Below are 144,179 nucleotides of genomic sequence, written 5' to 3' on the forward strand. Positions count from 1 at the left end.
ATGACTTAGAGCCCCCATGGGATGCCAGCTCTACAGGCAGAGAATTAGTGTGATGCTCCACCTCTCTGAGTGCTGAGCAAGTTGCGGTTACAAAAACAGTCATATAAGAAGACACGTGAATAATACCAAGGAAAGCTGCAGGATCACTGTGAGGAAACCTAGATTTCCAGGCTGGGGACTCGCTCCTAATGCCTAAGTACTCTTGTCAAGACATAGCAAGCACATGGCTTCTGCCATGCCAGCCTAAAGAACTGGTTCCTGCTTCAGGCTTCTGGTGACATCTTGCACCTGTGAGTGAGAAAAACACCTCTCCCTGCTAGTGGGTAGGAAAGATGTAAAACAGTGACTTCCAAGGTTATTTTTTAGAAGCAGATATCGGCTTGCTAATGACAGGCTGGTTGGAGGGGGGACTGCACTCATTGGTTATGCTGGCAGCTCACCCTCTGCTGATCTGTTTTGTCATTTCATTGTCTGTGGAGGAGGCAACAAAATGACGGTGAGCAGCTGGTGGTGGAATTATGTTTTATGTGGGAGAGATTTCTGGCCCGGTGTTCTAATTATCTACTTGGTGATGGTTGAGAGAGCGAGTCATGCTTTTATGTGAAATACATGGGCCCTTTTTCCTGCAGGTTCAGCTTCTCTATGAGGATTCAGAGTTAGTGGGGAAAAAAAAGGAGAAATAATCATGATGAGGTTTCTGGAAGTCAGGTTCAGACTGTTGTGGCGTGCTACCTTGAATTGCAGGCAAGAGGTTAGGACTTCCTAGAGAAGTAGATCTGGATGGGAAATGTAAACCCAGTGACACTAGCACGTGTGGCAGAGGAGAGAATGACCCTCAGAGGGCTTGGGAAGAGAAGGCCTGACAGGCAAAGGCCAGAGGCAGTAAGAACCGTGAAGCCCGTCTGACTCCATCTGTAAAGGTGATATTTAATATTCCCAGCATATTTGTTCTTCAGAGCTTTGAAACACTTGTCCAGTATCAGTCTTTGGCTTTTACTGTTCTGATTGTATGTTTCTGAAAAGTTATGAGATTATTCCCTGAACAGTTGTGAAAAGGGTTCTTCTTGCCTTAATTTCACAATTTAAAAAAAATCATTGTCTTGTGCTTTAAGAATTTTAAAAATCTTTGAAAATTCTGTAGGACCCACGTGAAAGATGACTAATGGGAAATACTCTTGTTGCATGTGGAGTGAGCAAGTTAACTTAAAAACTGGAGTGGAAAAAGATTTAGAATCAAAATGATTGAGAATCAAGATGGCAGAATAGGGTAAGGACAGATTTCAACAGACAGAGAGATATTAGCCAGTGTGAAGCAGAGAGGGCACATTGCAGGAAATAGAAGAGGACAGAACAACAGCAGAGGGGTACCTGGAGACTGCCAGACACGGGAAAGCAACGAAAACAACAGTGTGGTGTTGCAGTGACTGATATCCAAGTGGCATTCAGCAAAAGGCAATCTGAACTCCATTGTTGCCTTCGAGAGACATATTTCACCAACAAAGATCAGTGGAAACTGTATCTCACAGATTTTGATTTTTTTTGTTAATTTCATCTCTTCAAAACACTTTCTTCTGATCAAATTCTTCAATGATTCATAGATCATACAGTAGCATCATTTTCTTCAAGAAGGTTCCTGATTTTGCTTTTTCATTTCTTCAGCAACACATTAAACATTCAGTAGCATGTTATTTAACTTCATGGCGTTGTAAATTTCTATTTTTCTTCCTGTTGTTGATTTTGTATTGTGGCTTTTCATTTAAGAGGATGTATAGTAACTGTGTAATGGAGACTATCATATCCAGATGTGAGGATACAATGCAGTGTGCATCTCTACTTCCAAAGAAGGACTCCCAAGGAAACTGCTTACTCTATCTTGACAAAAGGATGCTGGACTCTCTGCCATTGTTCATACTCGCAATGATGGACATATGACTGTGTATGAAGAACTATACTATAGTAATGATATAAGGGAACTCAGTGAGGGGTGGATTTGGGGTGGGGATAAGAGAAATCCCAGATCTATGGAACTATATCCTAGAATGATAGTAATAAAAAATAAGTTAAAAAAGGAATCAAAATGATCTTTGCTCAGAATGATTTGCAATCACATACCAGATGTCATTCTACTGCAAAGAAAGGGGACTACCATTCTAAAAGTGGTGCTCTGTGAGTGTGAATTGTTTCAAGGTAGAATAGCAGTACACTTGTCACACTACTCCTGTTCTAAGAAAAGACCTTAGCTTTAAATCACAGGCTCAGCGAACACATTTATAGTGAAGATGCTAGCTGCATGCATGATGTGCAGATGGATATCATATTTTATGAATTCCTCCCTTAGTCACAGTTTTCTCTTTTAAAAGGATTTATTTATTTTTATTGGAAAGGCAGATTTACACAGAGAAGGAGGGACAGAAAGATCTTTCATCTACTGGTTCACTCCCAAAGTGGCTACAGAAGCCAGAGCAGAACCGATCCAAAGCCAGCAACCAGCAGCTTGTTCCGGGTCTCCCATGTGGGTGCAAGGTCCCAAGGCTTTGGGCCGTCCTCTATTGCTTTCTCAGACCACAAGCAGGGATGTGAGTGGGAAGTGGAACAGCCTAGATACTAACCACCATTCATATGGGCTGTGGTGTATGCAAGGCAAGGACTTTAGCCACCAGGCTACCACGCATTAAACCCCATCACATTTTTCAACAGCATACAATCTCAGGTCTAGCTAGAAGGTCAGGATGACTTTACCTTTGCTGAGTATGCACACAGCCATATGGATGGTAAGTGGATATGGTGCAAAGAGGAGCCTGGGAAGAGATGACACACATGTGGCCAGATTGCAATAAGGACAGATGTCACCAAGGATCAGAGCCAAGTGCTCTGCTGAAGGGTTGAGGCTAGGACTTGACCCCCCTGAGAATAGAGAGAGAGTAGAACAAGTCATGGGCTAGCCCTGAGAGTCTAGATAGTTGGGTGGTTGAGAACAGCAATATTTGGGGACTGACCGCAAAGCAAGAACAGTGGAGACATACAGAAGGGTAGCCCAGAGGAAGTGTCCAGCAGGCCTGTGACACTGTGACTCAGGCACAGCCGTGACAATGCTTTCTCATATCCTGTGCGTCTGTAACCTGGGAGTGGTTAACTGCTTTTCTCCCACCAGGCCACTGGAAAGACTAGATCTAAAACTTATTCAGATGACATGTCTTCGCCCAACAGTTATACAATAAATTGATTTTCTCCTGTCTTCCATTCAGTCATTTGAGATTATTTATTAAAGCATTTTCTAATTGCAAAGAATAGAAGCATAAATAACCATGATAAGTGTTGTGAAACACTTCATGGGCAGGGTGGGCTATTCGTCAGTACGTACCCTGCGTACCGACTGGAACTGGGTCTATGCAGTGAAATGACTGCCAGCTTTGCTGTGACTACTGTTGAGTCCTTGGCTATGACTGGCTCACAGCCCATGAGCTGTGGAGAGCTCTTAGTTGTCAGTTTTTAATGAAATAGCTGTATGAGTTTTGTGCTGATTCTAAGTGCCATACATGCTTGTTGAAGGAAACACAAAACCACAGAGAAAATTATGAAAAAGTGAAAAAAATCCAGCATCTAAGCACAGTAGTCATTATCATATTTTAATTTGCTTTTCTTTCTTTGCTAAACTTTATTTAAGTTAGCTTTTATTATCTGTTAATTTTCTTATGAATTACACAAAAACCTTTTTTGATCAACATAAATATATATGTAAATACCTGATTATAAATAGATATACGCACTGTTTATGTATACTTATATACATGTATATACATATGCGCATATGAGGGATTTTTAAAAAATTAATAGAAATAGCACACAATGAAAATGTAAATGAATTTAACCTTTTAAAGATATTTGTTTATTTGAAAATGAGATTTATAGAGAAAGAGAGAGAGACAGAGACAGAGATCGTCCATCTGGTAATTTATTCCCCAAATGGCTGTCATGGCTGACATGGCCAGGGCTGGGCCAGTCTGAAGCCAATAGGTAGTACCTTCTTCTGGGTCTCCCACATAGGTGACAAGAATGCATGGACCTGTGCTGTCTGCTGCTGCTTTTCCAGGTGCAGTAGCAGGAAGCTGGATTGGAAGTGGAGCAGCCAAGGCATGAAATGACACCATTATTTCACGATAACATCACAGATGGTGACTTAATATGCTACACCCCGATGCTGGCACGGATATCACTTTTTAATTTATTTTTAAAGAATTATTAGAGAGGAAATATAGAGAGAGCATTGTTAGACACCGTTTCATTTCTTTAATATCTACAATACCAGGATACACTCAAGCAGCAGAGTGGTGGATTTGTGTCTGATTTCAAAGGAGTGTACTACTGTAGCAATAAATGGAATCCAGTGGGGGAGGAAAATTGGGGAGGTAGGTGGATATCCCTGAACCTATGAAAGTGCATCATAAAATAAACAAAATTTTTCAAAAAATGACTACAATTCCCAGGTGGGCAAAACCAGAAGGCAGGAACTCAATTGAGGTGACCACGTGGAATTCCATCTTTTAAATTTATTTTTAAAAATAAAATAAAATTACTGTTTAGTTACATTTTCCCACAAACCCTTTGAAATTCCTTGGGTTTTGTGTGCATGTGTGTATGTAGAAAGACAGGAGTGGAAAGAAGTTTGTGGTTTATGCCTACAAACAATGGGGCTTGTTTTAACAGATACTCACCCTACATTTGCAGTTTGAATGTGTATGTCCCTCCATAACTCATATATTAAAACTTACTTGTTAATGTCACAGTATTAACAGGCAGGAATCTGATATAAACTGAACTGCCAGCTTCCTTTTGTTCCTGTTTCACATCGTCAGGGAATTCTGAGTGGGTGCCACCTTTAGGCAGTTCCTGGAAACCAGATTCCTAGACATGCCCTGCGTTAGATGGCTCACTTGAGTTCACAAGCTGCTGACACACACACCTGAGTTAATTGGAATTGGGACAGGCCCATGAAGCTTTGGGGACAGGTGGACTCTGAGAAATGAATAATGCAGAAAGGAGATGTCTAAAGACGTAAAGTACAACCTATCAGAAACATAACAGGTAATTCATAGATAACAGACTTGATTCAGCATTAAACGATAGTTAAACCACAAAGACATATAGGGGGAATCAAGAGCGATCCTGACAACCTCTTAACAGGACATCATATGCATAGAGCAGATGGGATTCCAGAGTGGAACAAGTGGACAGAAGGAGGCTTGTATCCCAACCCTGAAGACTCCGGGATCCTCACCAAGGACTATCAGTATGGGCACCAAGGACTACATCCCAACAGCCAAGGAGAACACAGGGAATTGGAGTGCCTTCCGAGGCCAAGAACTCCGAGGTCACCCACCCCCGTTGGGATCTCCCACATGGGATGGAGGAAGCCCAAATCCTTCCTCGCAGGATCCAATGCCATCGGAACAACAGTCAGGAGCCCTGAGTGGTCTGCAGAAACAGAACAGTAAACTTCCTTCGGGACTAGGCAGGGGAGCTTTCTCTGGTCCTTACTTAGTTCCAACTTTGGATCCCCACCCTCTCTTGCAATGACCATCAGGATCGCTCCGGAAACCCTTCAAAACAAACAAACAAACAAAAAATCTGGAATAGATAGACACAGAACAACAAGGAAAGCTTAGAATCAGACAGGAAATGGTCAGTGTGGATTCACTCATACCTTACTAGGTAGGACACAAAGATTAGTTACTCCTCACTAGGGTATCGAAGATTTCTCTGCACACTCCTCCTGAAACGGTTCTAGCACCTCAACGGTTGACAAATGCCTTGTTAGATTTATAAGCCAGTTTAGACTATCGTAAAACCTGCCAAGTTCAGCAAAATTATGCTTTAACACAATAAACTGCTAAATACTAAAATGAAAACAGACATGAGACAGCTGAATAGTACCCTATAGCCACTTTAAGGTGTATAGCAGCTGGTTCTGTGTACAAACAAAAATTGAAGTGTCAATGAAGTAGTCACAGGATGTGGATAAGAACTTGCATTGTTTTAACATATTGATTACTCAATACCATGTCAATTAATTCCATAATGCTGTAAATTGTTGTTGATGTTGTGCTGGGGCTTCTAATTGATCGGGATGATATTCTGCTAATTCTACTTTCAGACCAGAGGTGGTCTCCCCAAGAAACTGTTGAATTTATCTGGACAATAAGATGCTGGACTCTATGCTTGGTATATGTTTGCAACGAAAGAATCTTGACTTATTTGAACTGTAATACTGCAACAAGGTGGAGGAATCCACCATAGGGGGAGGGCACGGGAAGGGGTTGAGGGAATCCCAGAGCCTATGAAGATGTGTCACATAATGCAACGTAATAAAAACAAAACAAGCAAACAAACAAATATGATCTAGTGGCAAAACTTCTCCAGTGAGTCCTCTCCTCAGAGTCTTACAACCTCCTCTAATCTAGACAGTTGTCTCAGGAGGCTTGCGAGCCATGTTCACTTGGGTTACAAAGGGTTGCAAAGTGGACGTGCAACAAGAGGTGACACCAAGTCCCAGGAGAGAGGCTCAGGTTTGATTTTGTGCCACCGCTGGAGAGAACTCACTGTGGGCTCTATGATCAGCTCAGGAGGATTGTCAGGAAGAACGTGGGCCTGCGAGAGGAGTGCTGCTGTACTGGTGACAGCTACAGTAAGCATTTGGCCTGGTGGTTCAGCCACTGGGAACAGGTATGATCCACTTTGGAGTATGTAAATTCAAGTCATGGCTCTGGCTCACCATTCTAGCTTCCTACTGATGCGGATCCAGGTAAGCAGCAGTCACTGAGGGTTCAAATGATTGGGTTCCTGACATAGGCTCGAGACCCAGATTGAGCTCATGGATCTCAGTCTCAATGTCCCCAACTATCAGCTAATACAGGCATTTGGGAGTGAGCCAGTGATTGTAATTTCTGTCTCTCAGCCTCTCAAATAAAAAAAAATGTTTTAAACATCCAAAGAAAATATGACCAAGTTGACTTGGGTAGTTGAATGCAAACTCCACACAGGCAGGAATGTTTGATTCCCAGCCATATGCTCAGTTCCCAGAGAGCAAGATCCTTGTCTACTACTGATATTTGTTCAATTAGTTAACACATTTATTCTGCAAAAGAACATATGAATCTGATATCTATTTTTCCTCATTTGTGTTCCTTTTGAAAACATCTGTTTACTTGAAATGCAGAGTTACCAAGAGAAAGAAGGACAGATAGGGAGAGAAAGATCTTCCATCCACTGGTTCACTCCCCAAAATGGCTGGATCAGGGTTGGAATGAAGTCAGAAGCCAGGAACTTCTTCCTGATATCCTACAGTGTGTGTGGAGTCCTAAGCCATTCTTCTATAGATTTCCTAGGAGCATTAGTAGGAATCTGGATATGAAGTGGAGCAGCCAGGACTCTAACCAGTGTCTGTAGGGAACGCCAGTGCCACAGGCAGCAACTTCACTCACTACATCCAAACGCCAGCCCCAGGTTTTGATCTTTCCATACTATATTAGGATTTTGCTGTTTTAATATAGAAATATGTTACAAGGGAATTGGTCAGTATGTAGGCTCAGGAAAATAGCAAAGAACTAAATTTGATAAATTCTCAGAAACTACTCATGAAGCATAGATATTATGCTCTTACTATCCCCATTTATATATGGCCAAATGATTCAACAAGATTCAAGTACTTGAAAAGTTCAGATGCTAAAAGCTGTGGGTTTGGGGGCACAAACACAACATGGCAGGTGTGAGAACTTGAACTTTGGAGCCTGGTGAACATATGACTGAATGCTGGCCCTACCTACATTCAGTTGTGTGGATCCAGGAAGATGCTAAAGTAGGACAAAGGGCACAGTAGCATTCTTCCAACAAAAACAGTTGGATTCCTGTGCCAGTTTCTGCTGTTTACTACTACTATGTATCAGATGCCAGTGCACTATCATAAGCATTAGTATTGTTAGTCTTCTCATCAATTTAAGATTCACAAAATTAAAAAGAAAGGGGATGTCCCAGAAATGTCCTGTGGATCACCCAGGATCGCACAGCTGACAGACACCAAGCAGGGCTTGGAAAGTGAGCTAGTCTGACACTCCTAAGACCCTAGTGCTGCCAACCAGTCTTCCACTCAGGTGGTGCTCTGAGGAAGAGTGGCTGGTATCTTGGTACTGTGATCTGATCGCTCCCCAGACTCTGGTTCTGACCCTTAGCTCTCATTCTGCAGGAATTCACTGAAAGCCTTTTGGGAAGTCATAAAGTCTTTGAGGTCCACCCTTGGGCGAGAGTCACAAAGGGTCTGCAAGGAAATACCTTGGGCCCTTGCTCTTACAATTCTTTCTGGTGCCTGGATGTGGGATCACCTCCAGGGCGTAGACAGAGAGGAACCCACCTTCATCACACACCAAACTTGCTGACCCTTTCATGTTAGACTTGCCCCAGAACTGTGAGAAGCAAGTCCCTGTTGTTATGAATTACATCTCAGACATTTAATTACAGCAGCAAAAATGGACTAGGATATCAAGTTTGTTTCATAATAAAGTCATTCGTTCATTCTCTCTTTCTCTTCCTCCCTTTCTTTCTTGTCAGCCTTTCTGTCTTGTTTTCTCCCTGATTTACTGTTACTCTCTCCTGAGTTTCTAGGATCTGTAGGTTTCACCTTGCTGCTCTCTATCAGCAAAGACACTGGTTTCAGCCACTTATCCATCAAAGAACCACTTGCGGAAAAGATTGCTGAGTGCACACCAATAATAAATCTCCCTGAAGATTGGACTCTGCTTTGCAGTTGTGCGATAGTTGTATTAAGAAGGACCTAAGAATTGCAAATACAGATGATCTGATTGGATACAAATAATCACATGGGCATCACAATCCACACATTTCTTCTTTCATTTGTGTTTCATTTGAACATTAAGCACAACTAGCTCTGAATGTGTCAGTTCTTGGGGGAAAAAAACAACTACAGCATCAAATTTACAGAGGACTGCTGCTTTTTTTTTTTTTTTTCTGAGGAATCTCCTTCCTCTTCAAGCTGGTAGAGAGTGGCCTGGGGAGATCGCCGAAGAGCGCCTTAAATATTTCATCTCCACCTTCAGGCACAGATGTCGGCAGAGAGGCGGCATGCGGGGTGTCCCCACACATAAGCTCAGCAACTGAAGAAGTGCCGATGCTCATCCTTCTTTCCTGTCTTACATGTCATGGGACTTTCACTTGCTATTTATCTCCCAAATCCAACTTTCTCTCCAAGCACTAAAACCCCATTATTCTTAAATGGTCTGGTTTGATGTCACCGGCAATGAAGTCATTATTATTCTCCAGGGCAATTTTCTCTCTGGACTAATCATGCTCCATTAGCATCTTTCAAAGCCAGAGGAAAAATCTGCTCGAAGAAAAGGGACTAGGGTTGCTAAAAGTGAAAAGCTGAATAAAATATGTCCCACTGGCTTTATGTAATCCGTTGCTGAAACACTATTTCTCAATTAGACTATGCTGGCCTCACTACTCCTTTGCTACAGAGGAAGAAGGCTTCCATTAAATCCAAGGAAGTCTTGCTTCTTTCTACCGGCTCCACGTATCAGAGACCGACAGATGTGATCCTCAGAGCTTTGCAATCCACCAGCAAAGTGGGCTCCCTGAAGGAATTTGAGTGCCATTTCAATAAATTGAGAGTTTATTATAGTTATAACTGTAGGGTTTTGATGAAACAGAATGCACATATCCTGAAGGTTGAGAGGGTAAAAGAGAGAGAAACTCAAACCACTGGGCATTCACAGACTTCCAGACATTGTTCATCCAAATCCATGTCACTGATGGTATAATACTGTGTTGTGTTTCTGGTTGTGGACTGTGGTCGTTTGTGGTAGAGGAAAATTTCCAAACAGCAAGCCACTTTTTGTAGGTATGCATGTACCCTAAATTGAAAAGGAATAAGTGTGCAGCTCCGGATTACAGACCCAATTTCAGAATGGTATCTACCAATGCTGACAATTTAGTCATCTGTCTCCTAAAGGCAATTTCTTTCTCAAAAGAGCTTATCAGAATAAACAGTAAATTCATTTTCTTAAAAAACAGTGTACAAAACAAATGATACTGTGTCTCAGGAAATGTTCTCATGACTTAATTACTATAATGAAGAAAGCAGCTATGAGCTCAAAGAATAAATGCATGGGGCCAAACCATTGCCAAATATTGCCAAATATTACCGTAGCTAAGACTAGGAACTATAGATCCAGACTGTTAGGCTTCAAATTCTCTTTGAGCCTTACTAATTGTGTAACCTAGGCTAAGTGAATCGATGTTTCTGCTTCTCAATTTTTCTATCTGTAAAAGAAAGCCCTCTGGCCCACATGAATAAAAGCACCAACAACATTTGTTGGCGAGGTTGCGGGGAAAAGGGAACCCTACTCCACTGCTGGTGGGGCTGCAGGCTGGTACAGCCTCTATGGAAATCAGTATGGAGAACATTCAAACAACTCAAAATCAACATACCGTATGATCCAGCAATAGCACTCCTAGGAATATATCCGGAACACTTGTTCTATGAGAAACCAACATGCACTCCTATGTTCATAGCAGCACAATCAGTAATTGCAAAAACATGGAAGCAGCCAAAATGCCCATCAACAGAGGATTGGATAAGAAAGCTATGGTTCATCTACTCCATGGAATACTACTCAGCTATTAAAAAAAACAAAATGCAGTTCTTTGTGGCCAAATGGGCCAAACTGGAAACCATAATGCTAAGGGAAATGAGCCAATCCCAAAAGGTTAAATACCACATGTTTGCCTTAATTTAAGATGACACGATGTTATGTATAACAAGTTATGTTGTGAATGTTATATATTGTGTATAAACCAAAATTGAAATGTCAATGAGGTGGTCACAGAAGGTGGATAAGAAATCGCATTTACTTTTAACATATTGGTTACTCATTACTATGTCAATTAATTCCATGGTGATGTAAATTTTTGCCGATGGTATGTTGGAGCTTTTAATTGATCGGGATGATACTCTGCTGGCTCTGTCTTCAGACCAGAGAGGGTATACCTAAGAAGCCGTTGAACTTGACTAGACAATAAGATGCTGGACTCTATGTTTGGTATATGCTTGCAATGGGGGAATCTCAACTGAACTTGAACTGTGGTTATGCAACAAGGTGGAGGAATCCACCATGGTGGGAGGGTATGGGGAGGGGTGGGGAGAATCCCAGTACCTATGAAACTGTGTCACATAATACAATGTAATTAATGAATTTAAAATAAAATTAAAAAAAAAAAGAAAGCCCTCTGTTCTTTTATCTCAGTACTGACGAGAACATTATGAGAAACAAACCAGCCAAATCATTTACAGCAGGACCTGGCATATGTAGTGAGGATAAGGATGAGCTGCCATTAACTGAGGATACAATTCTGCTGTCAGTAAAAGGGGTCTTATGTTCTGTGTAGGATGGTTATAATAATCAGCATCTGTTTTAAATATGATTAGTACAGTGCCTGCTGTATAAATAACATCCATGCTACAAGCCTGTTTCTCTGTTGCTTATTGCTCTAAAATGTATGTTCTAACAGAGCATGTTCTACCTACCTGCCTGGATTTTATGCAGTAATTTACAAGTTACAAAGAAGTCAACACAAGTCACCTTATCTTAGTCTTCAGACATCTATGCCTGCGTCCACTATGGCCCTGTTTTAAAATTTGGAGACAACATGCTTGAATAACTTTCTGACATTTGGCAACTGACTGTTAAATTAGAAGTAGGAGACAGGTAAGTTTTTAACCCTCATTGGTAGTAATAATTGCTGTTGGCAATGCTTATGATGCAATATATCCTTTCAATAATCTCAAAAGTTTAACGTTATTATCCATAGGGATGTAGAAAGCTGCCAAATGCCCACTGTCACAGAAAGACCTAACTGAGCCTGTACACTCTGGTCTACTTTGGATGCAGGGTGTTAATTTCCTCCATTGGCCCACATAGCACCTTTGTTCATGCAGGCGCTCTTTTTGTCATTGCTTTTCATGTTAAAATAAGGGAGGATAGAAACTGTTAGCTTCATGCTGCCTGCATATAAATTGGTAACTGTCAGACCAGCTTCTCTCTCTCTTATTTCCTTTCTGTGCTGTAGATTTACCATAGCTTTCTTAACTAAATTCCAATTTATAACAAAAAGCAGGAAGAAGGGAAACGGCGACGGCAGCAGGGAAGGTTGCCTCTGTGTGTGTGCAGGCCTCTGGGGCCCTGATCTGTGATGCTGTCCCTTTCATCTTGCAGCGCCTTAAGCAATGGTGATCTGTTCAGCCTTCTGTGGTTACATATGGCTCCAAGCAGAGTGATCATTCCTAACAGCATAGACAGAACATTATCGGCCCCCCTGCCTTCAGAATCTCTCTAAATTAGGCAGTGGCATGTGTGCCAGCAGGAGAGAAAAGATGGCTTAGGCCAGTAGAACTGGGTGATGTTTACAAAGTTTTAAGACAAAAAGGAGGAGGAACTCCACGTCCATGTGAGAAAAGTCCCATAAATAATTCTCTTTTCTCATCAGGTTGTAGTGTCTAGAGAACCGAGCTCAGGGGCAATAAATAAAAGTGTTTGTTCAAACACTCGCCTCAACAGATTGGTCTTCAATAGAAGGAGAGAAGGATGCAAAATTTCCTTTCTGGTGAGAAGGAGTTCAGGTTGGTTTGGTTGTTAAGACCCAAAAGTCAATGATGGAAAGTAAGAGCTAACCAAGAAAGAATAAAGAACAAAATAATGAAATAAACTTGCTGAAAACCTCTGTTGAATTGTTCCCCATGAAAGGCGAGCCTCCTTGAGCACTCCTCTGCCTGTCACTTTGTTGGCACCTGGCATTGTTCAGCACAAAACCTGCACACCTGCAGGTGTCCTTCCTCCTGTGTCGGCAGGGGGTAGTAATCATGTGGCAAGCAGGTGGCTAAGGCCACTTTGGAATGCCTGTTTCTGATCTGCCAGCTCACTGAGGAAGATGGCTTTGCAGAAAAGTGGCAGATACCTGCGGCAGGTGATATGGCTCAGATACTAGCCATGAAGAAGAGGTTTGTGGTTGAATAAACTACCTTTAGTATCTCCAAATACAGAAGGGCTGGTGTGGGCTTGCAGACATGGAGGTTTACATGTGCCTCACCCGCAGGCAGCTCTGGGTTGTGGATGTGACATCAGCTCATGCAACATCAAGGTGCCAGGAAGAGTAAAGGCAGAAAGTTGTAGGGTGGTGACAATGCTGCTCTAACACAAACACTGAGTTCAAACTGAATTTCCTAGATACTGCTTCAAGCATGTGATAAGAGATTTTAGATTAGATTTCTGCCTTCTATTACTAGCTGCTGGAGCTTTACCAAGCCTGTCCAACCCTTGTCCCAACATATGCAGTCACAGCTGCCAACATTAATATGATACAAATTATACTTTGTTACCTCCCTGCCCAGAGCCCTTTAGTTACAAACCTTCCATGCTTACTGTTTTCAAATAAACTTACATCACTTTTTAAATCTTGATGTCTGTTAATTCTTATTATTATTTATAATACAGTTCCTTAGGCTCTGCTATTTCCTTACCTTCCCCCAAGTCTTCTTTATCCTCCCCAACATGCACACTGATTTCCCTCTAGTATTACAAAAGTACAGTTCTTCATAAACAATCATAAATCTGTCATTCTGCTATTTAACTATATCCTGACATTATGGGCATGGACAATGGTAGAGAGCCTAGCATCCTATTGTCATTCAACAGTTTTGTTGCAAGTCCATCTTTGATCTGAAAGTAGAGGTGCATATTACATTGTATTCTCAGATCTGGATATTATAGTCATACCTAGATATGATAGTCTTCATTACACAGTTACTATACATCCTCTTAAATGAAAAGCCACAATACAAAATCAACAACAGGAAGCAAAACAGAAATTTACAATGCCATGTAGTTAAATAACATTCTACTTAATGACTAATGTGTTGCTGAAGAAATGAAAAGCAAAATCAAGAACCTTCTTGAAGAAAATGATGCAACTGTATGACCTATGAGTCAATGAAGAATTTAATACAAGAAAAAAAAAACCTGTTTTGTAGAAATGAAAATAAAAGCAGAAACATCAAAATCTATGTGATAAAGTTTCCACTGATCTTTGTTGAAGAGATGTGTCTCCTCTAGGCAATAGATAGATGAGTTCTGTTTTTGATCCAGACTACCAATCTATGACATTTGATGGATGAGTATAAGCCATTTACATTCAGGGCTAATATGAATAGGTGGTAATTTGGTCAAGTCATTTTAGCAACGGGTTGTTCATTGTTTGACTTAGTCTTCTGTTGTCCTTTTATTGAGATGTTCTTCACCTCTGCCTTTGGTTTTGGTAGGTGCTATTCCTTTTCTCGTCAAGAGAACATCTTTAAGTATCATTTGTCAGGAACAGGCATATTCTTGGAGCTTTAATTTACTGTGGAAAATTTTTATTTCACTTTCAAAGACAAAGGAAAACTTTGCTGAGTACGTCATTAAAGGCTGACATTTTTTTTTTTTCCTTTTAAAATCAGGAAGCTAGCACTCCATTCTCTTCCTCTGAGAGGTCTACTGTGAGTCTGATTGAAATGCCTGTATGTTTCTAATTGATTTGTTCTTCATGTGCATGTGTAAGACTCTTACCCTTATGTCTGACTGAAGAGAGCTTGATTATCATGTGTTGCGGTGAAGGTCATTTCTGGCCAACTCTGTTGGGATTTCTGAGCCCTTCCTGTGTGTTGTTTACAAATTGTTTTTTTCCAGATTAGGGAAGTTTTGTTTATTATTTCATTGACTACATTTTTAAACTCAGTTTCTTTTTCTGTGCCTTCTGGAACTCCTGTAACTCTTACATTTGGCCTCTTATTAGTATCTCTGAATTCTTGAATACATTTGTTAGTTTGACACAGCTCCAGTTCCAGCTTTTTCCTTGTATCCTCATTGTGTCAAGAAATGTCTTCCAATTCTGTGAGTCTTTTTTCTGCTTCATTCATTACATTGTTGAGATTTTCCACTGAATTTTTATTTGCTCCATCATGTCCTTCACTTATAACACTGCCTGATATTGTTTCAGTGCTACTATTTCCTGTGTGATGTATTTGCTAAATTCCTGTATGTGCTTCTCATTGTTAACAAGAAGCTTTAGAAGAGTTTTCTGAAATCCATATCCCCCATTTTCTTCATGTGTTCCTCAGTTAACTCTACAGTTGGCAGAGGCTTTTGCTCCTTTGCAGGGGAGTCTTCAGTAATAGTCATTGTGCCTCTGTCTCTTCTTTTGCTCTTGGTCATTGTACTTCTGGATAGCAGATTCTTCTCCTTAGGGAAGGTTTCTAAGCTGTGTCACCTGCGGGTCTATGGTTTGATTTTACTGATCGTGCTGGTACCCACTACTTCATTTGTAGTCATTTGTGCCACCTCCCTGGAGCATGTTTCAGACCTGGTCTCTTGTGTTAGGCTTCCACCACATTCTCTGTAGCCCTAGCTCTTGGCACACTGCATCCCCTGCTGTGGCCACATTGTTGCCTATTTAACATTTCTACCACTTTCCCTTTGAGCAGGTCCCAGGATTAGGGAGACATAACTAGGTTGTTGGTGGCACTGATCTTACCAGAACATTCTGGCTGTTAGGTCTGAGGGCTACCTGGGCTATTGTGTATGTGTCTTGTAGGATACCAAAGTCAGTACTATTTTCCCTGTGGGACCAGTGCAGTGCACTGACCTGGAAGTGAGTTTTCTCTCAGCTTAGCACATGTGCAATTCATTTGAGTCCCTACTGCCCTGCAGCCTTTGCCACAGAGTACAGAATGGCACCTAATGAGGCATTTGTGGAAGTCTGGATCTGCTGGCCATTAGGTAACCCAGACTTTTTTGCGTACAACCTATAGAATGCGACATTGGTACTCTTTTCCCTGTTGGGCCAATGAAATACACTGAGTTGGAAGTGAGTTTGCTCCTGGCTTGGTGCAAACTTGCCATTGTCCTTCCAGTCCCACCTCACCAAACAAAATGGTGTCCAGTTTGCACTGGTACAGGTCTGAACTGTAAAATCCACTTTGTTCCAGCACCTCCTGTTCGGGGTCTGCTGCTCTCTTTGCTCCTTCTCAGATCAAACAAATCATCAGGACAAGCAGTTCTTTGCCTGGTTTCACCTGAGCTCTCAGTGAACTCCTGTTCCCACCTGACTATCAGTGGAGCTCTGGCCACTGGTGGAGCTCAGATCGCCACTAGCTGACTGCTGCTAAGATATCGGTCACTGCAATACCACTCCGCTGTCTCATTTGCTCTCCTGTGTCTGTAAGTCCCTAGGTGCCCCTCTGCCATTGGTCTGATCTCTCCTATTTTTTGGAATCTGCCCCCATGTATCATCCTGGCTAAAGATTCTCCATTTGTTTAAATGTGTCCTTTGGGCCCAGCATGGTAGCCTAGTTGCTAAAGTACTTGCCTTGAACATGCCAGGATCCCATAGAAGCACCAGTTAATATCCCAGCTGTACTCTTTCCCTTCTAGCTCCCTGGTCTGGAAGAGACTCTTAACTTTAGATCAGCTCAGCTCTGGCCCTTGTGGCCACTTAGGGAATGAACCAGAAGACAGAATATTTCTCTCTGTCTTTGCTCTCTCTGTAAATCTGACTTTCCAATAAAATTAAATAAATCCTTTAAAAATAACTAACTAAATAAGTGTGTCCTTACTACATTCTACCATCTTGATTCCCTAACTCATGACACTTAAACAGGATACTTTTCTAATGGATTCTATAATTTATTCTCTAGCCTCCCTTCTGCCTGCTTGCCACCTGCCTCTCTGTAGAATGCTGAAGTTTCCCAGATGGATCCACACATTTTCTTCTTTGGATGTTGCTTTGCTCAGAAAATCCCCTTCTCTGCCTGTGCCTGGTCCACACTTATCATCTGTTCCATCTTAGTTAGGATGCAGCTTTCTCTGAAGACATCTTTTTCTACTCTGGATACACATTGCTATTCCAGTCATCATCAGGCCAATAAAATAAAATCTCTCTCATTTTAAGACTTCATTTTTCAAGAGAAATTTGGGGTTCACAGGAAAACGGAGCAGAAGGTACAGATACTTTCCATAATCTCCCTACCACAATGGTGTAATTGAGGAACTTCTTTTGGTGCATCATTAAGACTCAAATTCAAAAGTATTCAATGAGGTTCACTCTTGGTATTGTGTGTTCTGTGGCATTGGACAACTGTGCAATGTTACACAGCCAACAATGTACAAGAAAATTCACTCCACTCCACTGTCTTGGAATCTCTTGTGCTTTACCTAATAATCCTTTCCTCTGTCTCAGTGCCTACAAACACTGATCCCTTGCACGATCTTCACAGCTTTATCTTGTCCAAAATGCTATAAAGTTGAGATTGGGATAAAGCACTTAATAGCATGCAGTATGCATGTGAGTTTCTACCCTATCTTCTCTTGGTGTCGTAGCTCATTTCTTTGTGCTGATACCATTGGATTGTTTGGATGTGCCCACTTCATTTACCTACTCATCTATTGAGGAACTTTACACTTTCTCCAGAAAGTCTTCACAATTGCAAATTAGAATTCTATAAACATCTCTGTGTAGGATTTAGTGTGGACATAGTTTTTATCACATTTGGAAATGTCCCATAACTTGCTAAAATCACTACTTCCAAGAAATTGTTTTAAATCAAATCTCTCAGATTTTATACACAGGCAACAGGTCTGGATGGGGAGGGGGAATTTTGAGCATAAGGGTGTTTCTAAAACACTTTAGGTGATTCCACTAGAAAACCAGATTTGGGAGTTTCCTGTTCCTCTTCGTAATTCTGAAAAAAGTGCTCTGTTCACCCTATGCATCTGCTCAAACTGATCATTATAACTTGAAAGTAATCTTAAACAAAGGGTAAACAAGCAGACATGGCTAGGTTCTAGTAAAATTTTATCTTGAAAGACTGGCTGTAGGCCAGATGTAACCTTTAGGTAAAAGTTTAAGAGCCTTTGTTCTATAGACATCCTAGCGTATACCACACCAGGTGCAGTTGTCTAGCTACATGCATTTCTACACTAGAGAGTAGCCTAACATACTCCTTTCATCCATCTCCTTGATCAGTATAGTGGTTAGCACCAATAGGCACTCACTGAAGTCTCACTGGGTAGATACTGAATGAATAAAGAATGGGAATATGAACAATACTCATATTCTGTTACAAGGTCGGGTTCTTACCAGAAAGTTCTTTTGAACACTAGATTTTCTAAGAAATAAGAGATATTAAAAAATAATCCCTTTTCAGTGACCGCTAATGAGAAGTGTATAATTGCTAAAGTCTTTCAAAGCTCTAATGTTCTCTGAAAGATATTCTATTCCAGAAAAATACTGACAAGTATTCATTGATAGAGAGGAAGAAATACATCTTAGCTTCCTTTCCTCCATTTTCTAAAGTCTTATCCCTAACCTGTGCTTGAAGAAAGCCAAAGAATCCTGCAAAATATCTACTCTTGTCCAATACCCCCCTACATAAGCTCCTGGATCTTGGATTCACAAAAGTGATTGATCATAAGAATGTGCCTCATGTGAAATCTCACTTCACATAACAACCTCACATTTTGTCATTTCTTCAGGCTGATATCTCAAACATTGATTTAGCATTAGAAGTTTTTCATTTTGTCCTGATTTGTTCAAGGTGTATAGCCTCAACACTTTTTTGAAATGCTGCCTCCACTTTCAGTTGATCAGAATTGGTTATGAATGCAGTCACATAGTAGTGAACTTCTCTTAGCTGTGAAGAATTATTTCTACTTTTTTTCCAGTCCACTTTAGAGTTAATAAACTATTTCCTATGTAATCTTGAACACATGATTTGATTTTTTTGAGACATCAGTCCGTAAATCTTCAGCCTCACCTAAACTGTAAGGATTAAGAGCTGAATATTTTGAACATTTCAATGCTTTCTACTTATCATGTAGAGAGTTCCTCAACTCATACTATTTACATTAGTTTGTGTTCTCTGACCATCTCTAAATCCTTGTGAAATAGTTATGACATAGATTGTTATTTATATATTACAAAATTAAGGCCCAGAGAAGTGCAAGTGTTTGCCCAGGATTAAACATTTAGTGGCTACTAGGGTAGTCATATAAAGTCACAGGCATTAAGTCACAATAGAAATTGCCTCATAATACTTTGCTCCTTTCTAGATCTTTCTTCCTGTTATTGAAATATTGTCCTAAGTTAAATGAAACAGTACAGGTACTAACATGTGGATAGTATAGGGTTTCTACTTCAAAGGTCAACTGAATTTCTAAGAGTTGGTAAATGTGCCAATATCGACCACTTGCATTTGAGTCCTAAGTTTCCTTGCCTACAGGTAGAGAATATTGGGTGAGGTCATCCTTAAGGAGCTGTCTAGCTCCTGTGACTTTGCAAGTTCTCCAGTTTTGTATGTGTTCGATCCTCAAGTATTCATGATAATGGAGAGCAGAATGAAAGGATAATTGGAATTCACAATAATGAGAATAACTGTGATTTTAAATATTGTTACATCAAAATACACTGATACTAATCTGTTATAACATGAATGCATAGGATCTAGCTTGAACTGTTAGATATAAAATAACTATTTAAAAAAAACTTCTATCAGAATGACAAAAATTCCACTAAAATTGAGATAAGAATGAATTTCAAATTGATGGTGACATGTGAGTGGACAAATGATAAAATTGTCAATGCTTTAGGAAAAGCTTTATACTGAGAGCTGTGTCCCCAAAAAATCAGCAGTTTATGAATGGATGACTTATTTTAACAAGGAATAAGGTGGACTGTGTACACTGGCTCTGTATTTAAGGGCATACATAATGGAATTAATATGTTCATAGGTGGAGAGAAATATGTCTCCACACAGGCAGTACAAGGAAGCACTCCTAGTGAAATGGTTGCTTTTGTCCTGACAGTTGGATGTCGGACTCTCCGACATTGTCCACGCCTACATTGTTGAGAGACACCTCAGTGGCAGCATGATGGACTTGAGAAAGTTCATGAAAGACACCACTGTAAAACTGGAGGGGAAGTCAATGGGGAAAGAAGGGAACTCAGGGAAGTGAGAGGAAGCCTATTAAACTGTGTCATAAAATATAATAATAATAATAATAGGAATAAAACGATATTATAGATGAAATCTGTAGTAATATATCATCCACATAACTGAGAAAAATTATTCTTGTCAACTAAAGAACATTATACTCAGTAAAATAAGCCAATCCCAAAAGGCCAAATACCTTATGTTCTCTCTGATATAAGTTAATCTTCATGCGAAACACAAGATTGATAATATATGGGTCAGCATGTGTATAGATCTTTTCATCTAGAGGAACTGTGTAAGGAAGACGAGCATACCAAGAGTGAAAATACAGTGCAATATGCATCTCTATTTCTGAGTAAAAGATGGACCGCCAATGAAACTGTTAAATATATCTTGACAATAGGGGGCTGGATTCTCTATCGTTGTCTACCTACAATATCATGATATACTTACAAAGCAGAATGATGGGCTTGTGACTGTTGAAGTACGATACTATTGTAATATTATAGGGGCAAACAGTTGGGGAAGATGATTGGAGAGGGTGGAAGGGGAAATTCCTAAATCTACGGGACTGTATCATGAAAAATACAAATTTTAATATAAAAACCCAATATATCAATCTAACCATCATCACTTTGAAGCTTTTATAGCTTTATATAAAAAAATAAAAACTCATAAGTGTCACCACAAATTTAACACACAAGTATTTTGAGATCAGCGATACACAGGAAAGTTATCTGAAATGATTTTGCTTAGGCATTGAAAAGCAGAAAGAGAAGGAATGAGGTTCCCAAAATTTTGTTTTAATAAGCGCTTCAATCAGGAGAACTCCCAGTTTGCTCATTGTGGATCAGTGTTTACACTAAAGGGCGTTGAGCTGTTACCTGAAATGAATGAAGGCATCTTGGGAACTAATTAACATGGAAGGATTGCTCCTTTTGCTGACCCTGACATTCATTAAGCCTTCGTTTAATTCACTGAACTCAAGCAAATTCAGACTCATAACCAATGAGATTAAGAAAAAATGCTTATTAGGCGCAAAGTTATGAACGTGGCTAACTATATTTTTAAAGAAATATTTACTTATTTTTATTTGAAAGGCAGATTTTCAGAAAGAAGGAGAGAGAGAGAGAGAGAGTGGGATCTTCCATCTGATGATCCACTCCCTAAATAGTTGCAACGATTAGAGCTAAACCAATCCAAAAGGCTCCTCTGGATCTCCCATGTGGGTGCAGGAGGGTCCCAAGGACTTCTGTCATCCTCTGATGTTATCTCATAAGCAGGTAACTGGATCGGAAGTGGAGCAGCTGAAACATGAACTGAGGCCCTTCTGGGACACTGCTGCCATAGAATTTTCAGAATCAAAGACAGAAAAAGCAGAGCAAGATAGTGGGAGAGATATCTTACTGGTGCATTCCCTAAGTTCTTGTGAGACCCAGGGCTGAGGCTAGGCTATTTTACCTTAGGAACTGGGAACTCAGTCCAGGTCTCACTCCTGGGTGGCAGGAGTCCAACAATGCGAGACATCAGTTTCTGTCTCCAGGGAACATGTTAGCAGGAAGCTGAGTAACAAGTGCAGTCAAGGGCCTGAGCACAGGCCCTTGGATACAAAGTGTGGGCATTCCAACTGGGGTCTTAAACATCAGGCCAGATACCTGACAACAATCCCAGAATTAAACCAAAAAAGAAAACAGTGATTCTATGATGCAGTTCTTCCTTGATATTGAGAATTCAACTTAATAAAATGTTTGAGTCTAATTTTTATTCTTTGAGATGAGGGAAGAAAGGAGACAAAACTTTTGTAGGGTCTTCTTTAAAAAGAAAAATCTTTCAAGGAAATCTAAGGCTAAAAGAACCTCATATTTTCAATATATGTGTCTGATTTTTTTTAAGTAGCCATGGATTTTGCCTGTTTATACAATAACAAAACAATTATCAGGAACTTCCATTTTTATGTGCGGCACACATTGCCTCAAATGATTGGAAAAGTGATTTTCATTAAGGGAAAGAGTGAAAGAAGTATATTTGCTCTAAACAGCCTTTTCACCTTCATTCAGAGGTAAAAACGAAAATGCATAATGAAAGTGCTTTCTGTGTCATGTCAGCAGATATGCTATATTTCTAATTTTCTTTTCATGACCTTTCAAGAAAATATAGCCTCAAAAGTGCTGTTTAGTCAGAAAAAGAAACTGCTTAACAATTATAGAGTCATTCCATATAAAATTGTGTGATTTCTGGCAAATGCAATAAAGGCAACAAAGTATTCCATGGTTTGCTACCATCTTTGAGAGTTATAAAAAATTTCATGAAGACCAAGTGTTTTGTAATAAAAAGTAATTTTTGCTAATATATTCCCTTGATGTGAGGTGTTATGTTATGTTAGACTGCATGCATTAGATCGCAATGCTCTCCTGTTCAAGCTTTTACAGTTGTTGAGATTTTCTGTGAGTTTTATGTATGTTAGGGAATTTGCTCATGGATCATTAGAAAGAAATTGTTTTTTCTTCGCGAGGAGTGGTGTAAAGAGACTCCTTTGGGAACTCAGAGGGGAGCTCCGAGACAGGGTGGTGGGCCCTTTGGGTTGTTTTATTCAAAAGATGCTGAAATAGGAAAATCAGAAACTGAGCTCTTCCGTAGTAACAATTTTCCCTAATACATGGCAGTTTATTAAAGGATAGTTTTCTCACAATAAATTGCACAATCATAATCATTCATCTTACGCTTTTTAGCAAACATTGACAGCAGTGTAACCATCGCCTAGTTATCTTATTGAACATTGTCTTCTAGAGATCCCCTGCCTGTATTTTCCCATTTAATGTTCCTAACAGGGAATCATCCCGATTCCCATAATCATCGGTGAGCCTTGCTTAGTCTTAAACTTTAAAAAATGGTATTATCCAAAAAGCATTCTTTTGCATCTGCCTTCTTTCAGCATACTTTTGTGGAATCTAGCTTGTTCTCTCTCTTTGGTATTTCGTAGTTTTAATACTCCAATGTTTTTGTGTCATTCTTTAAGAGCATTTGAATAGCTTCTGTTTATTAGCTATTACGAATACCACACATTGGATAACTTTATAAAAATATCATTGTGCATATATGAATTTGTTTCTCCCGTCTATGTCATTAGGATTGAACTCGATATGTCAGGAAATACATTGTTTCTTTTAATAATTCTCAAAATTTTAAATATTAATTACAGTAGAAATAAAATTTCCCCAGGCCCATTTCTCAGGTGGTAGCTAACACTTTCAAGTATGTTAATACGGTTGCTGTATATAAATATGATATCTCACAAAATAATTGCAGCAATTGAATGGATACTGAAGTTCAGATCATGTCTAGTATTTCTGTTGTTATAATGTACATTATAGCAAAGCAGCAGAGCCTAGAAGCATAAATTGGATTTTGGTTACACGCATCTTGACTCCAGCTTTTGTCTGAGACTTCTCATTAGTTTTTCATTGACTTTCACTCTTAAAGACTATCAGCTAGTTACTGTGAAAACTTTTCCTCATCATTGGACTCACACTGTAACTTGCATTCTCTGCTTCCTGCTAGTGTGCACTGTGGATCATAATACATGATGGTTCAACTTCTGGGTACCTGACACCTGTGTAGAAGACGTGGATGAAGCACCAGACTCCCGGCTTCAGCATGGCTCAGTCTTGGCAGTGTGGCCATTTGGAACACTGAGTGAAAGATCACTATCTCATTGTCTTTCAAATAAATGAAAATAAATGAACATTCAAATGAATACATAATATAAAAAGAAATAAGGAAAATGATTCCATTTGTATTAGCTTCAAAATCAGCACAACAGGGATAAGCTTGACCAAGAAGACACTATATCTCTAAGTGAAAAATCCATAAAACACTGATAAAATCTAGTGAAAATGATGGAAACATACTACATCTTCATGAATTGTGAAAATTAATAATATAAAAATCTCCCAGATTTGGAGTGTTCAAGCACTAGCATCTGGTTTCTGAGTCTCTGTAAACCTCCCTCCCTCTGTGAGATTTCATGCTTAGTGCTAAGACAAGCCCTTCATATCTCTTTTTACACTCCCCCAACCCTCAGCCCCTGGGATCTGGAGTCTGGCATTGACAAGCTAAGTTCTGGCTACCAGGTATAACCTAGACCCTCTCATGTGACGGAACAGGGTTTATTATTTATACACACACAAACTGACATGGCATTCACAGCTGTATTTTGTTTTTTGTTGATGTCTTTTTCATGCGTTTCAATCTATTCTACAATAATTTAACACTACAAGTTCAATTAATATTTGTGACCCCCCTCTCTAACAAGAAGAAAACTGGCTCTAATTGCCACTGATATTTATTTGCTCAGTTCTTCTACATTTCACTGCCACCACAATCTGTCCTATAAGGATTTTGTCTATGACAGCATTTGGGCAAGAACATGGCATTTTGCACTATCACAATTGTCCCTAGGTTTAGATATCCTTGTTATCCTGCCCATGTTTCAATTCACTATGTTGGATGCCCTCTGCTTGGGGATGTCCTCCTTCTAACTGATGTTGACACCCTGTATCATGACTTCAGGATCACTTGAGTGTGAAAACCAAAACAGTGAGTTTTGTGTTACTATGATTTATTCTTACATTATAATTTATTGAATTGCAAGTCTTAATTATTTTAATAAATATTCATTCATTTTTATTGGAAAGGCAGATTTACAGAGAGAAGGAGAAACAGATGGAAAGATCTTCTATCTGCTATTTCACTCCCCAAGTGACCGCAATGGCTGGAGCTGAGCCAGTCTAAAGCCAGGACCCAGGAGCTTCTTCCGGGTCTCCCACGGGGATGCAGGGTACCAGGTCTTTTGGGCCACTCTCTACTGCTTTTCCAGGCCACAAGCAGGGAGCTGAATGAGAAGTGGAGCAACTGGGACATGAACTAGCACCCATATGGCATCCCAGTGCTTGCAAGGACAGGATTTAGTCACTAGGCCCTCACACTGGGCCCAAGTCCTAACGATTTTAAGATAAATTTTATTTTCAAGTGACACATAGAAACTGTATAGATTTATGGGTATCATACGGTGTTTTCATACCTGTAGGCATTGTATAATGTCCAGTAAAGGTAAGCATCCATCTCATAAAATCAAGGGATCCACAAGGCGGCACAGTAGGCTAAGTCTTGTCCGTAGCAATGGTTTATATTCCAGCTATGTTCACATCTCAGCTACTTGCTCATGACCTGGAAAAACAGCAAAGGAAGATCACGTCCTTGGGTCCTCCACCCATGTTGGAGACCTGGAGAAAGCTCCTGGCTTTTGGCTTTGGATCTATTTAGTTCTGACTATTGTGACTTTTTAGGGAGTGACCCAGTGGATGGAAGACCTATTTTTCTCTCTTCTCTCTCTGCAAAATTTGCCTTTCCGATGAAAAAAGGAAAGTATTTTAACAAATACCCTCTCTCAAAATCCTTCCTATTGTTTTATATTGATATTATCTATAGCCAATAGAACCTCCTAACTGCTTATTTCTAATTGGAACTGCCTTCCCATTAACGAACTTTTCTTCAGAGCTCCCTGTCACTTGTTTCCATCACAATGGATTGGTTGGGTAGAGATTGACTTTCTTTACATGTCAAAGAAATACGTTGAAACTTTCCTTATGAATTTGATCTGTAGATTAGTATCAGTACATCTGTAGCTCCCCAAATAAAAATATATAAGGAGCAACACTGAATATAAGTCTATAAAGCAGAATACCCATTGAGATGGGCCCTCACACACATAGGAATTTATTAATGGATGTTCTTTATCAGGATTGAAAAGCTGTAGATTATCTTACATCCTTTTCATGGATTTTGATAACTAGCAGTGGTTCCTACTAGAATTATTAACTAGCAGTGGTTCCTGCTAGAATTATTAGGCAAGATTTATTTATTTATTTATTTATTTATTTTTATTAGAAGGTCAGATTTACAGAGAGAAGGAAAGATGGAGAAAGCTCTTCCATTCACTGGTTCACTCCCCAAGTGGCCGAAATGGCTGGAATTGAGCCAATCTGAAGCCAGGAGCCTGGAGCTTCCTCTGGGTCTCCCATGTAGGTACGGGGTTCCAAGACTTTGGGCCATCCTCCACTGCTTTCCCAGGCTACAAGCAGTTAGTTGGAATATCCCAATGTCCCAGCGCAGACCTTGCTAAGCAGTAAGCATTCCACTAGCCTTTACTTTAACTGTCTGCACCCAGGTTCATCAGGCCTGAAGAACCAGGCCCAGTGGCCCAACAATTACTATTTGTTTTTATTTTAAAAAAAGCAGAAAAGGCCATAAGTAAACCACAGCTAATGTCACTGTATGCTATCTTTCTAGATGTTAACTTACATAATACGGTCATATTGATAGATATATAGACATGTGTCATCAGCCATGGAATTTTATTGAATAATATTGAAATCCCATGTTCAGCCTGCGCGCACTCCCTTACCAACTCATTTTCATTTCTTTAATGACTGTATTCATTCCCTAGATATCTATTTTATTTATTTATTTTTTACTTGAAAGCCAGAGTTACAGAAAGAAGGAGAAAGAGAGAGAGAGACAGACAGACAGACAGATCTCCCACCCATTGGATCACTCCCCAAATGGTTACGAAGGCTGGAGCTGGGATGATCAAAAGACAGACATTTCTTCTGGGACTCCTACAAGTGTGCAGGGGCCCAGGGCGTTGGGCCATCCTCCACTGCATTCCTAGGCCATAAGCAAGGAGTCGGATCAAAAAGGGGTTGGAACAGCTGGAACTGACCCCTACATGGGATGCTGATTTTGGAGCATCACCTGGCTACATCACTGAGCTGGCCCTGATACTTAACTTTTGAACTCCCAGCAAATGTGGGCACATTCCAGGTGCTATAGATTGTCAATACAGCAAATCCTGCCTCAAGAATCTTTTATGTTATTGTAGGTAGGCAGAAAACATCTAAACAAGGCAATAAACAAGATATTGCATGTAAATAAGGGTTAATGGTAAGGATAAGCACAGTAATGAAGAGGGAGTGTCACTTGGAATTGAAATGAGAAGGTGACATTTATCAAAGATTTTAGGGACCTGCAAGGAGAAAGAGAGACAGAGTTCTAACCTGGGGAGGCTTCCACTGGGCTTCAGGAATGAGTGAGCAGAAGGTGAAAAACAGGGAGAGAACAGGGAAGAGACTTAGGAATTCTAGTGGCCATGCTGCAATTTATCTCAGAAGTCCCTACTGCTGCTGAGCCCTCAAGGGATGCCCAAGCTTACCAGCCACAATAAATAGTGCCACAATAAATTTCTTTGTAAATGTACTTATATGCACCTGTAAGTATTTCTTTTGCATATATCATCAGAAATAGAATTGGCAGCTTGAAATAGATATAGTTTACAATGTAGAAAATATTGACAAAACTACATGATCCCCAAAACTGCTGAATCCATGTGGCTGTTGCGTGGCCTAGTAAGCTCAGCTTCTGCCTGCAGTAACGGTATCCTAAATGGGCACTAGTTTGTGTTTCATCTATCCACCTCTGATCCAATTTCCTGCTGATGGCCTAAGAAAGTGATAAAAAAAATGGCTCATGTCCTTGGATCCCTGTACTCAAGCAGTAAATTCCGAGAAGGCACCTGGCTTTGAATCAGCACATACAATCAACTGCTTCCCTAAAACAGGAAATGAGAAATTATAAAAATAAGCAATTTTCATGTTTTAAGTCAATTCTCATGACCCAAACTGTTAACACTGTCCTGTTTTATTATCAGCTATTGATTTTAATCTCTTAGTGTGCCAAATTTGTAAATTAAACTTCATCATAGATATGCAAAGAAGAAAGTTTATGTCAAATACAAAAATATAACTGTCAAGTTTGCCACTGGTTTGAGCTTCAGACATCCACTGGGGGTCTTGGGTTGTATATCCCATGGAAAACAGGACTCATGCATACAAGTGTATGTGTATAATAATCCACATTTTCTCTTTTTATGTGTGTAAACCATGTGACATTTGCATAGAGTATATGTGTATATATATATATATCTGCATAGTGTACACATATATATGAAAACATCAGGCATAAAGATAAATATTTTGAGGTACCCATAAAATGATGTCATTTTGAGTCCCTTTTGGATTAAGGTGTGATTCATGCTGAGTTTGATGCTGATGGACAAGGATTTCTGCCTCTTTTCCCTCTGGATTTCATCCAGAAAAACATGAAGAAAACAAAGCCAGAAAAAGCAATAAAGCTTAGTCATGCCCAAGGGCTAATCCATCTCACAAAACATCACACATTAGCATTTGTTTTTTCCCATTTAGAAGAGAATTTCCCTAATGGAGCCAGAGTAGTCCTCTTTTTGGGGATACCACCAGAGACTTGGTCAAGGCCCTCCCTGAAGCGTCTTCCAAGGTGCTGGCAGGTTAGGTAACAATCTTATATCCTCACCATAATCAAATACTGGTTCCCCTAAGGGCAGAGAATCTCTGATCCTGATTGCAATAGCTTTAAAGCAGATAAACAAAGCAATGGGAAACCAAAGCAATGGAAAATGCCAGCTACTCTAGACCTAATTCAAGACTTTGAATTGTGGAGCCTTTCGCTAAAATGGACAGAGCAGCTTATGAAAGCCAAGTGGTAGAACATTTTGAACAACCAGAGAAGGGCCCCAGATTTGATTACTTATGAGCTGCAGCACACTAGTTAACCATTGTTACTGGTGAATCTGTGAAGTCAAACATCACAGTGAAGGCCACGCAAACCACCTGCCCTCTCTCCTATTTGGCCATCAAGTGGGAATCATAGGACATTGGCTGTGTTTGCTTTTTGGACTACAGTGGGTTCTGAGTCTGGTGAAAGCAATGACTTTGTTTCTAAACAGCACCCCAAACTGGCTGGAGGCATTGTTGTAGAACCTAGGGTCCACTACCCCAATACACATAAAGCCAATCACCAACGTGGAGTGGGCATGGTGGAAGAAAATACGGATTTATCATGAAGCACAGAGCAGGGAGCCAGGTAGCTATTGCTTAATTCCTGGTGAAGATTCTTATAGACTGAAATTGAGGCTGATTGTGATCAAGTTTGTGTCCAAGTTTCTGGTTGGTCAATGGAGCTTGTGACTTTCCTTTGATTGATCGGTGATGTTGTGTTATTTAAGGAACTTATAATGGCCAGGGGGGCTCCAGTTGTTTAGGGGTTATGTGAAGGCAGCAGTTACATTCTACCTAGACCTGGAATTTTCCTACGCAAATCACTCCAGGACAATATTGCATCAACACTCTTTTCTGTTGAAGAAGAAATGACCCTTTGAGTGAAATGATTAGAACCTTGTAAAGCCAGCTGAATAACTCCCTTAGTCAGTGAGTTCCTTTTGATAAAGGACATGCAAGGATACCTCAGACTAAGGGAGACAGACAAGAGGCTGGGTCCTGCTTTTACATTACAGGGGATCTGGTTTTAATCTTACCTTTGTATTGTAGGACTGAATGGAAAGGGTAACTACATAACAGAAATACAATGATTTATCAGTCACTGATGATGAATCACATTGTATTTTAAGGGTATAGGATCCTGATCAAATCAGACAGCCTGACATTTTTCATCCTGTCTCTCAAAATTTCCCCCCTGCAGAAATGGAGCAGAAGCTAAAAGAGTGACAATGCATACAGTGACTGTCCTTGCTGTAGACCCTTTGGTGGAGATGTATAGCACTTCTCAGTGCCCGACCTGACTGTTGCCAGGTAGGATGCCCACCGTGTTCCAGTTCATATCTCACAAGAGATGGTGAGGTGCTTGCACCTGAGATGGGGTGCCACAGTTTCTGCAAGCACCCACACAGCACATGAAAGCTCTTCCCAGGCATTATTATGCACTGATGATTTTTTTAAAAAAATTCACAGCTTTACTGAAACAGTTTAATTAGAGGCTATTAGAGGTGATAATGAATTTTCCAGATCTTTGCACAACCATTGGAGATTTATCAAAGGAAGGGACTCTAGTTGTCTTAGGACTCACGGGTAGGAGAGTTCCCTGGGGAAAAATAGTCACAGACTTCCATCTACCCTGATGAAACATTTCTGGCCATTCATTCATGAACAAAATAAAAGCAATCATTTGTGCATTTTATCTATGAACTTCAAAATTAAGCCATTATGTTACATTATATATCCAGTAGTATGAAAATCATCTCTTGGACACTGCACAATCTCTTCAATTTTCTTCCTAATACCATTACTTTTCTTCCACCAATCAAACCCCTTTTCTACCCCATGCAAGAATTCTCTTTATGTAGCCACTTTTACTCTTGTTTCATATGCTAAAAATAGATGAGTAGCCAGCACAGTGGCATAGTAAGCTAAGCTTCAGCCTGTGACATTGCATCTCACATGGGATGCCATTCACATCCAAGTTGTGCCACTTCCAATCGAGCTCCTTGCTCATGGCCTGAAAAGCCATAAATGGAGGATGGCTCAAGTTCTTGGACATACTGTATCCACATTAGAGACCCACTAGTAGATGCTCTCTGTTTCAGGCTCTAGATCAGGCCAGTTGTGACCATTGGACATTTGAAAAATGAAACAGCAGATGGAAGATCTCGTTATTCCAATCTCTCCTTCTCTCTGTAACTCTGCCTTCCAAACAAAATAAATCTTAGAAGATTATTTGAACCTCACTGTCTAAGAAAAGTTCTTCTGTAAGTTTTTCACTCTATCACGCATTGAAAATGTCAATTTTAGTATGGTGTCCAGAGATTTTTTTTAAAAAGTGAAATTGGTTCTACCCAATAGTGGCACAACATTTGATACACCAAGGGGAAATGTTAGAGTGAAACATAGCCCCCAAGGCCTTTTTCATGATGCCAAGTCCTCATTCCAATACCCCAATTGCTGCTTCCATCTATGAGGGAGCATAATTAGACTTATATTGCCATCTAAAAATAAGAAAAGACAAAATACAAGACATGTGTTATTGAAGATATCTGATGAGAGGCAAATATGCATCTTCAAACACTGCCAAGCAAGTTAGGTGAGTTTCTAGTTGGCCCAGCTTGCTGTCTTTCCAGCCATAGCACAGAGTGGGAAAACCTGGGTGCAGATGTAAAGGGCTATTTGAGCAGATACAGTGTAGAGCACATACAGGTTGAAGGAAAGACTACCAGGGTGGTACACAGACATAACTCAAGAAATGAAGATTCTGGAAAAGAAGATACCTACACGTATTCAGCAAGCATTGAAAAGCAAATGCAGGTGTGCAAACGGCCAACGGCCAGGCCTGAAGCACCTGAAAAGGTGACATTTAGGTCTGGTGCTAATACAGGGGGAGTGCCAGTTCTCCCCCAGCCTGATTAGGAAACATTAAGATTCATAGGCAATTAGGTAGAGCACAAAAAGGATCGTGCCCTCAGCGGAAGGCATCCCTCAGCTCTGTGCCGCTAACTATCGCTCCAGCAACTGGGAATTCTCCTGCCTGGGCCTCTGCAGTGGGCACCTCTTCCCTTTCTCTTTCTCTCAAATCCCTGCAGGGGCACTTTCTTGGTCTCATAGAGTTAAACTGCATCCCAGAACAAAGTCCAAGAATGTCTCCAGGATGACAAAAATAACTCCCATGCAACAAGATGAAGTTCATAATGCCTGGAATCTGATTAAAAATTACCAAGCATATTACTAAGCAAGAAAATATGACCTGCGATACCTGTTTTTAAAAGGACCAGTCCATCCAACCCAACCTAGAAATGTCACAGATGTTAAAGTAAACAGAGGAGGTGCTAGAAGAGGTGATAATGAATGTATATTATGCCATTCTATTTTAATAACAGGTTTAGTGTTCTCTGCTTGTCGAAAAACCCAAGAAATGAAAGGTGTTTATTTAAATTCATAATATAACTTTTAGCATTGAATAAAACAGGATATGAAGCAAAAACAAAACAGGGGTGACGACAAATAAACCATAACAGGACAACAGATTATTAAACACAAACACACAGTAACACGTTTTTTCTGAAGCTCAGAAAAAAAGATAAAAGTAAAATATCAGAGTGCTATAAAATAAAATGTAATAAAACAGTTGTCTTCATTCTAATAAAATTACATTTTTGAAAAAGAAGTATAATTCGCAGTTTGCTAACTTCTATTTAAGATGAAACCAGAGATGAATATGACCAATCATCCTTTTTTTACTAAATATGCACTGTGCCCCATCCACCAAAAATATGTGCATTGCTTAGCGTGATCCCTGATAGAGCAATTGCTGATGAATTAATATTTGTTTAGTGGATGAATAAATACACCAGAAAATCTTGCTGCATGGAAGAATCAAACACATCTCAAGAAATGTTCAACCCTAGAATTTCCGTCTTTGATAAAATTGTCTGAACCAGTTATCTCCCTTTCCCTTAAAGGGTATATAGACTAGTATTAAATGTTTACCTCCAGCTTAATGTTTCTATAAGACATGAAAATAGTTTTCCTGCACATTCTGCAATCAATTTCTGGAAATGGAGAGAGAACTTGCTTTCCATTTAACTTGAATGAGGTAAATGCCCTTCATTTGAAATTCATCAATGTTGTGAAAAGCACTCCTGCTGAAAACACAGGTGCTGGTTTTCCATAAATTAGTTGGGCCTCTGTGGAGCCCAAGCAAAACAGAAGCGGCAGGGAGTTGACAAAATTGTTTTCTATATTTGAAAATGCCACCTAAATGGAAAAGGAGAAGCATCTGGCCAAATACAAGTTTTTGTGGAGAGAGAATAGAGAGGAGAATTTATCTCGAGTCACAATTCTTCCTTTCACATAGAAAAAATTTATAGTGTTTGATAAAATAAAAAACATCATATTATGAGTCCATAAAATTATAAAATCTCATGAACACATAACCCTAAATACTATTCTGGTCCAAACTTCTTTTCACATTTGAGTCCTCTACTGTATTGATACAAATGGCTCTTTATCTTGAGTTTAGCACATTGGGGGCAAAATAGTTACTTGAATGGGACCTACTCACTCATGTTAAAACCCAATTGATCTTTTGTTAAGCCTTATATATTTATTTACCTAACTGTGTTACAGAGGCAGAAGAAGACACACAGAGAGGAGAGAGAGAGAGAGAGAAGCTTCCATCCATTCACTCACACCCCCAGATAGTCAAAAAGGCCAGAGCTAGACAGGAACCAAGAACTCTATCTGGGTTTCCCACCTTGCGCCATTTTCCACTGATTTTCTTGGACCATGAGCAAGGAGTTAGATGACAAGTGGAGCAGTCAGGACCCAAACAGGCACCTATATGAGAGACCAGCCTTGCTTTTGGTACCTTTACCCACTGCAACACACCACCAGTCCACCTGATGGCTCTTTTCACTGACGACAAGAAGGCTTCCATCAGAACCTCCTATCCCTTGAGTAATGTTAACAAAAATACACTATCAGATACAGGTGCTGGAGGAGTCAAGTGCATGATAGAAACAGGAACAAAATATTTTAAGAAGAAATCCTGAACTACAGAGTAATAGTATATATTTGTTCATTTATTTCTGTGTGTGTGTGTGTGTGTCCAAATGATATCCTTATACCTTTTATTCACGGAGGTATGTAAGGAATGCTAATTATGAGCACAATTTTATGCACTGTGGATACTGCTCCTATTCATAAGCAAGCCCAATAAAGAAAATAAAGTATAACGTTCACACAATACACCAATATACTGCTGGAAAGGCGTTGCAGAATGTCCCAACAGAATCTGTGTGGGGAATGCGGATGAATCTCTTGGCTCTGGCTTTGGCCTGGCCCTGCCCCAGCCATTATGGCCACCTGGTGAATGAACCAAAAGATGGAGGATCTCTGTCTCTTTCCCCTTCTTTGTCTCTATGAGTCTACCTTTCAAACCAATAAAATAAATCTTTAGAAATGTCTTAGAGCATGCAAATTCCCTCAGTATCTCATCATCTCAGTCGACATAATTTGCAATTACTATTGTTACCTAAGTCTGACTATTATTTCCCTGACCTCAACTGCTATCGCTTTGTCTTTTTAGAAATTCCAGTTTCAGCTCCCCTGGCTTTCTTACAATACACTAAACAGGGCTACTATTTCTCCAGCTTGGCACACTCACCTTTGCTGGTCTTGTGCACAACCCCGTGTTGCTTCTGAATTACTTCAACTCTGTCAATCGTTAGTTCAAATGCCTTCCAACAGGGGCTACTGCTGTGCCACCGTGGGTAAGCCATAGCCCGTGATACCAGCATCCCAAATGGGCACCAGTTGAGTTCTAGTTCCTCTATTTCTAGGTCAGATCCCAGCTAATATGCCTAGGAAAGCAGTATAACATGGCTGAAATGACTGAGTTCCTGCAGCCATGTGGGTCGCCTAGCTGGAGTTCCAGTCTCCCAACTTTGGCCTGGTCCAGCCCTGGCCATTCTGGCCAATTTGGGTGTGAATCAGTGGATGGAAGACTCTCTCTGCAGTTATCCCTTTCATATAATACAATAGGTTATCAAAACTGAAAGTCCTCTTACAAAGAGGATGACATCGCAGTCATTACATTTGTTGGATTCACATTTCCTATCAGCTCTATTTTTCTTCTCTTCTCCACTGTGCTGATCACCATCTGATGCTCCATGCATTTACTATTTATTTCTCTTTTAAAACACATTTCTTATATGATTTTTTATTGCAAAGTCAGATATACACAGAGGAGAAGAGACAGAGAGGAAGATCTTCCAGCCGCCGATTCACTTTCCAAGGAGTTACAACAACCAGAACTGAGCCAAGCCAAAACCAGGGACCAGGAGCTTCTTTCAGGTTCTGGGCCATCCTCGACTGCTTTCCCAGGCCAAAAGTAGGGAGCTGGATGGAAAGTGGGGCTACCGGGACATGAACCAGCACCCATATGGGATCTGGTGCTTGCAAGGGGAGGACTTTAGCTGCTAGGCTGCTGCACTGGGCCTTTATTTCTTTCTCTTTCTCTCTCTGTCACTTTTTTTTTAATTTATTTTCTTCATCGTTACCAGTCTGCACGTTCTACAAAGAAAGGTGAGTTTTGTGTTTGCTGTTTTGTTATTACTATTTTCCAAGTGCTTAGGACTGGCAAACAGTAGGTGCATGTAAATATTTGCTTAATATAGAAAATATTTGCTTACATAATAAACAAAAATGAAAGTCATTGCCATTGCTCACTTACAGATACTGATTTGGCAGGTATAGTTAGGTCTGTGTGTGCACAGACTAAGGAAGGGATAGCTGGTCAGAAATACGAGACACAGATATTAACAGATGTGAATGAAATACATAGCTTTGATCTTATCTTCTTAAGACATTTGCCATTAAAATCTTTGTTGAAAGAATAAGGCAAAATGTGAAACTAAGAAAAATGTTTTTGTTTTCAGTAGATTCTGTTTAACATTCACTAGAATTACAGCCTGCTAGAGCCTGAAGGAAACTGTAGAAGGACAAAATGATTTATGAAAGAATAGCATCTATTTTTCATTAGTGATGCCTTCCCACTAAAACCAAGGATATTTAACTTGGATTTCAAAAACCTTAGTCTTTGTGTTGGAAGTTGATGCTGAAAAGTTTGTGAGTCTTAAATGCTATAGTTTCTAGTCAAGCCAAAGGTGTTCTGTTCTTCCAGCATTCGTGGCAGTGTAATCTACATTGCCAGCAAGTCAGGATAACACACACTCAAAGCATCTAGTTACTCAATCAAGCTCCCTGCTTGTGGCCTGGAAAAGCAGTAGAGGATGGCCCAATGCCTTGGGGCCTTGGACCCATATGGGAGACCTGGAGGAAGCTCCTGGCTCCTGACTTTAAATCACCTCAGCTCTGACAATGCGGGCTACTTGGGAAGCAAACCAGCAGATGGAAAATCTTTTTCTGTGTCTCTCCATTTGTAAATCTGCCTTTCAAATAAAAAATACATACATCTTAAACAAAAAGTCGGAGTCAGAGAGAAAGAGAATCTTCAGTCTTCTAGTTTATGCTCCAAGTGGTCACAACAACCAAGGCTGAGCCATGTGGAAATCAGAAACCAGGAGCTACATCCAGGTCTTCCACTTGACCGCCAGAAGCCCAGATATTTGGGCAATTCTATAATGCTTTTCCAGGCTGCTAGTGGGAAGCTAGGTGGGAAGTAGAGCAGTTGGGGTTCCAAAATTGGTGCCCAGATGGGATATTGATATCACAGGTGCCTGTTTTACCTGTTATGCCAGAACACTGACCCATTTATTTTCAGAAAGGAATTCATTCATAATAGTAGATTATGCTATATTGGATGAATTAGAAATTAATATTGATGATAAAGACAGTAAAGAAAACTTATAAGATAGACACTAAGTACTATTCTATGTTCCTTCTTGTAATATTATGAAGTAGGTAGTATTATCACCATCATCTTTAAAATAGCATGTTAGTCCAGATTCTTTGAGCAGAAGAAAAAGTTAAGACAAAGTTAGATATGTCAGGAACTCAACAAGGAAAATACCTGTAAGAGAAAATGGAAAGGACTATAGGGTGGCTCAAGAGAGCTATCCAACCTCAATGCAGGTCTACCTTTGAGGAAGGAAGCAATGAAGAGTGGAGAGTTCAGAACTGCAGTCTGTGTGGAGAGCAGTCTGAGATAGTCCCACAAGGACAATGGAACTCTCCAAGGCAAACAACACCCAAATGCATCCTTCAACTCCAAGGAGAAGACTGCAAGTGTTTTACTGCTGTTTTCATCCATTTCCCAAAGGTAACCTACAGGCTTCTGCCTAAATGTAGCAGCATATTTCAACTGGCAACATCTGGGGCCATTAGCCCCTATCATGTTCCTGGCAGTCAGAGAGCTAAGAAATGCATACTCATATGTGCTGCACTGAGAACCAAAGGAACGGAGTGTCAATCCCCCTGAGCTCACAGAGACAACACGGCAAAATCAATTTTAGGCACTTTGGTGATAAAATCATGCTCAATATGTCTCAAAGCAGGAAAAAGACATATTAGATTTCAATTTGGAAATACTCATTCTGGTAATTAACTGATAGGTGGAAAAACACAATGAGGAGAAAATGAAATCAGAAAGATGAGAAAGGAAGCTGATGCAGTCATCCAGAAAATAATATTTGAACATCTACATGAAAGGGTAGCAGCAGAGAGCTGGAGGATTTCAAAGCTATTAATCAGTGAAATCGACGGTGCTAGATGAGTGTCAGGATATGAGAAAGAAAGTGGAAAACATCATTAATGTTTCAGCTATTAGGATACTGAAATGACTCACAAGAGGCGAGGTTGTTATATTCACTTGGCAAAAATAAATGAATTTTGCTTTAAATGTGTTGAACATGAGAAGTCATTGTATATCCAAGAGCAATGGGACCCTCTAAATGATGACAATGTTTATTTTTTGTCTTTTGCTATATTTGATTATTCATCATTATTTTTGTAATTCAAGGAATGAACACTGAGCAGGAAGTATGTGAAAGACAGCACTATGTTCATGTAGAGATCAGTACTCTTCAAGGTGAACTACTTTCTCAGATCATCTAGCTGATAAGACAAACGCCATGCTCTACCTCCTTCACAAAGCATTTTCCTTTAGAATTAATAACGTAGAAGTTGAATATGTAATTATACTTGAACCAATAGACTAAAAGGCTGTATTTTGGGGTTGGCATTGTGGAATAAAAGGTAAATCCACTGCCTGTGACCCTGGCATTCTATATGGGCACTGGTTTGCATCCTGGCTGTTTCATTTCTGATTCAACTCCTTGTTAATGACCAAGGAAAGGTATTTTTTAAACTTTATTCCTGTTATTGATTTTGTTTTATGGCTTTTTCATTTAAGGGAATGTATAGTAACTGCATAATAGAGACTATCAAATCTAGATGTGAAGATACAGTGCAGTGTGCAACTCTATTTCCAAATCAAAGAAGGACCTCCCAATGAGACTGCTGGATATATCTTGAGATGCTAGACTGTCTGCCATTGTCTGTACTGGCAATGTCAGGACACACTTACACAACACAATGATGGATTTATGATTGCTTATGAAGGTCTATACTTCTATATGGACTATAATATAATATGGAGGAAATCAATTGGGCAAAGGAAATTTGATGAGAGGGTAAGGGAAATTCCAGAGCCTATGGAATTGTATCATAAAAATAAAAGGGGGAAAATAAAAATAAAAGAATTGAAGCACACACAAAAATAAATAAATAAATACTCCAAAATGAAGTACTGTTGAATGTTTATATATATATATTTCACCTCTGAAATACCATTAATACCATTTTGGGCATTTTGTTATGTATAGCCAATTAAAATAAATTTCATGGTCCAATTTTTTTTAACATTTTATTATTATGATGATGATTTTATGATACAGTTCCATAGGCTCCTGGCATTTCCCTTATCCCCTCTCTAAATCCCTCCCCTCCACCGAGTTCCTCTATATCATTACTAAAATATAGTTCTTCATACACAGTCATATGTCCATCCTTGTGGGCATGGACAATGGCAGAGAGTCCAACATCCTATTGTCAGGATATGGTGAACAGTTTCCTTGGGAGTCCATCTTTGTCTGGAAGTAGAAATACATACTACATTGTATCCTCACGTCTGGATGTTAGTCTCCAGTTCACAGCTACTGTACATCCTCTTAAATGAAAAATTGTAATACAAAATCAACAATAGAAAGAAAAATAGAAATTTACAATGCCATGAAGTTAAATGACATATTACTAGATACGACAGTCTCCATTACACAGCTACTATACATCCCCTTAAATGAAAAGCCACAAAGCAAAATCAACATCAGGGAGAAAAAAGAAATTAATAACACCATGAAGTTAAATAACATACTACTAAATGACTAACATGTAGCTGAAAAAATGAAAATCAAGAACCTTCTTGAAGAAAATGATGCTACTGTATGATCTATGAGTCACTGAATGATTTAAACAGTAGAAAGTGTTTTGAAGAGATGAAACTAACAGAAAACAACGAAACCCATGCAATATGGTCCGATTTTTAGATCGACTTCAAAAAAAAAAAAAAAGAAACCTAACTTAAGGAGATCATTAAACACTCATGCTGCCTTTAATATTCCCTCAAAAATATATGTGTGCATGATATTCAATACAAAGGAGATAACTGGAGAGGAATAAGGTACATCCAGTGAAGGAGGATGAACGAAGAAACAGACTCCTGACGTAAGGATTGCAGTTCTCCCATGGGAACAAAAAGAACCTCTCCTATTTAAGAGAGGTAGAATGAAACACACAGTCCAAATGTGCTGGAGTTACACAAACATTATGAAACCACGGCAGCTGCTCATCAGTGCTGTAGTGGAACCCTGGAGATTAAAGGGGTCTCCATGGGGAAAAAAAGCAGAGTGGTAGAGAGAAAAAAAATACTTGGAGATCAACATTTAAATCCAAGCAGTTATAGGAAGTGAGCATTTAGGACTATTCCTGAGAAGTTTTCATAGCAAGACTAGTTTATATTTGAAAATCAATTAGGCATTGCACTCTTTTATTCTTTGAATCTCAAATCTGCAGTTGCACATAAATATCTGTAAAATTCTCTCACAGACGTCTAGGCACGGAGGTCGTATCCCATAGCCGAGGCAGATGAGAGCACACATGAGTAACAAGACAGGAGGCAATGCCCGTTACGAGTAGTCAGCAAACACCCCCTTGGGACTCGCACAAATCTTAAGGTCGGTGTTAGCTTGCCAGGAAAGTACAATGGCACTTGGAAAAGTGCAGGAAGAGTCAGCGGATGTCTGATTTGGGCAATCTTCCTTGACTTTGCAACTGTTATGGCAAGAACAGCCACCTAGTTTATGAAAACTGCATGGAAGTAGACACAATGAATTCTCTTATTAACTGTGACCCAGTTCAAAGTATTCAAACATTTTATTTTATAATTTGTACAGCTGGCATGATTACATATAAACTGCTTATTCAATAAGAGTTGATTTTATTATTTGCTCTCATTGGTCTCTGGATTATCTATGATCTTAATAGTCTAAATATAGTCTCATATCTTATAGCAGGCTCATTGGTGATACTGTTGAACTAAGTGTCTAAGCTCACATTTCAAGTTTTTATGTAGCTATTTTTTATTATTTGTGGTAAGAGCACTTAGCCTGAGATCTGTCCTTTCAACAAATTAAGTGCTCAACCCAGGGTTGTTGATCACTGGTACAGTGCTCACCTGCAGATTCTACAGCACGTTCATTTCGCTTGCTAAATGAACCATGCTGGCTAACTAGTTGCTCTCCATTTTTCCCTTTTGCTAGCCCCATGTAACCTCCATTCTACTCTTTGATTTACTGTGACTATGCTACATATCTTACATAAGTGGGATCATGCTGTATTTGTGTCAAAGTAATTGGCTTATTTCATTTACCATAGTGTTCTAAGTGTTCATCTTCATTGTTACATATGACAAAAGACTTTTAATGCTAAATAACATATAGATTGTGTGATATATATGCAACATTTCATTAGCCAACGGTTTGTCAACGAAAACCTTGTTATTCCCACATTTTAGCTACTGTAAGTAGTGCTGCAGTGGACATGGGAGAGCTAGTATTTCTTCCAAGTCCTGTTTTCAATTATTTTAACGTAACACTCAGTAGTGATATTACAGTGTCAGATATTAGCTTAATTTCTAACTTTTCAAGAAATCTCTACCTGTGAAATGTTACACATTTCTCCACTCCTCTTTGGCGAAACTCCTCAAATTCACAGCTGTAAGAGAGGATGGACTGGAAACATCATTGTGGGTCATGAGCATGAATCAGTCCCCCAGCCCTACTGGATGATCACAGATGGGTCAATGACTGTGTTAGAGAAACGGGGATAGGAAACTTGCCTTAAGCAGATACGGACGTCACCGAGACATGCACCTGCTTGTCTGAACCATTCATGCATACCTGCACAGGAAACCTGGGGGGACACCCTTGCATGACATTTTGTAATTGATAAGAAAAAGAGCAAGAAAACAAGTGTTCAACTGCACATCACAGTTTCAGTAAAATGCTTATAATCATGCATAAATTACTAAGAGAGCTTTATTTCATTCCTCAATTAAGAGAAATCCAGTTAACTCACTGTGTTTAATGAATCATTCACATAGGGAATGATTGTTGCACATTTTTCTCTCTCCCCCCTCAGTAATTGGGATGCAACTTTGGGGGAAAAGAAGAACTTAGTAGAGAAAATTCCCAAGTCTATCACTTGCTAGCTCTTGTGTATGCAACATTAAGAAATCCTGTGTCTTAATTTCAGCTTGCCTCAGGAGAAATCACAAGACATTCCATTTCTCCGCACATATTTGACAAAAGAAGATTGAATATTTCCTAGGGCTTAGACTGCCTTAATTCTCAAATCGAGCTCAGCATAGAATTAATGTCTTAACTCGTCTGACCAGCCTATTTGCATTTCCTCTGCTTCTTTTCAGATGGATCTCAAATTCATAGAAGATTACACATGATCCATTTTTTCAAAATACATTTAATTCATTTAATTTGTAAAAGACAAATGACTGAAATTCTACAGAATAATAAATGATTTAGCTTAATTCATTTCATTTTGAGATGTATTATTAATTTTTGAAAGAGAGGCTGGGACAGAGATACAGCAAATTAAGAGACATAACAGGGGCCTGGCGAGGTAGCCTAGCAGATAACGTCCTTGCCTTGCATGAGTTAGGATACCATATGGGCACCAGATCTAATCCCAGCAGCCCAGCTTCCCATCCAGCTCCCTGCTTGTGGCCTGGGAAAGAAGTCAAGGGCAGCCCAAAGCCTTAGGACCCTGTATCCACTCAGGAGACCTGGAAGAAGCTCCAGGCTCCTGGCTTCGGAATGGCTCACCTCCAGCCATTGTGGCAACTTGGGGAGTGAATCAGAAGACAAAAGATCTTCCTCTCTGTCTCTCCTCCTCTCTATATACCAAACTTTCCAATAAAAATAAAATAAACCTGGGCCTGGCATGGTGGCTTAGTAGCTTAAGTCCTCTCCTTGAACGCGCTGGGATCTCATAGGGGCACCAGTTCTAATCCTGGCAGCACCACTTCCCATCCAGATCCCTGTTTGTGGCCTGGGAAAGCAGTCAAGGTCAGCCCAAAGCCTTGGAACATGCACCCACTTTGGAGACCTGGAGGAAGTTCCTGGATCCTGACTTCGGATCGGCACAGCTCTAGCTGTTGTGGCAGCCTGGGGAGTGAATCATTGAACAGAAGATCTTCCTCTCTGTCTCTCCTCCTCTCTGTATATCTGACTATCCAATAAAAATAAAATAAATCTTTAAAAAGAGAGAGAGATGAGAAATTGAGAGAAAGTAGTTGTAAGGTATTGACTCACCTGATAGTGGAGGAAGCTGAGTTTTCTGCAGGCTGTAGACTCTGGAAATCATATGGTGTTTCTCCAAGTCCCAAGGTCAAGGAGGCTGATGGTTGCATCACAAGTTCGGAATGAAGACCTGAGAACCAGAGTTGGAGAGGTGAGGAGTAGACCAACGCCCCACCTCACAAAGCTAAGCAGGCTGTTTTAGGCTTCCCCAGCTTTTTTCCCCTACTCAGTCCTTCAGTAGGGTCAATGCTACTCATCCACATGGGGAACAGCCCAACGTTGACCTGGTCCAGCAACTCAAATACACATCTCTCCCCAACAAATGCATGGTTCACAGGTACAATCACGCATCCCAGCACAGATATTGACAGTATTCTTTGGGGTCCAGCTGCATGTCACTTAATTCAAATCACTGACGACAGCACTGCCGTCCCTTTGCCTCAGTCGACCTTCCTCTGCTTCAGCCACTTGTAAAAGCTTCATTTCCTCTAAACTTGTGTTTATATTAAGTGTCTTTAGGCCTTTGTATGTGCCTCAGGCTCCTTCCCCTCAATTTTATAAACATACTTATCCAGGATATTCTAATAAATGATTTTCATTTAAGTGAAACGTGCTTTCATGCTTATAAATACTACAAATGACTTTAAAAAAAAAAAGGATTTGTTTTTACTTGAAAAGCAGATTTTACATAGGAGAGACCAAAAAAGAAATAGAAATCTTCCACCTGCTGCTTCACTCTCCGAACGGCCTCAACAGCAAGCCAGGAGCAAAGGGCCAGGAGCAAAGGGCCAGGAGCCAGAAACCTCATCTGGCTCTCCCACGTGGTTGCAGGGACCCCAAGACTTTAGCCATCCTCCCATCCACCACTGCTTTGGAGGCCATAAGCAGGGAGCTGGATGGAAAGTGGAGAAGCAGGGACAGAAATCTGCAGCTAATAGGGATGCTGGTGCTGTGGGTGCTGTGGGTGGGAGATTCTTACTGTCACACTTGTTGTCACACTGACTGTCACACTTTAGTCACCTCCAATCCCCCTTGTGATACCTCCTCTGAAGGTTTTTCCTACTAAGGTAAAAGAGCAGACTACAAAGACATGAGATATGATCTTTACCTGCTCCAGTGGTGACAAAAGAGGTACCACCATGACCAAAACTGTTTCTCCATTCCAAGTATGTACCTATGCAGCTAGGGGCTCCTGTTCACTCACATCGGCGTTGTCGGCGGGAAAGAGGCTATACGAACACTGGACAGTGAGCACACGGGGGTGATGCCCACTTCTCAATAAAGGCTTGACACCTGGCTCCCAATCCTTCATCTCCATCAACCAATACACTTCCATAAAGCCGAAAGTGTAGACGAGTCTATGTGCAGCTGCTCCTTCATACATCTGAGACTTGATTGCACCTCTGATGCCGTGTTCCAGGATTATACCAAAGCATGCTGTGCTTGGAGACTTCCAGGTCTCCGAACTTAATCATTCAGATGTCACACATTCTGCCCAAAGCCAATCGATTGTCCAGTGTGTGTGCTAATTTATATTTAATTTTTTAACCCTTCAAAATCTGTGTTCTTTTCTGTGATTATCTTCAAGCACTTTTTATACTCATTTCTGCATGAAATTCATTATCTATGTTTTCATCTACTTTAAAATACTGTAATCTTTCATCATTACACATCTTTAAAAAAACTCTCAAGGTGTATGAATTCTAATTTTTTACATTCATGAGAACTACTGAGTCACCAAGCTAGCAAGTTGTGTTCCCATAAATTCATTTATTTTTCACTTAGAACTTCAGCATAGTCCAGAATATTTTCAAGTTTACTTTCTCTCTTTAAAATTTTGTTTATTTTTGCTGAAAAGGTAGATTTATAAATAGAAGAAGATGGGGAGAACCCAAGTACCTATGAAATTGTGTCACATAATACAATGTAATTAATGAATTAAAAAAAATAATAAATGTTTAAATCTTCAAAAAAAATAAATAAATAGAAGAAGAGACAGAGGAGAGGTTTTCCATCTGCTGATTCATTCTTGAAGGCTAGAGTTGAGCTGATCTGAAGCCAGGAGCTAGGGAACTCTGCCAGGTCCCCCGTGCAGATGCAGGGACCCAAAGTTTTGGGCCATCCTCTCCTGCTTTCCCAAGCCAGAGCAAGGAGCTGGAAGGAAAGTGGAGCAACCAGGACATGAACTGGTGCCAATATGGAGTTCTGCACATAGACGGTAAGGATTCAGGCACTAGACCTTTGTGACAGGTCTTCATATTTATTTCCAACAATTCTGCTTTCCAATATTGGTCATTTCAGATTCCTCCCTATCTCTACTCATTTTTACTGGATATCACATTCTTTTAATTTATAAAATTAAAAGCTACCAAAATAAAAATATTTAAAGTTTGCTCCATTTATTTAGAAGCTCATTTTACTTGTGATCCATTTATCATCTCTGTCTAAAATAAAGAAGAAAAAGACACGGCTACAATCCATTTTAGATAACTACTGTCATATTTTAGGTGAAAATTTTATTATAGAACTATTCTTGAAGCTCGTTCAACTTGGTTTTATCACGTCTGCAGTTCTACTGATATTGTTCCAGTTGTTGCTGCCAGTTTGCTGCAGACTCCGATGCCCCCTTGTCTGTGCCCATCTTACAGCAGCATTTGGCTGTGATGACTGCTGACTTCTCCAGGCACTCTTCACTGCGTCCTCCTTTCTCACCTTTTCTAGCTTCCGCTGCCCAGACAGTAAGTGTTGGGGATACCAAGATTTTCTCAGCCAGCTACATAAAAGGGAAGTCGGTGATTTTCTAGTTTATATACACCCGTGGTATTCTCTGCAGATACCAATACCCAGTTGACTGAACAGCTATACTTGAGTCTCTCACAGACATTTAAAATTCTTGAAATTTTCTCATTGGCTTTAGGAAATGGGCTATATTCTAACTTGCAGGACACAGTATCTTCCCTACTCTTCGTCCTCATCTATTTTCATTTACCTTGTCATAGTGCTGTCTCTGGTCATACTTTAGTTCTCTAATCAGGTCACAAACTTCATTTTCCCAACCTGGGATTCTTTTCTAAATCATCTGCAACCTGTTTATCTGTTCCTTCTTCCTGAGAAGTCTTAGCTCCTATATCACTCCCTAGGAGAAACTTTCTCAACCCCCCGGGAGGAAACAAGCTACCCAGTTTCATATTCCTACTGCATATTCAGCTTCTGCCCTACACCCTACTTTTGAAGTTCTATTTTGATCAGCAAAGTGTAAGCTCACCAGTGTGATGCTTAGGGCTGTTCTCATCCATGTTCAGTACTGTGTGTAAGTGGACACAATCAGACCTTCACCTTTATATTGCTCTTGGTATGCATCTGCATAAGTAACACGCTGGCCTCTTTGCCCATTGACTCTCCAATCAGCTTCCACATGCCTTCTCCTAGAAGCAAAAGAATAACAAAGCAGGACAAAGAACAACAACAACAACAAAACCCTCAAAGCAAAGCAAGCAAAAACTTAGATGACTGAAGAGGTTGGGAAAGGGACTCAGAGAAATGCTGTTTTCTGCCATTGAGTATTTGGCAGAGTGGCTAAAGTCAATCTTTCCCAGCTCTGCCTTCGGACAGTTCACCCTCACAACTCAAGGTCTCAAAGCTGCATGTCTAAACTGCCTTTAACATCAGATGAAGAACAGGAACATTTGCATTGGGTCCCTCAAAATTATAAAACATTCAAACATCTGACTCATTGTAGCTACATTTGTTGAGTACATTTGTGGAAAAACAATAAGATGTACTGAATTTGAGGTTATAAAATAATGAATAAACCCAAGAGGCATTCCAAACAATGATTAGGGTAGAAAAATCGAGTGAAAAAGAAAAGGGAGAATAAGTAAAGAAAAATGCTATTTAAAGATGTCTAACACATTAGTTCATGAATTTTCAAGACAATTCTGAACAGAAAAATAAGGAAGTAAGAAACATAATTAGAGAAGTGACTAAAATCAATGTGGGGAAATCATTCATTTTTAATAACACACGGTCTAAATGGGAAAACATTAACCAGAATTTTAAAACTCAGAGGTACAAGATGTTTAGAGATCAGATGATGTGTTTTGTTTATTGATAGGTGAGACTATTTTAGCCAAGGTCACAGAATCAGCTGAACATAAACTGGAGACCACAGCCAGCTTTCTTGACGCTACACTAAAAGCTCTTTCAGCTGCCTATGCTGCCTCCTTTAAAATTTAAAGAATTTAAAGAAAGGTCAAAGAATCAGATACACAAACAGATTGGGAAAATCAAATGAATGTTGGAAAATGTAGCGTGAGATGAACTAAGTGAATAAAAAACATGAAAGGAATCATTTCTATTTCATAGATGTTTTACTTTATTCAACATTTACTATCTGTGATTTAGTGGTGGTTTGGCACATAGAACAGGAGAGCAAAAATAATGAAAATATGATGCTGGCAGCGCCATCCATCAGTCTGAAATACAAAGTCCTGGCAGGTTTGCTCAAGATCGAAAGTTTGGAATGGCTCAGTATGCACAACAAAATACCAATATTCCATAGGTCTTTCTTCTCAATTAGAAAAAGACATGTAATCTGCTATAACATACATGCCATCATTGCCTGCCATCCAAGGTAAAATAAAGCACCCAAAAGTTAAAGCAAATCAGGTTGGAGGAATGTTGTTCCTTTAATTTTTCAAAGGAATCAGCACAATAAAAATTAAATGAGAATGACATTCATTAGTCTTTTTATTTGTTGATTGAACAAATATGAGGTAATTAATAGTAGGCTACAGTTTGTTTTCTTTGAATTTATTTAGATTATCTTGCATATATAATATTAAAAGCCTGTTACATAGCATTCATAGTCTTTTGCCTTGTGAAAAAAAGTAAAACTAGCACAGGTATAGACAATTTTATTTCACACAAAGCTAGTGCAGATCAGTATAGCGCAGGGAAGGGAACTGTTAAAATTAACTTTCTGAATGGGTAATACTTGTCAGATATCATTCTGGCACCTTACAAAAGCTTCCTCAATGAGTCCTGATCCCAAGGTAGGCAAAAATACCTGCTTTTCAAGCTATGACCTGATGAGAATTCTGGGACACAGAAAGAAAAAACACTTCCTTTAGTTTCCGTAGGTGGTCAACAGCATTGACTGTCTAATAAGAACTTTATAAATATGATTTTGTTTACAGAAAAATCATGTAACAGAAAGAATATACTTTACCTCATCAAAAATAAAGTTAAATCAATGTGTGTTAGTCCTACTGCTTTGAAAGTACACTGTAACAACAAATCAGACATCTTCTGGGAGGAGCAGTCTGTTTTATATGCTTTCCCCTATGTCATCATAAGGCAACAGGAAGAAGTTTCAGAGATTGAGGAGGGAGGGACAGTGAGAATTTACACAAAAGGAAATAAGTTATAGTTAGATGTGAGGAACAGAATATGTTGTTTCATTACATAGTAGGATGACGGTGGTCAGCAGGGATGCATACTTCAAAGTATTTAAAAGAGATGAAGTTGAATGGTTCAGCACAAAGAAATAATAAGCATGTGGGGAGATGGCTACACTGGCTATTCTCATTTCACCACTATACAAAATATGCATGTATCAGAGAATCAAGATGGCAGAATGGGGTAAGGACATGTTGAAACAGATGGAGAAATAAAACCAGTGTAAAGCAGAGAGGGCACATTACAAGAAATAAGAGAAGACAGAACAACAGCAGAGGGGTACCCGAACTGACAGACACAAGGGAGCAGCGAAAACAACAGTGCGGTGTTGCAGTGACTGATACTCAAGTGGCATTCTGCAAAAGGCAATCTGAACTCCATTGGCAGCTGGAACTGCACCAGCAACAAGCTGAGAAGGGACATTTACTGGGAACACCAGAGGTGAGCCCAGAGAAAGAACTGCCCGTCCTGCTGGTCTGTTTGATTTGACCAGGAGCAAAAACAGGGCAGGAGGTCCCAGATGGGCAGTGCAGGGAGATGATGGATTTCACAACCCAGTCTGCCTCCTAGAGCCAAGTTAGGCACCATTTGTTTAAAGAGGCAAGGACTATGGGGCAGGACTACATGTGTACTTAATTGGAAGTGAACTCATTTATGGCTTAGTGACAACGTGGCATCCTACAGGTTCCATCCAAGACAGGCCCAAGTAGCCCTCAGACCTGATGGCCAGCAGATCAAGACTCTAGCAGTGGCACATCGGACGCCATTTCTTACAGTGTGGCAAAGAATTTAAGACTGCAGGGGACAACAATGAGCTGTACATGCACTGAGTTCAGCAAGAAATCACCAAGCTCAGTGCATTGCACTGATCCCACAGGAAAATAATACCAACTACGGCATCACATAGGTCAAAATAGGTGCATGTGGCCCTCAGACCTAACTGCCAACAGGTTCCAGCAAGAGCAATAACAACAACAACCTAGCTATATAGGGCACCTGGTATCTCCCTAATCTTAAGACCTGCTCCAACCAGAAGTGAAAGAGGGTTTGTACAGACAATGGTGCAGCCTCAGCATAGTAACACAGGAAGTGGAGAGTGGTGAGCCAGGACCTGGGGCTACAGAGACCATGATGGAATGCTAACATAAAACCCAGACCTGGAACTTGCTGGAGGGTCTTGTACTAAACAGCCTTGTATCAACTGCAATAAGTAAAATCAAACTATAGACCTCTGGGTGACAGAGCTTAGAATCCTGCCCCAAGGAGAAGACTCTGCTAACCAGAAGTACAAGGACCAAGAGCAAAAGAAGAGACAAAGGCACAATGAATATTACTGAAGACTCCCCTGCAAAGGAGCAAAACCCAATGCCAACCTCAGAGTTCACTGAGGAATATATTGAGAAAATGGGGGATACACAGTTCAAAACACTTGTTATAAAACTTGATATAAACAATGAGAAGCACGTAAAGCAGGCATTCAAGAAATTCAAGGAATATGTCACACTGGAAATGAATCAAATGAAAGTTGATATATCAGAAATGAAGAATACAGTGGAGTAAACTAAAAGTACAGTGGAGTCTCCAAAATAGAATGAAGGAAGCAGGAGAAAGAATCTCAGAATTGGAAGACATTGCCTGTTACCAGGAGGAAACAAACAAAAATCTGGAAGCAGAGCTGGATGAGGCCAATAAAAGTATTCAAGAATTGAAAGACACTATTAAAAGGCCAAATACAAGAGTTATGGGAGTCCCAGAAGGTACAGAAAGAGAACATGGGTTTACAAATGTATTTAATGAAATGATAAGGGAAAATTTCCCTAATCTGGTAAAAGAATTGGGAAACAACATCCAGGAGGGGCACAGAACTCCTAACAAGTTGGACCAAAACTGATCTTCACCAAGACACATGATCATCAAGCTCTATTCAATTGAACATAAGGAAAAGATGCTTAAATGCTCATGTGAAAAAAAAGTCTATTGACATACAAAGGAATGCCAATTGAATTCACAATAGACCTCTCACAGGAAATTCTACAGACCAGAACAGAATGGAGCAACATACTCCAAATTTTAAAAGCAAAATTTTTCAGCCCAGGGTAACTTACTCAAGGAAAGCTTTCCTTTGTCTTTAAAAATGAAATAGAATTCTTCCACAGTCAAGAGAAGTTCAAAGAATATACCTCTTCCAAACCTGCCCTACAAATGACATTTAAAGATGTTCTCTTGACAGAGAAGAGGAATAGCACCCAAGAAAACCAAAGGCAAATGTGGATACCATCCCAACAAAATAACAACAGAAGACTAAATCAATGAACAACCTATTACTAAAATGACAGGTCCAAATTACCATCCATTCATATTAACCCTAAATGTAAATGGCTTAAATGTATCAATCAAACATCATAGATTAGTAGACTGGATTAAAAAAAAATAAAACCTATCTATTTGTTGCCAACAGGATACACATTTCACCAACAAAAATCAGGGGAACCTATAGCTCATGGATTTTGATTTTTTGTTTGTTTGCTTGTTTGTTTCATCTCTTCACCATACTTTCTCTTCTCATTAAATTCTTCACTGACTATTCGATTATACAAGAGAAGGTTCTTGATTTTCAGTTTCATTTCTTCAGCAACACATTAGACATTCAGTAGCATGTTTTTAACTTCATGGTGGTGTTGATTTTTTTCTTACTGTTTTTGGATTTATTGTGACTTTTAATTAAGGGGATTATAGTAACTGTGTAATGGAGATTATCATACGTAGTAGTATGATTTAGGGGAAAATAGACAATGGGTATAAATCACAGCTAATGGAAATTGATCATTTCACTCATACACTGTGAACAAATTAATCATTAAAACTACATAGTATATTTTGGGGGAAATCCCAGTACCTATGAAACTAATACAATGTAATTAATGAATAATAGAAAAGAAGTTAAAAAAACTACATAGTATATTTTTAATTATCAGTTTTATAAATGTATAAAAAATCCACAAAATTGTATTTGTTACACTCCTTTTCTCTATAAGTCATATGAAATGTTATCGATGGGCTCAAAGAACGTAAACTTCTCTCTTCCTTCTAAATCTTCTGTTCTGACCCCTGATCCAGGACCAGGAACATCTGAAATATTGAATTAATATCCTTACAGGGATACATTAGAAAATCTTGAAAGAATAGCATAACAGGAAGTGGAAACACATGACAGTAGGCATCTCTACTCCCAAATAAAAGGAGTGAAATGTTCAATACGTATTGTCGATATTCAATTTTCTATCTTTATCCATCATGCATTTAAATCACAGAATGTTGATCTTGTTATTGCTATTAATGGACTATATCCTTGTAATAATATGGGGGGAAATTGTGAGACAGAAAAGGGAGAGTCCCTATATCTACAAAAATGTATCGTGGAAAATAACAAAAATAATTTAACAAATAATAACAAGAAGAAGTTATAATAAGAAGAAATAAAACTGAAAATCAAGAACCTTCCTGAAGGATGCTCTTGTATAATTGAATAGTCAGTGAATAATTTAATGAGAAGAAAAAGTATGGTGAAGAGATGAAACAAACAAACAAAAAATCAAAATCCATGAGCACAAATGAAAACCAGAAATTTTCAACAAAATAAAATGTATTCATGGCTTAGTCCATCAGTTTTGAAAAGACAATTGATCAAGGATGAAGGGATTGGTGGGGGTAAAAGTAAGCCAAGATACAGATAAATAGAGATGTGAAATATTTGTAGATAAAAGAGAAAGCCAGTGTTGTCCTTGGTGGGGTGAGAAATGTGCCTGATACAGATGCTGAGGGTCAATCAGCCCTCATACTGTATGTGAGGCTGAGGAGCTGCAGAGCACCTGAGGGCCTCTGATGCCTCCATTGTGTCCTGAATTGTTGACTGAGCAGCTGTAAATTAAAACCCAAGCTGCTCTTTGTTCAGAATAGATTTCCTCTTGGCAAAGTTTCAAACCAAAAACCGGTTAGAAGTTCATTAAAAATGTCAAAAGCTTTTTCAAATACCAAAGGGCGCTAGTATTCCATTTAAATGTAAATATACGTAGTAGTTCACATTCTAAGATTGAAGAAAAATAAGGGAAAGTGCTTAGAAGTCAATGTTATTAGCGAAAATCAGAAATGAATATGTGATAAACAGTGAGACGCCACATTGAACACATTCAAGGCTGCAGGTTTCTGGAAATCATTGGAGCCATCACTGTAAGTCTTAATGACTGTCATAAGTCAGTGAATTCACAAGCTGACACTAGAGAGAGGAATTGTTGGACACCAAAATACCGGAGGGGAAACCTCAGAATGAACTCAGCTGGGTCTGGGCAGAATAGTGTAGCCAGGTGGCTGTTTGTGTAGAAATCTGTCAGGTCTGGATCTGTGATGGAGAGGGGACTGGGCCAGTGTGGGTCCACAGAGAAGCCCTCGTCCCTTCCAGATGGTCCTCATGTTTACCTGGGGATGACTGTCATCTTTCTTGTCCTCTCCGCAGCCTTATCATCAGTGCTCCCTTCCAGAACTTCAATGGCAAATCAGTGTGACAGAATATTGTCTTAGAGATAAGAGACGCTGAAATTCTCACAGTGTAAAGAGATTTTCGGAGAAACTAACAAGGCAAGGCTAAAGGGAAATGCATCATTCTTATAACAAAGAAATATGCATAGCAGATGTTTCTTACCCTCATTCCTTCCTCCATCTCCAGATACATTTATGAGACGTTTTTTATTAAATGGGATATTGTTTATAGAACATAAAAGCCATATGGAGAATTTTTTAAAACTTCATAAAAATTATAAACACAGTAAAATTTTATTGCCTATATTTTCTATGCAATAATTGTTTTTAACAGAAAGTACAAAATTATTTAATAGTCATAAAATATGAAATAAAGTATGTCTATAAATTTAGAAAGAGACAAAAATTATTAACATGTTGTGGTTATATTTACATTTCTATAAGATAAACACAAACATGATTTTTGATGAGATTAGAATCACACCATATGTAAACCATGTTTAAAAAAAACTGTATTTGTTTGTATATCTCCATAAAGCAACACAGGTATTTTAAAATATATATTACTTTTTTATTACATTTGATTTTATGACACAGTTTCATAGGCTCTGGGATTCCCCCAACCCCTCCCCAAACCCTACCCCTATGGTGGATTCCTCCACTTTATTGCAGGATTATAGTTCAAATCCAGTCATAATTCTTTCATTGCAAGCATGTACTTTGCATAGTGTCCAGCATCTTATTGTCCAGATAAATTCAACAGTTTCTTGGGAAGACCATCTCTGGTCTGAAGGCAGAGCTGGCAGGATATCATCCTGATCAATTAAAAGCCACAACATAACATCAACAACAATTCACAACATCATGGAGTTAGTTAGTATTGATTAACTAATATGATTAGAAAATGCAAGTTCTTAACCACATCCTTCACTGACATTACTTCATTGACATTTAAATTTTAGTATATACAAAACTGGCTGCTATTCAGCTGTCTCGTGTCTATTTTCACTTCTCTATTTAGTAGTTTGTAATGCTGAAGCACAATTTTTACTGAACTTGGTGGATTTGGGGATAGTCCATGCTGGCTTGTAACTCTAACAAGGCATTTGTCAACAATTGAGGCGCAGAACAGTTTTAGGAGGGGTGTGCAGAGAAATCTTCAATACCTTAGTGAGGAGTAATTTATCTTTGTGTCCTAACTAGTAAGATATATGTGAGTCCCCGCTGACCATTTCCTGTCTGGTACTGAGTTTCCCTTGTTGTTCTCTATCTAATCTAACTTTTTGGGGGGGGGTAGGGGGGCCTCCAGAGCAACCCTGATGGTCATTGCAGGAGAAGGTGGCGATCCAAAGTTGGAAATAGGAAAGGACCAGAGAAAGTTCCTCTCTCTAGTCCCGAAAGGAGTTTACTGTTCTTCTTTTCTGTGGGTCACTCAGGGTTCCTGGCTGTTGTTCCGATGGCCTTGGATCCTGCGAGGAAGGATTTGGGCTTCTTCCATCCCATGTGGGAGATCCAAGTGGGCGCGGATGACCACAGAGTTCTCAGCTTCCAAAGGCACTCCAATTCCTCGTGGTCTCCTTGGCAGTTGGGATGTAGTCCTTGGTGCCCATACTGATAGTCCTTGGTGAGGATCCCGGAGTCTTCAGGGTTGAGATACAAGCCTCCTCCTGTCCACCTGCTCCACTCTGGGGTCCCCCCCACTCTGTGCATATGACCTCCTGTTTAGAGGTTGTCAGGATCGCTCTTGATTCCTCCCCCCTGTATGTCTTAATAGTTTTGCTACTGTCTAATGCTGATTCGAGTCTGTTGTCTATAAGTTACTTGTTATGTTCTTGATAGGTTATACTTCACATCTTCCTCATACATTCTAAGGAGATGGAAGATTTCTCTGCTCTCCCGCCCCATTACCGAGTAGCATAGGGTCTTAAAAGTATATTAGGTTTTACAATTCTTTGACGTAGATTATAAGCAATCTGACTCACATTGATTATTGGTTCATTGGTTACATAACAATATCTTATTGCACGTGATACAGGCTGTTTGAGGTTGAAATAATATTACAATTTACAGGTACTATTTTTCAGATTGACATAATTTCATCTTAAATTAAGTCAAACATGTGGTATCTAACTTTTTGGGATTGGTTCATTTCCCTTAGTGTAAAACCTAGCATAAAATATTAAATCTTGTTGGAGCTGGATAAGTGTTTAAGAATATATTTTATCTGTCTTAATTCCCCAATTTTTAAGACATTGAAAATGTTAAATTTGTTTATGCTTTCTAGGAGCATTGAAATGATGTTTCAGATACACTGAGGATGTCTCCAGTTTGGAACTTAGCTAACGGCTCATATTTTGACTACATATGCCCATTTGAGTTTGGCTTGCTGAGTCAGATGATTCACAAAAAACAAAAGCACCTGTGTCGGGGATTTCAAATAGAAAATGAAAGTTTCCCTCATTAGAAACCCAGATTTGAGTATTAATTAGGTGTAATTGAGTTTGATATAATACTGTTGAAGAAAGACCCTGAATAAATGTGACGTAGACCTGAGGAAGTACAATGCAGCCGCAGAAGGCACACACTTCATTTTGAAAGTCTACTAATCCTGCTTGGGGTCTGAGGTTTTATCAGATGATGTCTAATATGTTCTGAATCATATTCTGCCCATCCTTTATGTATTCCTTGAACTTCATGACGTATCTCTTCAGTGTAGTCTCAGGAATGGGAGTGAGTCAAGTCATAGCACTTAGGAATTAGATGAGGTTCTCCCAGCCTTAAGGACATGTATCACCTTTTAAAAATTGTGAGGTACTTTGTACAAGATTAGTATATCTCCCCATGTAGTTTGGCTTCTTATAAACAACCTTTGTTGTCTTGAGATTCAATGTAGTGTACAGCATGATGTAGAAGAGAGTTCTTGAAATTTAGAGTAAAAAATGGTGAGCTTACATGCAGACAACCTAACACTCCTCATTGAAGTTTCAGAAGCTTAGTTTATTTGTTTTAGAAGCCCAAAACAAATAAAAAACAAGAACCATGAAAGGGTAACAATGTTTTCAGTAACTCTACCATTCAGGAATAAGCAGTCTTTCCATGTTGACTTATTTCCGTACAAGTCTGGAAAACCATTGATGAGGGCTTATTCTCTTGTTTAAAGGTCATTTGAGTTTTTCTCCATTTTAAAATATGCATGGTTTATCATATCTCTACAGCATAATTTAATGTGATTTATTAAGTCTCCCTCTTCTTGTGAAATGTATAGATTATTTACCATCATTTATCATTATAAAGATATGTTAATGAACATGACTTATGTACCTCTTGCCTGTATTTCAAGTTAATCTTCAGATTAGAGTACCAGATGGATCCTTATGAATTGAAAGATTTAAAGTATGAAGACATACTGTGGTATATGGGCCCAGTGTCAGACAAGGCCCTGGATATCTTGTCCCACCCATGTGGCATGCTCTGGGAACTTGGGGGTATGGGCTCAGGGAGCCTAGAGGGTGGTACAGGTGGAGGCAAGCAGGGACCTGAGGGTTCATGTCCAAGTGAGGAATGACTACTGAGGGACCTCCATAGACAAAGCCACTGTACTTGCAGGTTTATTTGAAAGAGTGACATTATGAGACAGACAGAGAGAGAGAGAGAGAGAGAGATTTTAATCAGCTGAGTCACTGTCAAAATCCACACAACAGCAGGGCTGGCCCAGGCTGCAGCTGACTCCAAACAGCCGCCAGGTCTCCCAGAGTATCCAGGACTTGAACGGTTAATTTCCAGATGGGATACCATTATTCCAAGTGGCAGCTACAGCCACTGCGCCACAACACCTGCCCCTCCTAATACTTAAAGAGGAATAATCAGTAGGGTCACAAATCAAATGTTAAGCAAGCAAAGTTGACATGACTTCAAAATTGTGTGTGTGTGTGTGTAGGCCAAAACACAGGGAAAATGTAGAGGGAGGAATACAAGTTAAACAAATGAGAATCAAAAATAAGCAGCTGATAATTCACTTCTCAATCTGTCAGCAATCTACTGAAGTTTCTCATAATAGCAGCCCCACTCATTAAATGGAGGGGAAAATATTGCCTCATTCAAGGAAATGAGCATCTAGATCTACATCTTATAGAACCAACTCATGGAAAATATTTGTATTCTTCACAATGGGTCTTAACCAAATCCAACTTGAAGATAGAAACATTTCAAGATAAAACAGATAACATTTTCATCAAATTTACATGGTAGGCTTGCTGGAAACTTCATAGAGGTTGTAACCATTAGTTCAACTTCTCTTGGAAAAAGAAAAGATTACATGCAGGAGGAATTTGTATCTCAAAAGAAGAACTTGCAAAGACATCCTCGAGACTCACATCTGGTAGAAAATAATCATTAACTCTCTTAGAGTTAAATTAATAACTTTCACCTATTGATTGTCAGTTTCTGAAAGTTTCAGAATCTAATTACATGTCCTTCAGAGTCTCAGAAGCCTCCAATGGTTTTATTTTAGTGGACAGAGATCCCATTTGAAAGATGAGAAACATAGATTCCAATTCTACCTGTATTGTTGGCTGACTTTGAGACAATCTATTTCTCCTATGTATGAATTCACTTCTTCCTCTGGAAAAGAAAGATTTGAATTTAAACGATTTCCACATTGCTACCAGGCTTCAGATACTGTGATTTTATGTGTAGGAAGAAATTAAGACAGAGAGAGATGGAAGAAGGGAGAGGGAAAGGCAGAGAGAGAGAGAGAGAGAGATCCCATTCTTTATACTGAAGTGCACAGAGTGGGCCACATCTACTTGGATCACACTACCAGAATCTAGTGGCCTGGGAATCTGAGTTCTTTCCTTCGAGATCGCAGGAGTCTCAACTGTGTGCTTGGTTCTTGACATGGTGTCATGTGACTCACGAGCTCGAGATGAATCACGAGGATCGCCATTTGTTCAAAGAGCTTGCTGACTTTTTTATTCTGTGGCTTCATTCACATACCAAGTAATAATATTATCTTGACTTAAAGTGCCTAAATATTTACTGTAATTTTTCTCAATAATTAGAAAACCACAAGTCTGAACTTGGGATAAGTGTTTCCCCTAGCAGTTAGGCTGCCATGTGAGGTTTCTGCAGCCCCATTTGGAAAGCTTGGGTCACACCAGCTTAGCTCCTGATTCTAGCTTCCGGGGGAAGGAAGCAGAGGAAGGTTCTTGGAGCTGGCTCTGTGTCACCATAAAGGAGCCCTGGCTGGAGTTTCCAGTTTCTGACTGTGGCTGATTCAGCCCTTCTTGAATCAGGCATTTGAGAAATTCACCAGTGGATGGCGCATCTCTTTCCATGTTGTCTCTGTCTCCATATCTCAAGTTTTGAAATAAGTAATATAAAAATCACCTTTAAAATGATCTTCAATATACTTCCTTCCCTCTTCCAAGTCTCTAGCACCTTTACAGAAATTTTCAAGTGAAAATGTCTTTAACAGAAGGAAAAATCCAATTCATCAATACCTATTTTCTTAGGAGAGTAAGAGATTAGGTTTGTAGGCAAAGAGAGCTTTTAAATAAACAGATTTATACATTGTGAAATGAGAGTAGTACAAAGTTTTAAAGGGAGATGATGAGGTATTACAAATAATTATACCAAATTCACAATTTTCTTATTTTTTTTCTGTGGTTAACTTAAGCTATCTATGACTTTGGAACAAGAATAGTGACTCGATAACTCAGGCCTGGAATCTTGGGGTGTTTTTTCTGGGGAACTTTTTTTCTGCTTTTCTTTTCTTTTTTTTTTTTTGGAAAACAAACTCATGCATTGAGAACATATATTGCCAGGATCAAAAAAGATGAGACATTAGCAAAAAAAACTTAGTGATAATTTTTTTTCTCTTGTTTCTAGATCCAAGTGAGAATGCCTGACTTCTTACTGGCACATTTATTTTCCCTAATTGATATCAAGCTGTGCTTTTGAGCAGAGGAATATGAGATGAATCAGGCCCTTGTTAATTTGCATGAAAACTCCAAAGTGCCAATGACACCTCCTCTCAGTTGTATAAGTGCTCCAGAATTCAAGTTTATGCTCCACAGCAGTTCTTTGTGTGGAAAAAACACTATCCTTTGAGTCAGACTCATATTTCTCTACATCCCGCAGAAAGCTAGAGGATTTGTAGATTAAATCCAAGGCTAGATTTGCACAGAAAAGGAGAGGAGGGAAAGGAAAGATGAATACTCCCAGTACTGTCACAATTTTGTTTAGTGGTTTTCCCTGAGAAATGTGGTACAGTTTCCTTGTTGGCTTCCTTAATGTTGCCTGAAGCATCATCCATCAATCTGGCGCAACCAGCCATTTTTACCTGTGTTTTATGCTCAAAAGTAAGGACCTTTTCACTGATTTCTTTTCTAATACTGATTCTCCTTGTTGGTATAAACCAACTAAGAAGATGACTCCTAACAAATGACACTGGCATGCTACATCCTGCCTTCCACCTGGAATCTCTTGAGTCTCTCCAAAGGCTCCAGTACTGAGCCTCCGCGGCACTCACTGGAATTTAGCATGCACTCGCCTTCAGGATTGGTTCATGGTTTACATGATTGGAGTTCTAGGCTTCTGATTGGAAGCCAAAGGGAAATCCTGAGAAAGGTCCAACCAGCCACTCTCATACTCAGTATGTTTATCACCCTCCCTCTCTCCCACATCTTTTTGCAGTGTTTTTTCCTTCACATCATCAAGTTTTTTTATAAGCATTAACTCATGGAGGATGCATATTAACTTTATATGGCAGTATCAATCATTGACATATGCCACCAAAAACTAAGACTCAACTGATGGGACAAAGCACCTGGTAAAGCAAGCCCTGCAGAAAGAAATGGAGCCAAGGTGCAGATTTAGGATGTCAAACCACATTATTCTCTGTAGAGTCAGACTATCTGTCTCCTGGGTGTACTAGTGCCTCGACATGAGATACCAGGATTTTCTGCATCTGGAGAAAGATGATTCATCTCCCCAGGAAAGAAAGAAGGAAGAAAATCTAGCAGTTGGTTTGAACCCTCTCAAACAGCTATGGTCTGTTGGGTTTGTGTGGTAATTAACATGTTTTTCATAAACATTTAAAGTTACAGGGGATAGGAAAAACGTCCAGGAGACAAGGGATTGTGCATGTCTGTAAGTTCCAGTATCTTTCTGGGCATGCAGTGAGAAAAACAAGAGGTCACAGAAGAAAAAACAAATTATCTGGTCCCTATGCTTAGCATGTCTGTCTTCATCCACACTAATTATAGACTGCAGATGTTGGGTGAGCTCTGTCTCGAAGCCACAGGAGCTTTGTGAATGTCCTCAGCTGTGAAATGAGTATGAGTTTAACACCAACGAGGGTGATTACGAGAAGTAGGTGACCCGAGATGTGACTCTCCCGATAATTATAATGCATGTGAAGCAAAGATGAGGCATTGCTAAAAACTGAAAACACAGCACAAGCCTTCTTTTAAGAGAGTTTTTACTCTTAATTAATGTTGTAATTATATCACAAATTATATGTTTATGGATACACTATGAAATTTCAACACATCTATAACATATGGAATGATGAGATCAGAGGAATTGTGATATCAGTTTAGACATTTATCATTTCTTTGAGTTTGGAGCAGTCAAAAATCCTCTTTTATATCCTGTTTGACTATTTTGATATAGCATTAATTATTTTAAATTATGCTTATTACTTCTATCCAAATTACAATCCTCTCTCCTTTCCCTGTTAACTTTTTAAAAAAGATTTACTCATTTTTATTGTAAAGTCAAATATACAGAGCGGAGGAGAGACAGAGAGGAAGATCTTCCATCTGCTGATTCACTCCCCAAATGGCTGCAATGGCCAGAGCTGAGCTGATCCATAGCCAGGAGCCCAGACTCTCTTCCAGGCCTCCCACACGAGTGCAGGGTCCCAAGGTTTTGGGCTGTCCTCAACTGCTCTCCCAGGCCACAGACAGAGAATTGGATGAGAAACGGGGCTGCCGAGATTAGAGCCAGTGCCCATATGGTATCCTAGCACATGCTAGGCGAGGACTTTTAACTGTTAGGCTACTGTGCCAGGCCCAACTCTTTTTCTTTTTTAATTCTTCCTTCCCTATACCCCTCACAGGTTCTGGCAGCCATTTCTGTTACCTACTTTCATGAATTGAATTTCTCAGCTTCCACATATATGAGAGGATGTGCTGTATTTGATCTATCTGTACCTATCTTGTTTTACATAACACCATGCCTCTGGTAATACCCGTGCTGCTGCCAATGACAGATTGTCTCTGTGCTTTAGGGTCACATGCAGTTCTGTTGGACTGTGCTGTCTTTATCCTTTCACTCGCTGATGAAATCCTATGTCTGTTCCATATCCTGGACAGTGTAAGCAATGCTGCAGTAAATGTCAGAGATGGCATTGCAGGTGATAGACTGATTTCAACCCTACCTACTAGTGAGATTCCTGGAACATAAGGTAGCTCATATCTATATGGACGAGTTCCTATTTCTGTTTTGTTGCTAGCAATTGTTATTTGTATTTCTCCTACAAGGAATTAATATCTGGAATATGCAATTAGCACACACAACTTACCACACAAAAAACAGCTGATTGACAAATGGCCAAATTACCTGAATATACATTTCTCAAAAGAAAATATGTAAATGACCAAGAAGCAAAAGATAACTCAATATGACTAACCATCAGGTGAATAAAAGAATAAAATCAGAATCAAATATCATTCCGTTAGAATGTCTACTATCAAAAGGACAAAATGTTGAAGTTCCCAACTGCTGTCACATAACAGTCTATATCTCTCCTTAAAGGGATCATAGTGTTTGCTTTATTAAAGTAGGTGCTAAGTGATGCTCCATATTCTCAACTGTCTTACAATTGCTTTTCCTGTTGTTTAATTGATGACTTTAACATTATGTAAAGACTTTTTCTGTTTCTTCTTATTGTTTCTGATTTAACATATCTTTTATCTGATATAAATGTAGTTATTCCTGCTTACTTTTGGCTTTAAATTGCATAGGATAACTTTGTCTGTCTCTTGCTTATGTATGTTGAACCTACCTTAAAAAAAGATTTACCAAGCCCAATGCGATAGCCTAGTGGCTAAATCCTCAGCCTGCATCATCTGGGATCCTATATGGGTGCTGGCTTATATCCCGACTGGTTCATATCCCATTTGATTCCCTGCTTGTGGCCTCAGAAAGCAGTAAAGGATGGCCTAAGGCCTTGGGACCTTGCAACCGTGCAGGAGACACAGAAAGATATCCTGGCTCCTGGCTTTGGACAGCTCTGCTCCGGTCATTGTGACCACTTAGGGGATGAATCAAGGATGCAAGATCTTTCTCTCTTTATCTCTTTCTCTCTGTATATCTGTATTACCAATTTTACAAAATCCTTAAAAAATTTAAAAACAATTCAAATCCATTTATAAAGAAAGATTTACTTATTTGTTTGACAGAGTTGCAGAGAGGGGAGACGCAGAGAGAGCACAAAAGTAAGAATGAGAGGGAGAAATCTTCCATCTCCCACTCCACTCTCCAAATGGCTGTAATGGCCACCTGTGATTGTTATAGGCTGATGCCAGAAGTCAGGGGCTTCATTCAAGTCTCCCACATGGGTTCAGAGACATCAGTACTTGGGTCATGTTAGGACTTTACTTGCTATGCAGTAAGGCCAGACTCTTATTTAAAAATTAAAATTCCTTTGGTCAATATCTTTTTTTAGAGACTTATTTATACATATTGGAAAGGCAGGTTTACAGAGAGAAGGCTGTACCATCACAAGCCTTTGGGCTATCCTCTACTCTCCATCAGGCCTTAAGTAGAGTGCTCAAAGGGAAGTGGAACAGCCTGGACACAGTCCAGCACCTTAATGAGACCCCAGCACTTGCAAGGAGAACACTAGCTAGTTGAGGCATCACACTGGACCCATAGTCTATATGTTTAGTTAGATAATATAATCTATTTATACCTAGCATTGATATTGTTATATAAATCATAATGTCATTTTGTTGATTTTAAATATTTTTTCCTTTTTTCATTTTGCTCTTTCTTTGTCTCTTCCTGTTAATCCTCATCATTTGGTGGTTATCTGTAAATATGGCTTCACTTATTGCTCTACTTTGTGTAGATGCTTTCCTAGTGAGTTGTACTTTCATTGGTTTCATTATAATGGTAATCATCCCTTTATCCTGGTAGTAGTGGACTCTCTTAGTCATCTCTAACATGGCTGATGTGGGAGTGTTGAGTTCCTTCAGATTCTGGTTGGACGATATTTTATTTCTCCTTAACTTTGCAGAGTAATTTTGCTAGATTTGACAATCACTGTACATAGGTCTTTTTTTTTTAATTCTTTCTTCCTTTTAAAGCTAAATATAGTGTCTCATTATTTTTTGGCCAATAATACTTCACTGAATTGTCAACTGTTGGTCTAACATGGATTCCCATAGAAGTGTTCTAATGTTTTCTCTTATTGTATTTAGAATTGTGTCTTTACCCTGTACTTTTATCAAAAATGTTTATTTTACTTGTTTTAAAGGAAAAAGAGGTAGAGGAGAGAGAGAGCTGATAGTTGGAGACACTTCCTTCAGGCTCAATCCAGCAGGGTTCTTTGAGCTTTCTGGACTTCTAATGAGATATTTAACAATATTTCAAGAATTTACAGCAATTTTTTTCATTAAATCAACTTTTTATAGCTTTTCCAGCTGCTCTTGTTTTTGAAACATCCATAAGGCAAACATTCGCCAGTTTAGAAGAGGCGTCTCAGAGCTGAGCTTGAGACTGTGTGGCTTCACAGGGTAACTCACTCAGAGAGAGTTGCTCACCTCCTTCTGGCGCTGGCAGTGGGTGGGTGGGTAGGATTACTCCTAAGTTTCTCTTCTCGGTGTCTCTGTGGCCTAACTGTGAGAAGAGGCTGCAGGGCTGCATGGTAAAGTCACAGCAGGAAGGCTACAGCGCAGCTTTTCTCGGTTAGTCCCTTTAGGCTCAACCACCAAGGACAGGCTGGCAAGGGGCTTACAGGATAACGTGTGGACCTGTGGAGCCATCTATTTCCTGGAGGCCCAAGTGTATTGAGTTGCTTTCAGCAGAGTGCCCAACCATGTTGTTGGGCTGAAGGCAGGTCTGCAGGGGTGCCAGCTGCTGTCTGCCCTGAAACCTCTGTGCCTGAGTTGCTCCAAGTGGTCTGCCAGAGTGCTTTTAGAAGTCAGGCAGGGTTGCGTGGGCCACTTGGAAATGCCAGGCCAGTTGAAGGACTACGAGTTGTTTCCTGGCCACTTCACAGGTGTTTGTGGTGTGAGTGAGGATCACAGGGGCCCAATGCTTGCCTTTTCTCTGTAAAGAAAGTCCTTGTTTCAGGGTTGATTTCATAAAGTGGCACGGTAGTGGCTGTGTTCTTTGCTCTAAGACACAAAATAGCCTTATAAAAAGGTTATCTAAATCTCCTTGCTCTGGAATATCTTGATCATAACCCTCTCGTGATCTGATTCAAGCACTCCAGTGAACAGCAACTGTTTTTCTTTTGTTTTGGAAAGAAACATGCCAGGAGCCTGTAATTAGTCATCTTGCTCTAAATGTCTGGTATAATATTGTCCACCATTCTAAAACTCATTAATTCATTTATCCATTTCTTTGTAGAATATGTGAACAGGTGCTCAAAGCACCACCAATACACTTGACGATAGTAGGCTACACTCAAGAATTTGCAAACAGGATCATGATCTTGCTAAATAAAAAATTTGTTATGAGGAGAAAATTCAAATCGTCTAGTTAGCAAGACACTTGGGTTTGTTCCCAAATTTACTATGCTGATTATATTTGTTTCTGTAATTATAAATGTACATATTATGCAAACAGAGACACCATTGACATGAGCAAAAGTGTGATTCCATTGTTTCTATTAATACCAAGTTTACTCCCTTGAGTTGAATAAATAATGATAAGCTTCTAAAAGATGTTAGACAGCAATAGGAGTGTGATAAAAAAGTATAGAAGAGATCTTATTAACCTAAGAAAAGTATGAATTTATTTTATCTCAAACACATTTAAATCTCAGTTTTCTTTAGCAATTTGAAACTAGAAATCTAAAAGAAATCATTAAGAACTTGGTTTTCATAGGAAATATAATAACATCCAATCAGGCAGCCTGTTTTAGATGAAAGGTTATGTAAAAACATTATTTAATGGCTGCATGCTGTTCTTAATTACAATGAAAAACTTAAGGCAGGCCTGCTTCATTTTTTGTAAATTTAACTGACCTTTCTGACTAGTCAGCCAATGACTGTAGAGACATTAAATAACGCAGGGGCCTTGTGGTGAAGCCATCAGGTGTGACTCAGAGTTACGGAGGTAAGCACCAGTCCTTGCTGCTGCCCTCAGCTTTATCACAATGCAGAAAATGTGAGGCAGCAGTCACAGTTCAAGCAGGTGAGCATTTCATCACACTGGAGACCTGGAAGGACCTCCTGGTTTCCAGCTACAGTCTCAGTCCAGATCGAGTTATTGTGGGCATTTGGGGGATTAACAAGTCAGTAGGAGTCTCTGAATCTCTCTCTCTTTCTGCCCCGCTGTTTCTCTCTGTCTCAAAAAAAAAAAAAAATACATTTAAACATGTGGACAACGTTTTCAAATGAGAGGAATTCTACTGAAGCAAAAAATAACATAAATCAATTTTGTTCCAAAATGAGTGCCAGAGGAGTGGGGATCAAATACATCACAAGAACAAATATATCATCAAAGTCCAATTGTGTTTGTACTTGACCTTCCATTTGGCACTATCTTCTCAGTGGTATTCTCATGCCAAGGTGTTCAGTATGGCACCAAACTCAGCGCTGGAGCCAAATCATCATTGTCCTGGAGGATCTTGACCTTGAAAGCTGCTTCAGCATGGAGTGTTCTTGTTTGTGGCCGCTGGAATAAATCATGATCACAACGTTTCATAAAATCTCTACAAATAGCTCAGCCTTGAGCTGCAGCAAGAAGGGATGCAAAATTCACAGTGTGTCTGGCACCTACATGTCAGTCTGGGCTCGGACAGCCAGAGTAAATCCTTGTCCATCACTCAGGGCCAGTGAAGCTTGAACGTGAGAGCCAAACCAACAGACACCATCTGGAGAAGAGCAACAAAAGCTGTGAAGCGGAAATCAGAAGTGTTGGCTTTGGGGCAGAAATCAGAAATACTGGACTGGGGGACTTGTCTGTGATTCTGAAAGGAAGACTCTAGGTAAATAAAATAAATATTCTGGATATATATATATATATATATATATATATATATATATATATATATATGGTGTGTGTGTGTGTGTATGAATGTGTATATGTATATAATGAGAGACAGAAAGAGGAGAGGAGAGAGAGATGTGTGTTAAGTCTCTTCATCATCCTGACTTGAAGTTAACAGGCTTAGGTAGGATTTCACTCCTAGTGAATACAGAGTGTGCACAGTGGTTATGACTCCAGTTTCAGACCTCACTTTCCCACTTCATTATGTATGGAAGCTTAGATGATATAAAGTTCAGTTATCAAGAGTATGCACTGTATGTCTCATCTGACTATTCATGGTTTGTCAATAAGGTGTGTCAACAAAAAAATAGGTTTAGATAATAAGACAATGCAGTTCAATTCTGGGGACTAAGGTTGGGCTTCTCTGTTACTAGAATGCTGACATAGAATGTCACAGTTCCTGATTGAAGTCCAACTCTACTCTAACTTCCTCTCTAACTCTCTACTAGTGCAAAAAAGTAATGGATCAAACACTGTGGTTACTGCCACCCTAATGAGAGACACATATTGTATTCTGAACTCCTTGCTGGCCCAGTCCAAGGCTTTCAAAGAGTAGACTGATGGATGGAGAATTCTATCTTACACACACACACATAAATAAAAGTTTAGTAAGTAAAAAGTCCCTCAAATCCCTCGCAGTACAGGTTACAAATAAGTGCCTTATGAAATCACTAATTCCATTAAATAAAACAAAAGTAGCAATGAATTGGGAGTAGCAAGTTCTAAATATATTCCCTCTTTTCTTTCTTCTTTAAAAGATGTATTCATTTTTACTGGAAAGGAAAAGAGGAGAGACAGAGGGAAAGATCTTTTATCTTCTGGTTTACTCCTCAAGTGGCTGCAACTGTTAGCTGGAGCTGAACCAATTTGAAGCTAAGAGCCAAGGTTCTTCCAGGTCTCCCACTTGGGCGCAGGGTCTCAGGGTTTGGGGCCATCATCTGTTGCCTTCCCGGGCCACAAGCAGGGAACTGGAAGGAAAACGGAACAGCCGGGACATGAACAGGAGCCTACATGGGATCCCAGCACTTGCAAAGGGAGGATTAGCCAATAGGGCCATGATGCAAGGCCCCTTTCCTTTCGTTATTGCACTTTTCTAGTCTTTGATATGAGCTTTTCACAGTGCCAATGTTTGTGATATGTATTTTATTAAAACCTCATATCAATTCTTGTGAGATAGGTACTATTTCCATTTTAATATTAAACTACTTGCCTAGCTTTATTTACTTGTTGTGTTTGAGAATCAAAGAGAGAGGGAGGGAAGGAGAGAGAGATAGAGAACCGCTAGATAGAGAACTGCTCTGACTTCGTTACAGTGAATAAAGTTGAGTGGATTGTGACTCCCAAACCCCCTGCCAACTTAAAAAACATATTTATTTTTTCTATTTGAGAGGCAGAAATACACAAATGAAGAGCAAAGCGTCCCATATATTGCTCATTCCATACATGCCTGCAATGGCCAGACTGGGACGAAGGTTAAAGGTAGAATGTTGAATGGCAATTCAGATCTCCCACATGGATGGAAGGAATCCAGCTGCTTGAGCTGAAATTGCTGCCTCAGAGAGTCTGCACTAACTGAAAGGTTCAACCAGAAGCTAGTGGCAGGCATGACTCCCAGAAACTCCATTGTGGGATGCATCGCATTAACCACTAGGTCAGATGCCCACCCCATTATTTGTTTAAACTGTATCACCATGAGTGATGTACAGTAAAGAAAGAAAGAAAGAAAGGAAGGAAGGAAGGAAGGAAGGAAGGAAGGAAGGAAGGAAGAAAGAAAGAAAGAAAGAAAGAAAGAAAGAAAGAAAGAAAGAAAGAAATTTGAAATCATTTTCTATTCATATTATACTCAGAATTCCCTGGAGACAACACGGTGTGACACTAAAGGCCACATGGGGAAGAAGCAAGGTCAGTCATTTCATTGTAGATTTTGTAGGAAACAAAGTGGGAAGCAAAGCAGGCAGGCTTAGGATGGGCTAATGTGGTTATTCTAGCAGGCTGCAAGAAACAGAGGCGGTCCTGAAACAGTTCTGAAAAATTATTACAGGTGTATCCTGAGTTGAAGTGTGACAGTATAGGGAGACCAGCACACATACATCCCCTAACTGTACCATACCAGCCTAATGTTAAGGGATGCTTTAAAAAGTATTATGTTTTTCTTTCCTGCGGAAGTAACTAAATATATAGCACATGGCACAAAGAGCAATAATATGAAAGAAAAGAAAGGTATTCAGCCAAGCACCAAATCTCAGATGTTCTGCATGTTACCTGTATGATGTTGTTTCCATACATTATAATGCCAGCACCTAATTTCCATTGATTTATGAGTGCTTTGTACTTACGTGCCTTAAAAATATACAGCATCTAAATAAAGTCACATGATGCTGCATTTGATCCTTAAGAACAATTTATGAAAATTCGCCACCCTCCCTCCAAATAGTACAGTATTAAAATAGCTAGTTATAGAATCTAAGATCACTTTTAATAAAACGAAGTGGGTATGTAAATGGAGTGACAGCAGTTTTTTAAAAACTTAAAATTTGCTAAAGTATCTTTAACAATCCTGTGATAGTGAATGAGTTCTTGGTCATACAATGTCCACCATATTGGCAGAGTCACTGAAAAATAGTGAAAATGTATCGTACATTCAGGATCTCACTAACACATATCACTCATATGTTCTTTCATTATTAATGCAGAAATATTTCATTTGAGTCTTAGGAATCATTTGGTTTACCATCAGTATTTTTTTTAATTTACTTATTTATATTTATTTGAAAGTCAGAGAGACAGGAACAGAGAGAGACCCTCCATCTGCCTTTTCAGTCTCCAAATGCCTACAGTCCCTGTGTCTGGGCCAGTGGAAGCCAGGAGCTCAGAACTCCACAGGTCACCCACATGATTGCCAGGGACACAGGCACTAGAGCAACAGTGTGCTCCACCCAGACGAGCACATAGTACCAAGAAATAGGGATTGGAAGCAGAGCCGGCACATGAGTCCAGGCACTCTGGTGTAAAATGCGGATTCCCTAGGGTGCTTTAACCACTGCAGTGAAGGCCTGGCCTGCAGATTTGTTTGAAAAATGCACAGTTGTGGCGAGAGGAAGTTCCATCTGCAAATATGAAGGCTGAGTCCTAAAGATTGCTGGAGTAGAGAACACATGCAAATGCATTTCCTCTGTGGAACTTCAGATTTGGTGGAAGACCATGTGTCAGACACCCTTTCAGAGCAGAATAAAAAACAGTCCATTAGTTTGTGACTTCCACAGTACTCCACAACTCACAATTCTTTCATTCTACTCGTCTTAAAGTAGAAAACTGAGAAGAGCTCTCGATGAGGGTCGTAGGCTGTGTGGGTTCGGTCTTCATGCTTGCAATATCATGTAGTCATGACATTCACTCAGCACTGGGATGCTGAATGAGACTCAACTCCAAGAGTGCTGTTAGTGTTAACATGGTTAACAATGACACTGGCTTGAAGTTTAAGTGCCTTTTCCATCTTGGTAGGTTTCTCTGGATGTTATCTATCTTTCATTGTCCTCTCAGGCATCATAATCCTTTTAAAGCCTTTAGTGGATAGCTTTTTTATTGGTCTGAATTCTTCTTACCTATTCGTCAGATTGAGTAGTGGTAATAAATGCACTAAGTGGCCTTTAGTGACCAGCCACTGAACACATCCTGAAAAAGCCTCAACCACATTGTGTGTCATACATTTCCCCCGGTATTTCAATCATTCATCATATTATGTTTGCTGATGAAAATGTTTTGAATGTCTAAATGCTTGATACTATTTAATTGGAAGGATATCAGAAACATTTTAGACATGTAGAGAAATGCTAGGCATTACAAAACCATTTTTGAGGCAAAAAAAATCCTTGAATGAAAGCAGCATTGATTCCTGCCTTCCAATCAAACCCCAGAGACTAGGAGTAGGAAAAGCCACCACTCACCTCAAGCTGGGGAGCAATGTTCACATTGTGTGGAAGAACATATAAAATAAATGATGTGGGGAAAAGATTCGCCATCTATTTTAAAATGCTATCTTCTATGTTAGACTGAACATGTACAATTTCTGTTTAGCAATTTCAGCTAATTGTTGGATTAACGTTTTGGGGAACAGATTGCAAACTTCAAAATGAAAAAGATCATTTTAGGGAGGGAAGCTAGGCAGCTGTCAGGGAGTCAAAATTAACATACATTTGCATAACAGATGTACAGTAAGGTGTCTATGACAGACAATCACTGAATATTAATGCTATAGACCACGACATCATTTGCGTAAATGCTGTCTGCTGGGTATTGAGGTTGGTGTGCTCTTTGCAGAAGACAAAGGGCCAGAGAATGGAACAGATGCACCAGATACGCTGATGCATCTTAATTTATGACATACTCATGAAAGACCTTGTGGTGATTTCAGATTTTATTACAAATAATTTGGAGATAAAGGAACTAAGCAATTATCTTTTCCCCTACAGTTAGTCTGTCTCAAAGGAAGAGAGTTCATTTGTGGACAGCCATTGTGATGCTCTCAGGAGAGTGACATTCTTTTCATGAAGTGGGGGTGGGGTGAGGAAGAAAAGGAAAGCTTTCCTGAAAGTCAACGTTGTGCCTTAAATAGACTTGGTTATTAGCATGTTGTCGGACACCTGTCAGGGAGCAAGTCACTCTGCTGCACGTACACACACACACTCACGCGTGCACACACACGCGCACACACGCACAAACACACATACATTTAAATGAAGCAGCAGGTGATTCTGTGACAGTTTTAAACATTTTTTAAACTGTTAGTGCTGCACTATAAAACTCATCTTGTCGAGTCACATGTTGGGCTTGCACTGTGTGCCAAGCATCAGGTTTCTTTGATATTGCAATCAATTGCTTGCAGTCTCTGGCCATCTTCACTGGACACACTCTCCAGTAATTCCATTCTACGAAACAGCTTGCCTTCTGGATCTCCCACTGCGTAACTGGTTCTTGATTGACTAATTCAAAATGTCATGCAGTTGATCAATATATACTTGAGCACTTAACATGTGCCAGATATTGTATTAAGTACTGAATATGTAAAGACATGGCTTCTGTGCTCTTGTAGGGATGACGGTCAGTCAATTAAGAAATGTTTACTGAGCAGTTATTCTGCCTTAGGCATTGTCAATGCATGGAGATATAGCAATAAATAAAACTGATCATCTTTGCCCTCTCAGCACTTTTTTCCTAGTTGGACTAGAGAATAAACTAATAAGTAAATAGGTGATAAAATTTATACCAGTAAAATGAAGTCACATGAGAGAGTGGCAGGCAGTGATGAGGAGTGAATAGGAGCAGGCAGGTTGGTTTACATCAATCTTGGAACACCACTCGATGAAAGCAACAATTTCCCTGTACCAGATAGTAGAGAGAAGGAAGGAGTAGCATAGAGCACTGAAGAAAACATCAGCGAAGCAGAGGAAATAATAAAGGCAACATTCCTGGAGCTAGTTGCATAGGCATGGCCATAATGTCATCATGATGAAACATGTCTTAAGGATCACTTAGCTTAGATATTTCTCATGAGAACACAGGAGAGAACATCTGATTCAGGTGCTGCCTTGGAGTGAGGGTGAGAGAGAGGGCAGGTGAAGAAGAGGAGAATACCACTGCATCTTTTTTCCACTCAAGAGATTTTTCTGTGTCCAAAGATAGTGAGGATTCAAAAAGAGCACAGAGCATATGCAGAGACCATAGAGACAGAATGCAAGGAAATAAGACACTTTCTATGAATTGCTTCCTGTGTGTATGTGGCCAAATCACAGATTGTGTGCAGGGCATGTCAGAACATAAACAGGATGGTTACAGTTATATCATTAGGAAAGCTCTAGGATCCCATATGAGTGTCTGGTCATCTCCCAGCAGCCCTGCTTCCCATCCAGCTCCCTACTTGTGACCCGGGAAAGCAGTCAAGGACAGCACAAAACTTTGGGACACTGCACCCATGTGGGAGATCCAAAAGAGGATCCAGGTTCCTGGCTTCAGATAGACACAGCTCCAGCTGTTGCAGCCAATTGGGGAGTGAATCATCGGATGGAACATCTTCCTCTCTCTCTCTCCCTCTCTGTATATCTCTCTTTCCAATAAAAATACATAATTTTTTTTAAAAAGTAGTTGTGTGTTTGATCTTTTCCACAAAGGTCTCCATAGTTAAGCACATGACTTGTTTTTTTAAAAAAAATATTTTTATTGGAATGGCAGATATACAGAGGAAGAGAGAGGAAGATGTTCCATCCATTGAGAGACCTTTGTGGAAAAGAACAAACACGCTTCTGCTTGAGAGTATTTTTGGAGGCAGTTAAACTCCACTAGTGAAGAGGACAATAGGATCTGTGAACACTTGCCTCCCTTGTTTGGGAGTAGATCTCTCAACTATGGGATAAATGGATTTATTTTAGTAACTGACACTCATTTGATTCTCATCATCATAGCCTTTATTGACACTTACATGCACCAAGCTGCTGAAGGACAATGTCCACATGGATTTATTTTTCTCTCCTCTCTCTTATCAGCATTGTTTGGCCAAAAACAGTTCAGCGTAATCATCATTCATATGCAGACCAAATTCTACCGTGGAACAAGGGCATTTATTGGAGTTTCTGACAATACCTTCCTTTCAATGCCACAGTTGACCCCTGTTTTCTAGGAGCAGGGGTTGAAGATCCTCCTGTGATACACAATATCACACTTTAATACATAACTATAACTACCTGTGCTTACATATTTCATAAACCCTTGTTAACTGCATCTTTAGCTGGGTATTTCAGCTTCTCTCCATGATCTCTAACGCAAATCGCTCATGTACATTATCTGCATTCCTTGTTCCAAGATCTGTCCCACATCCTAAACATCAAGGATCTTATTTTGGTCTCTGTCTGCCCATCTGGTATATTATCCCTATTTAATTTGAAAGATAGGATTCAGGGATGTAAGTTACTTGCTTGGGTCTCACACTGGAAATTCACTGAGGTCAATTTGATATCCAGGCAGACTGACAGTCAAGCCCCTGTAGGAAACCATTATGCTACAACACCTTTCTAAAGATTTAAGGAATAAATCCATGGGGATCTACCATTTTGTCTCACTGGTTTTCAGTGCCCAATAAAGACCTTTCCTCCAAATACAGATAATTTCTAAAAGTCTCACCCCACTTACCATGACATACACAATGCCTGCGTGGCCATAATTGACAATACAATACACGATGTGATTCAAACAACATTTGTTTCTCAGTTCTGGAGACTTAGAAATTTCTAGATCGAAGCAATGGCAGATTCCACCTTATCTGATGAAGACCTACTACCTATCTTACAGTGACCTCACCTAGTATTCATGTGGTTAACATAAATGGCAGCTTTCACCTATAAAGGCATCTATTTAACTTATGAGAGAGCAATGCTTATGATCACCTTACTCCTTACCACCAATTATTATCATCTTGTTGGTTAAACTTCATGATGTGAATTCACCACTTATTTAAAGTCAAGAGAAGAATTTTCTCTAAGCACTTATTGGTTGCTTCCTACTTTTCAATTATGTCTCTTTAAGGAGATTTCAGATTCTGAGGAAGCAAAAATTACTTCAATACACATTTTCTTTTCTACAGTACCAACCTACTTAAATTCATTGTGTAGCTTTTTCTCTTTTTTTCTTCTTTTTTTAAATCAGTTCTTCCACTATCCCTGTCCAGATGGATTATGGAAGATACTAACATGGGCATAGAGCAATTCATTATACCATTATCTGATGGGGACTGGTGGATGGTGGAAAAAATATGAACTTTGTTCCACATTCAGGTCACCTGGCTTATCATGGGAATAGCCCAGCATGAGATAAGAGCCCAAGGTGTATGTTCTCCTAATCTCTTCTGCCCTTCTGTCATCTAAATGTTGTATTCCCTATGCCAATATCACCAAGAATAGCTCAGGAGCCAAAGTCAGAATTTTAGCCCATTTCCTGGAACCCAACTACTTGCTACCATCACCACTCTCTTCCAGCTAGCATTTGAAGCTTCCCCGTGTTTAGATGGTCCAGTAAGTAAGCTACCTTTTGCCATTTTGCCTAAGAGTTCTCTCATTCTACAATGCTATAAAATTGCTTCCAAGAAACACAAAAATGCTATCACAATGACAGCATGGCTTATGTTCTTTCATTCGTGTTTGATTCCAGGGAATGCAGAATATGACCCCATCAACTCTGCAACAGTGAATAAAGTGATGCAGGCTGAGAATCTGCCTCTACAGACAGGGACTCACTATTACTGATTATTATGATATTTCAAAACAAGCAGACTTGTGTTAAGAAAGCTTCTATTAGACATGACTGCATCCTTGTAAACTACAGTTAGCATATGATAAAGGGACCTAACAACATTTCAACATGAATGAAATTCAGACTAATTGCATTCAAAAGGAAGGATTCAGGTAGTGTTGGGATGAAGTGTGAAGACACTAGCATCACACATCAGAATGCCAGAATGAGTCCCAACTGTTCAGTTTCCTCTCAAGTTTTATACTAATGTACCTGTGAGGGCTGCTAAAGATAACACAGGTCTTTGTATCCTTCCAACCATGGGAGACCCACAGATGGAGCTCCCTGATTCTGGCTTCAGCCTAGCTCATATCTGGATATTATGGGTCATTGGGAAGGGAATCAATGAGGGAAGGTTATCTATCAATCTGTTCATCTATCTACCTATCATTTATCTGTGTATCTCTATATTTTCCTCACTTTTTCAAATATGTGACTCTTTGTTGAAAGAGGATCATAGAGGAGAGAGGATACATTTCAGAATGACATTTAAGGTCAAAAATAATATTGGATTTTATAATAAGGACAATGGGAAACCACCAGGGGTTTGTGAAGAGAAATGACATGCTTGATCTTTCTTTGAAAATGTCTCTAAGTACAAGGCGTTGATCAGTCTTCCAATGCCTGTATCTTATAGAATGTCTCCAATGTTTCCCTCTAATACCTTGATGGATTCTGGGTGCAGATTTGGATCCTTGGTGATCTAGAGCTGATTTCTATATAAGGTGACAAGTGAAGGTCTTTCTTTTTCCTTCTGCAGGCTGTTATCCAAATGCCCCCAACATTTGTTGAAGAATCCAAACTTTTTTCCTGGGTTATTTTCAGTTCTCTTGATGACCATTAGTTGGTTGTACATGTGTAGACTCACGTCTGGTGTTTCTACTCTAGTACATTGATGTTCTTGTTTCTGTGCCATTAGGAACTGTTTTGCTGTTATTGTTGCTTAAGATGTATTTATTTCTATTGTAAAGGAAGACGAGATTTACAGAGAGAAGGAGAGACATAAAGAAAAACCCTCTATCTGCTTGCTCACTCTCTACGTGGTTACAACAGCTGGACCAGACCTGATCCAAAGCTAGGAGCCACAAAACTCCTCCAGGTCTCCAACATGGGTGCAGGGATCCAAGATTTTTGGGCCATCCTCCATCACCTTCCCAAGCCACAAACACAGAGCTGGATGCCAAGTGGAGCATCTGAGGTGTGAAGCAGTGCCCATACAGACCCCCAGTGCTTTCAAGGTGAAGATTTAGTCATTATGCTTCCCACAAGGCCAGTACCGAACTGTTTTGATGCCCACTGCCATGTAGTGTGGCTTGAGGTCTGGAATTGTGACGCCACCAGTCTTATTTTTTATTCTTCAGGATAGCTTTGGCTATTTGTGATTTCTTGCATTTCCAGATGAATTTTTGTATCACTGTTTCCATTTCTAACATGATTGTTGTTAGGATTTTGATTGGAATCACACTGAATCTATAGATTACTTTCGGTAAGCACAGGCACCCAAAGTCAAAATAAACAAACAGGACCACATCAAACTAAGAAATGTCTGTGCAGCACAGGAAACTATCAATAAAGCAAAGAAGCAACCAAGCGAATGGAAGAAAATCTTTGCACACTACACAACGTGTAGATGACTAATATCCAGCATTTACAAGCGGCTTGTAAACTCAATGACAACAAATTCTGTGGAGAAAGGGGTGAGGGAAATGAGCAGGCATTTTTCAAAAAAACAAATTCAAATTGCTAATGAATATATGAAAAAATGCACAGGTTCATTAGCTTTCAGAGAAATACAAATGAAAACTGTATTGTTGTTCCACCTAATGCCAATGAGACTGGCTTACATTCAAAATTCTACTAACAACACAATCTGTCATGCATATAGGAAGAAAGGAATCCTACTTCATTGTTGATGGAAATGTAGGCTGGTATAACCACCGGGAAGTCAGTATAGAGAGTGCTCCGACAACTGAAAATGGATCTACTGCCTGACCTAGCTATCCCACTTTCAGGAACACACCTAAAGTAAACGAAATCTGCATATGAGCTAGTGACCTGCAATCCTATATTACAACAGCACAAATTACAATAGACAAAACATGGAAACAACCCAGATGCCCATCAAAAGAATGAACAAATAAACTGTGTTACATCTACTCTATGGAATACTACTCAGCCATTAAAAAGAATAAACTTCAGCCTTTTGCAAAAAAAAAAAAGTCCCAACTAGAGACCATTAAGCTCAGTAAAATAAATCAATCCCAAAAGCACAAATATATAATTATCACTGATATGACAATATTTAAGCAAAATACAGGTCAAATAGATATACAGGTAAACATGCATATATATTCACACAGATGAACAGTGTAATGGAGACTAACATATGAGGAAGTGACGATAATGTTGCAGTATACATCTCTACTCCTGAATAAAAGGAGGACTTCCAAAGAAATCTTGAAATTAGAGTGCTGTACTTCCTACCATTGTCCACACCTACAGTCATGGTGCTCTGGAATAGTTAAATGAGGGGCTTCTGACTGTTACTTAAGGATTATACTATTGTGGTAATATGGGGGTAAATGTGCAGAGGGGGAGATTGGAGGGAAAATCCCTGTGTGTATGGAATTATATCATGAAAAATAGTTTTAATAAAAAGAATAAACTAGAGCAAGAGAGAAAGAAACAAAAAATTAATGGATGATTACTGTAGTTCAGAAGATAGTTTTAGGTTGTAACAGTGAAAATAAAAAAGGGAAGGTTAGGGCATATTGAAGAGATAGGGCATGATACAATAGCTCAACTGGTGGTTGCAGCCGCTTGTCCACTTGTCCACTCGGCATTGCATTGACTTGGGGAGTGAACTAGTAGATAGAAGATCTTTCTGTCTCTCTCTCCCTTTTATCAGAACTCTGCCTTTCCAATAAAAATTAAGGAGTTTAATTTTAGAAATTTGAACTTAAAAATGAATCAATCCATCAATAATTTATGGATCTAGAATTCAGCAAGAATTGGAGAGGATCTAAATATGTAAGAAATGTTAATATACAAATCTCAAATTTTAACTGAAACATTAAGGATATGATAGAATTTGTAAAGCAAAACATTTTCAAAGCATGTAAGATCATGCCCCACACAACAGCATTTACATGAAATACTGGATCTCTGACCAAGAAAAGACAGAAGACAGAACAGGTCAATCATTCATCTCAGCTATATGTTGGCAGCGAAATACTGGGCAAACGGAGACTTTATGATGGACCATACCAATCAGTGGACGACCTCATCGAGCGAAACTGGCAGCGATTCATAACTGGAGAACTATTAAAACCACTTGAGCAAATATCTCAGAGCATGCCCCACATCCGGGACTTGGGGTGGGTGGGAAAACGGTTGGAGCTTCTCCCTCAATGTCCCCCTTTACCTCAGATACACGATGGAAACAATATGGACATAATAGTATTACCCACTTCCCTATCCCCCTGAACCTTTTTTGTTGTTGTTGTTCTTTAACCATAATTAACTATGCAAAGATTGTCAACAACCATACAATAAAATAGATTAAAAAAAAAGATACAAACTAAAAATGAAAACTGAAATGAAATAATGTCTTAGAAAATAAAGACTTATGATTATAAAATAAAAAAAAGAAATACTGGATCAAGATTTGCTGCATTCTGACATCAGGTAGAGATGTAGAGAGTGTTTGTGCTGGACAAGAAGACTCGCATAGAGGAGACCAAGGAGTAGCCACCAGAAAGTTAAAAAGAAAGTATGTGTAATGTGTTATCTAGCTTTTTGCTACCACAATGAAGTGCCTAAAATGAGCTAAACATGAAGGAAGGACATTTATCTCAGCTTATGAAATGGAATGAAAACAGTCCTAGGCACTGACTCCATTTAGTCCAAATCTGATGATGCTGTTCTTGTTGGTAGAGTTCTGGAGCACCACAAAATATCACATGGCAGTGTGGAGGGAGCTTTGTCTTTTCTTGTATGCCCGTCATGATTCAATCATGGGCCCCTATCCTTAAAGCTATTGCAATTTTCACTTCCTGTACCTCTACCTATAAACACCAAATTGGATTAAGTTTAATCTCTATTTTTTAAGATTTATTTTATTTTTCTTGGAAAGCCAGATATACAGAGAGGAGGAAAGACAGAGAGGAAGATCTTCCATCTGTTGATTCACTCTCCAGGTGGCTACAACAGCTGGAGTTGTGCCGATCCAAAGCATGGAGCCCGGAGCCTCTTCCGGGTCTCCCATGTAGGTGCAGGGTCCAAAGGCTTTGGGTTGTCCTCAACTGTTTTCCCCAGCCATAAGAGGGAGCTGTATGGGAAGCAGGGCTGCCGGGATTAGAACTGGATCCCATATGGAATCCTGGTGTGTGAAAGGTGAGAACTTTAAGTGCTAGGCTACAGCGCTGGGTCTTAAGTTTACACTCTTTAGTGCAACTATTGAAAAGTCCTTTTGGACTAACGCTTTTAAAATTAGTCTTCCAAGGAATATTTAACCCATTGCATTTTACTCCTGCCCCAAAACATTTACTTCCATATCACAATGAAGAATACATTAGTTCTATTCTCAAACTCAATGTTCTGTTCCACAATCAAAAGTCAAACTCTAAAAGCTAACCTGAGACTCAAAGCAAACTCTTCCAGGTGAGACTTCATAAAAATACAAGTTAACCACTTCCAAGACAGAATGTGATACAGGCACACGGTATACATTTTGTATTGCAAAATGAAGTTTTAGACAAGTAGGAAAGATTGGTCAAGCCCAACCAAAACTAAAGGCCAGAAACTGTATTATAACCTCCACATCCAGAATTCTATGTGTGCCATGGCAGACGAGCCCCCATGGAGCCTTGTGATTTTATTGCTTCTGATGCATGACTCAAATCTCAATAGTAGGAATTTTATCTCAGGAGTTATACTAGGCATTGACTCTCTGTGGCAACCCCAGCCCTAAACTTCCACCTAGAATTGTCCCAGTAAGCTTATCTGCTGTGGGTCCACCCCTTTGGCAATAAATGTAGATAGAGACCTAACGTTTCCATATTCTGTTGGTCTTTGCCTACATGAATGATACAGGACCTCTAAGGCTGTACACAAATATCTACAATTTTTCAAGACTAGGCTCACAAGGTGTTCCTCCTTCCTGGGGTCTCCCTAGCAGCTATGAAAAGAGGGGGTAAGTTTTTCTTCTTAAACAAGAACAAAGGAAATGTTCAGAGAGCGAGTTTATACACTGACAGGTACTTGTAGCAGTTCTATTGGCTTCAAGAGTTTCTAATTTCACCTTGGTGTAGAGGCAACAGCACCTGAAAAATGCGATGCAATAAGATGACAGAGTTGTAAAACTTGAGAGGAATCAGGAAACTTTGACATACTTGTTAAGCAAAGAACTGACCAAGGACATTTGGAAGTGCCAGGTAGATGTGGATTTCTGGATTCCACGGCCTGACTTGCTACAGGACTACTGCACTTCAAAGTGGCCTCTTGTGAAGTTACAATGGAAACTGCATTCTCCTGTAATTTTATTTGTAATGCAGAATGTACTTTTCCTCATATTTTATCAGTTGCACAGCCATCCTTGCAGCCAATAATATCCTTCTCTGCTCACTCCCTCAGTCTCTCTCAAAAAGCCTGTGACTCAATATTCTGTCAACTGTGTTAGTCATCACAGTATACCTTTATATGAGTACATCTGACAAAATGTCCTCATTCCAGCATATTCCATCATTTAAGATTTCCTGAGCTTGTCTTCCAGCGGATGTTACCCCTGTCCAACCCATCAGTTGATTTCCATTGTATCTCAGCTTCTTTCATGATTTTTTTGGTGGTCTTTTTTCTCCTATTCATGTAAAGGAGAAAATTTCATAGCTTTTGTCTATACTTTCAAGGAAAAGTACTTTCTCCAACATATGACAAGAAAGAGTTGAGTAATCCCATCCTGATTACTGATTTCATGGTACATGACATCAGGTTGTAGCTAGGACAGTGTAAGGAAACAGTTGGCAGCAGCAATTCAGGTGACACTGTGAGGTAAAGATGCACAGAAATCGACAGTATTTGGAGTGGGGTTGGGAGTTTAGCTAAGCTATTGTGCAAATGCCAGCTTTGATTCTATGATTGTAGTCTCAGGGAACACATTTAAAATAAATGCAAAATTGCCGTAGCTATGGGAACTGCGATTTCCTAAATATTAAGGTTCTCAGTAACGAGAGTGAAAAGAGCCCAGGAACAGGGCAAACCTATGTTCCAAACCCAGCCCATTTCCTTGCGCTTTGAACAATCCTGAACGAGCTTCCAAACATTTTCTACAGAAGGACCACAATAATCTGCTATGATTGCTGGAAGTTTACTTTGGCCGGTACAGTAACCACTAATTACATTGGGCTATTAAAATTTAAATCAATTAAAAATAACATTAAAAAGTCATTTTCTTGGTTGGACTAGACACATATGAACTACTCAATATACTCACATAGCTGTTGGTTAGCACATGGGACAGGAAACATAGGTGATTACAACATTTTCATCACGACAGAAAGTTCTACTGCATAGTATTGCTTTAAAGATGACAGATAAATTGTATATAATGCCCAGCACATTTTATTCATATATATTATCTAACTTTTGGCTAATTATAAGACTGTGTGACAAATCTGTACCATGTTTGTTAGATATATTTAAAGTAATTTTCAAAACTCCTTGGATTAGAAACGGTAATACACCTACTCTACAAAGGAAAAACTAAACGATTGAAGAGGTTAAGAAATTACCCACATTTTACAGCTTGTATTCTTTTTTTAAAATAATGCCTTCAAAATCAAATAAGAAAAGCTGATCCGAAGTTCATTTTAAATCCTCATTAATAATATCACAAGCCTGCATCGTTAAATGTGCTTTAACACATCCTAAGACAATAGAAATGGTACAGCAGTAGTGGAAGGTGCACTGTGGCATCTTTGAAGGCTTCATGCAGGGAAGAATGGAAGATGGGAAAACTCCCATCTGCAAGGACTCCAGCAGGAAAGGCAGAAGACCTCTAACGTCCCTCGTCTCAGATTGCAGGGAGCTCTGAAGCTTCATATTATGTTTCCTATCCTGTCAGAAATAATTGGAAGGCATAGATATTCCTTGCAAAAAGTAATGCGTTTTCTCTCTTTATCTTTGCCAATCAATAGCTGTCTCTGCAGAACCCTGTGTACTGAGGAACATGTGGAAAGAAGCAATTTCATCCTGAACACAAAGAAATGGGGTCCAAGTTGCTGAGTGTAAGATTTCATTCATGGGACAAATTGTGCTCTTAAGGTGTGCTTTGTCAAGCCTTTCAAGATGACTTGATTTTCCATAAATCAGCCCATTGATGGTCTTATTTTTTTAATTTATTGTTAAAATATTTACTTATTTAGCTGAAAGTCAAAATTAAAGAGAGGAACAGACACACAGGGCTGAGAGGGAGACCAAAGCCAGAAATCATAACCTTTATCTAGGTTTCTCATGGGTGACAGTGCACCAATCACTTGTGGTATCTTCTGCTGCTTTTCTGCGGCCTATGGGAAGCAGAGCAGGAGGGACTTGAAGCAGCACCCATGTGAAAAGTAGGTGTCACCAGTGATAGCTTTATCCACTAAATCATAATGTCAGGCCCAACATTATTCGATTTTTATAGCTTTAGTTTCATGAGCACAACACTGGCCTACTGTGCATATCTGCTCTCTCTTGCACTTATAATCCTGCATAAAGATAGTTAATAAAATGTTAACTTAAAACCTTCTCCTATTTGAATATCTATCTCAAGTTTTGCATGTCCCAGAATGTCTCTATATCACTGTTTAATCCTGATTTAGAATCATTATTCTTCGTTCCTAAATATTCTAAAGATGTCTATGTCACTAGATTACACAGAACTTAATCCAATGTCAATGTGCATCAGACATACCATTTGAGTGGAAGATGTCATTTTGTGATTTAAGTCATTGAAATATTTGTGGGTTAATTTGTTACCCCAGCATAGCCTACCAAACCCCAGATAATCATGTTTAACATTTCACAAGTGAAGAACATAGCTTAGAAAAGTTGGGCCCTCTGTTCTGCTCACTCAAAGCAGGATTCTTTTACCCTCTCTAGTTCTAAGATTCCTGGGAAATGGTCAAAGACAGTTAAATTTTAGTCTATAGGAAAAATAGAGAAACTTACGGAAATCTGCTTTCCCTAAGTACAGTAAATATTTGTAGAATAAATGAGTGTGCAGCTTTTAATCTATTTTTGCACTCTACCAAAGCTGGTGCAGTTACATCGGAGCTGAGAAGCAACTGGAGCTTGACATATCCATGAAAACCCTGCCTGTATGCCATGCTATCTACCCAGGCAGGAGACAAGGTTTACAGATGAGGTCAAGCTGGAAACCAGCAAACATTTTAGTACTAATTTAGTAGCTAGATCATCATGTGCCTGTCATGTTCAAAAGCTTTTAGAGACTGTTGGAGGATAACATCAAAGAAATGGGCATTGTGGTGCCTGTTCACAGAGTGGCTGGACTCTGCCTCTCACTGTGCATGCACCAGCCATAGCCAAGACAGCGTAAGATAGTGGGATTGTAAAACTCAGTTTACGGATGTGACTTCCAGAATAAAAGATTTCCAAGTTATCTCTGAAATATACCATGTCGCATCCAAAGCTTAGTTTTACAACAGATGGGCGGGATCTGTAACTGGCTCACTGCCACTGTGAACATTCTTGATCATTGCCATATTTAGTCTCTTCGTCAGTGTGTATCAGTCACTTTGGGGCATTCTAGAATCTGACCTCCTTTCTGATGCTTAGTGCATTTCTCACCATATGGTCCTGCTGGAAGGCAAAGCTTGCATTTCACCTTAGAAACCAAAAGGACACACATTTTTCTCAAGCCTGTCTTAAATCTGGAGCATTGGCACATATCCTAGTCTTAACTAGTCAAGTGTGCACAATACCACCTTTGATTTAAGAAGAAGAAATACAAACAGCAGAACCCTGAAAGAATGTGTTCTCTGGCAGGCTTGTGGTGGCAGCACTTTTTTAAAAGGACAAGGACAGGAAGGATGTCAGCTGAGACTTCCAGCTCTCAGGAGTAAATAGTCATGTCGCCACACTCTCAGTGTGATCCTGGTGTCAAGCTCTCCTTACTCTTGGTCGTTTTGTTCCCTGCTTTCTTGAACTTTCTGGAAAGTCTATAACCCTTTAATAGCCTTTTAATAAAGCTTTCTCCTTCTCACATCAGTCGAAGAGCATTTCTGTTATTCCTATTAAAATTCTTGGATACTTGCACATATCCATACCAAGATTTGGGATATCACTAGGACATTTACAAAAAGTTGTTCATGAAATTTATTCATAAAAGAGGAAGAAAATAGTCTCAATAATCAAACTCAACTCACCTTGCAATATGTTAAGATTTTATTTTCTCCTGATTTAATCTGTAGTCTTAGATCAGGGATTCTAAAGCAAGAGCAATGTGTTGCCAGGAAACATTTGACTCAGTCTGAAAGCATTTCATATGGTCAGGGACTGCTAATATCATCTAACTCATTGAAAACAGGGAAGATGCAATCCATCCTACAGTGCAATGGGAAGTCCTCCCAGTGATGAATTATCTGGTACCCAACAAACAGCAATAATGCCAAGATTTGGGTATCCGGTCTGTATGGCAACGAATGAATTGTAGGATCAACTACTCAATGGCTTTCTTACATATGTAGATGTTCTTAAAAGTAATAAAGGAGGTATCCAAAGCACTTTCAATGTTTTAAAGAGTTTATGTGCTTTGGTCTTTCTGTATCTAACAATTTGGTATTTCCAGTAGTACGTTAGAGTAGATTAGTTAAGAGAATAAACATGGTGAAGAGATAATATATATTTAACAGAATATATCCACAGATACCAACTATGAGAGTGAAAACAAACTAATGGGCACATGATAGCAATGAGAAATCAATTTGGAGAACAAGGGCACAGGAATTTCTCTAAAGAATTATGTTTAAAACACTGCTGAAGGAAGAGGACTTACAGAAAAGAAATTATGTGAGCCAAAGCTTAGCAAAGGAAAGTCCTTGGTAACTAAAGAGTCTAATGGAACCTGGTGCTATTTTGGAATAGTAGGCAAGGAAGATGTAGCGGCAGATAAAACAAGCCTCAACTATACTTGGAAGCATTGAAATGCTAAATCTGAGTTCTTTGTGATTTTATTTGTGTGTGATCCTAAGAACACAACAACTATCTACATGTGCAGTTACTTTACATTTGCTCACACCAATCGTTTAAAAAGTATGAGCTAGATGTTCAATTTGAGATTTTTATGTTTAATGAATAAAATGTAGAAACAGTTAATTGTGCATTAGATTTTTTAAAGATTTCAATAATTTTTATTGGAAATTCAGATTTATAGAGATAAGGAGAGACAGAGAAAAAAATCTTCCGTCTGCTGGTTCACTCCCCAAATGGCCTCAACATCTAGGGCTGAGCTGATCCAAAGCCAGGAGCTGCTTATGGGTCTTCCTTGTGAGTGCAGAATCCGAATGCTTTGGGCCATCCTCTACTGCTTTTCCAGGAAACAGAGAGCTGGATGGGGCGAGGAGCAGCCGGGTATGAACAGGCAACCATATGGGATTGTGACACAGGCATGGTAAGGACTTTAGCCACTAGGCTACGATGCCAGGCCTAGTGTATTAGATAATTTTGTTGAATTTACAAATGAAATTCTTTTTTTTTTTTTTTTTTTTTTTATTACAGCCAGATATACACAGAGGAGAGACAGAGAGGAAGATCTTCCGTCCGATGATTCACTCCCCAAGTGAGCCGCAACGGGCCGATGCGCGCCGATCCGAAGCCGGGAACCTGGAACCTCTTCCGGGTCTCCCACGCGGGTGCAGTGTCCCAATGCATTGGGCCGTCCTCAACTGCTTTCCCAGGCCACAAGCAGGGAGCTGGATGGGAAGTGGAGCGGCCGGGATTAGAACCGGCGCCCATATGGGATCCCGGGGCTTTCAAGGCGAGGACTCTAGCCGCTAGGCCACGCCGCCGGGCCCTACAAATGAAATTCTTAAAAAGCATATGCGTCTGGGCCTGACGCAATGACTCAGTAGCCAAATCATCTCCTTGCAAGTGCTAGGATCCCATATCGGCACCAGTTTGTGTCCTGGCTGCTCCATTTCCCATCCAGCTTCCTGCCTGAGACCAGGGAAAGCAGTAGATAAGGCCCCAAACCTTGGGATAGTATACCTACATGGGAGACCTGGAAGAATCTTGGCTCCTGGCTACAGATTGGCTCAACTCTGGCAATTGTGGACACTTGTGGAGTGAACCAACGGATGGAAGATAGTTCTTTCTGTCTCTTCTTCTCACTGTGTATCGGCCTTTTCAATAAAAAATAAAATAAATCCTTTTTAAAAAAAAATATGTCCTTGAAGAGAGAGAAATTTGACAATCTTTGTTTAAGTCCAGCTACTGAATTTTCTGCAAAGTAAGATAAACACACACACACACACACACACACACACACACACACACAGTTTGACTTCCCCATGTTCTACAGCATATAGACTTGAGCCTAAGAGCTGGGTCTCCATTGACCACTTCAACGCTACTCTCACCAAACCACATTTTTATACAAAATGCAGTTAGAATTCATATGAAAGCTTACCCAGGAGGAGAATCTGGCTTTCTCCCTTGGACTAGCGGCTTTCCCTTTGAATTCTGGACTGACTTGAATGGGTTACATTTTCCCCTTTCCCCTTCAAGGATCAATATTAACTTCAAGAATCACTTTCCTTGTATAGATGAAAAACAATTGCAACCACATTAGATGCCTGGCATTACCTTTGCTGTACACTTGATTCAAACGACTATCTGGAGAGTTTGGGGTAAGTGAACTAGGCAGTGGGTAATCATTAATTTCCATTCTATCACTCATGTATACAAACTTGGGCTATTGTTCAAATAGTATTTCCTTTAACTGACGAGAAGTGTTCCCACCTTGCTGCTTCTGAAATGAATGCATAGCTATTGCTAGTTAATTTCATAAATGTCTTGATACTTGATGAAACAGAAGTCCTAAGAACCCAAGATGCTCAAAGACCAATAGTGGAAAGGAAGCATCTCAGTACCCACTTTTTACTGGAGACATGTCCCAAAAGACTTTCGACCATCTAGGTTGCATTCTAGAAATAGCCTACTTGAATGTAAAGAGGGGTTTTGATTAACCTGAGATTAAATCCCAACTCCGGATATAGATACTTGATGCACTAGTTGAAATGCTGCTTATTTGCATATTAGAGTGCCTGGGTTCAATCTCACCATATTTCAAATTCCAGCTCCTTCTAAAATGCATCTTTGGAGGTAGAAGATGGTAACTGTAGTCCTTGGGTTCCTATCACCCAACTAGGTGACTGAGTTCCTGATTCCTGGCTTTGGTCTGGCCCATACCTGGCAACTGTGAGCATTTGAGGAATGAAACAATGGGTAACAGACACCTCTGCCCCACTCTGCAACTACTCTTCAGATTTAAAGTAAATACAAAATAATTAACTTTTGGATTCTAACATTTCTATTTACTACTGGTAAGCTCTTAAAATATTTATTAACTGCTCTAAAGTTTTATTTACTGCTTTAAAATTGAAACATGATATATTAAAAATGATTCCAATGTTTATCAAAACCTTCCTATTCTCTATGTAAAATCAAGGAGGATTCCCAATGAAACTGTTAAATATGCCTTGGCAAAATGATACTAGATTTTCTACCATTCCATATACATGCAATTCCATTACACACTTAAATAGCAAGATGTTGGACTTGCGACTTACTGAAGGACTAAGCTATTGTGATAAAATGAGGTAAAATAGTGAAAGCGGGAAGGGGAAAGATAGAGGAGGGAATCCCTATATCTACAAAAACGTATCAAGAAAAATAATAATTAAAAAGAATCAATATGAGGTAGATACTAGCATCTTGATTATAAAGGCAAAGGAAAATGAATGCTTTGATGATTACATAAAGCACCAAAATGATTACATAAGAAAGCTTGGTTCTTTTACTGCATTAATATTACGAAATTAGACTCCAGCTACTATATTCTTTTTTTTTCTTTCCCCAGAAATATATACCAACAGTGAATTACTATTTCATGACCTGGTTAGATTTTTCATTTTCAAAAAATATGAATATTTTCATTAAACTAATTCTGCCTCATAAGGAATGTACTTTATCTTCTTATTTTGTTTGTGAAAGTTTCAGAAACTCAACAATCTTTCTCTGATTTTCCACAGAACTGTTTATGCCCTGGAAACCTTTGTGTAGACCTGGATCTCTGAGCACTCATCCTTTTATGTCCTCATCTTCTACTCATTTGGATCAAAGAATTAGTCAGTTATTCAATCGCTTGTTCATTCACTCACAACGTATGCTGGATATCTCCTCTAAGGAGTGCAGTATGCAAATATTTTTCCAGAAACCTTTCTGACAATTTTATAACACTGTTGTGAGGTAAATTTCATGTCTCTCATTTTTTGCCCACCTTTCGGCAGCCATTTTTCTGAATTGGCTTTTCAAGATTGGTTATAGCAAGCAATCTTGGAAGGTATAATTGTTTATCTTCTTCTAAAGAAGAGGGAAGATTTTTTTTTTTTTTACTGGCCAGTCTGATAAAGTTAACCTTTCACTCTAATGCAAGTGTTGGGCAAATTTGGTAGCAGTTCTTGTAGTGTTCTTAGCTAGTATTCCTTATCTGCAAAGCAGGCCCTTTGAGGCTATCATAGCTACCTGTTCCACTTTGGATCACCCCAAGGGACGCAAGGATGAGAAAGTCCATGAAAATATACAGCTTCTGAGTGTCTGTTGTGCTATGAACATTAAAATCCTTTATGACTTTATGGCGAGACCCAGAGGGCTCGCCAGCCACTGGCCTCTTTGTGAGGCACACCTTGTGGGCTTGCCAATGAGAAAAATTCTAGGACTTTGACAGTTCTTGACAAATAAAAATGACACAGCAGTTATAGGTTAACTTATGTAAACTCAGTGATTCATCAGTGTTCAGAGTTAGAAGTGACAGAACCAGTATCTGAATCCACATCTACTGAAATTCTAAGAAAGGATCAAGAAATTAAAGGAGATGAAAAGAATCAATAACCAGAAGATCTTGATTAGTCAGCTGTAGCCTGCCACATAAGAGACACATGAGAACACTCTTGGAATGGCTGACAACGTGGCATGTCTCAGAATCTAGGCCAGGAATTAGTGAGCAGCAAGCAGAAAGACAAATAATCTTAGTGGTTCAGAGGCTTTAGAATCAAGTAGTTTGATGTTCAAATCTGACACTCTGCATGACATTGAACCACTTCATGAATGTATTTAAACATTAATTTCCTTCTCTGTAAGGCAAGAATAATAGCTCCTATCTCACAAGCACGTCATAGGTATTAAAGGAGACATATAGCGTATTTATCACACAGAAAGTGCTTACAAAATGGGAGCTGTCAGTATTCCTAATCAGTCCTCAATGTCGGATGACTGTATGATTGATTTCTCTGCATCAATTTACCTGTGCCTTAACTATCAGATGTTATTCTATTAACATCCTCCCAATAGTTGGCAATGCAATCAAGTTTATAAATATGGATCACTATCTGAACCCTCTACAGCTTTAACAGTTAAGAACCCACCAATTTCAACCATGGTGGACACTGATGATCTTTATTGAGGCAAAAATATTGTTAGGCTGCAATTTTGAGATAGCACTGAGACTAAGACTCACTTTGTGCCTGTACAAATGGGGTGAAAATTTACAAGGCTGAGGTTTTCCTGGTTATCTATTTGTCTCTTTCCCAACTTGCAAGTGTAACAAGCACTGCTGTTGCCAAGCAACAGTGTACTGATGGGAGTGCTGGTACATGTGTGATAGGGCACTCTGGGAGTGAGGAGATTACGTGTACTGATGGGAGGGCTGGTACATGTGTGACAGGGCACTCTGGGAGTAAGGGGCTTACAGTGTACTGATGGGAGGGCTGGTACATGTGTGATAGGGCACTCTGGGAGTGAGAGGTTTACGTGCACTGATGGGAGTGCTGGTACATGTGTGATAGGGCACTCTGGGAGTGAGGGGCTTCATCCTAGAGCTGGTCCAAGGGCACTGAAAGGATCACTGAATTGCATTTCCTCAAGAGCTGGACATATCATTAATGCAACTCCCCTTACTAAAAGCACTGCTTCTGTCAAGCAATCCCTTCCCTCACTATCTGTGAACTGTGGAGACCCTAAGAGCTGCAGAACACTAAAGTACTCAAGAGTCACTATTTGCCATCTTAGCATGTTGGCCTCAACATACTCTGTAAATACAGCCACACCTGTTGGTGAGTTATTAGAATCAAGACAGACTTACAAAATTGTTGGAAATCTAAACCTCAAACATGCAACCATGTTTGATTTTGAAAAGAGATAGGAAAGTACCGAGGGAAGGGTGTGAAAGAACTTGCAATTATCACTTCACATACTAAAGAGGAAGCTGTTGAAGATTGGGGATGGCTCTGTTACACTGGTCACTAACTCATCTCTGCTTACTCATGGTCAGACCTTACTAATACAGTTATGCAATATGCTAAGCACTACTGCATACCAAGTAAGCCACTCTCAAGTACCAGAATGCCTGCATTTGAGCTTCAGTCAGCCCTCCCCTTTACTGAATTCTTGTAAGGCCACTAACTTATTCTGAAATCTTCATTAATTTATTTGAGAGAGAGTTCTCATTTGCAGGTTCACTATCCAAATGCCTCTAATTGCTAGAAGTGGACCAGGGCCAAAGCCAGGAACTAGTACTCAATCCAGGTCTCCCCCATTGGAGGAATGCAATTACGTGAGCACTTACCAAACTCTCCATGGGTTTGGATGGGCAGAAATGTGGACTCAGAGCCCGTAGCAGTTATCAAACCTAAGCTTTCCAATGTGGAACACAGGTTTTTAAACAAGCATTTTAGCTGCCAGGCCAAGTGTCTGCTCCATGCCCCACTTATTTATGTATAAAATACAGATGATTATAGCACCTATCTCATACGATTCCCATAAAAGTTAAGGAAAATAAAATATACCAACAACTGAAACCAAAGAAAGCATATAGTATTGAATAAATGTCAGTCATTATTAATAATGATTTCACATGTTTTTATAAGAGAGAAATCACATTCCATGTTTTTATTTTTCTCATCAAGAATTATAACAGCCTTTATGATAAGCCATATGACAAGCTTATGTAGAATTATCAGATGAGAGAGTATTTCTAAAAACTCAATTATCTGCTTCTTTTTTTCAATGCAAATATACCGTTTTGCTCAATGCATTTTTGAAGCCAGCTACAAGGCATTGATTTTGCTCCAGACCAGAATAGGAATAATATCAGAAGTTTGGGACTGGCCTGGTAGCATAACAAGCTATTCTCTGCCTGCAGTGCCAGCATCCCCTATGGGTACCGTTTGGTGTTGTGGATGTTAGAGTTCCAATCCAGATCCCTACTTATGAGCTAGGAAATCAGCGGAAGATGGCTTAAGTGCTAAGGCCCATCACCAAGAAGTTTACTTACTGAGTAGCTTCGCATGTGTCTTTCATTGACTAACCTTAAAAAATACTCTTCATGAAAGCTAAACCCAAAATTACAAACTATTACTAACTCCATGTCCACGTTTTGTTCCTAAACCTGTACATTTCTGAGTCCTGTGGGGATCAAGAACAGTGTCCTATCATTCCATTTAGACATTTGAAATCAAATGCCATTTTTGAAGCAGAGTTGAATTTCAGTGGAACAATGATCCAGCCTCCGTGTGAAGCAGGCATGTGAGGAGTAATAGAAATCCTGTGTTCTAGAAAGAGTTCAGAGCCCCCACTGCATTCTACATTGATTCTTCACTCTGGAAAACAGCTGTATGTTTTGGTGTGCTTCTTTCTCCATCTTTAAAATGCAGTTCATAATTTCAAGTTTTTCATGAATCATCAAATTACTTGAGAGAGTCTCATGAAAACTGTAGACCTAGAAAATATCTTATTTTTAAAATACACTTTCTAAATGCACAAATTTATGGTTACCTGCAAGTATTGGTAGCATACATAGTTTTTTTCTTCTTCTTTCTTTTGGAACCTCCAAGATTGGTTTTCATTTACCATGTGAGGAGTGCAGTTTCTTCAGTTACAAGAAAGGCAGAAATAACTGTTGCTCCAGCAATCAAGAAAACTAATCCATGATACACACAAGAAGCAGAAACAGAGATGCAACCAACTTACAATGCTTATTTGGGAGGTCCCCAAAATGTATGTAGCAATATCAATGATGTGAAACTATTCACGTATTTTTTTAAATTTTTTGAGACAAATAATAGACCAGGTGCTGACCTACAGACAACGGAGGCAAAGTCCATAGAGCTGTTCTTTTGTTTATAGTAGATGACAGCAGTACTCTCAGGTCTGTACCTATTACCATGTACACGCCCTTTGCCCTGTGCTTACATACCACCCTCTCTTTCTTACTCTGGACTTGATCTAACAAGAAGAAATAAGGAACCAATTTTTCTCACAGGTGATGAATGAGTCATATACTGATTAATAAATACAATGCTATTCTGGTTTTCCACTGTTGCATAACAAATCACCATGAAGTCAGTAGCTTAAAACAACATGTATTCTTATGCACACGGTTCTGAGGCCAGAAGTTCTCCGATGTATAGCTGAGTTTCCTGCTCAAGGCATTACTGGCAAGAGAGTGAAATATCTGTCAAGTACAGTTTTTGTCTAAAAGATTTTGGGGAAAAATAACTTTTAACTTCATTGTAATTATTGGCAGAATTCCATTCCTTTCATTTGAGCTGAAGTCCTCATGCATTTACCCTATTCACCCAAGAGCCAGCCTCCATTCTTAGAGGGTCTCAAAGTCCCTTGATGTAGTACTTTTGTTAAATCCCTCAAGTTTTTTTCATATCTGCATTCCATAATGGGCCAGAAAACGTTATCTGTTTGTAATGGGCGCATGTGTTTAGGTTAATTTCACCCAGACAATATCCATAAATAAAGATCAACTGTAGCAAAAAAAAAAAAAACATAACTTGATGGTAAGAATGAAATGCATCATATTGACAATTCTAAGGGTCATGCAGCTCATGCTATGCCAGAATTGGAAATCCTGAAGAAAAACTAAGGATTTTGCTGTGAGAAGTGCCAAGTGGAGGTTATAAGGTTATAGAATGATCTTTAGAGAAAAAGAAAACCCTTCACAAGAGCTTAATAGTCACCTGGCAGTGTGGCACAATTGTCCAAACTCATGGAATTGCATTCATAATATTTGTGCAATTCATGTTATAAGACTTATAATTAAAGAGAAAGAGTACCAAATAGTCAGGCACATGTTAAAAGATACAAGGGGAGAAATCTTGAACAGAAGGCTAAAATCTAAAATGAACTGGAGGAAGCAATAAAGTTATCTGACTGTTTTACCATCAAGTATCCACTTTAGGAATCTATAGTTTTATTTTAAATTAAATATAGACTATAGGGCCCAGCGCCATAGTCTAAAGGCTAAAGTCCTTACCTTGTACTCACTGAGATCCTGTGTGGACACCAATTCCAATCAAGGAGTCCCACTTTGCATCCAGATCCTTGCTTGTGGCCTGGGAAAGCAGTTGAGGAAGGCCCAAAGCTTTGGGACCCTGCACCTGCGTGGGAGACCTGGAAGAGGTTCCTGGCTCCTGGTTTCAGATCGGTTCTGCTGCAGTTGCTTGGGGAGTGATTCATCAGAGGGATTATCTTCCTCTCTGTCTCTCCTCCTCTCATTATATTTGACTTCCCAATAAAAATAAAATAAATTCTCAAAGAATTGAAAAAATAAATATAAACCATTTTCTTTTTGCTTAATGTCTCTTGAGATATATCCTATTAGATTTTGTGTTCCTGGCAACTGTGGGGAAGATGACAGGGAGACTCAATTACATCATTCCCGACTATCCACTAAATGATTGGACAATGGCATTAAATCCACAATGTCAGGGAAGTCTATAGAAACCAGTAATATTCAGTAAGACGCAGCTCTTACAAAATTGTGCTAACATGCTATTATTTAACATCATCACCGAGAACACCCTCTCCACACACCATCTCCAACGCAGAAATGCAATCACATGGGCTCATTTGTTTCTGTTCCAGGAGAGAAGGGACAAATCACCAAGCCCCAATCAGGGCAGTTGCCCTGTGTCTCGCCAATTATGTTAGGGGATGTCCACAACTCCACAGTCATTTGAAAAAGGGGGGAAAAAAAGGAGGTCCAGGCTCATCAGAACAATCTGGAACCCGGTAGAGATTTAATAGACATGGACATCACGTAAACAAGACTTCGATCACTCTGCTGGCTTCTTACAGAAGCAGAACAACTGCCGTGGGGCTTCTTTTCAAAGAATCTACTTGAAGTTTAGTTTCAATAAGAGCAAATCACCCCCTCACTTCCTAACAATGTATTTATTGTGAATGAAGCAGCTGGAAAGAGAAGCTTTGGAGAGTATGGGTAAATTTTTGGACAGCTAATAGGGAAAAAGAGAAAGGGACTCTGGTTCAATGGAACAGGTGGAGGACTCATTTCTGGCCAGGCCTCCTGCCTGCTTCCAGATCCAAAAAGATACTGGTATCAGTAAGAAATGAGCCTAAGCTTTAAGAGGGCTAAAGGTTAGCCTTCTTGGCTTCCCTGGGTAGTTTACATAGACTTCACGGTTCTTATATATTCACTTGCTGGAAATTCTTCTCCTGGTCTCTTACCAACCAAAAATAAATGAGTCAGTATGTCATTAATGATTTTTACATTAATTAATTGTGGCAGTGATACTGTTCTGGCTAAATTGAATTCAATAAAATACATTATTGAAGTTCAAATGAACTGATAGAGCAAAATACTCCCCAGTAATTCTTTTTCAAGTAAAAGAAATAGGCAGAAAACTTTACAAGGAGTTGTCTTAAGTATAAGATTAACTCTATGTGCTTGATATACCATTTATCTTTAAAATAACTTTGAGGCTGAAGCTGTTAAAATAATTGATTTTATCTTTCTTCTATTTCTTTTCCCCCAGTTTTTCATTTTCTACCATCTTACTCCTCAAGAACATAAGAGGAATGATGAACAGACACGAGGTAGTGATTTATAGGATATAAATCTTTCCTTTAGTACATGTACCAGTGCTGTGAAAAATAAGATGCTCACCAATGAATTTCATGATATTGAAATTCTTAAAGAAACCATTGAACCAAGAATTCAATTTAGCTCTTTTGGCTACCTTGGTGCAGAGATGAAGGACTTCGGAGCTGAAATTTGTGCGTGGATTCTACTTTTTAACAGTGCTAAAGGGAAATTCTAAATTCTACTCCAACACTCTCTGCATGGATTAACACTGGAGAAGTAAGTTAAATTCTCTGAACTTCAGTTTCCTCAATTCTAAATTATATATATACATATATATTCAAATTATATAGACACATACACTATATGCCACATAACCTAAATTATACACACACACTCACACAATTGTATGTAGATACGTGTATAGACACAAATTATATATATAGTCTCCCTGGCGAGAACCAGGTTTAGTTCTCCTAGGGATACTCTCAAATGAAACACGGCTCAGAACTACCTCCCCAGGAGATGGAAAAATTGGAAAATTTACCTTCTAACTCCATTCTCCAATAGCTGAGTTTTGCTCCTAGGACGTTTCCGGCACAATGCAACACCGAATTACATCCCCTTGCAACCAGAAGAAAATTCTGCCAGGAAAAGATGCCTGAGGTAGAAAACAGAACATGCCTGAAACTCTTCATGCGTAAGCACTGGCAGATCAAGTGCATTTGGAATCCTCTTATCAACAGCATCTACTGTAGTAGTAACAGGACTATTATTTTACTTTGGAAATAAAAATATCTGGGGCAGGGGGTAAATCTCAAGTGTGCATTTACTTAAATAGAAGAGCCATTTATTTATTCATTCAACAGATCTTAGCACATTCTAGTTAGTATTTAGGTCATGGGAAGAGAATAATGAAAAAACCACATAGAACTTTGATTTTTTTTTTTTTTTTTTGCTGTTTACATGTTTCAATGCTTAACTACTGTACTTATTAGTTTGCAAAAAGTGGTAGGTATTTTTTATAATATAATAAGGGTCGCATATCCAGTACTTATAATGAACAAGAAGGAAATAATGACTAAATCTTAAGGGAGTAAGATGGAGTTCTTTTTTGTTTGTTTTCTGTAAATTACCTGTTTAAATCAGGATTCAAACAGATTTCATTCATAAGTTGTTACAATATATAGATTTTTATCTCCATCTGTACATTTTTTTTAAATTTTATTATTATTGGAAAGTCCGATATTCAGAGAGGAGAGACAGAGAGGAAGATCTTCCATCTGATGATTCACTCCCCAAGTGGGCCGCTACGGCCGGTACGTGCCAATCCGAAGCCGGGAACCAGGAACCTCTTCTGGGTCTCCCACGCGGGTGCAGGTTCCCAAAACTTTGGGCCATCCTCAACTGCTTTCCCAGGCCACAAGCAGGGAACCGGATGGGAAGTGGAGCTGCCGGGATTAGAACCGGCGCCCATATGGGATCCCGGGGCATTCAAGGCGAGGACTTTAGCTGCTAGGCCATGCTGCCGGGCCCCTGTACATTTTGTTTTGAGAATTTTTTTGTGGAAGGAAATGTTATTTGAATTGTAGAATTCCTCCACATTCTGGTCCTGGTAGGCATATCTCCACAGTTGCTTGAAGTTTCTACTAAATAGAGTTTTTAAGTCCTACAAAATACTGCTAAGACTCAGGTCCCCCCTGTTTAAGCAAGATTGTTTCGCAAAGAGTAGTATGTGGTTGTCTCATGAGGGATCCAAGTTCAGTTTGTCTCTTTCGGACAAAGTGTCACATTCTAATTTCTCATATCCTATTTTTAGCTGCACAGGAGAGAAAATACTTGTACAGGAAGAAACTGGGTGTTTCACTAAACTAGAATACAGATGGTTAAGAAAGTTGATGTAAATGTGTCATTATTTCCTTTCAATTTTGACTTTCAAAATAATGATTCCTTAGTAGTCTTTAAAGCACAAATATAGAAAAACACAGAAAATGATCCACAAATGATATTCACTTTTTGTTTTGTTCTACACTACAAACCAATGCATCTAAGCAAATCTCTTTTACATGGATTCTTTACAGTTATTATGTTTTAAGATGTTCAACCTGTGCTATAACTGGTTGGAAAAAACTTTCCGGCTCCTGAATCTTTCAATGGGATCCGAGACATTTTGGTACTCTTAATATACAAATGAAAAGGTGGTCCAACTAACTCTGGCAAATTTTCATTTAGCAAAAGACCGTCAGTTCATTTTGCTGGGAAACAGGATTTAGATATACTAGAGAAACTCTTTATTATTAGGTCTGTCATTACTGGACATCTACCATGCAGAGAGCCAAGAAATAGGTGTTTATTTGTAACATCAAAGGTTAATCCTAAAACATCAATTAAAATATGGGATTGTAGTGATTTTATTTGGTCTCATTGATTTTACATTTGCAACTGTTTTTTTCAAATATTCCCTGCTGACTTTAAATGACCCTCAAATAATTATTTATTTGATAAATCACACAAATAGTCACAGAATTATACCTCACTTGAATACAATCATTAGCATAGTAATTTTCTGTATGGTTTCCCAACACTGATATAAAAATTAATTGCCAATTTGATTTTACATTTTTACTTAGTTAGTATACCCCAGTGTTTTCAAAGCTGCTTTTCAGTATTTATCGTCCCAATTAAAATTTATGATCAACTTCTATTGCTCAAAAAAACATGATTTCTTTGTTGGTTGCTCATCATTTTCAGATATGAAATAGTGTCTTCTCACATAACTTTGGAAAGTCTTTTTAAAGTTAAAATTTTAGTATTACATTTTCATCTATGCTGTTATAAAGAGGTATTAATTTTTCATAGTATCATCTACTAATATATTTTACATCTTAAAAATATTTATTGTCCTGTTGATTTATTACTTCATTGATTATACCGACTGTAGTTTTCATTTTTGATTCTCCGTATTTATAATCTGACCGTCTGCGCATAAAAAAATTGCTTTACCTCTTCCTCCACAATTGTTCCCTTTAATTGATTTTCTTATCTAATTGTATTGGCTGATACCTTTGCTATGATATTAATTAGTACTAGAACTAATACATTTTTCTTGACCCTGACACAATTAAAGTCTCTAACATCCGCATTCAAAGTTAAGGTGTTAACTCTTAAAGATTTAACCATGTTTCAAAATATAACAGAGTTGCTTTTCCACACCCTTTGTCTTGTTTTTAAAACCTCCCAGTAGCGCACACACACTCCTCCTTTGATCTCCATTTGCTCATGAGATTCATATTGTCAAAAAATGTGGCTGCAATGCATCTTGTAATATTTTTTGTTCTGTATTCACTTGATTTTTCATGTTGGTGCTCTTTTCCATGAGTAGACAATGTCCCAAGTAATTAACATTGTTCCGGAATAAGGAAAAGCAGAGTACAGATCTTAACCAGTCCTGCAGTCCGGAAACCACTTCCAATTTATAACGACTGGACCCAGTGAAGTACAACTAACCTGGCAGTGTGTGTTGCTGAAAGCCATTGCATTTAAGGTTTGCTGAACAATGTAACGGTAGCAATTGATCATGAATGTATTGACAATTGATCTGAACTATAAACATACACACAAACTACACATATGATATTTTTCTGGAAATACAGTTCTCTCATTAAGTGTTTTGAATTATAATCATGTTGAATATTACCAAGTGCTTTATTTGCTTCTGGGATGAAAATAAGATTTTGCTGTGTCCAATTATACTTTTGCTTTAAAAATATGGAACCTCAGAATAATTATTCACCCATAATTTGAGATAATAAACATGGATTTAAGTGTTCCCCAGGTCTCCCGCTACACTATCTCTCAGCAAGAGATTTTCAAGAACTTTATTTCTGTAGTTTTAAACCAGATGCATTGCAATATATCAATAATAATAATATGCAAAGTTAAGGAATTATTTTCTCCAGGAGAATAAGACCATTTTTAATTTTTTTAATATTTATTCACTTCTTTGGCAACAGCTTCACATCACCAAGTTCTGTCCTTTGCTTTTCAAAAGTAGTAAATGGTTTCTTTCAAGCCTTCTATGCCAGCTCAACTGGATTCTGAATCTACTACTATTTTCTGTTTGCTGTGTCAAATTTTTCATTCGGAACATCATTTCTCTAATTCAGTACTAGGCAAAAAGTAAGCATAGCTTCCTCATAATGTGATTGTACCCATAAAAGCTTGTTGAAAAGTGGTTAGCTCATTTCCAGATGCACAGGGAATGAGCAGTTTCCAGTAACTATCACCACAGTGGTCTTCCCAGCACTTTTAAATCAAAGCTTTTCAAGTATAGAAAATGTGGAGTGAACATGAAATAACTAGACTTGACCTTGGAGTGCAACAGAACACAGTAAGGCAATGAGTTACCTGATCACTTTGTTTTCATTGAGTCTATTTATCAGTCATTACAGAAACTTAGATTTTTCTCTAACATAGAATAATTCAGTTGCTAACTTTTATATGAATGAACTATAATTTTCATTAGAAAAACATATCTCTAGAAATGTTGCTTCCTAGAATGCCTTTCACTTAGCACTTCTAATAAAACGGGTCAATCTCACTGGTTGTCTTCCACTTCTCAGACACATTTGCTAAATACTTCACTAACATTTTGGGACCTGGCACAGTGGACTAGCGGCTAAAGTCCTCGCCTTGATTGTGCCAGGATCCCATATGGGCGCCGGTTCTAATCCCAGCAGCTCCACTTCCCATCCAGCTCCTTGCTTGTGGCCTGGGAAAGCAGTTGAGGATGGCCCAATGCTTTGGGACCCTGCACCTACATGGGAGACCTGGAAGAAGCTCCTGGCTCCTGGCTCCGGATCAGCACAGCACCGCCCATTGCAGTCATTTGGGAAGTGAATAATTTGATGGAAGATCTTCCTCTCTATCTCTCCTCCTCTCTGTGTATCTGACTTGTAAAAAAATAATAAATCTTTAAAAAAAAATAAATGAACAAATACTTCACTAACATTTTATCCATAGAGTCTCAAATTATACCTTACTAGTAGCTATCATTTTAGTCATTGTACAAGTGACAGCAACCTTAGTGTAATTGTAATTGGATAAAACATTAGAATTATCAGATTCAGCTGAGTTTTAAAGCTATCACTGATAAATGAACATTGAATTACATAAAATATCAAAGGTGATTTTTAGAGGTAAGAAGCTGAGCTTTCACTTGCACAGAGAAGTCAGTGCTTGCAGTATGTATGTACAGAAGCCTTGATAATCCATTTACTTTTGGAGCAACAGCCCCCAGAATAGTTTCAAGTTTGGTAATGACCTGTAATGTTGGAATCTTGCTCTATGCATGCACATATACTTCTGATCTACTCAAATGTGTTCCATCAGCACTATACCCCACCAAATTAAATCCCATTAGAAGTGCACAAATGTCACTTTGCTACAAACACCATCACAAAATTATCTTTAATTCCATTTTCCACAAGCATTTTGAAGTGTTTGCATAATGACTTTGCTAGTACCACTGTTAACAACAGACTGCAAACTCGATGACTTCATGATAGAAATGCTTTATCTCCCAGTTCTGGTGACCAGCAGGTAAAGTCAGGAGGCGAACATGATTGACTCCTTTGGGCTTTGTCAGCAAAATGCCGCAAATTCCACTCCAGGGCTTCTACAGAGCCATTTTATCCCATGCATCACACAGGTCTATATATCCAAACATCTCCTTTAAATATATCAGTCATGTTTAGTTAGGGCCCACACTAATGACCTCATCTAGCTTGATTGCATCTGCAAAAAAACTACATCCAAACATGTTTACATTCTGAAGTATACTGATAGACAGCTAACATACAAATGTAGAGCATGTAAATGTATTACATGTTGTAATTCATAATATGTTTTTACTTGTCCACACTCTATCCTTCTAAAACTAGTACTTTCATTACTTTTCTTTATGCCTTTAAATTCATTTCTGCTGCTCATTAAAACTTCATTTAAAAGAATTTCATCTCATTATATCTGCTCTTTCTCAACTAAATATGCTTCTTTTCTTGAAATATCTATGAACATTTAACTTTTGTTTTCTGCTGGCACTTAACACTAGTTCTTCATATTATATGTTATGCATATTTTTTTTCTTCTTCCATTTCATAGTTGACACTTTCTTGACAATCTAACACTGAACCCAGACACTGCTAAGTCAGGTCATTCTTTCTGGGAATTAAATAAGGAAATGTTATAATGTCTTTATATCTGGGAATTAAATAGGGAAATGTTTATGTTCATTGCTATCCATTTAACCAGCAATTGAAACAAATAGTTAGAATAGCAATAATTGTGATTATTTTGTGTTTGCATGATTAATATTGAACACAGTATCCAGAAAAGAAACATGACATTTAAATGAATGAATTTTCTAAAATGATATAAAACAGGGAGAAGAAAATGAAACTTCTGAGAGCTTAACAAGGCTAAATACTAGGTCCTGAATCACTGATCATGCCCATTAAGCAGTATGGTTGCATCCGCAGCCTGGGAGAAAGGGACCTCATTTCAGAAAAGGTACCATAGGAATGACTGTGGCTGGCAGAACGCGACAAGCAGTGAGGAGCACACCTCCTCACACTGAAACATGAAAAAAAAAATACATGGGTTTTGTTTTTTCAGCAAGTTTACTAATCTTTGACATTTGATTGATTAGTTTAAGCCATTTATATGCAGGGTTAATATGAATGGGTGGTAATTTGGTCCTGTCATTTTAGCAATGTGTTGTTCATTGATTTAGTCCTCTGTTGTCATTTTACTAGGATGTTCTTCATATTTGCCTTTGATTTCAGTGGGTGCTATTTCTCTTCTCTGTCAAGAGAACATCTTGAAGTATCCTTTACAGGGCAGGTTTGAAAGAGGCATATTCTTTTAACATTTGTTTACTGTGGAAGAGTTTTATTTCATTTCAAAGACAAAGGAAAGTTTTGCTGGGTATGTTATCCTGAGCTGACAATTTTTTGCTTTTAGAATCTGGAATATGTCACTCCATTTTCTCTAGCCTGTAGAGTTTCCTGTGAGAGATCTCCTGTGAGTTTAAATGGCATGCTATTATATGTCAGTTGATATTTTCATGTCCACATTGAAGAATATCTTCCTTATGTTCTATTGAAGAGAGTTTGATTATCATGTGTTGTGAAAATCACTTAAAATGATAATAATAATAGTAAGAAGAAGTAAAATATAAAAAGGAACATAAAAACCAATAAGTTAAAATACAACCAAAACGTTGTTTTATGGTGGGTCATCTTGGTTTGTCTGTTAGAAACCCATTAGGAAAAATGGTATGAATGAAGATGAGAAGAAATAGACTTCGTTAGCCATTGATATGTTGGCAAGTCAGGAGGGAAAAGAAGGGATAGAGTAAGAATGGCTCCACCTGCTGGGTCTCATGAAGTTCACATCTCTGCCTACCACTTTGCTCTCTTTGAGGGGCTGTGATACTGGAGTGAAGATGCAGATGATCTGAACGGTGTGTTATTACAGATTTTGTTACTATTTATGTATCATAAAGCTGAGAAATCACCAGATGGCCTCTATCAAGAACATAGTTATACTCACAAATCCCAAGAGGGATTGTGACACTCGAGGGATAGAGCACGGGGCTCAGTCCGGAGGCAGAGGAGAAAAATCTATGGGCAAGAGCCTTTATTGTGGTTTTTGTGGAAACAAAGAGGACAGACAAGGTGAGTAGGTTTTGTATTAGCAGGTTTGAATAATTGCAGTAGGTTCCAGGGCACAGGGACTGCGTGTAGGTGTCTGATACCCAGCTCTGTGTGATTAAGGACTCAGGGTGTAATAGACCAACAGGAGGTATGCTTGGGAGTGTGGGCTGTAGACTGAGCGGTTTGCATGGTGAATTCTTATCTCTAGGATGGCTAAGCCTTAGAAGCCACAATCCTTCTGGAGTTACAAGGGCTCCCAATGTCAAAGCATCCAGGTGCAGAAAATTGAACATGGTTGACACAAGAAATCACTCTTTGAACCACCCCAATTACCCGCAATTGCAACATCGAACACATCATTTTCACTAATCTGCATTGTTACTCTCCATCCTCACAGTGCAACTTCAAAGAAAGTATCCCTTAAACATTCATGGACTCTATGCTCTTAAAGATACTTTTGGATTTGAAAAAAACCCTCCAATTTTATATATGAGAAATGAAAGCTTTGCATAGCTCAAATAATTTTCCTGAGTTCACACAGTCCAGGCAATAGGCAAGTCGCTATACTTCATCAAATCAAAGAACTATTTTGTTTTCTGTTTTTTGTTGTTGGCTTACAGTTTCCATGGGCTCTCAATATTAAGTCTATGTGAAAATACGTGGGGTGAAACCTTGCAGGTTATGACTTAACTAAAGCAACATTTAGTGCCAAAAACCCTACCTCCATGCCACCTAAAAATCTCAGTTGGTACAGCAGTGCTAGGAAAAGTAAATGCCTTGGGAACCTGCATTAGGTTGTCATCTGGTTTAATGCCAGTTTCAAAGGCTTCAAATAAGGATCTTTTCATGGTCTCAAATGTAACCAGGGCCCTTGTCTTCCCACTAGTCCTTGACCCCTGACCTAGCAGCCAAAATGCAGACAGATACGTTCATTGCTTCCTGGGTACATGGGCTGCTTCTAGATTTATTGTGGTGACAGGGGTGGTTTCCAACAATCTTGCAAATGAGGTTAGCTTTCTCTCAATAGTCTTCCCCTATGAGGATCCAATATTGACAAGGTGAGACTAAGGAAATAATTCAAACTCTATGAATGGCCACTGGATAGCACTGTAATGAAGTTACACAGATCTCTTTTCTCTTTAGCTATCGTTTCCAATAGGGACATAAAGACTTAAGCAAACTGTAAAAACATGTCAGGCTAATTTCTATGCTCAGAAGACCAAGTCGTTGCATTTTTTATTGCTTTGCATTGCTGTTCACAGCATAACTAAGCAGCATTACAGACACAGGAATGATTGGGGCAAGTCAGTAATAGAACTTTCAGATGCCTCCAATTATAATATTTTATAATATTATGAAATCTAAATTGTATAGGAAAGGATAAACATATCTCAGTCTTACACAGTGTCTATGCAGCCTGAGATCACTCAATTTCAGAGCTGATTGTGTGAAAAGAGACATTGGTACAGAACAAAGGTACCGGAGCCTTGGGTTTCCGTTCAGACTCTCACACTTTATAGCTATGTGTCTTCAGGCATCTAATAGCTGTGAGTCTTGGTTCAGCTGCCAAGCAGGAATCAGTTTCTAAGATCGAGCTTATCATAGTGCCTGGAATATTTCAAAAACTCAATAAAATATTGTCGTTAGTTATAATGATAATACACAGTTTTTTACTCAGGGTCAGTAATAATGCTTTTCTGTTTGTTCTTCGTTGTTTGAATATTTTCTTTTTAAAGAGAGAGGAATTAAGTTTCAAGCATTTTCCTGTAAAACTAGGGAATTCTGCATTATTTGGGATTGTCATGAATTTTAGAATTGGAAAAGTATTGACTGCACTCTGGCCCAACCTCTTCTTAATACACAGGAACAAAATAGAGTATGACCTAAAGACCATGAAGGTGGCCTGGAGAGATAGATCAATAGCTAAATCCACACCTTGCAGGCACCAGGATCCAATATGGACACCAGTTCATGTCCCAGCTACTCCACTCCCCATCTAGTTCCCTGCTTATGCCCTAGGAAAGATGTAGAAAATGGCTCAAAGCCTTGGAACCCTACACCCATGTAAAAGACCCTGAAGATGCTCCTAGCTTTTGGCACCTGAAATGAGATGGATCTGCTCCGCTCTGACCATTGTGATCATTTGGGTGGTGAACCAGTAGCCTGAAAAATCTTTCTTTCTGTTTCTCCTTCTCTCCATAAATCAGATTTGCCTTTTGAATAAAAATAAATAAAATCTTTAAAAAATCATATGGGACCATTTGACAGTGTTTTATATTACATATAAAACAAAAATGTATTTTGCAGTCTTTTTTCAAAGATTTATTTTTATTGGACCATGAAATATTTGACAACCAGAATATGAACTCTGAAATCCCAAAATCAATGCCTGAAAGCAGAAAGCTGCAGAAATTATAAGGAACACAGTTCTTAAATTTGCATAGCCACTCACTTCACACTTTACTTGCAAGCAACTCTTCTATTAAATAGGATAATATCGTAGTCACAGGATGTGGTTAAGAACTTGCATTTATTTTTAACATATTGGTTACTCAATACTATGTCAATTAATTCCATAATGTTATAAATTGTTGCTGATGTTATGTTGGGGCTTTTAATTGATCGGGATTTTACTCTGTTGGCTCTACCTTCAGACCAGAGAAGGTCTCCCCAACAAGCCGTTGAACTTATCTGGACAATAAGATGCTGGACTCTATGCTTGGTATATGCTTGCAATGAAGGAATCTCAGCTGAACTTGAACTGTGGTTATGCAACAAGGTGGAGGAATCCACCATGGGGGGAGGGTTAGGGGAGGGGTGGGGAGAATCCCAGTACCTATAAAACTGTGTCACATAATACAATGTAATTAATAATTAAAAAAAAGATAATATCTTTTGAGCCAGCCTTTGGAGTCTATGGAAAATACATGGTATTGGCACTACTCTTACCATGCCTAGATGAAAATGTGCCTTTTATTCACACAGGAGTTCTGCTGGATCTGCAAGGTTGTGGGGGAAGCAAACTCTGTGATGTTTTCAGGAAGAATAATTCCTTCAGTGACCTTGTAACTGGGGAGACCTCCTTTCATAGTGGCTCAAGCAAATGCTTCCTTAGCAGATCTTGAATTACCAGCTTGCACTATAAAACTCCATTTTTGAGGGACAATGACCATACTTAAACGTCTGTTCCTTTGCAGTGTTATGGTGGAAACAGGCAATGCTTGGCGGTAATTCAATGGCTGTTTTCCTTGGCTCAGAGCCTCTGACTGCCAGACAGAACAACTGTAGCAACATGGTTTACTGGCTACAACAGTCTTCTATCTTCCTGAATTCTTTGCACAGCCTTGAAAAACAAACAAAAAATAGAACCTACCATAATCGGTTACACTATCCACATAAATCTCCATGGTTTTGCTCCTGCCTTCCATGTGCAGCCACGGCCCCTCCAGTCACAGATATCACATCATGTTCCCTTCTAGTTCATGTCTATTCATATTCATTCCCCTTATTTCCCCCCAGGAGTCGTTTGCTGAACCATTGGAACACACTGCCTGTTCACAGGTATTAGAAAGGCTTTAGCTGGAGCCAGCATTGGGGTTTAAAAGACTAATTCTCTACCCAGAGTGTCAGCGCTGAATTCTGATCCAACTGCCTGTTTATGGCCTGGGAGAACAGTGGAGGATGGCCTCAGGCCTTGGGTTCATGTGCCCACCTGGGAGACCTGGAAGGAGCTCCTGGCTCCTGCTTTCAGACTGCCCCAGCTCTGGCCATTGTGGCCCTCTGGGAACTGAAGCAGCAAGTGGAAGATATTTCTCTGTGTGGCTCTCCTTCATAACTCTCCACAACTCTAACTTCAAAGTGAATAAGTTAATTAAACAAATAGATGAATATTTTAAAGCTAATTATTAAAAATATAATTTTGTTCTGGCATAAATTTTTTACCACAGCCTAAATTTTACAATACACACTTTTCATCACCTTTTTAAAGACCATCAAATATAAGAATTTAAAAATTATTTTGTACCAAAATAAGATGATCTTTTAATTTAATTTCCTACAAACTTTTTTAAAACCCTCATATAAAGCAGATAATTAGTAGGGGGCTAAATCCAAGGATAAAAGAAAAAACAATCTAAGACTCAAAGATCTTTGCAGCACTCAATACCAAGATAGTGTCTTACGTTTCTTTTTAAGTCACCAGAATTACCAAAGAATTCAACTCATTGTAAACTTTGTATTACATTGGTAAAATCCCTTTATAGAAGCCCTTAGATTGCTGGGTGATTTAATAACTAGAGGAGAGTATGTGATGCCATAAAATGGTTAGAGGCTCCTTTCCCGTTCTCATCTCCCTGGAGAACATGCCTTTCAGCACAACTTAAATGCGAACACATAGCAGAAAGTGGATTCTGGGCAAGGGAATGCAGCATAACCAAGCTTATCTATCACACACCCACTGTTGCACACCCCAAAACTCAAAAACATGTCTTCTTGGCAAGAACGACCAGATCAATCAAAACCACAGCTGACCCTTAGCTTCTCTCCAGCCCAACTCTGCGCAGTGAAGACACTTAAAGTTGTGAACCAATGGATTGAAACCTCCTCCTTGCCATCCTGCCTCAACTTTGTTTTCCTGAACAGCAGTGCCCTTATTCTGTCATCTTTATTTCTTAGGTGCCTAGCACAGCTTCTGAAATGCTATGAGTAATATGTCATTGTTTGGTTGAATAAATTAGTCGGTTCAGCCATTTCTCTTTCTAGGATTGTGACTTGTGCATCTAAAAGGCAAGCATTAAAAGAAATACTGAAGTAGGTATGTGTAGAAGGACATTGTGACCCTAGAAGGTCAATGAGCACATGATTACTACTGATAGGATAGTATTTGTGTGAGAACAACTAGGTGGATGCCATGAGTGCGACTGATTGGATATCATTTTTATGAGAACAACTGAATGGATGGATACCTTTTGTATGACTGATCGTATATCATTTGTATCAGAACAACTGAGATGAAAGGCTAACAAGTGACGGCCATGAACAGGGACTTGAAAGAAGTAAAGAAAGTGTAGCGGAGACCCCCACCCCCACAGAAAGAGGTGAGTGGGAAAATGGGCCAGAATCAGTGTAGAGCACAGTGTTTTACCTCTCTTGTGCAGGATTTTTTAGTGAAAGTGGAGCATAGGTAACTAGGCAGCAATTGTGTTCTTATTCAGAGGTTATTTGTGAATATAACCCTTGGTCCTCAGATGAAAGGACACTAGAAACTGAATGTAAGACTTTTACTCAGAAAAATGATGAAAAGGCCAGAAGGATAGAAGATATTCATGTTAGTTTTTGGATTACATGGGCTTTAATTGAATCTGTTATAATTGATAAGGGGAACCTGCAAGAAACTCCTCTAAGAGGAGACACCCCCCAAAATGTAGCTAAAAAAGAATTGTTTCTAGTACAGACAAGGAAGAAGGGGAAAGGGGATGCTTAAGAGGTCCATCTAACTGGAAAGGCTGCCATAATATGGCTGAAAAAGCAGTGCCTCATAGTACAGATGGTGAGGATGGAAAAGAGGAACCAGAGCGAGCCTTCTCTAACAGGAGACGCCACCATAATGTGGCTGGGAAAGAAATGGCTTAGACTACAGATGAAGATGAAAGAGCGCATGAGAGACCCTCCTAGCAGCTAAAAGAGAAAGGCCTTACACTACAGATGCAGAAGTTCGAAAAAGAACTCAGGAGAGATTCCCCTATGGAGATGCCATTGTAATGTGCCTATAAAAGAAACTAAAGCTCCCCATGTTAAAACAGTAAAATCCCATGACTCCTCTGAATCTTCTAGTGAGGTAAATTAAGATGGGATAAAAGAAAAGTTAAATATCAGCCCACGTCATCTCACTCTTAAATCTTATCAAAGATCTTTCTTCCCAAATGCCTGATATTCCCTGAAGACCTCATGAATGCCGTTTGCTTTTTCCAATTATACTTAGTCAAGAAAATAGTCAACCTAATGAAAGCCTAGACTTTAATGCCATCACAGCTTTTACAAAGGCTTGTGTGTGTCCTACCGACCCACTTCTTCATATGTGTGGGAATATTTAAATGGCTGGAACCGGGGAGTAAACTGGATTCCTTATGATTTTCAAGTAATAGCAAAAACAGGTTTTTCTTCTCACTATTTACAGTGGAAAATGTGGAGAAGTGATATGGCTAAAGAAAAATTGCAATCCTTAGAAGCATCAGGTCAGCAACTCCCTGGAGGGGGGCAATTGACTTAGGATATGTGGGTTAGAGATGGGCAGTGGATTACTACAGAACAACAAATACAGCTACCTCAAGCTGTGCCCACCTGTAAACAGGATGCAGCACTGTGGGCATGGGAGAAATTTGAAACTGGGTCTGAATTTACAGTCAATTATACAAAAGGTATCTATTCCATCGTTCTCATACAAATGATATCCAATCAGCCACACACACGGCATCCACCTAGTTGCTCTCACATAAATATTATCCTATCAACAGTAATCATGTGCTCGTTGACCTTCTAGGATCACAATATCCTTCTACAGGTATGTACACATCCACTCATCACATTGGAACTTATTTTTGCTTCCTCTCACCAGGCCTGTGGTTGTTTTCAGGGTCACAAAGGCTTTGACCAAACACTTGCTTCATGTTAACTGTAAAAATTCCCTGACTCAGGGACCAGTGCAGTGCCTCAACAAGCTAACCCTCTAACTACAAGCATCAGCATCCCATACAGGTGCTAATTCTTATCCCAGTTCTTGTGTCTGTTTACAGCCTAGGAAAGTAATGGAGGGTGGCCCAATGTGTCAAGACTCTGCACCCATGTGGGAGACCAGGAAAAGCTCCTGGCTCCCGGCTCCTTGGTTCAGATCAGCTCAGCTCTAACCTTGTGATCATCTGGAGAGTGAACCAGCAGATGGAAGATCTCTGACTCTCTTTCTCTGTCTCTCCTTCTCTCTATAAATATGCCTTTTCAATAAACATTCACAATGATAGTCAGTTCCCCCATTTTTTCTTAAGCTCCAGTAGGCAAATCACTCCTTAACAAGCGCTACCGGACCCATTTCCTAGGTGAGCTTGCTGCACCTGGAAGAGGTGCTCCATGTTTGTTAAAGCAATGAATCAAAACACTCTCAATCTACTCTTCCTTAAAATAACCAGTCGCCTCTTCTTGTAAAATATCATTCTCAACAGACTTTAGGTAACACAAGGCTGCCAATCTCCCATCAACTCTGGGAATTCTGGGACAGTTAAGTCTTTGCTGTTTTGCTTGCCCAGTGCATTGAAGGCTGCTACCCAATCGCTGGCACAAACTGTGAAAATCAGAAGTGTTTCCTGATGTTGTTCAGTGTCACCTAGGGCTAATAACCAGTGATGTACTTCCATATATTGATTTTCATTGCTTTCATCTTTCTTATTTGGCCCAGCATATTTTATGTGCATTTTTATCAAAGAATCCTTCCTTGGAGTTCCTGACATTTTCCCATAGACATCAATAATATTAATTATATGTTCCCTGTCAAGAACTTCGTAAAGGTGTCGCTGCCCTTGATAACTGTCTTACAGGCAGAAAATGTAGAATCATGAAGTTCACATTCATTTCCTATAGGGCAGAGCAAATGAGGAGTCAGATGAGAATTTATAACCAAGAAAATTTCATAGAAAAGTCTCCTAGTCACTCTGATACGTTATCTCTCAGGCAAGGCAATCCTAGACTTCTAGAAGACAAGAGTAGGAATATCAGGAAACCTAGTCAAACTAACTTAGTATGTTAAACAATCCCCACGATACACAATGATTTTCCTGATCGGAATAGAGTGTTGAGACACAGTAGGTGAGAGCCAAAGACACATCCACTGGCATGTTTTCATGGCCAGTTCGTGGCAGTCTGCATTGCATCCTTTCCTTCTAGAAATCTCTGTGCTTCCCTCATCCTAACACACTGCAGTTACCATCAATTTGTCCTGATTCAAACATCCCATTAGATCGGGAGCTCTTTCACACAGTAACATTTCTATTCACATTTTCTGCAAAGACCAAGCATTTTCCCACACACATAGTAGGAACTCAGTTGTGGTTAGCTGAGTGAGTGAATAGACAAATGAACCCCAGATATACAGAGAACTATAAACACCCAGCACACAGGTTCCAAGCGGCTCCTGGCATCCCAGGAATAAATGGAGCCTGCCAAGTTAACCACTTACAGAAAGTGTTTTCTATTATATAGACAGGAAGCCGCTGTGAGCAAAGTACATAGATTTAAAGCATCAAATAAAGTAAGAAAAAATGGGTCTCAAAATCAATAAAAATTGTCCATCCTCCATTTCTGGCTTTATAATTCAGGCTGTGGCTGACCCAAAGCTCCAAACTCAAGCCCATACCCATTACCTGCCTTGTTAAATATGCAGGGGCACTGTGCCTCCGGAAAGGGTGTGAGCACTTTAACACCACACATCAATCCTAGCACCTCTGTACACCCCGCTTGCTGAAAGAGATTACAGACAACTCGCCCAGGCCCAGAGCTCAGCAACTGCAGGCAACTGGGAAGCCCTTTTGGTCCCCTCGGGTACAACTCTGGAGTCAGAGAATTGCTCCTTCATTCCCAGGATGAATCACTCACTTGCAAGGTTTCCCAGTGTGTCCTTCTACTCTCACCTTTCATTTCATCTTTGACGATGACTTTCAGAATTCTCTTTTGTCAGAGGCAGGGAGGCACAGAGCCTCACACAATCTCGATGAGGCACTTGAAAGGCAAAAATGTTCTGGAGACGACCTACTCCAGTACCCGCAAAGGATGCAGCTGCAGAACAAGAGTTAGCTCAGGACACAGAGATGGATGGCAAGAAGTGTTCATGCTCAGCTCACGGCTCAGATCCTCCCTAGGTCCCCAAAAGAGCCTCAGTAGGGATTCTGCTCAGGCAGGCTGGGGCAGAGCATCCTATGGCTGATAGTGGTAGCTATTCAGAGTGGCTGAAATTACATATTCATTTATTCATGTTTCTATCATATGACTGTATACTTATCATGTGTTAGGTAATACGGAGATGTGTGGAAATAAATGTTGAACCGGGCAGATGTAAACAAAACAACTATCTAGCAGGAATGACAAAATAATTTGTATCATCTAACAATGTGATATAAAATAGTAAAATACAGATACTGGCTCCCAGTATACATGGAGGATTGGGTCGTAGACTCCATTCAATATACAGTCCGTGGATACTCAGTTCTCTTACATAAAATGATGAAGTATTTGAGTAATTATCATACATCCTCCTGCATGATTAATATAATCTCAAGGTTATTTATGCACATAATACAGTGTAAAAACTATATAAACAGTTGACATTCTGTATTATTTAGGGAATAATGACAAAAATAGGATATTTGTCTTCAGTAAAAACAGTTTTTCCTACATATTTCGAGTCCATAGTGGGTTGAATCATTGGATGTAGAACCTATGAAATAGATGGTTATCAATATAATAAATATAATATATGTTTTCAGGTAATATATAACTATGTTATTACCATGTTCTAGTTTATTTAGACTTCCACAATAAAATACCATAAACTGGAAGCCTAAAAACAAAAATTTATATTCTCACATTTTTATAAGTCTGAGATCACTTTGCCAGCATGGATGTATAATTACTTTTTCCATTTGAAATTCATGTATTTACTTACTTGAGAGCCTGGAAAGAAAGATAGAGACTAATCCTCCTTCTACTGCTTCACTCACTAAATAACTCCCAGAGCTAGGGATGGGTCAGGTTGAAGCTAGGAGCCCAGATCTCCACCAGTGTCTCCTGTGTAGGTAGAGGGACCCAAGTACCCGGGTCACTCAAGCCAGCCCGGGCTGCCTCCCAGGGTACATGTAGTAGCAAACTGGAATTGGACAAAAAGCCAAGTTTTGAACCCAATCCATCTGGTATGGAATGTGGACAGTATCCTACGAAGCACATCAGCTGTGCTATACACCAACCCTAGGAGAGCTCTCCTCAGCCAGCAGGAGGCTGTTGCATTTTTACTGGATCTCAACACGGCCGAGCAAAACAGACAGCTAGCTCTACGGCATCTCTTTCTATTTTTTTAAAAAAACTTGTTTCAATTGGTATAAAGAGATTATATGTCTTTCATAGACACAGTTTCAAGAAAGCAAAGACACATCCCTTGGTCCTCTCCTCCCTCTTCCCCTCTTCACTCTCTCAACAGTATTTGTAGTGCCATAATTTTAATCCACTCTATATTCACAGGTTTAATTCCACTAAACATAATTATTCAACAAATTAAAAAATAAAAAGATTACAAACAGTATAAACATAGGCTAATCACAATCAATCCCAAAGCAATTATTTCATTCTTAAATTTTTTTGTATGTCCTCTATTAGCTTTCATATATCAGAGAAAACAGACCAGCTTGTTTAGCTAAGAATAATAGTTTCCAGTTTCATCTTTTGTGTTGGAAAAGACAGGATTTCGGTGTTTTATGGCTAATATTCCATGGTGCATATATACCACATTTTGTTCATCCACTCATCTGTTGCCAGATATCTTGACTGAATCTCTATCTTAGCTATTATGAATTGAGTTGCAATAAATACTGGTAGATAACTCTTTTGTATGCTTATTTCATTTTATTTTGGCAAATTCCCAGGAGTGGGATGGTTAAATCATGTGGCAGATCTATTTTCAGACTTCTGAGGAAACATGATGCTGTCTTTCCTAATGGTTGTACTAGCTTACTCTCCCACCAACAGTGGATTAGGGTACCTTCTTCATGGCCCAATTTCTATAACAAGGTCCCTATCCTTTTAACTTATGTAAACCTAATTATTACTCAGAGGCCCCTTCCCCATGTACCATCTCATTCGGTAACAAATGAAAAGTTAGAGATCAAACAACTGTACTTATGAATCACACTGTTAAATCCATAGCACATTTAGTTATATGTGATATACAGTATGATATGAAGTGTAAAAACAGATTAAGGACTGGAAGAGGACATAGTGAAAGAAGTGTCCTTGAAAGATAGAATACCTAAAGCTAAGGTTGTATTGGTGACATACGAGACAAACTTGCAGCTGTAACTAGAGTCCGATACACAAGTCCATCAGTCTGTGGAGGAAGAAATAAGGAAACCAGAAGAGCAACAGTAAGTCCAGTTGAAGAGCTCACAGGACATGGAGTCAGGCTGAACCCAACTGCTCGTTGACTATGACTACAAATAAATCATGCAAAATCTCTGAATATCTGTTTCTCATTCTGAAACGGAACAAATTGCTTGAGGTAATTTACATAAAGGGCTTAGAACCGTGATAGTCTAATTATAAGTGCTTGGTAAAGGAAAGTTATTTTTGAAACAGCATATCCTGTTGGCTGTGTCTTCAGGGTACAGAGGTGAGCTAAGCACCTGCTTAGTACCTATTTCATAGTGCTGCTATGAGAACTTGTAAAGTGACACCTGTGAGATCCGTTGAAGGATGTCTAAACCACATTGTACCTGTTACCATCATGTTTTCTCTAGCTCGTTGGCATAGTCTCACTTTCTCTGCTTCTAATCTTCCTGCCTGTTTCTCTTCATACGGCAGCCAGAGAATGTTTTGAATACATAAACCACCCTACAACCCTCTCTGTTTGAAATCCACCAGTGATTTTCCACCTTTTTCAGAGTGAAAATGAAGTCTTCACATGGACCTAGAGTCTTGCCTCTCCAAGCTGACTTGGCTACCTTGGCCTCTCTCACCTGTATCCGCCTTCTGGCCTGGCCAGCACTGGACCTCTGACATATGAGGTACCTTCTACTGCCATGTCTTTATGCCTTCAATCCATTCTTCCAGGAATGCTCTGAAACTAGGAGTGTTTATGACATGCGTCTTCACACCATTCAGAACTCTAATTCAACACACTTGTTTTCTTTGTCTCCTGCCTCATCTTCCTCAGTACATCACAAGGCCAGGAAGGTTTAAAAGCTGTCACCATCAACAGCAGAGACAGGTGATGGGGGAATGGAGCAAAGGTAGTAGACATGAATGAACTTGTGAAACCTCTGTTGCCATGTGGTTTAAGGGGGAAGGGCAGTGCAACACGGAAGAATACAAAACTCACTCTTTCTGGCTGGTCTTCATTTCCATGTCATATTTGCATAGGCAGAGAAGAACTCATATAATTTTCACATCTGTTTCATAGGGCAGCCAAGGAACTTTAAAAATCTATATTTATCTTGAAATTTCATACATTTTTATTGTTGATGAAGCAGCCATGAAGCATGTTATCAGTTCTTTACATGAATAACTATGCAGACATTACATATTGGACTAGTGAATCAAGTCATTGATAAAAATTTGAGTAAAATATAATTAAATGTGTAATCAAAACATTTTAGGGCCTGGCACAGTAGCCTAGTCGCTAAAATCCTCCCTTTCCTTGTACCAGGATCCCATATAGGTGGCGGTTCATATTACAGCTGCTTCACTTCCCTTTTAGCTCCCTGCTTGTGGCCTGGTAAAGTAGCAGAGGATAGGCCAAAGCCTTTGCCCTGCACCCACGTGGGAGACCCAGAAGAAGCTCCTGGATCCTGCCTTTGGATCAACTCAGCTCTGGCTGTTGAGACCATTTTGGGAGTAAAGCAGCAGACAGGTGGTCTTTCTGTCTGTCCTTCTCCCTGTAAATCTGCCTTTCCAATAAAAATAAATAAATCTTTAATGAAAAAAACAAAATATTTTAATCTTAATATTATTTAGATAAAGTTTAACAATATTTTTACACAAGGATAAACATCTTATCTGCAAACTCCACTGGTCCTTTCTGTGGACTCAAACGTGAGCTTGGAGGTAATGGAGCTAAAAGCCCAATTGGAACTTCAGGTTCCCAACTACATTCTGTAACCCACTCCAAACAGTAACCAATCTGATATTTTATTCTTTTTTACTTTGTATGTGTGGTTGTCTCAGTTCAGAGGTTTTTATAAATATTTACTTATTTTTATCTGAGAGATTCATAACAAGAGAATGGGGGAGTGTTCATCTACCGGTGTACACCTCAAATGGCCACAGTCTGATGCCAGGAACCAGTAGCTTCCTCCAGGTCTACCAAATAGGTGCAGGAGCCAAAGGACTTATACCATCCCCAGCTGCCTTTCCAGGCCATACGCAGAGACCTTTCCAGAAGTGGAGCAGCCAGATCTCAAGCTGGCACCCATGTGGGATCCTGGTGTTCCACGGGTAAGATTAACCTGATAACCCACCTGTGCCAACCCCACAATCGATTCAGTGAGAAGAGGTTTATCAAAATCTTTTCTAAGCAAAGATAAATCATGTCCATCAAGTCTCACAGTATTAATTACAAAGTTTTATTGTAATAGATTTCTGACTTTCACTTGACCTGGCCCACTTTCCAAAGAGGCTATTAAGATATACTCCCCCTTATTGTCACAATCCTTGAATATACAGTACCAAAGAGTGTATTATCTTGTGAACATTACACATTTATTGGTAGTCTATACACTCTCAAAATTCTAAGTTTACTACAAGCAGGTGTTTGGAAAAACAGTTGTGATATTGTCTGGGGTGCCTACATCCCATATTGGAGTCCAACATCTACGTCCCGATACTGTCTCCATTGCCTGGCTAATGCACACCCTTGGAGACAGTGGTGATGGCTCAAGTAGTCAGATCCAGAAAACACACAAGACCCTGATTGAGTTGCTGGCTACCTGTTTTCCCATGATCCACCCCTGGCCATTGTGGTCATTTGGGATGTCAACTGGGAAAGTTCTCCCTCACACACTCTCATCTCTCGGCCATGGAAGTTCTCTCACACTGCCATCTCTCCCTATCAAATTAATGCATAATCATTTTAGAAAACAAGGTCCTGTATGTGTTAACTTCTCCCTATTACCTGCTGATAGCTCATTGCTCAGGCATTTGAGGTTATTTAATAAATACCATATTTCAATGAATACTGTATCAGATTCTCAAATACATTCTGTAACCCCCTTTAAGTAGCAATCAATCTGATGCTTTGATTTTTTTTTATTTTGCGTGGAAAAAATACCATAATGAATGAGCACTTAATAATTAACACATAATTCTAATGTCCTGGAATGTTAGAAAATTATTTTGAGAGTTTTGTCTGACATTTTAAAAATTCACCAAATAAAGCAAGCTAGTTGGAGTTTAGTGCCAGGATGGAAAGAGGATTAATGTAGCAGACTCATCTCTTTACTCAGTTCATGGCATAAAATGAGGGATGTGACCTCTGGAAGTAGGACTCAAGACACACATTTTGTGTTTTAATGACTTCCCTAAATTTGTATAAACTCATGTGATGCTGAACCAAGAAATGAAATGCAGAGAGTGATTCTTTTTCAATGTCATTGCAGAGAATGAGGAAATGGAAACCCGAGAGGTGATCTGGCCCTTTGCACCACACAATGACCGAACTAGGAACAGGAAATGGGAGTCTTTGTCCAACAGATGTGTTTTCAAAAAAGCTATCCTGTCTCTCACTAAATCCATATTCCTGGATTCAGTGTGACCTGAAGATTGAATAGACTCAGGAAGTTCATGGTCTAATGGAGGAGCAAATTGAAGCAGTCAACACTTAGAAATAAAAGAAAATGTGATGATGTGGTGTGCTGGGATTCAGGATGATGGGAGGCCATGCAAAAGAAAGCTTATAAATCAGTCTTGAGAGAAGGAATGCTGGCTTACTCATTCCAAGGTGATTCTTGATGGGTATTTCTATACTTGAGTTAGGATGGTGCATGAGTAAATCTGCACAGGAGAGCAGTAAGAAAAGGTCATTTAGAGGAAATGAAGGTCGCGGACAAAGATGCCTTTCCAGCTTATTTTTCACCTTACATTCCACTAGGCAATTATTCTGGCTCCTTAACAAGCCTGATTCCCCTGTAGTCCTTATGCTGTATGCATTTTTATTCCATCACCTAAAATTTTCCTATCCATGTCTTTCCATGGATGCTCCCTCATTCTTTGCATTACCTGCAGATGTAATCTTCATGGCCAGTTTCCTTTGCCTTTCCAGTACAATTTGATCATCTTTATTTGTCTCATAGAACAAATTATTTTAATAAAACCAGTTAACATAATGAAGGATTTATTTATGGGTTAAACTTTTGTCTCTTTGCCCCACTGTACTGTGAAGCTTTTGAAAGTTGGGGCCACCTGTCTCCTGTCTTCCACATGTGCCTCGTGTCTTATGTAGGCCTTCCACACACTCAGTCCTCAGTGAAGCTCTGGAATGATGAACATATTAGCAAAAGAATTATTTTTGTCATCAACCTTCCAGAACATGCTATAGTCGTGATCTTCATTGTCAACTAACATTTACTGGATATTTGCTATCTGCTAAACCTTGTTCCAGAGGTTTGACAATTTGTTGCCTCAGGTTTTTATCTTAGCGTCCTTACGCTATAGATGCCAGCGAAATCTTTATTTTATAGATGAGAAGATGAAAGCACACCTGTATTCAATCACTTGCCCAGGATTTTGCAGGAGTGCATAGCAGCACTGGAATTGAAACCAAGTTCCTCCCCAGTGCCTTTGAGAAAGACTTCAAGACCTGTTTCTCTACCTTAGTTTACAGTTCCTCTGCCTTTCCAATGGTGAGTACAAGTCCACTCCTTGCTAAAGATTAACTCAGAAAATTAAGAGACTGGTATAACATTGGCTTGGAAAGCTATCAAATCACAGCAGTTAATGATCAGCTTGCTGTGGGTAGAGCAACAGACTTATGTTTGGGGGTTCTGGAATGGAATTAAGACCACAAAGGCTAACTTCAGAGTATGTGTGGTAACCTAGAATCCATGTGGCTTCTTATGCATAAGCAAGTGAGTGCATGTTAAAGTGTCAGTGAATTATAGTAGTTCCTAAGAACTACTAGAGGTTCAGTATGACAGGTGTAAAGGTTGTGTGTAGGGAAGGTGTGTAGGGGCATGTAAGTGAAGGGCCATGATGCAAGGTTCCTCAGAGCAGGAAGGTACCATAATAAGACATTCTAACTGTTGGCAGAAGGTTTCACAGCTGAAGAAATAAATTAGTATTTTTTGATTCCGAGAGACCCACAGACTTTCTTCTTTACATCATTGTTCAATTTCAGTTCGGACTCAAGGATCTTAATTTTAGCCAAATATTTTATATCTATCCCAGTCCTTCCAATCTGAAGTCCTCTTCATGCTGCACCTATTAAATGATTAATGTTAGTAACTACCAATTTGTTTTGAGAACAATCTATTCCTTGTAAATATGTTTCCATTCTTCTTTGGCTCTTTGGCAACCACATGAACAGCCCTGTAATTAAACTCCTTCCACAGCCCATGAGATAGGCTCAGATTCTCCTGTCACCTTTCAAATATTAGCATGCTTTTTTTGCCAGTTGATTTGGTCTATGACTTACATGGTGCGCTGTAAGGTTTGAGAAGTGAATTGACCCATAGATGGCAGTATGTATGACAGTAAAGAAGTAAAGGAACCAGAAATGAGAGAATTCGCACTAGCTCTGAGGCTTCCTCAATTAGTTCAAGCCAAATTTCAAACTCCTAGTCCATGACAGAATTGCTAATTCTACATCGTTGCCTTTAACTTCCCTCTCAGAGTCAACATGTCATTAGGACATCTCTGCAGTTTCCTGAAATTAATATGTTGTTACTACCGTGAATCTGGGATCTACTATCCTCTCTTATTCAGCAATCTTGCTCTAAACCACCTCATCTGGGAAGAGAACTCAGGCAAAAAGGACACAGAAGATACTGAAAGAGTTTATGCTAGCTGAGTATACATGGCTGTGCTCTGGATATCAAGAAAGAAGTTAGGGAGGACTCATAGGTCCCTGATGTTCCAGTTAATCTCTTCTAAAGGAAATTGGTTCATTTAGAGAACACACACACAAAGACACAAACCAAGAACTTCGCAGATACCACCACAGCGACAAAAACTGATACTTTCCATTTCTGGAAGGAGCTCTCCATCTAATGTGGGATATGTGTAACACTGCTGGTTCCCAATGTTGTAGATATGTTGTCATTTCTCCTGCAGCCCCTGGTGCATTCAGCATGGAGGGAATGTGTTCATTAAATGCATCTAAGAAGATGAGGTTGGAAGGCCTGAGGGTGGGGACTGCAGCGGACAAAGCACTGCAGAAGACTCACTTATGACGAAAGTTTGAATGTTGAGAACAAAGTAAACAATGAACCAACAGGAAAATACACAAGTATTTGGATGAACAAATCTCAGTGGCAAACAGCTGGGTGGCTACCAAAGGAAAGCAAACTCTCATAGTTGTAAGTGAGAGAAAACGAGGAGATGCTGATTTCACAGTCAGGAAATAGATCTCGCAAGGAAGAACTACTTGAAAAAAAAAAAATGTGTACGTGAACTAAAGGCAAGAACCTGTCAGGTGATGCCACAGATTTGTCAGGAATCTAGAGTTTTCTAATAAGAACACTAGACAACATTTTCCCTGGAGAGACTTTTAATGAAAGGAGTAGTGAAGACATAGCATGGGCTATAACCCTAAAGCTGAGAAAGATCATGTAAGTTCACACCCTTTGAGGCCTCTTTGGGGGAAATGAAAGAGATCCTTTATCCAAAATCAGAGATCTAGATCTGACACATACTGACTCCAGGAATATGGGACTTTTCCTAGTTTACCAATATTCAATTGGCAAGATGAGGAAATTAGAAGGTAGAACTCTGTGGTACATTTATAGAGGCCAACATACACAGATGTTATCTCCCTATGGATTTGTACCCTAGAAGTCATTCTCTTTCTGTGAAAGGTCACGCCTGGGAACAATTGATTTTTGATGACCTAGAGACATGAAATCACCGACATACATTTTTAATATGACATGCCTAAACCAGGACCTGGCAATCAGCCTGAACAGAGGCAGGCCTGGGGTGCTCAGAAATTCTTGATCCCAAAACTCCCCCAACTATCAAGAAACAAATTGCTTTTTTGTTTCATCATACAGCAAATGTTCTTCCTTATTTCAAAAAGATACTATCACAGAATTTTTATAAAAGTGCATCTTGGTGCTCAAGAGACTGAATGAACTTGGTGTTTCGTTTGCTTGGTTGCTGAAAGTGAAGTCAGTTGACTGAGAAAATCTTCACTTTTGTGACTCTGAGAGAATGAGTGTATGAATGTGTGTGTGTGATCTTTTTATTAAAAGATTAAATCTGTTGATGGTTCCATTCTACAAGCTATGGCACTCCACATTGAGTTGTATTTTACCACATGTTCAAGTAGAATTTGATTACTGGGAACAATTGGCTATTGATTCATGTTTCTCAAAGCTCAGTAGGATAGGGAGAAAAGTCTCAGGCAATTGTACATTCTTGAAAGTGTTCTCAGGTAACATGACTTACCACCAAAACACTGGAATTTAAACAAAATCTTCAAATCTTTGTCCGCTCATCTGCAAATGTAATAGCTTATTCCTCCCCACTTAACTTTCATGATCCAAGGGTAACTCATTCCTAACTCAAGTGGAATAATCATATAAAATCTGTTCAGGGTAGTCCTGGCATTTTCAACCATAAAATCCAAGACAACTATTAGATAGTATGTTCTATCTGTAAATAAATTTATTTGCATGTAGCTTAGCATTTCTTGTACTCAGCTTTGATAATCCTCAAATCATAGCATACGGAAGATGCAGAAGAAATGCAAGGGATAAATTGAAGTTCATTAAACCCAGCAGCAAATTTAAACCTTGAAAACTCTGAGCCTTGGAAAGTATCTTCCCCTAGCTGAATATGGTAAGTTAAACTAGGATAACCTCCAATGGAGAGGAAAGCAAGCCAGGAGCCAGGAACCTCCTCCGGGTCCCCCGTCCCAAGGCTTTGGGCCGTCCTCGACTGCTTTCCCAGGCCACAAGCAGGGATTAGAATCAGCGCTCATATGGGATCCTGGCGTGTGCAAGATGAGGACTTCAGCTGCTAGGCTACTGTGTCAGGCCCATTTAGTAAGTTTCTTGATCCCAGTTAATGTGATTCCTGAAAACAATTGCTGGCATAGGAGGTATAGCCAAGTTTAGAAGCCAAGAAGACATCCTATACACTCGAGTCCTTCATGCATCTGAAGGGACAGACAGAATCTGCTTACTTAGAAGGCATGTAATCTCATTATCTGAGAACAAATTTAGCTACTTCTATTCCAGAAAGAAAAGGAGGAATCTGAACTCAGCTAATTCATTAGGATAAATTTGATACTATAAGGATAAATTGGATGCTATTGCCAACAGTCCTGGACAACGTGACATTACAGCAGTCCAATAAATTTGAATATTTATATATGAATACTTCGGTTGTCCACAAGAAAGGAACTTTGCTCAAGTAACTGACAGTAGAAAGAAGCGAAATCAAGTGACAGGAAAATGAATTTGTGATTAACTACGATTTTTGTCTATGCAAAATTTGAGTTTTTGGATTATTTATTGTATGTCCCTCCAGTTTATGTAACTGCCTCTTAAAAAATCATTTGTGTTCATTTAATTTGAGAGACAAACATTAGAAAATGGAGCGCAGGAGGGAGGGAAAGAGGGAAACCATCCATCTACTCATCTACTAATTATTTCCCCAAATGTCTGCAACAGCAAGTGCCGGGTCCAAAATCGGGAGTGCAGAACCCAGTCTGGCCTGCCAGGTGGGTGACAGAAACCCAAGTACTTGACCCATTATTGCTATCTCTCAGAGTATACATTAGGAAGAAGCCAGAGCCAGAGCAGGACTAGGACTTGAAACCAGTCACTGGTACAGGGCATATGTGCATCCCAAATGGCACTTTACCTGCTAAGCCAAACACACACCCCTACAGAAGTTTTTAAAATACTAATACAGGCATGTAACACTTACACTGTCATTAGAACTTACAGAGCTGGCACAATTGGTTCCAGAACTGGGACTTTGTTGTGGTATAGCTGCACAGAACAAACTTCAGTGCTCTCTCACACTCAAAGATATGTAGAGGCAAAAGGCCATATATTTTATTGCCATAATTAAAGGATGGCAATTCTTTCTCTCTGCATATTAATTTGAAGCGCCCTAATGTATTCAACTTGCTAATCTGAATAAGTGCTTGTCATCATGTAGGCATTCATTAAATGTATGTATGAAAGTATATATGATCTCAGAAGGCAAATATTTTTGTTTATCCATTTTTTTCTTACACAAATGTTGACAAGCTAAGGATAGAATAGAGGGAAATTTCATTGAGTATAAACTATTAAGCAACACTTTCCAACTAAAATATAGAAGATACACTTAGTAACAAGAAAGTAGATAGTGACAAATACTATTATAAAACAGAGTTAACAACTATTATTTACTCTTAGTCTTAATGAAAGTAACTTTATTTTAATAAATGTCCAGTTCTCTGTAAGATCCGGAATGTTATTACAAAAATATTTAAAAAATACATTCTTAGTAAATTTAGAAATAATATAAAAGATTTCAAATAAAATTCAATTGTAAATGATTAGTACCTAGGAAATTAATTTATTTCATAACATAGAACTAACCTCAAACTACCTAAGCTGAAGGAAAAAATGCATGTCATTTTTTTAATAATATGGATTTCTGTTATCAATTAAGACCACCCCAACCCTGCCTCCCATACATCTACCTTTAGAACTTGACCACAATTTAGGAAACTAGTTGTGTCTATTTGTTGAAGTATGTAACAGTTATCAACAAGTACTTGTTAAGTGTTTCTCTGTCCAGGTTTTGGAAAGTATTTTCTTTAAGAACTCATGACCCTCACGAATTAAGCATTTAACAATACAGAATATAAACAATAAGAAACAGGGAAACACAGTTAAGCTGATATGATACCACATTAAATTTCAATGAAGCAAGCTTGAGGGAGCACAAATTTAGGATTGAGAAAAACGGGAGTAGGCAGAACTAGGTGAGCAGTTCTTTTGTTGCTGAATGACTTTTTTATTTAAAGGAATTTTTTAATGCATTAGATTCTAAGGGGAACAACAAATGCATGCTGCACATACAGCTGGGAAAATAGAATCCTCACATTAATGTGATATTAATAAATGAAATGGATTCACTGTTGTTTCTACATCCAACTATCAGAATCTAGTGACTTTTCCAATATTCTCTCCATTCTCTTCGTTTTCCTTTCTCCCTTTCTTTCCTTCTTTCTTAATATTTGATGTATTTTTAATTGACATTGCAGTCAAAGGCTTAATACTCCAATAAATGCTCAACAAATAAGAATTAAAAAAAAAAAAACACAGGTTAGCAGGACTATAGCCAACGGTTATAAATGGTGATCAGGTGAAAAGCTGTTCATTTCATTCAGACACAGAAAAAATTTTTAATAATCACAGATCATGAAATTTTAATGTTTTAAGCATTTTACCAAAGATATATAAAATAATATTTGACAAAGCTGTATCTGTAACAATATTGACAAACAAGGTCCATTCTTTTTTAGGCTCTTATTTTAACTTTTTTTAAAATTTTAGGTCCCAAGTATAAGGCAGAACATATGTTGCTTGTCTTTCTGTGTCTAGCTTGTTTCCTCTACTTGTCTTCCAGTTCTGTCTATCTTGAGGCTAATGTTTGAATGGCGTTAGCACAACCCAGCGTTATGCCCAAGGAAGTTCTTTATGATAGTCTCCACTGTCTCCATGATGCTGACAATTTCGTGACCTTGGAAAAGTGATAATGTTTTCTTCAGTTTCAATCATATTTCCTAACCAGATAAGTAAGGAAAATCATGATAGGTTATAATGCAGGCATAAGGACAAAGAAAGCTAAAAGAGGATATTGGGAGTATTGAGTGGGTAATGCAGGTAGGAGTTACAGTACAGTGGAAAATATTACTATGTTCCTAAATCTGTACTATGAAATGTATAACTTTTGTTCATTTATATGAATAAATTATGATTAAAAATAAAATAATTATCTGTGAGCATCATGATGAAGTTAAAAGTTGCCAAAGAAAGAATTGCAATATAACATTATTGGATTTTCAAAATAATAATAGAATATTAAATGTATAATTCAAGCAAACCAAACCTATTCTAAGTTGACGTAAACAAAATTTTCAGGATGACAAGAATAAAATGTCACATTTTTGTACCTTTTTGAAGCATAGATTGTTATGACACATATTTTGAAATACTTAAGCACACATTTTGTATTAGCCTATTCCAGTGTTGATTATTGTAACTCCTTTAAACCTATCATTTATTCTACTTGGGTATTATGTAGCATTCCTGAATTTTCCCTCTACTTTATGCTCAATGCGCATGTGAGATTCATCAAGAATAATTGTCAATAACCATCAAGAATAACCTAAACTTGGGGGGAGACTCGCAAGATGGCCGACATAGGAGGAAGACTGTGAGGGAGCTCACAGACAGAGAAGGCTAGAACGCGACAAAAGCGTAAGTGGAGCAGCATAGAGCTACAGGGAGAAGAACGTGAAGTTCCCTGGACAGTGTGGAGCCAAAAAAATCCACACAACTCGGAAGAGCAACCAGGGAAAAACAAAACAAAGGGAAGGGAAGACGGCTTTCCGCTCCTGACCTGCTGAGTCACCTTTGAGTGCAGCCGCTGAAAGCCGCAGCCAACCCGTAGACCTCAGGATCCGCAGACGCTGTGGCCGTGAGGACCAGCAGTGATCAGGACCCGCTGGCACCTGCCCACCCTAGTCACGAAGACCTGCCAGGACCTGCATCCGCTGCAGACATCAGGACGTGAAGTCATCAGGACCCGCTGGCATCCGCCCACCCTAGTCGCCAAGCCCCGCCAAGACCTGCACCAGCTGCAGTCTCCAGGTCCTATTGGGACTCGCCAGGACCTGCACTGGACGCAGTCGCCAGGAGACGCACCCGCGGTGAGGGTTCCCACCAGAGGAAGAGGCAGACTGCAAGAACCTGAGGCTTGAGTGAGTTGGGTGGGGACAGTGGTGGGTTAGAGGCTCCGGGAGTTGGCCCCCCAGGGGCATGCACAGAGCCTGAACACCCTTGGTGCTCATCTCCCCGCCCCTCCCCCCCCCGAGCCTCCAGCGTCTAGGGACACAGGGCGAGTGCCTTGAAACTGCCAAAACTGTGTCTGGGAGGTGACGCACAGTGGTCCTGTGTGCTGAGAAGAAATCCAAAAGGCACACTGAATACTCCCCCGTGCCTTTGTGGTCTGGCTCTCAGCTGGGCGGTGCTATCCCACAGGAACCCAAGCACGCCTCTGGGCTGGGCAGTCCCGTGCTAGCGCTGGGGCGGTCGGTCGCCTGCAAGCGCTGGGGTGGGCAGGCTTGTGCAGGAGGCGCTTCCAGAGAGCACCTGGAACACCCCACGCCCTATAGTCCCGTGCCTGGGAGACACACCAGGAGGGCACTGCGGACCTGCGTGCAGGAGGCATTCCCAGAGAGCACCTGGAACCTCCACGCCCTGCAGTCCCTGGCACTGGTGACACACCAAGAAAGCACCTAGAATCCTCCAAGCCCTGTGATCCCACACACAGGGGGCGCGCACAGAGAGTGCCTTCACTCCCCCACGCCCTGTGGTAGCATACCTGTGGGGGACGAGCTGAGAGTGCGCTTTGAATCAGCTGGGTCCTGGAAGTGGCGCCCTGAGGTCCAGTGCTCTGGAGACGCACCAAAAGTGCCTTGAAAATTCCCACACCCTGCTACTCCACGTCTGCAGACTCTGATCTCTACAGGATAGTGCTTGGAGACCCCTCAGCACACTGGTGCCTAGGTCTCTCAAAAAAGAAACACTAACACAATGGGAAGAAATACCAAAAAAGGTAATGATCCAGATGAGAGAGCCAACACCCTACCAATAAAGGATCAAAAGCCAATGTCTATTTCGGAGATGCGAGATGAAGACATAGAAGATCTACCAGACAAGGAATTCAAAAAAATAATGTTAAAATATGTCAGAGACAATGAGAAGAATTGGGAGGACTTCAAGGAATTCAAGAACCACATAGCCTCAGAAATACAACAAATGAAAAGTAAAATCCTTGACTTAGAGCACAAAATTGAGAGCCTAACCAACAGAACAAATACAGCAGAAGAGAGGATCTCTGAAACGGAAGACACATAAAACGAACATACCCAGCTCATTAAACAGCTGGAGACAAGTCTGAACAAAGCCAATAAGACCATACAAGAAATGAAAGACAACCTCAGAAAATCGAATATTAGGATTAGTGGCCTTCCTGAAGGAGCGGAAAAAGAGTCAGGAATGCAAATTATACAGGAAAACTTTCAAAACACTTGGAACATGAACCCAGCCCAAATCCAGGATGGTCAGAGGACTCCCAGCAGATATGACCCAAAGCGATCTTCACCCAGACATATGGTGCTCAAGTTCCACTTCAACAAAGACAAAGAAAGAATCCTGAGACAAGTACGAAGCAGAGAAAAGATCACATACCGGGGAAAACCAATCGGGATCACTGCTGACTTCTCTGAAGAGACTTTACAAACAAGAAGAGAATGGACAAAGATCTTCCAAATCCTGAATCAGAACAACTGTCAACCAAGAATATTGTACCCAGCAAAGATCTCATTCGTATTTGAGAACGAAATCAGATACTTTCATAGCAAAGAGAAATTAGAAGAATATGCCAGCACAAAACCAGCTCTACAAAATCTCCTTAGAAATGCACTAAATCCAGAAAAAAAGGAGGTGAATCATAAGCAAAGACGGCAAACAGGAAGGTCTCCCCACTAAAGTCCACACAAGGAAGGGCAATTACACAGATATCAACACCCACAAAAACAAGTATGGCAGGGCAAGATCACAACCTCTCAATTTTAACTCTTAACACAAATGGCCTGAACTCACCAATCAAAAGGCATAGATTAACAGAATGGATTATCAAACAGCACCCAACTATCTGTTGCCTACAAGAGACACATCTAACCAGAAGAGATTCTAAGAAACTGAAAGTGAAAGGTTGGAAACAGATATTTCATGCCAATGGACGAGAAAAAAAGGCTGGTGTAGCTGTCTTAATTTCAGATGATGTGGAATTCAATCTGTCACACATCAAAAAGGACAGGGAAGGACATTATATATTGGTGAAGGGACTGATCCATCAGGAAGTAATTACCATTGTGAACATATATGCACCAAATTCAAACACACCTAGCTACGTGAAGCAATTAGTTACGGACTTAAGGGGAGACATAGATATGCACACAATAATAGTGGGTGATCTTAACACCCCACTAACAACAATAGACAGATCAACAAAACAAAAACTCAACAAAGAAACAACAGAGCTCATACAAACAATAGAACAACTGGACATGATAGATATTTATAGAATTTTTTATCCTAAAGCCACAGATTATACATTTTTTTCAGCAGTGCATGGCACCTTCTCCAGGATCGACCACGTGATAGGACACAAAGCAAACCTAAATAACTTCAAAAAGATAGGAATCATACCATGTACCCTCTCCGATCACCATGGAATGAAACTGGAAATCAGCAATTCAAAATGCCCCAGGAAATAAAGAAACTCTTGGAGGCTGAACAATATGCTATTAAACGAACAATGGATCAGAGAAGAAATTAAAGATGAGATCAAAAAATTTATGGAAACCAATGAAAACTCTGACACAACATTCCAGAATTTGTGGGACACTGCCAAAGCAGTGCTACAGGGTAAACTCATCGCAATTGGAGCTCATGTCAAGGGCCAAGAGAGGCGCCAAATACAGGAACTAAACACACACCTCCAGGAACTGGAAAAACAACAGCAGAAGAGCCCCACACACAATAGGAAACAAGAAATCATCAAAGCAAGGGAGGAAATTAATCAGATAGAAATAAAAAAAAACGATACACAAAATCAATGAATCAAAAAGCTGGTTTTTTGAGAAGATAAACAAGATAGACACCCCACTGGCCCGACTGACAAAGAAAAAACAAGAGAAGGCAAGAATTAACAGCATCAAAGATGAAAAAGGCAACATAACAACAGACACCGCATCCATTAAGGACATAATTAGAAATTACTACAAAGCACTGTACTCCAACAAACCAGAAGATCACCAAGAAATGGAAAAGTTCTTAGACTTCTACCACCTGCCAAAACTTAGCCCAGAGGCAACAAACGACCTGAACAAACCCATAACTGAAGCAGAGATTGAATCAGTGATTAAAGACCTCCCAACAAAGAAAAGCCCAGGCCCAGACGGCTTCACTACAGAATTCTACAAAACATTCCGAACAGAACTGACCCCAATCCTCTACAAACTCTTCAAAACAATAGAAAAAGAAGCAACCCTTCCAAACTCATTCTATGAAGCCAACATTACCTTAATCCCAAAACCAGACAGAGAACTAACAGAGAAGGAAAACTACAGACCTATCTCTTTGATGAACATTGATGCTAAGATTCTCAACAAAATCCTAGCCAACAGAATTCAAAAACACATCAGACAGATCATTCATCCAGATCAAGTAGGATTCATCCCTGGAATGCAGGGATGGTTCAACATTCGGAAATCCATAAATGTGATACACCGCATCCAAAAACTGAAAAACAAGAATCACATGATAGTATCAATAGATGCAGAAAAAGCTTTCGACAAAATCCAGCACAACTTCCTACTAAAAACCTAACCAAGGTAGGCATAGATGGAAAAATCCACAACATAATTAAAGCCATATATGAAAAACCCAACGCCAGCATCATACTGAATGGAGAAAAACTGGAACCCTTCCCACTGAGATCTGGAACAAGACAGGGATGTCCACTTTCTCCACTACTATTCAACATAGTCCTAGAGGTACTCGCTGAGGCCATAGGACAAGAAAAAGAAATCAGAGGAATCCAAATGGGAAACGAAGAAGTCAAACTCTCACTATACGCAGATGATATGATTCTTTATGTAGAAGAGCCAAGAGACTCAATACAGAGATTGCTAGAACTTGTACGAGAGTTTGGTAGAGTGGCAGGGTACAAAATTAATGAACAAAAATCAACAGCCATAGTGTATGCGAGCTGCCCCAAGATGGAAAAAGATTTAACCAGCAAGATACCATTCAAAATAACAGAGAAAAGTATGAAATATCTGGGAATAAATCTAACCAAAAATGTAGGAGACTTATTTGAAGAAAACTACAAGCTACTTAAAAAAGAAATTGAACAAGACCTCAAAAGATGGAGTAACATCCCATGCTCCTGGATAGGTAAAATCAATATCATTAAAATGTCTATACTGCCAAAAGCAATATTCAACGCAATTCCAATCAAATTGCCCAAAACATTCTTCATGGAAGTGGAAACAATGATCCAAAGGTTCATCTGGAAACACAAAAAACCACGGATAGCTAGAACCATCCTGAAGAACAGGAAGTTAGCAGGGGGAATCACAGTTCCGGACCTTTGGACATACTATAGGGCAGTGGTTATCAAAACAGCGTGGTACTGGCACAAAGATAGAGAGGAAGATCAATGGAGCAGAATAGAAACACCAGAAGGGAACCCAAACAGGTACAGCCAAATAATCTTTGACAAAAAGACAAACGACAATCCAGGCAAATGGGAAAGTCTGTTCAATAAATGCTGTTGGGACAACTGGTTAATAGCCTGCAGAAAAAAAAAGATAGATCCACATCTCTCAGCATACACTAAGATCAGATCTAAATGGATAAAAGATCTAAACCTACATCCAGAAACCTTAAAACTTTGGAAGAAAATGTTGGAAACACACTGCAACACTTAGGGGTAGGCCCTCACTTCCTAAAAAAGACTCCAAAAGCAGTAGAAATCAAGACCAAAATAAACAATTGGGACCTCATCAAACTAAGAAGCTTCTGTACAGCTAGAGAAACAATCAACAAAGTAAAAAGGCAACCCACAGAATGGGAGAAGATCTTCGCACACGACATAGGTGGTAGAGGGCTGATCTCCAGAATATACAAAGAGCTACAAAACAACCAAAATGTCAAAACAAACAAGCCACTCAAGAAATGGGCACGGGAAATGGGCAAACACTTCACAAAGGAACAAACCCAAATGGCAAATAAACATATGAAAAAATGCTCAAGTTCCCTGGCAATAAGGGAAATCCAAATTAAAACATCAATGAGGTACCACCTAACGCCAGTAAGACTGGCCCACATGAATAAAAGCACCAACAACACTTGCTGGCGAGGTTGCAGGGAAAAGGGAACCCTACTCCACTGCTGGTGGGGCTGCAGGCTGGTACAGCCTCTATGGAAATCAGTATGGAGAATATTCAAACAACTCAAATTCAACATACCGTATGATCCAGCAATAGCACTCCTAGGAATATATCCAGAACAATTGTTTTATGAGAAACCAACATGCACTCCTATGTTCATAGCAGCACAATCAGTAATTGCAAAAACATGGAAGCAACCAAAATGCCCATCAACAGAGGATTGGATAAGAAAGCTATGGTTCATCTACTCCATGGAATACTACTCAGCTATTAAAAAAAACAAAATGCAGTTCTTTGTGGCCAAATGGGCCAAACTGGAAACCATCATCCTAAGGGAAATGAGCCAATCCCAAAAGGTTAAATACCACATGTTTGCCTTAATTTAAGATGATATGATGTTATGTATAACATGTTATTTTATGAATGTTATATGTTGTGTATAAACTAAAATTGAAATGTAAGTGAGGTGGTCACAGAAGGTGGCTAGGAACTCGCATTTACTTTTAACATATTGGTTACTCATTACTATGTCAATTAATTCCATAATGATGTAAATTTTTGGCTGATGGTATGCTGGAGCTTTCAATTGACTGGGATGATACTCTGCTGGCTCTGTCTTCAGACCAGAGGGGGTATACCTAAGAAGCCGTTGAACTTGACTGGACAATAAGATGCTGGACTCTATGTTTGGTGTATGCTTGCAATGGGGGAATCTCAACTGAACTTGAGCTGTGGTTATGCAACAAGGTGGAGGAATCCACCATGGTGGGAGGGTTTGGGGAGGGGTGGGGAGAACCCAAGTACCTATGAAACTGCGTCGCATAATACAATGTAATTAATGAATTAAAAATAATAATAAAAAAATAAAATTAAAAAAAAAGAATAACCTAAATTTGAGATATAAACTCTGATGCTAATCACTATACGTTCTTACCACCAGTCTAATTGTTATTGCTCAGAAACCCATCTCACACAAGCCTCCGGTGATTCTGCTGGCTCTCCTCATAGCACTCTCCTTGGAATCTTAAAGAAAAAAACTCTACCAATTTTCAAAGACCCAATAAGACTATCTTTAAAAATTCTACTAAGAATCATTCCTGGGCCCAGCATGGTAACCTAGTAGCTAAAGTCTTCACCTTGCATATGCCAGGATCCCATATAGGTTCTAGTTCATGTCCCAGTGGCTCAGCTTGCCATCCAACTCCCTGACTGTGGCCTGGGAAAGCAGTTGAGGACAGCCCTAAGCCTTGGGACCCCGTATCCACATGGGAGACCCAGAAGAAGTTCCTGGCTCCTGGCTTTAGATTGGCACAGATTTGGCCATTGTGGCCACTTGGGGAGTGAATCATCAGACAGAAGATTTTCCTCTGCTTCTCCTCCTTTCTGTATATTTGACTTTCTAATAAAAATAAATACATATGTTTTAAAAAACAAAAAGAATCCTTCCTTTCTTGGACACTGTCACTACATTCTTCTTAGCATGAAGAATGACAGCACATGGTTCTACAGTGTTGTAGACCAGGAATGCAGATGGGCCCTAAAGTGAAAGAAGGATTTCCCATCATGAAGCAAACATGTTCTTAAATAATTTGAAGAGTGAGCACTTTCCTAAACATTGGAATGGGTGAGCAGCATGAAAGGTCTTTGTCCAAACAGATCCAAATTTCTACACAATCATCATGTAAATGAAAAATAGAACACTCCAAAATAAGTAAAATATTTGAACATGATAAAGCAAAGTAATAGACCAGAGCATTACCCAAACCAGAAACTAATCTGTTAAATTATTAAGGAGAATTCTATTCCCATGTGAGTGTGTGTGTGTTTCCTTGATCACATAACTAAAGTGTAAAACCCATTGATGAATATCACAAGGACAGGAAAGGGAATGTGGAGAATATGAGAGGAGGAAATACTAGGATAACATTGATCATGCTAACCAGTAGCAACTAAAACATTATAATCTTCCACCCACTTGCCTACACAGCTCTAGGAGCTGGGTGACACTGCTCAGCTCATTTTGTGGCGAGACCAGAGTAGAGCTCGTAGCTCCTGGCTTTAGCTTGGTCTTGTCTCAGCCATTACAGCAACTTGGGGGTGAACAAGCAGAGAAAAAATGTATGACTTTCTGTATTCTTTCTCTCTGCCTTTCAAATAAATAAATAAGTATAACTTTTAAAAAGAAAAACACATTAGAGTTGCTTCAAGAGGTATTTGGGTCTTAGAATGCCGTCAATGTACAAGGACAGTTCCAGGTTTCCCAGTATTTCTTGTTTGTACCCCAACTCTTCATAACTAGTGAGTGACATTAGCAGATGACATAAACATTAGAAAAGGAGTGCCAAAGGATAAAGATGCATTCAAGGTCAAATAAAACTGCTGTAATACACTTAGGACTGAATTATTAGTACGTGTGTAAATTGTTTTAAAAGCATTCTCTGTGAATTTCATATGTACAAAGTCTTTGAGTTCACACAAAGGAAAAGTTAATTGAACAAGATATAAAATTATTAAATACTAAGTTACATGGAGGTTTACAGTGATATTTTATTTATTTGTGATTTTGATATGTGTGTGATTGAAGAGTCAAATTTGCCTATGTGTTTTAATTTCTTATTTAAGCTAGATTACTTAATGATGCTTTTTGCTTTGTACAACATTTCTTCTCAACTTCAAGTGATTGGTGTAAATCATAAAAAGTTCTATATTTAGAGTCTATTTTCATTTCAAACGGTGAGTATAAAGCCAATACATCCTATCTTATGCTCCCAAGGATGTCAAAACGCTTAATAAGCAAAATCATTCCATAGTGCATGTAAATTAGGACTTCGTATTAATTTCATCTCCTGTAGGGAAAAACTTAAATTAATCACATATTTAATGATACGGTTTACATGGCATGGATTCTATACATCATGAAAGCACCTATTTTATGACCTATTTAACTCCATCCAGAATCCAAGACAAGTAGTTGTGAATAACACCTTCAGATTATTCTACATTTCAAGCGTCTGTGCAGAATGTTCACTTAAAATAATGTACTAGGAAATAATGTACCAAAACGTAGCAGAAATGTACCATATGCAAGAGTACCATTTTGGAAAAAAAAAAAGGACATAGATCAAAATTCATTATGCTAGGATGTTGTTTCCTTCTCTTTCAGCAAGGAAGAATGATAATAGCCGATAATACAGCCAGCAGACAGAACAAATATGATAGAATACTGGTTATCATGACAAATACTGAAAGAAATTAAAGATAATTAAGATAGGAAGACAAGAGGATGTGTTTCACACAGTCATAAATAATTAGCACGTGGGAGGGAGGTGTGAGTATTTTCTATTGCCTTAATATAATATTCATTTCTTGGGGGGAACCTTCCTCACTCATCTTGCACCTTCTGTGACTAACACAGGTTTGAGTCTTTTTTATGTTTCGATGCTTACACACAATAGGAAAGCTTACAAAACAATTGATAAAACTAAGGAAACGGATCACTAAAAGTGAGAAAGTTGGAAAGGATTTAATATATAAAGTAAATCATCTATTAGGAGAGCTCACCAACAAGGAATGGACATGTACTTCCAAAAATTTGTGGCACAGTGAAATGCAAAGCTAAATACATTTTGCTGCAAACTTGTTATTGGTTCAGAGTTTCTTTGTAATGCAAATTTCCTTCTCTGTTTTGAAAGTCATCCATTACATGTTGCTGCTTTACACAGCTGTATCTCCATTGCTAGATTTGTCTAGTTCTTTTACTTCAAGACTGAGTAGTGTATAGTATTAGAAATAAATTATTTCACATCCACACAGATGCAGAAGAGACAATAAAGGGACTGGATATGCCCTGGTGTTATTGACTCTGCTTTTTCACCTAAAAAACTACATTGGACTCAAGCAGTGTGTCTTTTTCAGAGCATTTCCAATGGGAAAATAAAGTCAATGGATAAAGATATGGCATATGAGACCGTACGGCGTAATTATGTGGACATACAAGTGAGTAGAATATGTTTAATCGTAACTTCTCGAGCAACCACACCCAAAGAGAAAGTCTGGCAATTCAGATTGTGTAATAGGGCTCATCACTTCTACCTATTCCGGGACAAAGTTCTCAGATTTTTTTTTCTTCCTTTTTCTGTGGTGTCCATTTTTCAAAGACCAATTGTTAATGGAGTTAGAAATCCTTTCTTCATAGACATTGTCCTAAATTTTATTAGTTCTTTCGTTCTGAATATCACAAAGCTTACACACCTGCCAGAACAGCCTGTGAATTAGCTAACCTGGACTGAAAATCTCTAGGTTCATACATATACACCCACGCAGGTCCCACACACATACTCTACAAAGTCTAAGTTAGATGTGCAAGCATTTTATCCCATATGGGGATTAGCAGATTAACACAAAAGTGTGCAAACATGTTCATAGATGGAATTATATGCAATGAAACACCGAGGCACAAGCACACACATACACAGAGCCTACAGAGTTCCTGATACTAACTGCCGGTTTGCCTCTCCACTGCACTGGTGATGAGATTAATATTAATGAAGATCCAAGAGGCAGAAAGATCACTTATGGGTAATTGACATGAATAATGCATAATTTAAAGAAGCATCGGATATGATGGACAAAATGAAGTGTGTTTGTGGATTATTTATTACATGCAATAGATAGAAATTGTAATCAGATTTTATTTATGAGTTAGGAGACAGTTCTAGAAATGAGTTTGAATGGTCTGTCTAAACAACCTAGTATTGCACAAAATTGTCAGAAATATAGAATATATCTAAGTAAAAGAAAAGAGGGTATACCCCAGCTTCAATAATTGCTACCTTTGAGTCTAAGAAAGGCTCATATTTAAGATTGTGACAAAAGTATTACCCAGTGCATTCTTGTTTTACTCAGAAAGTGAGATCAGCTTGCAAGAACAAATTCATGTTTAAAAACAGCACACATGTGTCACCGTGATGTATGTTTTTCACAGGTCAGCAGACACAGGTCTGTGGGGAGGAACTTTTCTCACTGAAGCACCGGAAACCTGGGCTTGTAACAGGTGTGGTGGTTAAGCTAACTACGAGTCACAGGGGCATGTCTAGGGACATTCCTGGTCCAGTATTCTGTTTCCGGCTTGCTGCTAACGAACATTCTAGTAGGCAGTGCTGATGGCTCAAGTGCTTGAACTCCTGCTTTTCCAAAGGGAGACTTGGATTAAATCCTTAGCTGCCAGTTTTGATACTGCCCCTGCCTGAGTCTTGAACATTGTAGACTTTTGAGAAACGAATCATTAGATAGAAACAATTAATCTCTATTAAAAAAAAAAGAAAAACAAAGACATCCTTGGAATGAAGCAGCAGCCAATGTTTCCAATTTGCCAGTCAACATATCACATGCAAGAGGAAAACTCAGTATTTTCAATTCTAGTCCTTTGTCACCTCTGTTCACAATTGTTTGGGCAGAAATGGTCACATTTCCACACCTAACTTCATGGAATAAATGTTTTATTCTGCCCTATGCTCTAAAAGAAACATTCAGAAAATGGAATGGGGGACTACCACATCTTCTGAGCTTTGTTATTGTGAATACTCTGATTATATCTATAAATAAACTGCCCCTTTGATTTGCATTAAAGCTTTCATATGGCAACCGCTGATTCCCCAAATGGAAGGAAGTGTGGTTTTTTTTTCCTTGTTAACATTTATATTTAGCCACAGAATATAAGACATCTCTGCTAGGACAGTTGTCTTTCTTCTCTAGTCTATACGGAGCCTGATTCAATTATCAATGTTATTAGCAGAATCAAAAAGAAGACGACCAAAGCATTCATAATTATATAAAGCTAATCCCTTGGTTTTCACTGCTGCTCTCATCCATCTGCACAGTGACATGCAGTCTGCAGGGTAAAAGATGCCAGCGAAAGCACTGCTTGAGCCCCAGCAATAACCTCCCTTTCTGATAAGTTCTTCTCTGGGGTTGCCCATGTAAAATGGTATGATAGACTCAGGATTGAGGGTCAGAGTATATGGATTTCATTCCTCACCTCATCACTTGCTACTTAACAAATGTTAAGCAAAATGATTTATTTGTTTATAAAATAAAAAGAAATGCTTCATAAAGAAAATCTACAACGCAGCTTTAGGTGATTCTTTCCTCCCGTCCTTCTTTCTCTTCCTGTACAAACCCATTGCACTCTACCTGTACTTTCAATTGTATTTTTCTTGAGAGCAATTTTGTATATATATTTATGGCATTACAATTTCAAATAATCAGATCTACTCCTTACTACAGCATTTGCCAAACTGGTATTAGAGACTACATCCAGCAAAAAGTCCATTCCAATTTACAGATGAAGAAACTGGAATTCATAACAATGACTACTTCACAAGGTGTGTGGGTGATAAAATTAAACAAGATAAGCCACCACCCCTGTGAGTGGTGAAGTATTGTCACCTTACAAATTACAGTCCCCTTGCAGGCAGGTCAGATACCTACCTTGCCTTACTATCCATTCTCACAGGGCTCAGGCCAGTATTGATGACCGTAAGAGCTGAGGATGTGTTTGTCACACAAAGCTTTCGCATAAGCCTCCAAGAGTCTTCCAACGGTCTCATGCATGGGAGACCTACAAGATGAAAATACATCAAGCAGAGTTTAGCACTTTGCATATTTATGCAGATTATGGTGAGCCGGTGTAATTGGTGAGGATAACCTATTTTTAGTCATGCACACCAACACCCTCACTTGTAAATTGTGGCTCTGCCTCTAAAGCTAAGTGCTCCTAAGCAGTTTGAACCTGATTTTAGATTTTGAAAACTAAATCAAAGTATATTTTTGTATGTGAAATATACTTTAGTATATATACATCTATGTATATATATGAATAAGACATAGTAGAACTTCAGTAATTGCAGGATTTATGCTTTATATGATTATTGGATTACTATGTAATAAATGTGAGAGAGATTAATATCAGGTATTAATGCTTTAATGGATTAATCTTACATATTATTTATAAATAATGGTAGAGTCATAATTATGGAGTGTGTTAGAATTCACGGTTACAGGTATCCCCCAGTATTTGCAGGAAATTGGTTCTACAATCTCCCAGGAATACTAAAATCTAAAGATGTCCAAATGCCTTAAATAAAATGGTAGAATGTTTTTGCATAACCTATGAATATCCTATAAAGGGCCCAGTGCAGTAGCCTAGTGGCTAAAAGTTCCTGCCTTGCATGTCCAGGATCCCATAAGGGCACTGATTTGTATCCCCGATGCTCCACTTGCCTTCCAGCTCCCTGCTTGTGGCCTGGGAAAGCAGTACAGATGGCCTTGGGAGCCTGCACCCACATGGGAGACCTGGAAGAAGATCCTGGCTCCTGACTCCTGGCTTTGGATAAACTCAGCTGCTGTAATACCCAATTAAACTTTGATATTTCACCCACTTTGGTGAATTCTCTTCCTTCTAAAAGATAATCTGCCCACACACATGCTGGTAGATGGAATTGCTGAAAATATTTTGGCTTATGTTCTAGTCTTAGAGTAGATTTTACAGAGACTGTCTATCCAGAATCCAAATCATCATTTAGGTAGAGTGTGGCTCGTGCTGTTGTGACTGACAACGGCAAGTATGAATAGAAATGAGTAAACAATGAAGACGTGAAGACATAAGCTTCGGGTCAGGGCAAGCAATGAGCTAATCACCCTGCATGGGAAGGCCTTCAGTGAGAACAGGAGGGCCTATGCAGTGTCAGCTCCACTTGCATTTAGGCGACAGAAAGCTGTCACAGAAATCTGAGATTCAAGGGGCACGCAAAGAAATGGAATCAGAATTTACTGCTGTTGGCCTCATTCTGCCATCACTGAGTCAGCTCTGGGAACAACACTTGACCCCGCACGTGGTTCAGGCCACAGGCCTGCTAAAGGAGTTGGCATCGCCTTGTTTGCCATCCACTCCTCTCAAACCCCGCATAGCTCCTGAAATAACAGTGCTAATTTACTACTTCTTGACATACCAGCTGAATGACAGTATGAACTTCCTTTTTCCACTCTGTTATATGGAACAGTATATAGCCCTTCTTTATAGAAACAAAGAAATGGAAGATACTGTGAAGGGCTCAGTTAACAAAGAATAAAATGGCAATGTGTTCTACGAGGAACTTGTGTCTTGAAGGAGGAGAGTTATTGGGAAAAGGGTGATGATCGAGCACAACATTGGGTTATAAATGATAGGCTCTGTGTTTTCCCAATTAAAATTAAAGAACTTATTAATGATGGCAAAAAATCAACCCAACTGAGAAATGGGCAAAGCATCCTGCTAGACATGTACCAAAACAAGAAATACAAGGCCCTGTGCGATAACCTAGTGGCTAAATCCTTGCTTAACAAACATGAGACCATCACGCAGAGCAAACACCAGTGTTACTGACTTAACTTAGGGGTAGGTATAAATTCTTCAGTCAGAAACAACAGCAGAGCAAATGGATACCAAATTTAAGGCAAAAAGAGGCATGGGACTTTTGAATAGGAATCCTTATCTTCAAAGTTTTAGCAAAAGATATCCAAAATGTTGCATCCATCTTTGTTGTCTTTTATCTTTGTAAAATTGGAATAAAGTGTAACCTAAGAGAGAGAGAGAGAATGAAGGAGGGGATGTGTGAGGAGGGGCTGGACAGCAGGAGAGAGTTTTTTCCCAGAAACCAAATGCAAGCACAGGGTCAGAAGGGAGGTAATCACCCAACCAGCAGTTAAAGGGTTTGGCAGGCAATGGGAAGCTGGTGTGTTTGGCTGTAAAACAAACATTGCCTGCCAAGCCCTGGCATGCTCCCAGATGTAAGGGTACCACACAGGCTTATGGGGCTGGTGATAAAGAAGAGAACAGACCTGCCGGAAGTTGGGGGCCAGAATCAGGGTGATAGGCAGAACCCAGCCACCTCACATGTCCTTAGTCCCCATCTCACACTCTGCTGCTAGGGATTTCGGAAATGGATGAAAGAACACATCCATCCCTTCATGACCCACTGTGAGAGGCTGAGTTTATCATCAAAAACAGAATGTGAACAGGTGTGTCCCCCTCCACTGTTATCTCTGTGACCACAGTATATTCCTGAGCCTCATTGTCCTCAGCTGAAAATGGAAACAAGTGTGGATTCTTGTGCGGATTAAAGATATAATAGAGGTGAGCATGCCTGGTACACAGTGTGTGTTTATAAGTGGTGGGTTGCTTCCCTTCTCTTGGATATCGGCAGACCCTGTCTTTTGTTAACCATTCGGGTAAAGTCATGGCTGCTGACTCTAGGTCTCTTGATATGGTGGAAAAGGCCCCTGATATGCCTTCTCTCCCTTTCTAGTTGTAAAGCAGCATTGATGATTTGGAAGTAAGCTGAAGCAAAGACTTATTTAGAAGGTGATCTGGACTGCAAGCCAAGAGAGTGGGCATTATCCTGCTTTCTCTCCTGGGAATTCCCAAGGCTAACCTCGAGGAGATTCACATCTCTGTATGTAAACATCTAAAGGTCAATCAGCCAATAACGTCCTAAGAAGCAGAACCAGCGGTGTGTGTGTGTTTGTGCACGCACAGGTGCAAAGCAAACCCTGGACTCACCTCATAATGAATGCAGATAGATCAATCTTGAGCTCTGCAGGCAACAAGCTGGAGAGCCACAGAAATGATGTAAACCCCAGCCCCAAAGCTGGCAGGTTCAACCATCGGGAAGAATCGATGGATCAGTTCAGGTTCAAAATGAGGGAAAGGCTCCCATTCAAGCTCAAGAGGTCATTAGTGTGAGAGGAATCTGACTCTTGGAAGAACGAGGTTTTCCTTCTATTTAGGTCTGATTCAATCACTGGATTGAATGTGCCCAGTCCACAGTAGGGAAGGTGAATCATTCCACTGATTCAAATGTTCATCTCCAGAAACACCCTTACAGAGGCACATTCTTGACCAAATCTTGGGCAACCTGCACCCCAGTCAAACTGAGGCATAGTATCAGGCAAAACATCCCCCTCACCATGTGGAACAAGACAATGTGGATGAGCAGAATTTAGAAATGTAAAACTTAAAGGAAATCCTTTGATATTTAACATCCTGTAGGGAACTGGATTCTGGGAAATGTTGAGAAGGTGTAGAGGAAGACAGCACCTTATTACACTGTGAACAACACTGCACGAGGACTTTGTAAGAGAATTAAATGCTCAACAATGAATAGAACGATCACTGCTCTTTAAGTGGGTCTGCTATGTGCAGGCACTTTCCGTGTGTCATTGTGTTTACCCTTCACAGTGACACCATGAGGTGGCTTCATTATCTCCATGTTACATGAACAAGTTGGGGGGCTCAGGGGTTGAGGAACATCCCCAGGGTGATTTAGTAGTAGCAGTGAATATTCTTGCTCCTTTTACATTGGGGCTGAATTCCCTACTGCAAGTGCTATGTCCTAATGCCTAGAAACACTGGCAGGCAAATGACAGGTGCTCAAAAGTTGTTGCTGACAGAATAATGTGTGACATCCAATGGTCTTATTCTTCTCTCTTCCTTCTCACCAGTTCTCTCATTGAAATGATTGGTCAACCCTAACCCCTGTTCACATCTGCCCTGTTTCTGAGTCAGCCAATCCTAAACTAACAAAAAGAGAGTCCTTATCTACACCTCCATCAACTAATGAGAACTGCATATTTTTTATGCAAAGAATTAAGTATTCTTTGCAATAGAAAAGGACTTTGGGAAACCATTAAACCTAGAGTTTACAGTGCTTGTCATCCACATCCCTGTAGAATGCTCCAAACCACTCTTATTCTCTCTGTTGTCCATTTCCAGAAAGGCACATCTTGCGCTATAAAAAGTTCTCACACATGATAACCATGATAAGAACTGACATTAATAAGGCCTTGGACTGCATCATGTTGAGTTTATGAATTTGGGCAATCCGATACATTGTTTACAAGACTTTCCCCATCTCTAGATTTTTGAATGATTGCCTCTAGCATATGGGGTTACTGTGAGGATTTAATATGCTAACTTATGCAAAAAAAACTCAATGCAGTGCCAGCTACCTGTTGAAGGATGGTGTGCTAGCTTTTATAGTTGCCCAGCACCAACCTCTGATATTATTTTAAGAAAGGTTTTGCATAGATTCTACTCTTGCATATTCAAGTATTTTATACATAGTGAAGCTATCCGTTTCAGGGTCGCATTTCCTGGTTGAATAGATTGTACCCACCTCATGCACTTCTTCTTGGATTTTTGTACATATTTAATCAACAGAACACTCAAACGTTGAGATTTCCAACCCCACTGCCCACACTATATTTCATCCTTGGGAGCTGCATTTTCTGTATTTGGAGAGATGTGGCACTTCCTCTAGTAAAAGCTCCTTTTTTATTTGAATTAACAGCCTAACTGTTCCATTTCATCACTTCCAAAGTGATTCCAATAAATAGAAACCAAAATATTTAGAAATTGCCTCCAGCTTTTGCTGTGTGAGTCTCACAGAGAAATCTCCAGCAGCTAAGATTTTCCTCACGACCTTCAGTTGCTCAGAGAATGTATAATTCATTTCTCACCTATCTCCACTAATCCCACTTTCCTTACATAAATATTAACTCAACTTATCTACTAAAACAAACCCAAATCAAGTCTCTTATCAAATGAACTCAGCAGCAGAACAGAAAGCTGAGACTCCAGTAGGGAAGAAATTGTCTATATTAGAAAGGCAGATCCAGAACTCCCTTTGGCCTGCAGTTCCATTAAATCCTGTTCAACAAATCCTTATTGAACACTGGTAATGGGCTCTCCAGCAAGGAAAAACTCATGGAGATTTGAGTAACAGGAATGAGGACTGACTGAAAACTCAACTGTTCAGGAAAAATGCCTGTGTTATGACAAGAAAGACAAGACCAAATGGATCAACTGTGGAGAGGTTATACGAACTTCGGAAATCCTCAAGGAAAATCATGCTTTGCCCTCTGCAGGGACCTACTGATGCACTCTCGGTAAAGCATCATTAAACCTGCATGGGTTTAATGAGATAACTTCACATCATCAGGTTATTAAACAAACAAAAAGGTCTACTGTTATTTTCCAGAGAGCTCTCCAACCCACACACCTTCTCTTGTGTTCAAATTAGGGAATTAAGTGTTCTAACATCTGGTACCAGCTTCTATTTAAATGTTTAATTTACAGAATTGAAGACAAAAGTAGAAGGGGGTATATTAATGATGTATTCCTTCTCATCAGCAGCTACTCATTAATGCAATCTTTCATAATAAATGTATGAAGCAGAACATACTTCATTATTATCAACACTTTGGTGATAAAGTGTATAGCATGAAAAATAATAAGATAACATGGCTGAGGGGGGAAGGAAAATTAACACGTAATTCTCAGATGGTGGGTGTTTTTCCTCCCTTCATTGTTTACTTAAATGCATATATTTTAATATGGAAACACATTATTTTTGAAATTCTATGAAAGGATTTTTTAGAGGTGAGTGATATTATGTATATGGCCATTTAAAGTCTTATAAAATGATGTATTTGAAGGGCAGAAAAAGAGATTTGTCTTCTATTTACTGTTTCATTCCCCAAATGGTCATAGGTCTCCCATTTGGGTAGCAGGGGGCTAAGGACTTGTACCATCCATCACTGTCTTCCTAGGACCAAAGCAGAAGTGGAGTAGCTAGGACTCAATTTGGTGTTCCAATATCAAATGATGGCTCAACCAACTGCGCCCACAACACTGGCCTCAAAATGTCCTATATCCACACAGGATGAATTCTTTGTTTCAGCCAACTCAGAGGATGGGAAGCCAACACAGCACTATTTCCCTGGACTAAGAGCCTGGGGATGCTCTGTTTCATTACTGTGTAAATCACTTCATATGTTTCTCTATTAGTTTTTATAGTAATCACGTGCATATCTTCCAATATCATAAGTAACTGCTGGCTATAAACAACTTCTCTAAATCAAAGATCTTCATCATTGCTAATTGTACCTAAATTCACTGATTCGGCTTCAACTTAATGAGATCCAGCTGTTCTTCTGTGGCACTGGTAGTTTACTGCGGGACCATGCTGTAACCCAGGTTTATCTTTTCTTTAAAGATTTATTTATTTTCATTGCAAAGTCAGATACACAGAGAGGAAGAGAGACAGAGGAAGATCTTCTGTCCAGTGGTTCACTACCCAAGTGACTGCAATGGCTGGAGGTGCACTGATCTGAAGGCAGGAGCCAGGAACTTTCTCCAGGTCTCCAACGCAGATGCAGGATCCCAAGGATTTTGGCCATCCTTGACTGCTTTCCCAGGCCACAGGCAGGAACCTGGATGAGAAGCAGAGCTGCCGGGATTAGAACCGGTGCCCATATGGGATCCTGACACATTCAAGGCGAGGACTTTTAGACACTAGGCCACTGCACCAGGCCCAACCCATGTTTATTTATGTAAGTATTTATTTTTTTGCAAGTGAGAGATAACAGAGGAAGGGAGGCAAGAGAGAGAGGAAGAAAGAGGGAGAGAGAATCTTCCATCTGCTGATTCACACTGCAAAAAAACAGAATGACCAGGGGTGGGCACAGATTAAATCAGAAGCCGGGAGCTATACCAGAGTCTCGCACATGAATGGCAGAGACCCACGTACCTGGATCATCTCTGCCCCATCTTCTGCCAATTTTCTCAGTCCATAAAGAGAGAGCCAAAAAGATACCCTACTGCACTGCTGCTGGGACAGTAGACTAGAGCAGCCACAATGGAAGTCAGAATGGAGAATATTCAGGCAACTGAAAATGCACCTATCATAGGACCCAGCACTTCCAATCCTGGGAATATATCCAAGAGAACTGACACATACACATGGGAAAGCAACCTGTAACCCTGTATTCACTGCAGCACAATCAACAATTGCAAAAACATGCAAACATGTTTAGCATCTCTATTATTATTATTATTAATTCTCATAACCGGGGAGGTGAGCTACTGATTTCTCATAGTTAGATGTCACGCAGACTGCTAATCATTCTACAACACACAGATTTTTCTGCCCAAGTTC

This window comes from Ochotona princeps, chromosome 11 (assembly GCF_030435755.1).
Source record: "Ochotona princeps isolate mOchPri1 chromosome 11, mOchPri1.hap1, whole genome shotgun sequence".
Taxonomy (NCBI): Eukaryota; Metazoa; Chordata; class Mammalia; order Lagomorpha; family Ochotonidae; genus Ochotona; species Ochotona princeps.